General features: G+C 43.0%; 1 protein-coding gene, 1 non-coding gene and 1 pseudogene across 2 annotated transcripts; 2 read left to right on the forward strand and 1 right to left on the reverse strand.

Moving 5' to 3' along the window:
• Window positions 1-17,155: 17,155 nt before the first annotated feature.
• Window positions 17,156-73,799, forward strand: LOC124551140. Its single transcript, XM_047126102.1, has 5 exons — window positions 17,156-17,242; window positions 35,827-36,004; window positions 48,177-48,325; window positions 67,788-67,908; window positions 73,328-73,799. Exons 1-5 carry the CDS (start codon window positions 17,200-17,202, stop codon window positions 73,554-73,556), a joined length of 720 nt encoding a protein of 239 aa, XP_046982058.1. The 5' UTR covers window positions 17,156-17,199; the 3' UTR covers window positions 73,557-73,799.
• A 1,338-nt stretch (window positions 73,800-75,137) lies between these two features.
• On the forward strand, window positions 75,138-75,255 carry LOC124551575 (annotated as a pseudogene).
• A 67,406-nt stretch (window positions 75,256-142,661) lies between these two features.
• Window positions 142,662-142,732, reverse strand: Trnag-ccc. The gene has a single exon. It is a non-coding gene; the product is annotated as a tRNA-Gly (tRNA).
• Between the last annotated feature and the right edge of the window lie 1,447 nt (window positions 142,733-144,179).

Below are 144,179 nucleotides of genomic sequence, written 5' to 3' on the forward strand. Positions count from 1 at the left end.
TTTGGCTTCTGCCAACACAACAGATACTATCGCCGGCCGAAGTGGCCGTGCGGTTAAAGGCGCTGCAGTCTGGAACCGCAAGACCGCTACGGTCGCAGGTTCGAATCCTGCCTCGGGCATGGATGTTTGTGATGTCCTTAGGTTAGTTAGGTTTAACTATTTCTAAGTTCTAGGGGACTAATGACCTCAGCAGTTGAGTCCCATAGTGCTCAGAGCCATTTGAACCATAGCCAGATACTATCGAAGACAGTGCTGCCAAAGCAGAGTTACTAAACACAGCCTTCCGAATTCACAAAAGAAGACGAAGTAAATATTCCAGAATTCGAATCAAGAACAGCTGCCAACATGAGTAACGTAGAAGTAAGTATCCTCGGAGTAGTGAAGCAACTTAAATCACTTAATAAAAGCAAGTCTTCTGGTCCGATTGTATACCAATTAGGTTCCTTTCCGAGTATGCTGATGCATTAGCTCCATACTTAACAATCATATAAAACAGTTCGCTCGACGAAAGATCCGTACCCAAAGACTGGAAAGTTGCACAGGTCACACCAATATTGAAGAAAGGTAGTAGGAGTAATCCAATAAATTACAGGCCCATATCGTTAACGTCGATATGCAACACGATTTTAGAACATATATTGTGTTCGAATACAATGATTTTCCTCGAAGAAAACGGTCTGACACACAGACAACATGGGTTTAGAAAACATCGCTCTTGTGAAACACAACTAGCTCTTTATTCACATGAAGTGCTGAGTGCTATCGACAAGGGATTTCAGATCGATTCTGTATTTCCGGAAGGCTTTTGACACTGTACCACACAAGCGGCTCGTAGTGAACTTGCGTGCTTATGGATTATAGTCGCAGTTATGTGACTGGATTTGAGAGTTCCTGTCAGAGAGGTCACAGTTCGTGGTAATTGACGGAAAGTCGTCGAGTAAAACAGTAGTGATTTCTGGCGTTCCCCAAGGTAGTGTTATAGGCCCTTGGCTGTTCCTTATATATAAACGATTTGGGAGACAATCTGAGCAGCCGTCTTCGGTTGTTTGCAGATGACGCTGTCGTTTATCGACTAATAAGATCACGAGAAGATCAAAACAAATTGCAAGACGATTTAGGAAAGATATGTGAATGGTGCGAAAAGTGGCAGTTGACCCTAAATAACGAAAAGTATGGTGTCACGCACATGAGTACTAAAAGGAACTCGTTAAACTTCGTTCACACGATAAATCAGTCTAATTTACAAGCCGTAAATTCAACTAAATACCCAGGTATTACAATTCCGAACACCTTAAATTGGAAGGAACACATAGAAAATGTTGTGGGGAAGGCTAACCAAAGACTGTGTTTTATTGGGAGGACACCTGGAAAATGTAACAGACCTTCTAAGGAGACTGCCTACACTACGTTTGTCCGTCCTTTTTAGAATACTGCTGCGCGGTTTGGGATCCTTACCAGATAGGTCTGACGGAGTACATCGAAAAAGTTCAAAGAAAGGCAGCACGTTTTGTATTGTCGCGAAATATGGGAGAGAGTGTCACAGAAATGATACAGCATTTGGGCTGGACATCATTAAAAGAAAGGCGTTTTTCGTTGCGACTGAATCTTCTCACGAAATTCCAATCAGCTACTTTATCCTCCGAATGACACCGACCTACATAGGGAGTTACGGTCACTACGGGAAAATAAGGGACATCAGAGCTCGTACGGAAAGATATAGGTGTTCATTTTTTGCGCGCGCTATACGAAACTGGAATAATAGAGAATTGTGAAGGTGATTCGATGAACCCTCTGCCAGGCACTTAAATGTGATTTGCAGAGTATTCACGTAGATGTAGATGTAGACGTATAAAGGTGAAAGTTCTTTCACACTTTAAAGTCTAAGGTCACTTGGTGATGTAAAAAAATCGAAGCTTCCGAGTCGGTGTAGTCAAAAGATACGGTCATTTGTCGCGTATTTTGATACTCGGGAATTCATTCATCAAAACCTGCAGTGTACTTTCCGTTGACCTAGGAATTTGTCAGCGTTCCACAACAGGAAAAAACCGAGATTCGTTAATTTGCATTTACGCTCACGAAAGAAACATTTTTCATCAGAATTTCTGTCTGTGCGTCCATTTGTCAAGACCTCTTTTCTCAGCAACAGTTAGACGTATCATCTTATAATTCATATCACATACTAAGGTAGACCTTACCTTCTAATTCAACACAATCAAAAGATACAGCCATTTTGTCAGATGTTTTGATAGTCGCTAACTCACTCATCAGGAGCAAGATTTCACAGTACAAATAATGGGAAAATTCTGAAAATTGTTAATTTGTAATTATATGACACGAAAAAGAAGCTTCTGTTGATTGTTATCAGATTCTTTATTTGTCAGTCCGTCTCATAAGATCCCTTTTTCTCAGGAACATAGAGAAGTATCAAGTTTTAAATTTATGTCACGTACTAAAGTATATGGTTCCACGGTGGTACGTTAATTTCTAAGTCAATGAAATCAAAAGATACGGTCTTTTATGTCAAATATTTTGGCTCTTGCAAACTCTAACATTACAACCTATAGCGTACTTCTCCTTAAAGTGGAATCATGAAATTTGGCCAGAAGAAAGGTTTCACAGCACAAGTAACGGAGAAATTTAGGAGATCGTTAGTTTGTAACTATATCACACGAAGAAAACTATTTCTTTTGTCGTTTGTTATCCAACTTCAGACGCAAAATTAAGACATTCACGAAAGTCTTCGATTCCCTGGGATCGATATCTTGCGATCATCAGTGTCGGTAACAGGCAAAAATCTTCAAAATCCTCGATTCCTGGAATGGATCAACTGTCTACACACATAAATAAGTCTGTACGGAGCCCTCGTTCGCCACTACCTCTTCTATATGGAGATATATACACTACTGGCTATTAAAATTGCTACAGCAAGAAGAAATGTAGATGATAAACCGGTATTCATTGGACAAATATATTATACTAGAACTGACATGTGATTCCATTTTCACGCAATTTGGGTGCATAGACCCTGAGAAACCAGTACCCAGAACAACAGCCTCTGGTCGTAATAACGGCCTCGATACGCCTGGGCATTGAGTCAAACAGAGCTTGGATGGCGTGTACAGGTACAGCTGCCCATGCAGCTTCAACGCGATACTACAGTTCATCAAGTGTAGTGACTGGCGTATTGTGACGAGCCAGTTGCTCGGTCACCATTGACCAGACGTGTTCAATTGGTGAGAGATCTGGAGAATGTGCTGGCCAGGGGAACAGTCGAACATTTTCATTATCCAGAATGGCCCGTACAGGTTTTGCAACATGCGGTCGTGCATTATCCTGCTGTAATGTAGGGTTTCGCAGAGATCGAATGAAGGGTAGAGCCAGGGGCGTAACACATCTGAAATGTAACGTTCACTGTTCAAAGTGCCGTCAATGTGAACAAGAGGTTACCGAGACGTGTAACCAATGGCACCCCATACCATCACGCCGGGTGATACGCCAGTACGGCGATGACGAATACACGCTTCCAATGTGCATTCACCGCGATGTCGCCAAACACGGATGCGACCATCATGATGCTGTAAACAGAACCTGGACTCATCCGAAAAAATGACGTTTTGCCATTCGTGCACCCAGGTCCGTCGTCGAGTACACCATTGCAGGCGCTCCTGTCTGTGATGCAGCGTCATGGGTAACCGCAGCCATGGTATCCGAGCTGATAGTGTATGCTGCTACAAACGGCGTCGAACCGTTCGTGCAGACGGTTGTTGTCCTGCAAACGTCCCCATCTGTTGACTCAGGGATCGAGATTATCCGTTACAGCCATGTAGATAAGATGCCTGTCATCTCGACTGCTAGTGATACGAGGCCGTTAGGATCCAGCACGGCGTTCCGTATTACTGCCCTGAACGCACCGATACCATATTCTGCTAACAGTCATTGGCTCTCGACCAATGCGAGCACCAATGTCGCGATACGATAAACCGCAATCGCGATAGGCTACAATCCGACCTTTTATCAAATTCGGCAACGTGATGGTACGCATTTCTCCTCCTTACACGAGGCATCACAACAACGTTTCTCCAGGCAACGCCTGTCAACTGCTGTTTGTGTATGAGAAATCGGTTGGAAACTTCCCTCATATCAGCACGTTGTAGGTGTCTCCACCGGCGCCAACCTTGTGAGAATGCTCTGAAAAGCTAATCATTTGCATATCACAGCATCTTCTTCCCGTCGGTTAAATTTCACGTCTGTAGCACGTCATCTTCGTGGTGTAGCAATTTTAATGGCCAGTAGTGTAGTTCTTTGGATGCAAAACGAGTAATTTTGGAGCATTACGGGGTCCGTTTAAAAAATTCTGGAGTCTTGTCCACAAAAGTTTTCTACACTTACCTTGGTCTCCTTCTAAATCTCTCCACCACAAAACATACACCGCAACCAACGCCGTTTCCAGTTCCGGAAGAGGTCTTGGTACGCCTCTTGCTGGATCGTGCGGGGCGCTGTCTGCTAATATTCTTTTATCTCGTCTATCGTCGCAAATTTTCATTCTTTCGACGGAGTTTTCAGCTTTGGAAATAAAAAACGTCCGCAGTGGCCAGGTCTGGAGGGTACGGAGGATGAGGCTGCAGAGCGCTCAGCGCTTTTTTTTTTTTTTTTTTGAAACAGTTACACACCAACAGTGATGAATCAGTGGGTGCGGTATCGTGATGCAAGAGCCACGAATCGTCTCGCCATATTTCAGGCCGTTTTCGTCTCGCATTTCCTCGCAGGCGTCGCAAACCCTCGATAACAGCTTGTCCTTTTAGCACGAATTCCTTGTCAACTAATCCTTCAACGTCAAGGAGACTATCAGCATGGCTTTGAAATTTGACCTGCCGTACGAGCTTCTTTTAGTCTTGGATCCATTGTAAAGACTGATCTTTAGTCTCAACACCATGATCGCAGAGTCATGTCTCGTTACTAGTTATGATTCCCTAAAGGAACACCTCATTTCCGCGATCCTAAAGCTCTTCCCAGATTGCGAGGCGAAGGTTTTTCTGGTTTTGACTTATTAGACGAGGGACGAACTTGGCGGAAGCACGATGCCTTACAAGATGCCCTGCCAAGATTTCATGAAATGATCCAAACGAAATGTTACGTTCTTCTGCAATCTCTCGGCCAGTCAGTCTTCGATTGGCACGCACAATTTCGTTGATATTCTTGACATGAGCGTCGACGGACGTCGAAAACGAGGATCATCTTTATCTGGCCTCCGGCCATTTTTAAACTATGAATCGTTCGTAACAGCGAGTGCGGTTTAAGCACTCATCAGCGTAGGTTTGGTGTATCATTTGGTGTGTCTCTTTAGAGGTGGTGTTGAGTTTTATGCAAAACTTAATGCACACGCGCTGCTCGTCTATCTCTGCATTCTCGAAATTCACAAGCAGGCCGACACAACGTTCTACTCAATAGAACACTGAACAATAACTGAGAGACACACAAAAATGAAACTTTACATAGTAAACAGGCGTGTGCTGGGATGTCAGTTCCATTTCGCTCTAACACGCTATTGTCGCGGAACTACCAGTGTTCCGAACTTTTTTAGAACAGGCCTCGTACGCAGACGGGGGATTTACAGTGACCAGTAATTCATACTCAAATCTGCTGCGAAATCACCTTCACCCTGCAGTCTACATCTACATCTGCATACATACTCCGCAATCCACCATACGGTGCGTGGCGGAGGGTACCTCGTACCACAACTAGCATCTTCTCTCACTGTTCCACTCCCAAATAGAACGGAGGAAAAATGACTGCCAATATGCCTCTGTACGAGCCCTAATCTCTCTTATCTTTGTGGTCTTTCCGAGAAATGTAAGTTGGCGGCAGTAAAATTATACTGCAGTCAGCCTCAAATGCTGGTTCTCTAAATTTCCTCGGTACCGATTCACGAAAAGAACGCCTCGTTTCCTCTAGAGACTCCCACCCAAGTTCCTGATGCATTTCCGTAGCACTAGCGTGATGATCAAACCTACCAGTAACAAATCTAGCTGCCCGCCTCTGAATTGCTTCTATGTCCTCCCTCAATCCGACCTGATAGGGATTCCAAACGCTCGAACAGTACGCAAGAATAGGTCGTATTGGTGTTTTATAAGCGGTCTCCTTTATAGATGAACCACATCTTCCCAAAATTCTACCAATGAACCGAAGACGACTATCCGCCATCCCCACAACTGCCATTACATGCTTGTCCCACTTCATATCGCTCTGCAATGTTACGCCCAAATATTTAATCGACGTGACTGTGTCAAGCGCTACACTACTAAGGGAATATTCAGACGTTACGGGATTCTTTCTTTTGAGTCTCTAGCAAACAACGCGGACTTCTCACTCCAGTGTTTTCTTACAACACAAGGCTCGTTTCCGTACTTCTCGGCCGACAGTAGCCATACACAACATGAATGTCTCCAATACCCACCATGCTCACCAGAGTTCTCTTCGAGTGACTTTCAGGTGTTTGGACGCTCCAGAGGAACTCTTGGAGACATGTACTTCAGAGGTGCTGGTAAGCTGAAAGCCGGTATGCAGTGTGGCTACTTTTAACACGGGCAGAGTTCTGCTCATGAGGTACCGATTCCACCCCGAAGTGGCACAGTATGCCACGGGAACTGATTATAATATACGAGGGCTATTCGGGAAATAAGTTCCGATCGGTTGCAAAATGTAAACCACTCTGAAACTCGAAAATGTTTTATTTGCAAGAGTAAGCTGCACCTTACAGACACTTCTCTGCATAGTCGCCACTACAACTCAGACATCTGTCGTAGCGGCCGGCCGGTGTGGCTGTGCGGCCTAGGCACTTCAGTCTGGAACGACGTGACCGCTATGGTCGCAGGTTCGAATCCTGCCTCGGGCATGGGTGCGTGTGATGTCCTTAGGTTACTTAGGTTTAAGTAGTTCTAAGTTCTAGGGGACTGGTGACCACAGATATTATGTTCCACAGTGCTCAGAGCCATTTGAACAATTTTTGTCATAGCATAGTACCAACATCCCAATATCCTCTTTATAGAAGGCAACCGCCTGTGATTTCCACCAATTCTCTACGCTAGTCTACAGTGAAAATGTTGTCTTCATACTCAGCGGTTCATGTGAGCAGAGATGAAACTCGAGCCGATTATGGGCTACGTTGTGGATGACCGAACACTTCCCATTGTAAGATGGCAAGAACTATGCCCCTTACATGAAGTCATTAAAGATCACCTAACTCACTTTGAGCAAACAGTATGGCTGAACAAAAATGACTGACAAGGCGCAATGCATCTTGTAGAGGGTATAGTATGGACATATTGGAATAATTAATGTCGGGTGATGGTTTTAAAGTAATTCACACGACATGAAAATTTTGTGGAAACGCGTCGATTTACTGGAGCCTAGTTTGGCTCTGAGCGCTATGGGACTTAACTGCTGAGGTCATCAGTCCCCTAGAACTTAGAACTACTTAAACCTAACTAACCTAAGGACATTACACACATCCATGCCCGAGGCAGGATTCGAACCTGCGACCATAGCGGTCGCGCGGTTCCAGACTGTAGCGCCTAGAACCGCTCGGCCACCCCGTCCGGCCTGGAGGCTAGTTTATCCCAGGGAAGTATTCATAGTTGACCATGGCCGGCTGGGGAACGGCGAAGGGAAGCGACAATAGGCAGCTTAGGGCGGCTCTGAGAAAGCGGTAACGGTGCGTGGCCTCCAGCTGCCTTAAGCTGAGTGACAGTGAGTGGGTGGTTGACCCCATGCTGGTGTACCGGGAAGCAGACAGAGAACTTGTACACCTGTTGATAAATGTCCATTGTCCTGTTTTCAGTGAAACATGCGAGAAAGCCACGCAAAGCTACAGTGGAACAGTCAACAGAGGCCAAAATATGCGTGTTCGTGACTGAATTCATGGTCTGCAGAGTCTGAAGTAAATCAGGTGAGGAGCGACAGAATGAAATACGCCAGCCTCCGATGGGAATGTAAGACCAAGGAATTTGAAGTACTCTCCTGGGAGTCAGAATTCTAGAATAATTGGTGTTTTGTGCAGACGCTAACCTTGATGGGTGGCGTGGGAGGAGGTAAACAGCAGAAGTTGAGAGGAAAGGAAATTTTGTGGGAATTTGTTCACTTCCCAGAGCAGGCATTGGTCGGCGCTGGGAAGCGACGCATAATTAACGCGACTTGCACTGCAATTGGCGTAAGTGATTTTGCTGGAGGGGAAACTGAGGTGAAGAGCGGACTGGCAGAAGTCTCCGTAGTGGTCTTCCATTCCCAGCTTGCCTAGAGTGTGGGCGTGGCGTTCTTTACTTAGCTTTCCTGAGAAAGAGTGAGCATCTCTGCAGTTTAGGACTTAGCAAACGGAACGATTGAGCTTGGAGATAGAAAATTTTGGTTCAGCAATGTACTGAGCAAGATAGCTAGGAGTGAATAGACTAGCGCAGCCTTGCAGCCCCACGAGGCTGGCCGACGTCCGCACAACGACGAGGGTCGGCCTGGAATTCAAACACTAGCGCTCGCTTAGGTGAGACAGGCAGTCGGCCCAACCATTGTCGATCTTACGACAACCTAAGCGACCCACCGACAAGATAACCTCCACTTCACCCACCCAGCACACGACAGGGAGATCAATGGAACAATGTAGAAGCTATTGGCGCCCACAACCAATTATACCTTGAGCTGTCAAACTACACACCATGCTGGACTGTGACAACATGCTGAGGAAAATACACTGCCTGAATTGACGTCAACAGCCGGGAGAGGTAACCGGAACGTTAACGGCCACAGCACAGAAGATTCCGCTGGTGCACATCAATTCAAATAACCAAGTACAGTTAAACTCCACCGCAGGGTGGCTAAAATTTGCCAGCTTGAAAACACCTGTTGTTGCTCACGAGAATATCCCAATAGCCGACAACGAAGTCCAAACGACACAATGTGAACAGTCGTCACTTGCTGGTAGATTAAGTCAAAACTCAACTTTCATGTCCAGGATCGGTGAGCCACGAACCCCGTAACAATGGGAACAGCACCACACACCTCGACACTGCGTAGGGACCGCCAGCGGGCCCGACCAAACTAGGTGCCGCATAGATTTCCTCGCTGCTCCACGCCAACCGACCAACTGCCCGCACACAGCCCAGATGGAAACTATAAGCGCCAGGCCAAAGATAGTCCAAGGTGCAGGTATCGATACACACCGCTGCTGCCACCCGCGCAAAGAGAGGATAACAGCATAATCGTGATAACCGCGGGAGACTAAACACACAATAGCAACAAAGGTTTAATCCATGACATAGCATGAGCCATCCACGGCTCAAATACACTGCCTGACAAAAAAAGTGAAGTACGCAGAAACGAAATGAACCTTCGTGGTTTGAGACAGCATATGACAATATTTCAGTGATTGTAAAATGGTGACAAATTTAGAAAGAGCTTGATAGTATGAGCCGACTTGTCACTATGACTGTTCCGTCTCTGTTCTGGAAGCAAGCAGTGATTCGGTCAGGAAGGGTGTTATCAGTCCATTGTATTCTCTCCTGAGACAATCTAGCACACAGCTGTTGCAACAGGTTCTTGGTACCCTGGATTATGGCAATGGAATTAAGCTGACGTCCGAGCTGGTCCGAAAAGTGTTCTATCGGGAATAGATCTTGCTGGCCATTGGAATACCTCAGCATCACCCAGGCTGTGGCTAAGCCATGTCTCCGCAATATCCTTTCTTTCAGGTGTGCTAGTTCTGCAAGTTTCGCAGAAGAGCTTCTGGAAAGTTTGGAAGGTAGGAGAGGAGGTACTGGCAGAAGTAAAGCTGTGAGGACGGGGCGTGAGTCGTGCTTGGGTGGTTCAGTTGATAGAGTACTTGCCCATGAAAGGCAGTCCCGAGTTCGAGTCTCGATCCGGCACACAGTTTTAAACTGCCAGGAAGTTTCATATCAGCGCACACTCCGCTGCAGAGTGAAAATCTCGTTCTGGAAACATCCCCCAGGCTGTGGCTACGCCATGTCAACGCAATATCCTTTCTTTCAGGAGTGCTAGTCCTTCAAGTTTCGCAGAAGAGCTTCTGTAAAGTTTGGAAGGTAGGAGACGAGGTACTGGCAGAAGTAAAGCTGTGAGGACGGGGCGTGAGTTGTGCTTGGGTAGCTCAGTCGGTAGAGCAATTGCCCGCGAAAGGCAAAGGTCCCGAGTTCGAGTCTCGGTCCGGCACACAGTTTTAATCTGCCAGGAAGTTTCATATCAGCAGAGTGAAAATCTCATTTTGGATCACCCAGATTGTTCATAGAGATACATGTCGTGTGTGGACGAGCATTATCCTTTTGGAAAATGCCATTGTGATACTGACATATGAGAAATGGTTCAAATGGCTATGAGCACTATGGGACTTAACATCTGAGGTCATCAATCAGTAGAACTTAAAACTACTTAAATCTAACTAACTTAAGGACATCACACACATCCATGCCCGAGGCAGGATTTGAACCTATGACCGTAGCGGTAGCGCGGTTCCAGACTGAAGTCCCTAGAACCGCGCGGCCACAGCAGCCGGCTGTCACATGAGAGATTTTATATTTATCATATACCGTACATCGCTATCCTAATACACTTTGTAAATAATTTAGTTACAAATCGACATCTATACATTGAATGTAATCGACAGGCTCCTCTGTTACAGCTAGGGAGTCGATAAAGGTTCCTTTGAAAGATCGAACTGGGCACTATTTCACTATGTGCTGGATTGTTCGTTTCTCAGCACCGCAGTCAAAATTTGGAGTTGGTATCTTTCTCCATTTCCAGAGGGTGTTAGCACTTCTTCCGTGACCAGCGCGCATGTGGTTCAAAGTTGTCCACACTTTGCATGACTGGTTCAAACTTGGCGGTTTCTCATTTATCATCAAGCTTTGGCATTTTGGTGGGCAGTGTTCTTGACGTGTTTTTTTTCCAGACAGTGTGGATGTCAAAGTTGGAGGTCGTCATCTCTTTAGCAGTGAGCAATGGTGGTCTTTTGCACTCCAGGTCAGCTGTATCATTATGTGTGACAGATCAGTGTTATCAATTGTTCCATTCTCTGAGGAGAGCCTTTATCCGCCGTATCTCTGGTGGGGGTGTATGGCTCAGCATTGGCAGCCATACAGTAGGGTAGATTTATTGTACCGCTGATGATGCGCATGGTGTCGTTTAATACCACATCAGTCGTGTCTGTGTACGGGCTATTAATCCATACTGGAGCGTCCGTCCCCGGTAGCTGAGTGGTCAGCGCGACGGAATGTCAATCCTAAGGGACCGGGTTCGATTCCCGGCTGGGTCGGAGATTTTCTCCGCTCAGGGTTCGGGTGTTGTGTTGTCCTAATCATCATCATTTCATCCCCATCGACGCGCAAGTCGCCGAAGTGGCGTCAAATTGAAAGACTTGCACCAGGTGAACGGTCTACCTGACGGGAGGCCCTAGTCACACGACACTTCATTTCATTTCATACTGGAGCGCAGTATTCTGCCACTGAGTAGACAAGCCCAGTTGCTGAAGTGTGGAGTCCCAAGTAGTGTCGCACATCAGGGAACCTCCACCTTGGTGCAGTCGCTAAACAGCCTGACTGGGCTGCCTCCAAACACGTTTCCAACGATTGTCTGATTGAAGTCATATGCGACACTCATCGGTGAAGAGAAGGTGATGCCAAGCCTGAAGCGGTCCATTCCGCATGTTGTTGGGTCCACCTGTGCCGCGCTGCATGGTGTCGTGGTTGCAAAGATGGACCTCGCCATGGACGTCGGGAGTGAAGTTGCGCACCATGCATCCTATTACGCAGATTCGTAACACGACGTCCTGTGGCTGGACGAAAAGCGTTATTCAACACAGTGACGTTGCCGTGAGGGTTTCTCCGAGCCATAACCCGTAGGTAGCGGTCATTCACTGCAGTAGTAGCCCTCGATCGGCTTGATCGAGGCATGTCATCGACAGTTTCTGTCTCTCTGTATCTCCTCCACGTCCGAACAACATCGCTTTGGTTTACCCCGAGACGCCTGGACACTTTTCTTGTTGACTGGCCTTCCTGGTGCAAAGTAACAATGCGGACGCGATCGGATCGCGGTATTGATAGTCTAGCCATGGTTGAACTACAGATAATACGAGCCGTGTACCTTCTTCCCGGTGTAATGACTGGAAGAGATCGGCTGTCAGAACCCGTCCGTCTAATGGGAGCGGCTCATGCATGGTTGTTTACATCTTTGGGCAGATTTAGTGACATCTCCGGACAGTCAAAGAGACTGTGTCTGTGATACTATATCTACAGTCGAAGTCTATCTTCAGGAGTTCAAGGAACCGGGGAGACGGAAAACTTTTTTTTATGTGTGTAGATAGCGCTGTAAGCCTCTTAATGTAAACTGGTTCGGCAACAAATGACAGATGTATCACAACGCGACGGCTATGGTTTGAGCTGCACAATACCACCATCCGTATTGTCGAATTTGCATGACTGCCAGGCAGTCAACAGTTGTACCACTGTTAATGAGGTAATCCCATCCACCACGACAGGGTCGTACATCATCAGACGGGAAAAATCAGTGTGGAATTGTTATGAGGCCAAATCCTCTATAAAAAGTAGGATGACACGGGTTTTTATTGACATGGGCCAAACCCAGAACAGAAGCATTTGTCATGAGGCCTAAAACCGCACAAAAAGCAAAACGGCATCGAGTTTTACGTGTCGTGAGACTAGCGCAAGATATGTTCAACATGCTGGCCAGTGTTTTCTGTCACACTTTGAAATCGAGAAACTGCATGTTCCACAAAATATTGGGTTTCATTGTCCTTTTCCACGCGAGCAAGAAATTCCAGAGCGGACGTATGTGTGTTGCTGGCTGATCAGGAGAGAGGAACTCCTCGACGTGGGTCGTTTTGTATGGATGGCAATGAACGATGATGTGTAGGGCTTTATGCACTATGCACGAAGACTCGTCCAGCTTTCTGGCTATTCCCCACGCACACAACTGCTCGTCACCTTCTGCAATGCTGTGGTCACATTTTCGGCAGACGTAGGATGAACTGCTTTCCTCCCTCTGCCACATTGCTTCTCAAAGGAACTTGCCTTTTCGAACAAAGCTTTCATGGAACCAATGCGTTTTTTTTTTTTTTTTTTTTTTTTTTTTTTTTTTTTTTTTTTTTTTTTTTGCACTCTTGAGTGTCCGTAACTTGTGCAGGTCTATTGGGGTTCTTGTAAAAGAACTTTAACAGTAACACTCCATCCTTCAGGGTGCCAGTGACATTGAGGGTCTCGAACTGGGCAACACCCGTGTACGACGCATCTGTTGGTGTGCATATTCTGACGCTTGTACGCCCCCGATAGCTAAGTAGTCAGCGCAACAGGCTGTCAATCCTAAGGGCGCGGGTTCGATTCCCGGCTGGGTCGGAGATTTTCTCCGCTGAGGGTCTGGGTGTTGTGTTGTCCTATCATCATCATTTTCATGCCCATCGACGCGCAAGCCGCCGAAGTGGCGTCAAATCGAAGGACTTGCACCAGGCGAGCGGTCTACCCTACGGGAGGCCCTCGTCACACGACATTTTTTCTGACGCTTACAGTGCCACCTATTGATCCAATTTTCATTAGATTTGCCCATGACGTTTTACCTTGCGTCAATAATACGCTGCTCAAATTTGATATCACTCTGAGCAGAAATTTTCTTTCTACAGTGTTTCGAAACGGGAACTTTATTTACGGATACATTGCATGTAAAAAGTCTATTAGGGATAATAACAGCATTAATGCACTCTTGTACTCTTTCTACTTATCACAGATAATTGTAACCATAATCATTTACAAACGTGGCGACGATGTTACGTGTAGCCGGCCGGGGTGGCCAAGCGGTTCTAGGCGCTACAGTCTCGAACCGCGCGACCGTTACGGTCGCGGGTTCGAATCCTGCCTCGGGCATGGATGTGTGTGATGTCATTAGGTTAGTTAGGTTTAAGTAGTTCTAAGTTCTAGGGGACTGATGACCTCAGCAGTTAAGTCCCATGGTGCTCAGAGCCTAAGTCCTCTCCTGAAACGCAGGGTCATAGATTCATGAGGTTATCTCCATACCCGTATATGTCCATCCGCTCCATACAATTTGAAACGACACTCGTCGGACCATGCAGTACGTTTCCAGTCATCAACAGTCCGACGTCGGCGTTGACGGGCCTAGGCGAGGAGTTATGCTTTGTGCTGTGCAACCATCAAGGGTACACGAGTGGGTCTTCGGTTCCGAAAGCCCATATAAATGATGTATCGTTGAATGGTTTGCACGCTGGCACTTGTTGATGGTCCAGCATCGAAATCTGCAGCAATTTGCGGAAAGGTTGTACTTCTGCCACGTTGAACGATTTTCTATGTCGTCATTGGTCCCGTTCTCACAGGACCTTTTTCCTGCCGCAACGATGTCGGGGATTTGATATTTTACCGTAATCCTGATATTACGGCACACTCGTGAAAAAGTCGTAACGGAAAATCCCCACTTTATCGCTACCTCAGAGATGCTGTGTCCCATCGCTCGTGCGCCGACGATAACACCAAGTTGAAACACACTTAAATCTTGATAGCCTGCCATTGTAGCAGCAGCAACTGATCTAACAACTGCGCCAGACGTTGTCATATACAGGGTGTTACAAAAAGGAACGGCCAAACGTTCAGGAAACATTCAAAAAAATGGCTCTGAGCACTATGGGACTCAACTTCTGAGGTCATTAGTCCCCTAGAACTTAGAACTAGTTAAACCTAAAGACATCACAAACATCATTGCCCGAGGCAGGATTCGAACCTGCGACCGTAGCGGTCCTGCGGTTCCAGACTGCAGCGCCTTTAACCGCACGGCCACTTCGGCCGGCTCAGAAAACATCCCTCACACACAAATAAAGAAAAGATGTTATGTGGACATGTGTCCGGAAACGCTTAATTTCCATGTTAGAGCTCATTTTAGTTTCGTCACTATGTACTGTACTTCCTCGATTCACCGCCAGTTGGCCCAATTGAAGGAAGGTAATGTTGACTTCGGTGCTTGTGTTGACATGCGACTCATTGCTCTACAGTACTAGCATCAAGCACATCAGTACGTAGCATCAACAGGTTAGTGTTCATCACGAACGTGGTTTTGCAGTCAGTGCAATGTTTACAAATGCGGAGTTGGCAGATGCCCATTTGATGTATGGATTAGCACGGGCCAATAGCCGTGGCGCGGCACGTTTGTATCGGGACAGATTTCCAGAACGAAGGTGTCCCGACAGGAAGATATTCGAAGCAATTGATCGGCGTCTTAGGGAGCACGGAACATTCCAGCCTATGACTCACGACTGGGGAAGACCTAGAACGACGAGGACACCTGCAATGGATGAGGCAATTCTTCGTGCAGTTGGCGATAACCCTAATGTCAGCGTCAGAGAAGTTGCTGCTGTACAAGGTAACGTTGACCACGTCACTATATGGAGAGTGCTACGTGAGAACCAGTTGTTTCCGTACCGTGTACAGCGTGTGCAGGCACTATCAGCAGCTGATTGGCCTCCACGGGTACACTTCTGCGAATGATTCATCCAACAATGTGTCAATCCTCATTTCAGTGCAAATGTTCTCTTTACGGATGAGGCTTCATTCCAACGTGATCACATTGTAAATTTTCACAATCAACATGTGTGGGCTGACGAGAATCCGCACGCAATTGTGCAATCACGTCATCAACACAGATTTTCTGTGAACGTTTGGGCAGGCATTGTTGGTGATGTCTTGATTGGGCCCCATGTTATTCCACCTACGCTCAATGGAGCACGTTATCATGATTTCATACGGGATACTCTACCTGTGCTGCTAGAACATGTGCCTTTACGGGTACGACACAACATGTGGTTCATGCACAATGGAGCTCCTGCACATTTCAGTCGAAGTGTTCGTACGCTTCTCAACAACAGATTCGGTGACCGACGGATTGGTAGAGGCGGACCAATTCCATGGCCTCCACGCTCTCCTGACCTCAACCCTCTTGACTTTGATTTATGGGGGCATTTGAAAGCTCTTGTCTACGCAACCCCGGTACCAAATGTAGAGACTCTTCGTGCTCGTATTGTGGACGGCTGTGATACAATACGCCAATTTCCAGGGCTGCATCAGCGCATCAGGGATTCCATGCAACGGAGGGTGGACGCATGTATCCTCGCTAACGAAGGACATTTTGAACATTTCCTGTAACAAAGTGTTTGAAGTCACGCTGGTACGTTCTGTTGCTGTGTGTTTCCATTCGATGATTAATGTGATTTGAAGAGAAGTAATAAAATGAGCTCTAACATGGAAAGTAAGCGTTTCCGGACACATGTCCACATAACATATTTTCTTTCTTTGTGCGTGAGGAATGTTTCCTGAAAGTTTTGCCGTACCTTTTTGCAACATCTTGTATAGGCATTGACGACCGCAGCGTTGTGTTCTACCTGTTTACATATCTCTGTACTTGTATACCCATGGTCCTTCAGTTTATTTTTATTAGCTGCGTATGTTGTCTGTTGATCTTAGCAAAGATTTGGTACATAGGCCTCCACAAAAAAATGGTTCAAATGGCTCTGAGCACTATGGGACTCAACTGCTGTGGTCATAAGTCCCCTAGAACTTAGAACTACTTAAACCTAACTAACCTAAGGACAGCACACAACACCCAGCCATCACGAGGCAGAGAAAATCCCTGACCCCGCCGGGAATCGAACCCGGGAACCCGGGCGTGGGAAGCGAGAACGCTACCGCACGACCACGAGATGCGGGCTAGGCCTCCACAGATAGGGACCAACAGGGGGGCAGTTACATCGAATAGAACAAGGAGTTCAGTGTTTTTATTCATTACAGAATTCTCATACTCTTTTCGAAATGATTTCCCATGACTCTGGTAAACCTCTCGTTTAGCCAATTGGAGCGCGACGTGGGTGAACGCAGTGAAGCTTCCAAATATGGCAATTTTAGAGCCACGCCCCCCCCCCCCCCCCGCCGCAAACTACGGGATAAATTATTTCTGCGGAAGTCCCAGAGTATGCTCGTACGCGCGGGAAGCTCGTTTAGTCTATTCGGGGCGAGTGGCTGTGACGTCACGCTGAGCGAGTCGCAGCGGCAGGAAGGGGCGATATCGGGGCCGGAAGCGGCCGGGGTGATGTCGGGTATCTGGCAGTGCCAGACACGCGGGCGAGCCGTCCAGTCTGCAGACATGAGGCGCGGCCTGTTCGTCGCCACTCTGGCCCACGTCGCAGGTGAGTGCTGCGTTTCCAACTGCCGTGCTCATCTTCAGGAGTACCAATAACTAAACACTTTTGTAAGGTGATGCACAACTACAGCTTTCTTCGCGAAAGACACACACTTTCAGCTACTGTCATAAACGTTATTATATTGCTGCTGGTTCCGGGTTTGTTCTGACACTTGTCAAAAAATTCGTAATACCGTGTTGCATCCTTGTGCGTTACATGTAACTGCCTTAACATTACATTAAGTGGACAAGCGTTATTATTGGCTCAAATGGCTCCGAGCACTATGGGACTCAACATCTTAGGTCGTAAGTCCCCTAGAACTTAGAACTACTTAAACCTAACTAACCTAAGGACATCGCACACACCCATGCCCGAGGCAGGATTCGAACCTGCGACCGTAGCAGTCCCGCGGTTCCGGACTGCAGCGCCAGAACCGCACGGCCACCGCGGCCGGCCGTTATTATTGACATGTAATAACATACCCGATAGTACATTTATTTTATTAGCTAATGCAGCTATAAATGAAAATAAAAAAATGGCATTTTTTCACTCTGCCGTCCACCGAGCCATTTCTATACCACTTTCAACAGAAGAGTTTAATGAGGAGATTAATTTACTTAAAAACATAGCAGTCAATAGTGGACGATATCCTAAAAAAGAAAACTGCAAGAACTACCACGCTCAACACCTCATGCGCTGAAATTAACCGCAAAAAGAAAAAGTTTTTCTATTCCTTTCATAGGATCCATTTCCTATCAGATTCAGCGCATGCTTCGCAACAAATACAACTGCAATGTTGCCTTCTCTACTAATAATAATCTAAAGAGAAACTTCATTCATAATTTGAAATCCATTCGCTCCCCTACAGAAAGTTCTTGCGTTTATAAGATCATCTGCGATACCTGCTCCTCCTGTTATATAGGGCAAACCGGACGTGCTTTCACCATCAGATATAAAGAACATCTTTTGAGAAAGAACGGCACCAGTCCCCTAAATTTGTCCTTCGCCGATCATCTCTTAATTACTGGACACGTGCCTAAAGCCATAGACGATGACAATATTCTCCATACCGAAAAGAAGAGGCGTAGGTTAGATGTTTTAGAGGAATTGGAGATTTTCAAACATCTCTCTCGTCATGACGGCCTCATTCTCAACGAACAGCTGCAGCTGCGAAATAAAAACTTTTTCGACTGCATAAGGCTATTGCTTGATCTTTGATACAGATTTCCTCATGCAGTTTACCGAAATGTTGTTTTCCTCTTACATCTTTGATATTTTCTTGTATGTCATAACTATCGTTTTTTTTACATTACAAAATGTATCTCTGTTTAAAGCTGATAAATATGTAACTTCATCCTATTATTATTAGTGCTTACGTTATGCCTGAATCAGCTTCATCACAATTTCATGAGTCTAATTTTGAATGTACAGTAGCCTAGTTGTTTCTGCGGCTACTAGATGGCGCTCGTAGCAACACCATGTTTACTTGCCCACACTTTGTAACGTGAGCACCTCAGTCTTGTTGAAACCCTTGTTCACTCAAGTGCGAGCAGCCCTTAGCGGCTCGCCATCTTACTTACAACTATTCATGACGTCGCCTTTCCGGCTTAGATCTTTTTTTAATATGTGACTTGTAAGTACTGCATCTTTCTCCAGTCAGTACAAACTTTAATTTTATTAATGTATTATATACCTAATATGTTTTAGAACAGTTAGTCTAATTCTGAAGACGACGCTCATAGTAGCGTCGAAACCTGGTCAATTTTGACTTAATATTTGTGAGCGAGGGCTTATTTGTTCTAATATAAAATAAAGACTGCCTACTGATTTTCACTGTGTCCCTGAGACGAGAGAGAGAAGTAAATTATTTAACGTTATTACCTTTCTACAGATGTAATTTTGAGTGAGGTCAATTTTAAGGCGGCGCCTATGAAAATACAAGTGTTGGTTACTTGTGGATGCAGTTGGGGATAAAAATCGTGGGACAAAACATTCATCTACATCTGTATGGATACTCTGCAAACCATACTTAGGTGCCTGGCAGAGGGTTCATCCAACCATCTTCACAATAAATTTCTATTATTAAAGTCTCGAACAGCGCGCGGAAAAGGGGAACACGTGTATCTTTCCGTGCGAGCTCAGATTTATTATTTTATTATGATGTCCGTTTCTCCCTATGGAGGTCGGTGTCAATAAAATATTTTCTCATTCGGAGGAGAAAGTTGGTGATTTAAATTTCGTGAGAGGATCTCGTGGCAACGAGAAACGCCTTTGTTTTAATTATGTCCACCTCCCCAATCCTGTATCATGTCCGTGAAACTATCTGCCCTATTTCTCGATAATACAAAGCGCGCTGCTCTTCTTTGAACTTTCTCGATGCACTCCGTTAAACCTATCTGGTAAGCCTCGCACACCGTGCAGCGGTACTCCGAAAGAGGACGGACAAGCGTAGTCCTAGACATCTCTTTACTAGATCTGTTGCTCCTTCTAAGTGTTCTGCCAACAAATCGCAGTCCTTGCTTTGGCTTCCCCACAATATTTTCAAAGTGTTCTTTCCAAATCAGCCGGCCGGAGTGGCCGGGTGGTTCTAGGCGCTACACTCTCGAACCGCGCGACCGCTACGATCGCAGGTTCGAATTCTGCCTTGGGCATAGATGTGTGTGATGTCCTTAGGTTAGTTAGGTTTAAGTAGTCCTAAGTCTAGGGGAGCCATTTGAACCATTAATTACCTTGGTTCCTGAAGACGAGTGCGTGGTGCTGGAAAAACATCGGCAACAACTTAATGCTGATGTGTTGAGTATACCTAAACATAGCGACTGCTTGCGGTACATACTTTGTTGTTGTGGTCTTCAGTCCGTAGACAGGTTTGATGCAGATTCCGCGCTCGTCTATGCTGTGTGAGTCTCTTCATCTATTTGACTCTCCTTACCCTACTCAAGGCTTGGTATCCGTATACAGCTTTGAAGTCCCACACTTCATTACCAACCGACGATTTTTGGGTGCCTCAGAACGTGTTCTGTCACCCGATGAATTCTTTTGTAAAGTGTCCAATAAATTACATTATTCCCAATTCAATTAATACAGAAACGTTTATTACAGAACACTCGAGTGAAATTACAGTACTGGCCATTAAAATTGCTACACCACGAAGCTGACGTGCTACAGGCGCGAAATTTAACCGACAGGAAGAAGATGTGATATGCAAATGATTAGCTTTTCAGAGCATTCACACAAGGTTGGCGCCGGTGGCGACACCTACAACGTGCTGACATGAGTAAAGTTTCCAGCCGATTTCTCATACACGAACAGCAGTTGACCGGCGTTGCGTGGTGAAACGTTGTTGTGATGCCTCGTGTAAGGAGGAGAAATGCGTACCATCACGTTTCCGACTTTGATAAAGGTCGGATTGTAGCCTATCGCGATTGCGGTTTATCGTATCGCGACATTGCTGCTCGCGTTGGTCGAGATCCAATGACTGTTAGCAGAATATGGAATCGGTGGGTTCAGGAGGGTAATACGGAACGAGATGCTGGATCCCAAAGGCCCTTTATTACTAGCAGTCGAGATGACAGGCATCTTATCCGCATGGCTGTAACGGATCGTGCAGCCACGTCTCGATCCCTGAGTCAACAGATGGGGATGTTTGCATGACAACAACCATCTGCACGAACATTTCGACGACGTTTGCACCAGCATGGACTATCAGCTCGGAGACCATGGCTGCGGTTACCGTTGACGCTGCATCACAGACAGGAGCGCCTGCGATGGTGTACTCAACGACGAACCTGGATGTACGAATGGCAAAACGTCATTTTTTCGGATGAATCCAGGTTCGGCTTACAGTATCATGATGGTCGCATCCGTGTTTGGTGATATCGCGGTGAACGCACAATGGAAGCCTGTACTCGTCATCGCCATACTGGCGTATCACCCCGTGGGATGGTATGGGGTGTCACTGGTTAAACGTCTCAGTCATCTCTTGTTCACATTGACGGCACTTTGAACAGTGGATTTTACATTCCTAATGTGTTACGACCCGTGGCTCTATCCTTCATTCGATCCCTGCGAAGCCCTACATTTCAGCAGGATAATGCACGACGACATGTTGCAAGTCCTGTATGGGCCTGTCTGGATACAGATAATGTTCGACTGCTGCCCTGGCTAGCACATTCTCTACATCTCTCACCATTTGGAAACGTCTGGTCAATGGTGGCCGAGCAACTGGCTCGTCACAATACGCCAGTCACTACTCTTGATGAACTGTGGTATCGTCTTGAAGCTGCATGGGCAGCTTTACCTGTACACGCCATCCAAGCTCTGTTTGACTGATTGCCCAGGCGTATCAAGGCCGTTATTATGGCCAGAGGTGGCTGTTCTGGGTACTGATTTCTCAGGATCTATGCACTCAAATTTCGTGAAAATGTAGTCACATGTCAGTTCTAGTATAATATGTTTGTCCTATGAATTACCGTTTATCACCGTTTATCATATGCATTTCTTCTTGGTGTAGCAATTTTAATGGCCAGTAGTGTAAAAAAAAAAAAAAAAAAAAAAAAAAAAAAGAAAAAAACCGAATCTATACTCGGTAAGGCACCTTACTGTGTGCGTTGGAGGATACTTAAGATACTGCTGTCTGTCCACCATATTCTGTTGCACCCGTGAATGCGCACGTGTTGTATCATTGTCGGAAAAACACCGTTCTCCTTAATTTCTTTTTTTTTTTAGTCTGTCTTCAGAAATTCGTCTGTAGCATCATATCTCAAATTCTTCGTTTGTCTTCTACTCCGATTTCCCCACAGTACAGGTTTCACTACATTACAGTGCTCTGCTCCAAACGTATATTCTCAGAAATTTCAACCTAAAATTAAGGCTTATGTCTGACACTACCAGACTTCTCTCTGCCGTAAATGTTCTTTTCGCCAGTGCTACTCATTTTTTCATGACCTCCTTGTACCGACTGTCATGGATTATTTTGCTGCCTTTAAATTTTCTTCGTTCCTGCCACTTCTCGTTACTTTCGTCTTTCTTCGATTTACTCTCAGTCCATATTTTGCACTCATTGGACCTATCATTCAGCGTTCAGCAGGTCGTGCAGTTCTTCCTGTCTCTCACTGACGACAGCTATATCGTCAGCGAATCTTGTCAACGATATCCATTCATCCTGAATTTTGATTGCTTTCTTTAGTCTTTCTTTTTCTTTCCGCAATTGATTCTTCGATGTATAGATTGATTATTAGGGACGAAAGACTGCATCCATTTCTTAGACCAACTTTAATCCGAGCAACTCGTTCTTGGTCTCCCACTCTTATTGTTCCCTCTTGGTTCTTGTACATATCGTATATTACCCGTCTTTCCCTATAATATCGAACTTCTTGCAAAATATTACATTGTCGAACGTTTTTTTCCAAATCCACCACACGTATGATTTTTCTTCAGTATTACTTCCATTATCAACCGCAACATCGAAACTGCGTTTCCTAAAGTCAAACTGATTATCGCCTAACACATCCTCAGTTTTCTCTTCCATTCTTCTGTGCACCATTCTTGTCAGCAACTACGTAGGATGCATGAGCTGTTAAGCTGATTGTACAGTAATTCTCGCACTTGTCGGTTCTTGCCATCTACGGAATTGTGTTTTTTTTCTCCGAAAGTATGATGGTATATCGTCAGTCTCATACATACCAATGTTAGTAGTCGTTTTGTTGCCACCCAGTGATTTTAGAAATTTAAGAATCTTATCTATCACTTCTGTCTTATTTGATCTTAAGCCTTCCAAAGCTGTTTTAAATTCTGATTCTAATATTGGATCCCCTATCTCTTCTATATTGGCTACTGTTTTTTCTTCTATCACGTCATCAGACAATTTTCCACCTCGTGGTTGCCTTTAATGCGCTTATTCCACCTATGCACTCTCTTCACTGCACTTAACAGTGGAATTCCCAATGTAATCTTAATGTTACCATCTTTACTTTAATTTCATCGAAGGTTGTTTCGAGTTTTCTACATGATGGGCCTATCCTTTTTCAATTTCTTCACATTTTCAAGCAGTCATTTCACCTTGGCTTTCCTGCACTTCAAATTTATTTCATTCCTAAGTGACTTGTATTTCTTTGTTTCTGAATTTCCTTGAATATTTTTGTACTTCCTTCTTTCGTGGATTAACTGAAGAATTTCTTCTGGTAGCTCTTGTTTCCTAGCAGTTACCGTTATCGTACCTATAATTTTCTTGGCAACTTCTGTGTTTGCCCGTTTTAGATGTGTCCATTCTCTTCAACTGAACTGCCTACCGAGCTATTCATCTTCGTAGTTTCTATAGCCACAGAGAACGTCAAGCATATCTCGTCATTGTTTAGTATTTCCGTATCCCGCTTCTTTTTGCAATGATTCTCCCTGACTAGTCTTAGTCTACAACCTGCTCTTCAGCATTATTAAGTTGTGATCTCAGTCTATATCTGTTTCTGCATACGCCTTACGATCCAGTATCAGATTTCGCAATCTCTGCCTGACCATGATGTAATCTAAGTGGACTGTTCCCGTATTATTCTCATTTTCATAGAGGATAGGAATGTCATCCGCAGATCTTACCATTGATAACTTTTCACCCACAATATTATTCCAACTTCTGAAACTTCCTTTTATTTACTTTATTGCTTACTGAGCATACAACTTTTACAGTGGAACGGAAGCAATGCATCCTTCGCTTACATACTTTTGCAAACGACCGCTTCTCTCTTCATCTTCTGTTATTATTGATAAATATTGTTTCTTATAGTTCTTGTGTGTTATTAGTTTTCCCCTGTAGCGTGTAACTGTTATTCAAAAAATTCCAAATATCTAGCATAGCTTTATTTGGTTCGACAAACTTTATGAAATTGTGTTGATGTCTCTCAGATGTTGCTTCGATAATGAAACCTAACGTCAGAATTTTCTCTGTGCTCTCTTCAGATTTCCTATAGCCAAACTAATCGCTATCTACCAGATACACAGTTCTGTTTTCAATTCTTGAGTGTACTACTCCTGTCAGCAAATCGGGTGTGTGAGCTATGAAGCTGATTGTACGATAGGCCTCGCTTTTATCGGTCCTTGCTAACTTAGGGACTGTGTGGATGATACTTTCCCGAAAGTCTAGAGGTGTATCTAGAGACTAGCGCGAAGTGAATACAAGCGAATGAGAATTATCTCTGGTGTAAACGGTAGGCGTGCGCGAGAGAATTGCATTTGGTCGTGTTCGGTTCGCACTTGTGTTGGTTCGTGTTTCGCTGGTTGTCGGTCTTTTAACGATTACGCAAAGGAATATCCTGTCCTCTCCGCTTCAGCGCTAGCAGTACAGAAACGTCCGCTGTCTTGCCCGCTTCTGTTGTTGACATTATTGACGTGAGTGATAGTGTGTCGGTCAGAACTTGTAATGTTGCAGGTGGGGTGGAGTGGTCTGAAGAGAATGAAGAGAATGTAGATTAGATTTCTAAAACTACCGCAGGACGAAGTAGACTATCATAAGTAAGAATAGACTACGGTAGTTTTACTAGCAGCCCTGGTCACTTAACATCGTATATGCTTTAACTGTACGTTAGGAGTGTTGTACATCTGTCGCGCGTTACCTCATTTCGATCGCTTTGTATGCGTATTTACTAGATTCTCCGAGAAACAGACAGCCTTGAATTACTTAGGATATATAAAGGGCAGCGCAACCTACGGAATATTTTTCTTCTACATAATTATTCTCCTGTCTTTTACTTAAAAATAAACATTATTTATAGCAAAACTGAAACTGCCAATGTTTCATTCTAGTTTTATTGTTGGTTTGCAACGTGTAACTGTGGGATGCGTATAAAAACAAAAACGAATACGGACTTTTTTAAATTTATTTATTTAACCTGATCAGATTAGGGCCATCAGGCCGTCTCTTACATCGGACCAGTGTTCCACACATGCAGCATTTCACACATCAGAATTACAACATGACAATAGATTAAATAAGAAAATTAGATTACTCTAGTGACTATATTAATAAAGAGTAATGACTAAGACCTAATAAAGTAAATGCTGGCAGTATTTTTACAACAGGTGCTATACATACAAATTATGATAAAAGCAATAATAATAACAGTAAAAAAGAAAATCAAATAATAATGATAAACATGAGAAAAATTGGCAATAGTAATGAAGATTGGTGCAGATGTACATTAATATCTTGGTGTGTAAAAATAAATGTTTACTAGTATAGCGAGTTTTGGGGAAGGGAGATTTAAGGAGGGGGAAAGAGGGAAGTAATGAGGTGAAGTGCATTCATGTACAGAGGAAGGCATTACTGTTGCATAAGTAGATACATTAACTGTTTTTTGAAGCCGGACTTGTTTTTAAGTTCTCTAACATAACAAGGGAAGTTATTCCAGAGTCGGGTTCCCGCTACTGTAAAGGACTTGGAGAAGGTGACTGAGCGATGCAGTGGAACAGAGAGAATTTTATTATGATGGGAACGTGTGTTTCTGTCATGTTGTTCTGACATAAGCGTTAAGGACGAGGAGAGATATGAGGGACAGTGTACATTTTTAAGGCAGTAGATGAGACAGAGTGTATGGAAATCTCTGCGTTTGTCTGCATGCAGCCAGGACAATTTTGCATATGCTGGTGAAATGTGATCAAAACGTCGAACGTGGCAGATATATCGGACACCGGCATTCATGACCAGTTCCAGACGTCGCGAATTTTCCTGAGAGAGGCCTTGTACGATAATATCGCTGTAGTCATACGATGTGACAAAACGCATCCTCAAACAAAAACGTTAACTTAAAAAAAAAGACTGCAAACCGGAAACGTATCAGACATCGCTTGAATACTTCGTCACGTTTGTATAAAACATGTTTCTGTTATTCACAAACAATTTTTCACTTGCCAATAACAGGAAACCATTGCCTTTGACCTAGTTGAAGAACATTCAGTTTACAAAATAATGTAGGTACGAGGCGTATTAGGAAATTAAGGTCCGATAAGGCGTGACGTGGAAACCACTGTGAAAATCCGATGAAACTTTGCACAGATGTGTTGGGCAGTGTATTTAGTGTGCCTGTTTATCCCTTCATATCGCTCTTTTCAGTTCTGAGCACAAAGTGATCACGTAGAAAGGCCTAAAACAACAGTGTCTCCCGCCAAGTATGTGGATCTGGTGAGAGATTTCGCCTGAAGCTATGCAGCCCACATAACATAAATGTCATGCGTTTCTTTCTTCAAGACAATTTTAAGCCGCATTCTGCAGAGGCAATAAAGACGCTGCCGCAGGGTTTCCGATGGGAAGTGTTTGATCACCCACAATACAGCCTTAATGGGCTCCCTTCACTTCAAAATGTCTGATGTGATTCACCATGATGGTATTAGGCTTTCGACGAGGGCTTATCGCACGAGTCCAGTTGCTAGTCTATGTGTCGAGGCTGGAGAGCCTGCGCTGTCCATTCGGCGTCTTCTCCTTGTGGTACGGCAAGCATACACCTTTTCACAGCCGGCACTGGAACGTCTCTTTCGACACCGTCCGAAGGCAACAAAGCCGTCTGGCATCCGTGCAAAGGAGAGTCTCGAGTCAGTACACCTGGAGGGCATTAAGGTCCTCCACCAGGGATGGAGTAGGGGATCTCCCTGGCTACTACAACGGCCGAGATTACTTCTTGGTCTGGCTGCTTCCAAGAACTATTGTACCACGGACCACCTTTTCAAAATTAAATTTAATGAGATTTTAGACCGCCATTCAGATTTTATTACTGTTTACACGGATGGGTCTAAACAGGGGGATTTTATGGGCTGCTCTGCTGTGTTTCCCGATATTGTTCCGTACGATAGGGCTCCCAGAGCAGTACGCAGTTTACTATGCAGAACTGTTTGCCATTCTGAAAGCATTAGAGCATATGCGACGACATTGTGGCACGAAATTCATCATAGTGCTCTACACCCTCTTGAACAGACGTACTCAGCAGATCGGATGGTGCAAGAAGTGCAGGACGCACTCGTGCTCTTGCAAAAGCAGGGTAAAGATGTAATTTTCTTCCGGGTTCCACGGCACATAGGGATTCCTGGAAATGAACTTGCAGACGCGGAAGGTCATGCGTCGGTGGGAGGCTCAGTGGCTGGAAGTGAGGGATAATAAGTTGCGAGCGGTGAAGGATTCTATACGACCGTGGCTTACCTCCTTCCGACAACGACGAGCTGAGGAAGTAGCACTTACACGGCTTCGAATAGGTTTAGATTAGATTAGATTAGATTAATACTAGTTCCATGGATCATGAATACGATATTTCGTAATGATGTGGAACGAGTCAAATTTTCCAATACATGACATAATTAAGTTAATTTAACAACATACTTAAGTTAATATAGCAACTTTTTTATTTTTTGTGTTTGTTATTATTTTTATTTTTAATTTTTTAAAATATTTTTTTGTTTTTTTTTCTTAATTTATATCTAAAAATTCCTCTATGGAGTAGAAGGAGTTGTCATTCAGAAATTCTTTTAATTTCTTCTTAAATACTTGTTGGTTATCTGTCAGACTTTTGATACTATTTGGTAAGTGACCAAAGACTTTAGTGCCAGTATAATTCACCCCTTTCTGTGCCAAAGTTAGATTTAATCTTGAATAGTGAAGATCATCCTTTCTCCTAGTATTGTAGTTATGCACACTGCTATTACTTTTGAATTGGGTTTGGTTGTTAATAACAAATTTCGTAAGAGAGTATATATACTGAGAAGCTACTGTGAATATCCCTAGATCCTTAAATAAATGTCTGCAGGATGATCTTGGGTGGACTCCAGCTATTATTCTGATTACACGCTTTTGTGCAATAAATACTTTATTCCTCAGTGATGAATTACCCCAAAATATGATGCCATATGAAAGCAATGAGTAAAAATAGGCGTAGTAAGCTAATTTACTAAGATGTTTATCACCAAAATTTGCAATGACCCTTATTGCATAAGTAGCTGAACTCAAACGTTTCAGCAGATCATCAACGTGTTTCTTCCAATTTAATCTCTCATCAGTGGACACACCTAAAAATTTGGAATATTCTACCTTAGCTATATTCTTCTGATTAAGGTCTATATTTATTAATGGCGTCATACCATTCACTGTACAGAACTGTATGTACTGTGTCTTATCAAAATTCAGTGAGAGTCCGTTTACAAGGAACCACTTAGTAATTTTCTGAAAGACAGTATTGACAATTTCATCAGTTAATTCTTGTTAGTCAGGTGTGATTACTATACTTGTATCATCATCAAAGAGAACTAACTTTGCCTCTTCATGAAACTAACTTTGCCTCTAGGACATTGTCCGTTGACACATGGTTTTCTGTTACGTCGTGAGGAGCCACCAACGTGTCAGACACGTGGGACACAGCTGTCGATACGACATATTTTAACTGAGTGTGTTTTATATGCGTGTTTTAGGGAAGATTTAAGTTTCCCACCAGACCTGCCCTCTATTTTAACTAATAATGAGGCGAGTGTGGCTAGAGTTTTACGTTTTTGTGTGATGTCTGGACTTCTTCCCAAAATATTGGGATTGAGATCTTACTGTGCTGTAAAGTGGTTTGGTCACCCATTATTTGCAAGTGGTCACCCAGACACAGTCAATTATTTTTACCTGTTTTTTATTGGTATTTTAATTTTAGTTTTATCTACCTGTTTTGAAGTGCTGTGTCCAATATTGAAATTTTAGCATTTACAATTCTCGAAAAGATCAGCTCTCAATTGATCCTTATTCAACAGACCTTGACTGCACTCGTCAACATTTATTTTGGGAACGGGCGCTGATAACCTCGTTGTTGTGCGCCCTAAAACACTAATCATCATCATCAAATATCAAATGTAGTCATCAGCTGTTTAGGAAAGCTGATCCAGTTGCTGTAGAGACCTTTGTAAACCTTATCAAGGAACAAGAGTGGCAAGATGTTTATAGCGCTGATACAGTAGACGATAAACATAATGCCTTTCTCAAGACTTTTCTCGTGCTCTTTGAAAGTTGCTTTCCGTTAGAACGTTCAAAACAGGGTACTAGCACAAACAGGCAGCCTGGGTGGCTGACTAGAGGGATACGAATGTCTTGCAGAACAAAGTGGCAATTATATCAAAACGTTAGAAACAGTCAGAATCTAAATGCAGCAGCCCATTACAAACAGTATTGTAAGGTGCTTAAAAATGTTATTAGGAAGGCAAGAAGTATGTGGTATGCAGATAGAATAGCTAAGTCTCAGGATAAAATTAAAACCATATGGTCAGTCGTAAAGGAAGTGGCTGGTCTGCAGAGACAGGTCGAGGATATAGAATCAGTGCGTAGTGGGAATGTCCGTCTTACTGACAAGTCGCATTTATGTACAGTATTTAATAATCACTTTCTAAATATAGCAGGTGAACTAAATAGAAATCTAGTCCCAACAGGGAATCATATAGCGCTCTTAGAAAAAAGTATTCCGAGACTGTTACCTGAAATGCTCCTCCATGATACTGACAAGAGGGAGATAGTTAATAATTAAATCATTAAAGACCAAGAACTCTCATGGATATGACGGGGTATCTAGCAGAATACTGAAGTATTGTTCTATGTATGTTAGCCCAGTACTTAGCCATATCTGTAACTTTTCCTTTAGGAGTGGTCGGTTTCCTGACCGATTAAAGTACTCGGTAGTGAAGCCACTTTATAAAAAGGGAGACAAGGATAATATTGACAATTGTAGACCTATTTCTATGCCATCGTTGTTTGCTAAAGTTATCGAGAAGGTTGTATATACAAGGTTACTGGAGCATTTAAATTCACATAATTTGCTGTTAAATGTTCAGTTTGGTTTTAGAAATGGTTTAACAACTGAAAATGCTATATTCTCTTTTCTCTGTGAGGTTTTGGACGGATTATATAAAAGGTTGCGAACGCTAGGTGTTTTCTTTGATTTAACGAAGGCTTTTGACCACAAAATATTACTGCAGAAGTGGACCATTATGGAGTAAGGGGAGTAGCTTACAATTGGTTCGCCTCTTACTTTAAGAATAGAAAGCAGAAGGTAATTCTCCGCAATATTGAGAGTGGTAGTGATGTTCAGTCCCAATGGGGCACTGTTAAGTGGGGCATTGCCCAAGGGTCGGTGCTGGGGCCACTGCTGTTTCTTATTTATATAAATGATATGCCTTCTAGTATTATAGGTGATTGAAAAATATTTCTGTTTGCTGACACCAGCTTGGTAGTGAAGGATCTTGTGTGTAATATTGAAAGAGTAACAAATAATGTAGTTCATGAAATAAGTTCGTGGCTTGTGGAAAATAATTTGATGCTAAATCACAGTAAGACTCAATTTTTACAGTTTCTAACTCACAATTCAACAAGAACCGATATTTTGATCAGACAGAATGGGCATATTATAAGCGAGACGGAACAGCTCATGTTCCTAGGCGTTCGGACAGATAGTAAGCTGTTGTGGGAAGCCCATGTCCAGGATCTTGTTCAGAAACTAAATGCTACTTTATTTACCATTAGAACAGTATCTGAAATAAGTGACACTTCAACACGAAAAGTAGTCTACTTCGCATATTTTCATACGCTTATGTCGTATGGTATTATTTTTTGGGGTAATTCTTCCGATTCAAAAAGGGTATTTTTGGCTCAAAAACGGGCTGTTCGAGCTATATGTGGTGTAAGTTCGAGAACCTCTTGTCGACCCCTATTCAATAGTCTGGGAAATCTGACAGTGCCCTCACAGTATATTTTTCTTTAATGTCGTTTGTTGTTAGCAATATTAGCCTATTCCCAAGAGTTAGCAGCTTTCACTCAGTTAATACAAGGCAGAAATCCAATCAGCATGAGGAATGCTCTTCCTTGACCCTTGTTCAGAAAGGAGTGCAGTATTCTGCTGCATTCATTTTCAATAAGCTACCACAAGAACTCAAAAATCTTAGCAGTAGCCCAAACTCTTTTAAGTCTAAACTGAAGAGTTTCCTCATGACTCACTCCTTCTATTCTGTCGAGGAGCTGATGGAAGAGCTAAAAAATTAAGCAAATTCCAGTGTTACATTGTTGATTTTCTTGATTTAAACTTACTTGTCACCTGAATATGTTTTTTTATATTTCATTTTATCTGTTTCTAATATCGTGTTATAATTTCATGTATTGACTCGTTCCATGACCATGGAGACTTCTTAATTTGGTTCCACGGAATAATAAATAAATAAATAAATAAAATCATCATCCGTTGTTCATCTCTGCTCGTATGAACCGCTGGCTACGAAGTCAGCCGGCCGGTGTGGCCAAGCGGTTAAAGGCGCTACAGTCTGGAACCGCGTGGCCGCTACGGTCGCAGGTTGGAATCCTGCCTCGGGCATGGATGTGTGTGATGTCCTTAGGTTAGTTAGGTTTAAGTAGTTCTAAGTTCTAGGGGACTGATGACCTTAGAAGTCAAGTCCCATAGTGCTCAGAGCCATTTGAACCATTTGAACCTACGAAGTCAACATTTTGGCACAAACAACGGAAGGCAGACCAGCGCAGAGAACTGGCGAAAAGCACAGGCGGCTGCTTTCTGTGACGAGGGTGCTGGGACAAATGTCGATGTCGGAGCGGCTACTACTTAGAAAGGAAGTTGGAAAGTGTGGGTAACTGTTGCGAATAAAAAAGTTTAGATATTCACTGTGGTTTTCATATCGCGACCGAACGGACCTTACTTTCAGAGCAGCCCTTGTAAACTGCACTTGCATCAAAAGTAATTGCTTTGGATACGTGAGAGCGTAGAAGTTACGCCGACACCTAATTTTTGCTATTTATAAAATGTGTTTTTAAGGACATAAACAACACACTGCATTATCGCTGAATGACGTGCGGTTCTAAGGACAATGCAAGCAAACACGTAAACAAAAATCAAAGAGAGGTCGTCTGCTTCCATTTTCTCTCTCCCACATTCATTTACGTTTCTGTGCCTACCAATGCTACCGTTACTACCGGTAATGCTACCTCTCAGAACGTCTTTTATGTGTTGTACCAAAACCACCGAACCGTAGATTTAATAATATAGAAGCATGAAACAAATGCAGACAGAATATGTGATGAATCACTAAGGCTCATATTTTATTCAGGCAATATATATATATATATATATATATATATATATATATATATATATATATATATATACTTGATGTCCAAATATGAGCGTTAGTGAATCATCACATATTCTGTCAGTGTGTGCATATATATTGCTGAATAAAATGTTTTTATTGAAGAAAGGGGAAAGGATTCTTAATGTTAATATTTTTGAAATATATGATTTCCAATACAGACTGTTGTTATCGCTCTAAAACAATTTCATAAATGCAAGAAAATAAAAATCATACAATAATTTCTGATAAATGAGAATTTGCTACTGTCGTTAAATAAAAATTTGCGGTACGTTTTGTGATCAGTAATTGTTTCTCAGAATACATATATACATTCCACATTTGACATTTACGTTTCTTATCTAGGTATCGCAACCAGGTTTCCTGTATTTTGAGGCATTCCTTGTCTCAATAAAGTTTGGTAGATGGTCAACATTGTAAAATTAGACTTGTGAAACTAGTTGCAACATAGCTGTTCTTGAATTTTTATTCAAATTTTCTAATCATCTACATCTTCATTGTGAGAGGGATTCACTCTACAAGGGTGTCTTCTCCTACCTACTGTCTCGACATCTGAACGCTGTTATCGCTTTCCAGTTAGTTTCATCAAACTCATCAGGACACACGTCATTCAAAAACGAGAATCCGTCATTTTCCCTACCAGATAATTCCGCATTGCCATCACTAAGGAGAGTTTCCGATTACTCATCAGCTAATTTCAGGCATTGCTATGTAGAAATAACGTTTATTTCATAGTTCCATTGTTAGACACCAAATTTAAATTAGCAGATTGGCATTATGACCCGATGCTCACGTACGAGAACCTTAAAAAAATGGGTTATTTCCCTCTAACAAATAAAACTGATACAAATCGGAAATAATTCTCGACATCTAGAAGAGTAAAAAACACAGATTGTTAGCCAAATATCTAGGCATTATAATTATTTAAGCACCTATTGTAGGAGTAACCATTTTCTGAGTACGACTAGATGTAAAATAGCAGACAAATCGTTTCTTCCAAGTTGCTGCGTCCTGGTTTTTAAACTAACAACTAGAAGGTCCACACTCACAAATCATCGGTCTACGAGTTATGTTCGGGAAGTAAGACCAGATCGGCTGCGAAAAGGAAACTAATGTGAAAATCAAAACTGTTTCATTTGCAACGGTTAACTACACCCTCCATCCACTTCTCTACGTAGACGCCGATCCAAATGGTTCAAATGGCTCTGAGCACTATGGGACTTAACTACTGTGGTCATCAGTCCCCTAGGACTAAAAACTACTTAAACCTAACTAACCTAAGGACAGGACACACATCCATGCCCGAGGGAGGATTCGAACCTGTGACCGGAGCGGTCACGCGGCTCCAGACTGTAGCGCCTAGAACCGCTCGATCACTCTGGCCGGCGACGCCGATCCGACATAGTTACTTGTCGTAGCTTTGTATGCACTTCCCAATATCCTCGTCATAGAAACCAATGTCCTGTGCTTTCCTCCAATTCGCTACGCTGGTCTGCAACTCGTTGTCTGTGCCTAAATGTTGTCAAATTTTTGGACAACATAGTTGTGTTGGAGATAACAGCGACTGGTTTACTTATAATCAATTATTCAAAATGATAGTCACAATCGCATTATTTATTTTGCCGCCAATCGGTTTCAACCCGCGATGGGGTTTCTTCAGGGCAATTTACACCATTTGGTCGCTCGCTGGAGTCGTCACCCTGCCTGTGGACAGTTGGTAGCTATTACCCATCGACAACGCTACAGAGCATATTCGTCGCCCCTGCAGAGTGCGGCCGAGAACTGTCATGAAGAAGGAAATGTGTGACATTTATGTTATGTGGGCTGCGTGACATCAGGCGAAATCTCTCAACGGGCCGTCGTATTTAACGGGAGTCACTGTTTTCTAGGCATCTTTACGTGCCCACTGTGCGTTCAGAAATGAAAAGAGCGACGTGACACGACAGGCATACGAGAGACCCTGCCCAACACATCTGAGCAAATCAGATTTCCACTGTGGTTTTTTTTTAGTGACCGGTCAGAGTTGACTTTCCGATTAGCCCACGTATAATCGGAAAAATACACCATTTTATGACGAAAAAAAGGAATGAACGGAGGTACACATGGGTGGATCAAGGGAACGAAGAGGTTAACACAAGTCTCGTTCGCGTAGAATCATTTATAGAAGGAGATATCTGGATTAGCTTTGCTCTCCGATGCTACTAACAAGGGAACCTCCCCATCGCACCCACCTCAGATTAAGTTATAAGTGGATAGGCCTTGAAAAACTGAACACAGATCAATCGAGAAAACAGGAAGAAGTTGTGTGGAACTATGAAAAAAATAAGCAAAATATGCTAACTGAGTAGTCCATGCGCAAGATAGGTAACAACAAGGATAGTGTCAACTCAGGAGCGCCGTGGTCCCGTGGTTAGCGTGAGCATCTGCGAAACAAGGGGTCCTTGGTTCAAGTCTTCCCTCGAGTGAAATTTTTTTATTTTCAGACAATTATGAAAGTTTAGGCACTCACACATAATCAATTTCGCTCTCCAAAATTCCAGGACATATTCAGATTTGCTTGGACCTATGCAGGATTTGACGGTCTAAACACAGAAAAATTTGGAAACGTTAAAAACATATGTTTTGACAGAGCACAGGGAAAACTGTGCGACTGTGGAACTGTTGCATTCATTTGTTGCAGTTTATGTGACAAACTCTTATGTTTTCATCACTTTTTGGGAGTGATTATCACATCCACAAGAAAATCTAAATCGGGCAAGGTAGAAGAATCTTTTTACCCATTCGCCAAGTGTACAAGTTAGGTGGGTCGACTACATATTCCTGTGATGCGACGCACATGCCGTCACCAGTGTCGTATAGAACATATTAGACGTGTTTTCCTGTGGAGGAATCGGTTGACCTATGACCTTGCGATGTTTTCGGTTCCCATTGGAGGGGCACGTCCTTTCGTCTACTAATCGCACGGTTTTGCGGTGCGGTCGCAAAACACAGACACTAAACTTATTACAGTGAACAGAGACGTCAATGAACGAACGGACAGATCATAACTTTGCGAAAATAAAAAGAATAAACATTTCACTCGAGGGAAGACTTGAACCAAGGACCTCTCGCTCCGCAGCTACTCACGCTAACCACGCGACCATGGCGCTCCTGAGTTCACATTGTCCTTCGCATTGCAAGTCTTGCACATGGACTACCCAGTCTGCATATTTTGCTTATTTTTTCATAGTTCCACACAACTTCTTCCTGTTTTCACGATTGATCTGTGTTCAGTTTTTCAAGGCCTATCCACTGTGCCAACTTATGACTAAATCTGAGGGGGTTCGATGGGGAGGTTTCCTTGTCTTAGAGACGTCGTTAAGTTAATTGATTCATATCGCTCTTTGCAATAAACCACTTTGACGATGATTAACGACTGTGTTCTGATCTATCTTCTTTATTCTTCTTCACAACAGCAATACTTTCGTCTGCTTACGATTACGCTCAGAGCAGCGACGAGGAGTATGACGAAAACCCGTGCCTCCCGCAGATAGCAGACCGCTGCTTCAAAGACGTCTACGAGAACTTGCTGTGTCACGTCGACCCGAGCTCTTTGCCAGACTGCGTCAAGAAGAATGTGGACGACTTCTGCGAGTGAGTATTGTATCTATTACAATGAATTGAACACCCTTAGCTGCTTAAGGCGTTGACATACGTCAACGGGGAGACATGAAAATGTGTGCCCCTACTGGGACTCGAACCTGGGATCTCCTGCTTACATGGCCGACGCTCTATCCATCTGAGCCACCGAGGACACAGAGGATAGCGCGACTGCAGGGATTTATCTCTGCCACACCTCCCACGAAACCCACATTCTCAACCTATTGTCCCGCACTACATTCGTAGTGCCCCCGCCCATTATACTCATTACTCGCGGCGCGTTGCCGATTCCCGTAAGAGTTCGGGCACTGCTTGTGCATTCGCACAGAAGAAGAAGATGGTCAAGTGGCCGGTGAGCCTTAACTATATATATACTGAGATGGTATCTGTTCTTTCGGACATGTTCGAAAGGACGGAAACCATCTTAGTATACATATAGTATTGTAGCTCTTAGTGGCAGTGAAGGTTGACATTGCGAATCCGCTCCAGCGCGTATGCTGTTGTGTGCGTAAGAAGGCAGGTGGTGGGGCAATGTGTAATGGTAGAATTATCTGAATGGGACGGAAATCGGTAGATATGCTGTGCATGTACAGACAAACAAATTGTTACTAAAAAATTCAAATGGCTCTGAGCACTATGGGACTTAACTTCTGAGGTCATCAGTCCCCTAGAACTTAGAACTACTTAAACATAACGAACCTAAGGATATCACACACATCCATGCCCGACGCAGGATTCGAACCTTCGCCCGTAGCGGTCGCGAGGTTCCAGACTGTAGCGCCTAGAACCGCTCGGCCACTCCGGCCGGCCAAATTGTTACTATTTCAGAAGAATAGCATGATTTATTCGAGAGAACGAGCCTCACAAATAGAACAGGTCAATAACGCACTGGCCCGCCATTGGACCTTATACAAGTCGTTTTTTTGGCTTGGCATTATTGACAAAGTTGTTGGCTGTCCTCTCGAGGGATATCGTGCCAAACTCTGTGCTGCTGACGCGTTAGATCATTAAAATCTCCAGCTGTTTGGGGGGCCCTGCCCATAATGCTCCAAACATTCTCTATTGGAGAGAGGGTGACCTTGTTGGCCAAGGTAGGTGACACACACAGTGATTACGGTTACTACAAGCCGTACCGCAAGTTGGGAAACGGGGCCAAATTTCTAGTAGTTGACTGTCGAGTTGAGATTTTAACAAATGTTTTATTCGTATCTTACAGAAATTAGAAGTACGGTAATAAGCAGCCTTTTAAACACGCCGCTAACGGCAATCAAGTAATTTATAGCAATACAACAATTTAAAAAAAATTTTTTTTAATCACAGAAGCTAGCAGTACGGCAATACACCTTTGAAAACACGCCGCTAACGCCAATCAAAGTAGTTTATAGCAATACAACAATTAAAAAATTTAAAGAACATTAGTAAACAGGCTACTAAAGTAAATACAGAACTTTGTCAATAAGGTACGGTGAGGTAGTTCAAATGGTTCAAATGGCTCTGAGCACTATGAGACTTAACATCTATGGTCATCAGTCCCCTGTGGTCATCATGATTTAAAGAAGCTCGTTAACTTCCCACCGAGGTGAAAACTACTTAAACCGAACTAATCTAAGGACATCACACACATCCATGCCCGAGGCAGGATTCGAACCTGCGACCGTAGCAGTCGCGCAGTTCCAGACTGAGCGCCTAGAACCGCTCGGCCATCGCGGCCGGCGAAGCTACCAACAGCGCCATTAAAAAAAATTGAACTGGTCTCAGCAAACACACGATTAATGACAATAAAAGGAGCAATTAAAAAAAAAATTAACAAAAGTGTCCTGGAATATCATTAGAACATAAGATATGACGGACCTGTGTAAGGTGGCCACAAATCACCCACTCAGGGATGCTCAGGCTAGGCAGAATACTGACCAATTTAAATACGCCCGTAAACACAATTGCCACTCTCGGGCTGGTCACTGCACCGACGTTTAGCCAGCGAAAACTTGTTATAAGATGGGTTAACTTGCTGACAGAATTAGAGCTAACCTCGTGCAAGGAAACATTACACCACACAGTCCTGGATGAGCGACCACTTGATCAACCAACAAGAAGCATGAATTTACTCATAACACACGACAGAATAGCGAAACAACTAAACTGCCAAAACTACACCTCCCATCGGGCAGTAACGAGAGGAGGAGGAAAGATCACTGTCTTCAAACACACCGGTGCCGGGGACAGGAAACCCGGTCGCCGGAGGCCACAAGGCAGAAGAGACGCTGGTTACACAAAATTATTACGTAATGATTAAACCTTCCACTAACTTAACTTGCAGTTATTCTAGAACAGGCAGTACACGACCTCCGATGGCAAGGATCCACACATCCGACAGCGCACGCGTCTCCAGCGTACCCAACACGCCACGGTCACGCGACAACACGCTCTGTCACCGGAGTTCACGTCTTCTTTGCAACGTTGACGGGTAGTGACCGCTCCTTCATCTTAGATGTCTCCTTTTTACACTCAAGTGTCGAAACGGAGGATTTAAAGAAGCTTGTTAACGTCCCACCGAGGCGAAAAGAACAGCAACTACTCGTGGGGCGATTCTGTGTACAACCAACCCACGGGGAGCTCTTCCGTCAACTCGACCCGCTCGTTACACACACCCGACATACATCACGTGGCGACTCGGTACAACCGACCACGCCTGCTTCGCGCTGGAGAGCCACACTGCCCTCCCGTGTCCACCACACTCTGCGCGCAACGCCCCTACTTCCGTGCCACCACAAGAGGTTACAACCGGTCATAGATCTCACTTACTCCATAGCAGTTTCCCGGAATCAAACGCAGATATCGATAGCAGAGGGAAAAGACAACCAAGCAGCCACTTAATGACAGACAACATATGAAACAAACATGTCAGGGGAAGAAAAGGAAAACCAATGCAATCTAAACACAAGGTGTAACACGAGTCGATACACGGCTCAGTAGGGTATGGCAGAGGCGAAGATAAGCGGAAGAAACTTTCGCCATGTCTGGGCGGGAATTATCTTGATCAGAGGTAAGCTTGGCATAAAGGGCAACAAAATGTTGCGCAGAATACCGTCGACGTACCGCCGTACTGTGAGAGTGGCGCAGGTGACAACCAGAGGGGTAGTGCTAAGAAAAGGAATGGCACCCTAGACCATCACTCGTGCTTGTCGGGCCATATGGAGTGCGACAGTTAGCTTGGTATCCCACCGCTGTCTCTGGCATCTCCAACCACGCTTTCGCTGGTCCTCGAGGAACAGAAGTGGAATTCATCCCTGAAAACAGCTCTATTACAGTCAGTCAGATTCCAGGCGGGTGAAATGTCAGGAGAACCCAAACAGCGGTAAGATAACCAAGCTGATCGTCGTCCGCCACGACAGCCAGAAGTGGTGCTGTGGGGTGCCATTTGTTTTCATAGCAGGACCCCTTTGGATGTCGTCCGTAGCACCCTTACAGTACAGTGGTTGTTGTTGTTGTGGTCTTCAGTCCTGAGACTGGTTTGATGCAGCTCTCCATCCTACTCTATCCTGTGCATGCTTCTTCATCTTCCAGTACTTACTGCAACCTACATCCTTCTGTATCTGCTTAGTATATTCATCTCTTGGTCTCCCTCTATGGTTTGTACCCTCCACGCTGCCCTCCAGTGGTAAGTCGCTGATATTCTACGGCCTGTTTCGTTGCCCTTCATGGCAAGCCGTCCTAGGCTAACAGTTCAGCAATACAATGGCCGCCCGCTCACGATGATAGTTTCTACTGCTTGTCTTCGTGCTTCCTAAAATACACTACTGGCTATTAAAATTGCTACACCACGAAGATGACATGCTACAGGCGCGAAATTTACCCGACAGGAAGAAGATGCTGTGATATGCAAATGATTAGCTTTTGAGAGCATTCACACAAGGTTGGCGCCGGTGGCGACACCTACAACGTGCTGACATGAGGAAAGTTTCCAACCGATTTCTCGTACACAAACAGCGGTTGACCGGTGTTGCCTGGTGAAACGTTGTGATGCCTCGTGTAAGGAGGAGAAATGCGTATCATCACGTTTCCGGCTTTGATAAATGTCGGATTGTAGCGTAACGCGATTGCGGTTTATCGTATCGCGACATTTCCGCTCGTGTTGATCGAGATCCAATTACTGTTAGCTGAATATGGAATCGGTGGGTTCAGGAGGGTAATACGGAACGCCGTGCTGGATCAAAACTGCCTCTTATCACTAGCAGTCGAGATGACAGGCATGTTATGCGCATGGCCGTAACGGATCGTGCAGCCACGTGTCGATCCCTGAGTCAACAGATCGAGACGTTTGCAAGACAACAGCCATCAGCACGAACAGTTCGACGACGTTTGCAGCAGCATGGACTATCAGCTCCGAGACCGTGGCTGCGGTTACCCTTGACACTGCATCACAGACAGGAGCGCCTGCGATGGTGTACTCAACGACGAACCTGGGTGCGCGAATGGCAAAACGTCATTTTTTCGGATGAATCCAGGTTGTGTTTACAGCATCATGATGGTCGCATCCGTGTTTGGCGACATCGCGGTGAACGGACATTGGAAGCGTGTATTCGTCATCGCCATACTGGCGTATCACCCGGCGTGATGCTATGGGGTGCCATTGGTTACACGTCTCGGTCACCTCTTGTTCGCACTGACGGTACTTTGAACAATGGACGGTACAGTTCAGATGTGTTACGACCTGTAGCTCTACCCTTCATTCGATCCCTGCGAAACCCTACATTTCACCAGGATAATGAACGACCGTATGTTGCAGATCCTGTACGGGCCTTTCTGGATACAGAAAATGTTCGGCTGCTACCCTGGCCGCCACATTCTCCACATCTCTCACCAATTGAAAACGTCTGGTCAACGGTGGCCGAGAAACTGGCTCGTGACAATACGCCAGTCACTACTCTTGATGAACTGTGGTATCGTGTTGAAGCTGCATGGGCAGCTGTACCTGTACACGCCATCGAAGCTCTGTTTGACTCAATGCCCAGGCGTATCGAGACCGTTATTACGGCCAGAGGTGGTTGTTCTGGGTGCTGATTTCTCAGGATGTATGCACCCAAATTGCGCGAAAATGTAATCACATGTCAGTTCTAGTATAATATATTTGTCCAATGAATACCCGTTTAACATCTGCATTTCTTCTTGGTGTAGCAATTTTAATAGCCATTAGTGTAATTTAAAAGGGGAGGCTCTGCACTTCGGTGGCCCACTGCTTCCGATCTCTGAAACATAAATCAGAAGCGACAACAGGAACCTAAACAACCCTTCCTTCACCTTAATACTCGAACTTATACAGAAATCTGCTTCGATACAACTGACAATAATAAAACTGATTTCATTCCTTTAAGCAGTACCACGTACACGAGTGATGAAACTGGCTCATTAAAACCCAAGCATCTCATGCAAAACCTTATGTGGGTCTGTAAGGTACCGCATGGCAATCTTCGGTAAGGCTGCGCAGATGTATCAATGTTTTAGACACTTGCCAGCTCAAGTAAGAACAATACTACTAAGGAGCAAAGCACACACTTAATGAGAGGCGTGAAATATCACATCAGTCCTTGCAACGCTTTGCTGCCTCAACAGTAAAAAATGGCTCTGAGCACTATGGGACTTAACATCTTAGGTCATCAGTCCCCTAGAACTTAGAACTACTTAAACCTAACTAACCTAAGGACATCACACAACACCCAGCCATCACGAGGCAGAGAAAATCCCTGACCCCGCCGGGAATCGAACCCGGGAACCCGGGCGTGGGAAGCAAGAACGCTACCACACGACCACGAGATGCGGGCTCCTCAACAGTAATTATCATTATATTTCACTAATCGTTGGTAGGACTTTACTTGATGCCAGCTGCTGGATCGATGTGGCGAAGACACCAGACGTTGCTTAGTCCCATAGTAACAACATGTTCCTTCACGGAAGCGAGCACATGCACAGCTTCACGAGGTTGCCAAGAGGCCACAGCGCCGGCCCGCTGTTACTGACCCCAGTACGATCAGGCGCCAACTGCCGCCCGTATTCGGGCACACAGTGCTCTCTGCCGTCTCTCCAACGTCCCGCTAATACGCGCACTTCCTCGTGCCGTGCGCAACGTTGTTCCCCCTTTCCACTCTTCTGTTTTTTTTTTTTTTTTTTTTTTACTTTCTTGTTATTTTAAAACCCGTACAAATCAGGTAGGCTGGCTGCGGCACACTACGCCGCTCTTCAGCCACAGTGTTAACAATAGTATAAGGACGGAGAATGATAATGAACATAATGACGGGCAAAAGAGAGAGGTCACAGAGGCACAAAAAACACGGAGTCGTTGACATGTGACGATAACAACACTGAAAACATGTTGGCACGGCGCACAGAACTGATGAATCCGATGGCACAAGTGAACGTAGTAGTGGGACGGCGGACACCAAAAACACTAAACGACAGCACACACACGAGACACAGAAGGCGATGATCTCCGGCGCGCGAATGTTCACTATGCGTGTGCGAGTCCGGGGACCTGCCAAGAGAGGAGGAGGAGGAAGGGGAGTGGGAGAGCAAGAGGGGAGAGCAGAGATGCCACGGGCAGGGGAGATAGGGGGGAGGGAGGAAGGGGGAGAGGAAGCCCAGGTGGAAGAGGGGGGAGGGAGGGGACAGGGAAAAGGAAAAAGAAGGGAAGAGAAGGGAGGGAGGGTGCCGAAAGGAAAGGACACCGGAAGTGGGGGGCGGGGCAGGGTCAAAGTTGATAGGAGGGGTAGATGGAGGGGACGAGGACATCATCAGGGAGAGGGAGCTGGCGGAAGCCACCTTGGGAGAGGGTAAGGAGGGTGGAGAGATGGAGACCGGGCGGGACGTGGGAATACAGGTGCGGCAGCGGGTGGGGGTGGGAGAGGATCGGGGATACGAGCGGGTGAGGAGGATCAAGTTTACAGGAGGTGTACAGGATCCGTAGCCTTTCAAGGAAAAGGAGGAGGTGGGAGAAGGGGATGAGATCATACAGGATCCACGTGGGGGAGGGGAGACGGATGCGATAGGCGAGGCGGAGAGCATGACGTTCAAGGATTTGGAGGGATTTATAAAAGGTAGGGGGAGCGGAGATCCAAGCCGGATGAGCATAACAAAGGATAGGGCGCCCTTTCCACTCCGTACTGCCCACTATATCCTGAGCCGGCCCGGGCTCCAAAGACAAACATCGACCAGAGGGAGTCGATAGTGCCTAACCAAAGATAGCCCTGGTGCCATTCCCGCCACGGCTCACAACGTATCACACAGTTTTTATCCTGAAATGAGAAACAGTTAACCTTACAGTCTGCAAAAAGCCATACAGGCACTATAATACAGAGACAAATCTCAGTATAAGCTAGTGTAGATATTTATTGTATCTGTTTAGAATAAAAATTATGGCAATCTCTTTGTCCACGTTTACACACACATATAACTCCTACCATGAGCGGTACAAATTCTCAATATTATATTTATTCTTAAAAGGATCGGTAATAAACAAAATACTAGTGACGACGAGTGTACCATACGGACAATCGTAAGTCTGGGGAACAGAAAACTCGTATCTCGTGACACAACATCGTATGCTGTACCACGGTAGTGTGGTGCTGTTTTGTGACAACGCAGGTTGCAGAGAGGGCTTGTTTCGTAACAAAAGTAGCTAATAATTTAAAAAATGTCGCGACGAATTTTGGTACGGCATTCAGGAACCGATACTGCATCTGTAATTATAAATAATGCAACATCGAGACAACATACACTACCGGCCATTCAAATTGCTACACCGAGAAGAAATGCAGATGATAAACGGGTATTCATTGGACAAATATATTATACCAGAACTGACATGTAATTACATTTTCACGCAGTTTCGGTGCATAGATCCTGAGAAATGAGTACCCAGAACAACCACCTCTGGCCGTAATAACGGCCTTGATACGCCTTCGCATTGAGTCAAACATTGCTTGTATGGCGTGTATAGGCGCAGCTGCCCATGCAGCGTGAACACGATACCACAGTTCATCAAGAGTAGCGACTGGCGTATTGTGACGAGCCATTTGCTCGGCCACCATTGACCAGACGTTTTCAATTGGTGAGACATCTGGAGAATGTGCTGGCCAGGGCAGCAGTAGAACATTTTCTGTATCCAGAAGGGCCGGCACAGGACCCGCAACATGCGGTCGTGCATTATCCTGCTGAAATGTAGGGTTTCGCAGGGATCGAATGAAGGATAGAGCCACGGGTCGTAACACATCTGAAATGTAACGGCCACTGTTCAAAGTGCCGACAGTGCGAACAAGAGGTGACCGAGTCGTGCAACCAGTGGCACCCCATACCATCAGGCCGGGTGATACGCCAGTATGGCGATGACGAATACACGCTTCCAATGTGCGTTCACCGCGATGTCGCCAAACACGGATGCGACCATCATGATGCTGTAAACACAACCTGGATTCATGCGAAAAAATGACGTTTTGCCATTCGTGCACCCAGGTTCGTCGTTGAGTACACCATCACAGGCGCGTCATGGGTAACCGCAGCCATGGTCTCCGAGCTGATAGTCCATGCTGCTGCAAACGTCGTCGAACTGTTCGTGCAGATTCTTGTTGCTTGCAAACGTCCCCATCTGTTGACTCGGGGATCGAGACGTGGCTGACGACCCGATACAGCCAAGCTGATAAGATGCCTGTCATCTCGACTGCTAGTGATACGAGGCCGTTGGGATCCAGCATGGCGTTCCGTATTACCCTCCTGAACCCACTGATTCCATATTCTGCTAGCAGTCATTGTATCTGGACCAACGCGAGCAGCAATGTCGCAATACGGTAAACCGCAATCGCGATAGGCTACAATCCGACCTTTACGAATCAAAGTCGGAAACGTAATAGTACGCATTTCTCCTCCTTACACGAGGCATCACAACAACGTTTCACGAGACAACGCCGGTCAACTGCTGTTTGTGTATGAGAAATTGGTTGGAAACTTTCCTCATGTCAGCACATTGTAGGTGTCTCCACCGACGCCAACGTTGTGTGAATGCTCTGAAAAACTAATCATTTGCATATGTGGGCATCTTCTTCCTGGCGGTTAAATGCTCCAGTTGTTTCTGAAGCATGAATGTATCTCCTTGGAACTTGTTGAATATCTTTGCTAGTGTATGCAACAAAACTACTCGCACTGGGAAGAGATATATTATCTTTGCGAAACAATGGTTTCATTTTGCATGTTATTTCACTGCGCTATGTTTATAACATTTCATCTTGTAATGTTCCATCCTATGAATATTGTAAGTGCACTGTTAATGATAACGGTTTTAATGAATGATAAATTCAATATTTAACAAGGTTTCACCTTTTAATGGCATTTATTCAACAGTAAGCACACTGGTGAATGACTGTCTAATAGACTGACATATAGTCTACACAGAAACGTTAATTTCCAATCACGCAGTTTTTGTGTAGAATTGTGGACAGAAACATCACAAAGACTGTCACCAAACCCTGACAAATTCAGTCCACTAGATGTGAAATGATATTCGCAGTCCAAAATGGACATGCCAACCTTTAGTCACCACTATTAAGAATAGTATTAACAACTTTCTTCTACACCCTTCAGTAACAACAGTCCATCTCCATGAACTTGAATCATGGAAAATATTTATTTCACTGCTGCATGATTTCGCTCTCTTTGTTATTGCTCGTGTGACAACTAATATATTGATAAATGGATGAGGTAAAATATGCTGCTACGAAAAGAGCCCTGAAATACCTTTTAGGGATGGTGCGCTGTGACTTTCTTTGGATCATTAATTTTCAACAAAGCAAATCATATTATGTTATTAGTCTGGATCTCGCTTTCTATAAAAGGAACATTGTTTTGTTAATGTAACTCGCTATAAAGTTCAACATGTCTTTCTTACTTTACAGATATTGAAAAGTTTACTGAAAATTATTTCGTTGTCAATACTGATTTTACAGTATGCAATGTCTGTTCAACATCAAAATTTTGCGGTGGATTTTTGTTAACATTAAACTACCAATAAGTACCACGACTAACACGAGAACATGAGATTGTTATCAGAGAAAAAATGTTTTTACTGTAATGTTTGCCAGACCAGAACTATGCACAGAAAGATTTCTTTTATGTCATGAAGGTGAATTATATTTTTGCACTGTTAATATTATAACATCATCCGCAGCCCGCTTCCACCTGCAAAACACATCATAAAATCTGCTGCTCTGCCCTGCAATCCCGAAAGCTGAAAGAAATAATTTTAGTTCACTATTACCTGTCCGCTTCTTTGCGGTATGATTGGTTTCATTTAATGCAGTTTCAATGCGACGCGGCAGAGGCTCGTTCGTTCGTAGCGCAGCTCTGCACCACAAATAATATTTAACTAGCTGAAAATGTCTTAAACGGATGGGATAAAGTACCAGGCAAGCTTATTATAAATCATAATGCAAGTTTTCATTAAGTAACCCTATTCAAAACATTTAGACAGATTAAGTTCTTACACACCTTTACAAATCAACCAATGCCTAACGGCGTCCTTCTCTCGATCTTGACAAAAGAATGCTACAGAAGCATACAATATAGCGTCACATCCTCTTCCTAGTCACGTAACTCCAAAAAGACGACAGAGAAATAAATGCTCGGTCACTACTATTTATACTCGGTCTAATACATTTACATCTTTGTTTGATATTTAAGCAGTATCGTCTGTGGCGGTTCCAGTACTCGCCGACACATTATCTTTAAAAAATCGCTACATAATTCTATACAAGTATAAAACATGACACTTACTGGTTTCTATTTATTACATAACATTCACACAGTAATTGTCCATGCAGAAATAAAATTATAATCATTCAGTTCAATTATTTTTTCTTTTTTTTTACCACATATAATACGTGTTTTGCCAGGAGTCGTTACAACGAATTGTTTCAGAGGGTTTCCTTCACACAGTTTGTGCTATTGTAAGTTTAGTTACGAACATAATATAGTTACCATCCATTTATTTGTATCCCTTCGTCATTCTTATGCCTTCATAAATATTAACCATTTCTTCTCTTTTTGATGTGAAATTTAAGTAGTATTCATTACCAAACTTAAATTCAAGCAGTATTCATTATTAAACATGTATATGAGCAATGAAAATTTTAATTTTAAATTACTACTACATTAACTAATGTATACATGGTAAACTCAGAGACATTGCAACAATTAGTAAGTTAAATGTTTATGGTCAGTTTACCAGCAGAGAGTCAAAATTTTTGGAGTAAATGCAATTTTAAATCAAAAGTTTTCGGCAAAACTATACCATTGTAATGAACGAAACTGCTTCAATAATTAGAATTTGTAAAAACTACTCCGTGAAGTATTGTAATTTTAGCATCTACTAGATGTTGTGGTCTGAAAGGAAGAAAAGAAAGGCATTTGTTTACGTTCGTTTACGCTAGGAGTAGCTTTAGAGGTAGTGCTGCCGCTCCACTTTATTACACGTCAAAGTGGCATGGCCCTTTGCTGCTAGCTGCAATCATTGTTTACGTAAGAACTGGAAGACTGGTTGATGTGTTCCTAGAATGAAATTTTCACTCTACAGCAGAGTGTGTGCTGATATGAAACTTCCTGGCAGATTAAAACTGTGTGCAGGACCGAGACTCGAATTGGGGATCTTTGCCTTTCGCGGGCAAGTGCTCTACCAACTGAGCTACCCAAGCACGACTCACGCCCCGTCCTCAGAGATTTACTTCTGCCAGTACCTCGTCTCCTACCTTCCAAACTTTAGAGAAGCTCTCCTGCGAACCTTGCAGAACTAGCACTCCTGAAAGAAACATCCCGGAGGCTGTGGCTAAGCCATGTCTCCGCAATATCCCTTGTTTCAGGAGTGCTAGTTCTGCAAGGTTCACAGGAGAGCTTCTGCAAAGTTTGGAAGGTAGGAGACGAGGTACTGGCAGAAGTAAATCTCTGAGGACGGGGCGTGAGTCGTGCTTGCGTAGCTCATTTGGTAGAGCACTTGCCCGCGAAAGGCAAAGGTCCCCAGTTCGAGTCTCGGTCTGGTTGATGTGTTATTTGTAGATAACGTTTTTGTACTGACTAAAATCACGAATGTAAAAAGTAAATGAGGATTTAACAGTTATGAATCATTAATTTTCAGTGCTGCTTCAGATGCGTTGGACTGTGCAGTAGCTATTGTCGATGGTGACTGCACAATTGCGGAAGGGTCTGATGTCTTCGACGCCTGGATCAGTGGCCTTCGCAATGTATACAAGACCTTCTGCACTGCTGAGAAACAACTGCTAAGTGGTTAGTAAGCAACTAGAAGAGGTACAGTTATGCTTGACACCACAAGATGCGATCATGTGAACGCAAATGTGTTGCTGAGAAAATCTAAATGAGTAACTTTTCACTGAAGTGCGCTTCATTTCATAAGGAAGCGCAGGTAAGTTCAGTAAATTTCAAAAGGAACTGTAAGCCACCATTGATTCTACACAGTTCTTTTGATCACAAATTTAATGTCAGTACAAAGCTTCAGTCTCTAATCAGAGACAAGGAAAAGATATCTTGCCTTTTATGCAGGATGCATAGTTTATAAAACAGCTTGAAGTTGATGTTAATAGGGATAACACATATACTGATAGCCTCGCACAGAAGGTAACGTGTAAAAGACTTCCAAAAACTGTATTTGAGGAATAAGGTGACAAATGAATGGCGTGTTGATGTAAGTCAATTACAGCACATAATAAGACGTTCAATTTATCCTTCTGCACTTTCTTTTTGAGGTAAATTTTCAGCATTACCTAGTTCCTTATTACATTTGTTTTTATGAAAGACTATTCTTTTGTTCGTATAGAAGAATATAAATCTGAACAAAATGACCCACAGTGTAAATACGATTTTTATGATGTTATTGTATCTTTTCTCCAAAGGTGTAATGTTTTTATGTACTTGAATCATTATTTCGAGTATAGTACAATTAATTTTCTCTGCAACATATGATGATGCAAGCTAATATTATAAATAAAAATGAAGTACAATCTCCGTGAGAAATGGTCGTCTATATACAGAAACCAGTAACCATTCCCACCCTAACTACTCTGGCACTAGCTCGCTAGCGCTTACCATCAGGTGCTAATAAGAAAGTACTGTGGCTGCAGTGTATACCTACTAGCAACGAACCTACCAGCTATGCTCTTTCATACTCATTGGTTTAATTTCAAAATTGTCTGGGATGTCGTAAGGAACAAAACCAAGCTAATTCCATGGTTGCAGGGTGGATTGTCATGAACCTTAAAGAACTATGTTGATACACGTTTGAAATTACATCTGTTTCACAGTCATGTATTATCATAACAAACGTCAATATGTAAAGTAACATAGTTAATTCATTTATCCACCATGTCACCAAGATGGAACCTTCAAAAATATAAGTCAAGGTTACATGAAATTTGGATGTTATGGGACACCAGTAAACGCGAAAAATAACGCAAAAAAGCTAGCAAAACACTGCATTCAAATTTCTATTATTTTACTTTGAAAACTTTTTCGTCACACAAGGGACACTCAGCAGGTCTTCCGGCACAAGATAGTGCGAAGTCCATTTCAGATGATACATTAGAAAGGAAGGATTAATCATCGCCACTTAAGTCACCCTTTGAAGTAAACAGTAATTTTTGGAAGAGATCCTGTTTCTTCTTTTGATGTGAGGAGTCTGGTTTTTTGCGTTTTGTTTTCAGCATTAGAGGTTTGTTGGTTCTGGGGTGGGCTTAGCTCTATTTGACCCGTGATTGGCGTTAGTATGGAGAATAGGTTGAAATATAGCTGATGTTTCAATTTTTCTACCGTTTTTCGATACCTTGTTCTTCGGTGGCAGTGTCGATGTCTCCAGGGGAAGATCCAAAGTTTTCAGTGAAGAATGTGTTGGTGTGCAATAATACTTACCTGAAGATGAACAAGAAACAATTACATCAGAACACTTAGATGTTCCATATATCACGACATGGTAGCTTGTAAAAGCGTCTTTTCTGTCGCTAAAGAAAAAGTTAATAATTAGAAACCGGCCCATGCACAATAACTAGTATTCCTTGAATATGCATCACACTTAATCACAATGTCTAAAACAAACGTATATTAGTTGACAAAATTTTTTTGAAAACTTAGCTGCGGAAGTTTTACGAAACTGAAATACAAACCTTTTAACAGGGAACAACACAGTGGTGGCCGGAGATAGTTACTGCGGAACAAGGGATCCTTCAAAAGTAGTGAAAGAGTCTTCGGTACCTAACAGTGCAGAAATAGTGATGTTCCATATCGCCAGACTATTCCGTGATAGTCACATCTCCTCTACACTGAAATACTCAGTGGAGTACACTGCATTTACAATAATCGCTTAACAGTATTTGTACTTAGGCCAGCTAAATGTAATGAAGTAGATTAATGTCAAAGGCATTATTAAGAAATAAAGATGCTGTTTCCTCAGTTACACTATATAACTACTGTTCATCTTCTATTTTTAGCTTAATATTTATGTGAGTACACCAGTATTTTTCAAAGAAAATGTTAACACACATCTGCAAATACACTGTCTAATTTACAGTGTGCTACCGATCATCACACTAAGATAAAGTGAAGACTTACACTTGCCATGTGGTTAAAAGAAGATTTCAATACTTGACTCTCGATAATTAGACACTTTGTTGAATTAATTTTCTCTGAGACATGGACTGAATTTAATTTTGAATTGGTAGTGATTATCAACTTCTTGGATATGCTTGTTAGGTGTTCATTTAATATCCTTGCACCAGAGCATATTATTTCTTTCTGGACCCAAGACAAAGAGGCAAAGTTTCTACTAAAATCTGTGTCTCGTATTGTTGTTGAATAAACCACAGTTCAGCTGAATCTGAAAAAAAGAAAAAAAACACACATTAAGGAGTAAAGATACTGGGAAATGAATTTCAGAATTGCATGATCCTTGAATAGGTACATCTCAAGATGTGCAGTTATCTACTTTAAAAATGTTCTTTCAGAATAAAAACTTTGTTTACTTTAAGTGTATTGCCTCATAAGGTTATTCCATATGACAACAAGAATTTTAATTATGCAGAGGAAACCGGCACATGATCTCTGCACCAACAGGAAAAGAAAGAAACTTCGCTAAAATACTCCCAAAACGACTTCAAAATTAGTTTATCTGTGTGTTAACTTAATTAAACTTGATACGATTGTAACTAAGTTTTTATTGGTCCTGTAACTTACCATTTGTACAACTATGTACTTCCATTTATTTATTTACTTTAAATAAAACTCTTTTTCAGTACATACATCGTGCACGAGATCTTGAATGGAAAATCTTTTCACATGTTAGTTTAACAAGTTTTTTATAACAATTTTGAAACCATATAATGAATAGGCTAGTTAAAAATTTGAATAATAGTTTGGTTTACGTACACTGTACACTTACAACTTATTTGTGCAATTAATACATTGGATTACATTTTTTATGCACAAGCTACAGTCAGACTGTGTAAAAGCAGTTTTACAGCAGATAGGACGTCACAGATTTTTAAAAGTATGTTTTTTTATGAAGATATTTTATATTTCTGGGTAATATACAGTTTCGCTCCTGCGTGATGTATAGATTTCTGACACCATGTGGTGATGCCATAAATAACATGTATGTCGTTATTGCCTGGTATCATGAACTTTTCGTTTTCAGTAAAAACGTTTTCCTTCTTTGGTCTGCTTCTTTGACATTCGGTGGTCAAAGTAGATGTCACATATTTTCGAAACTTTTTAACTGAACTTTGTCATCCAGAAACACGTTATGATATCAATACATTGGCTTGTTTGAAACATAACTCTAGCGAGACTAGTCCACGTTGCTGCAGTGAGGGAGGAGTGTGTGCAGTCTGTGGCAAATGTGTCACTCGTAAACATCGCAATATTTGTGCTGTGTATCTTCATGAGAGTTGTGTTGCTTCAGCATGGTTCGGACAACAATAACTTACATACAGAGGCTTCATATAGTCTCTGTAATGGAGCACGTAATGACACATATGGACATCACAGCGAATGTCGTTGTGAATGAACGTAATATCTCTAGAATCTGGAACAAGTGTCTAACAACAGAATCAGCACAGTAATGGGGGCAGAAGAATAAAGGACAGGTGTGCATGGCCGATTTCTGCACATAACCGCAAGCAGACACTCCAGTACACACCTTGTTCCAGAACATGGGAGAATGACCATTATGAAGTATTGGAACGACACCTTTGCATGCGCTGTGGCTCTATTTGGTGAACGTATTGCAGCGGGATTCACACTGATGGACGGCAGTGTACGGTCCTATCATCACAATCTGGTGATTACATTCCTAGAGGAGCATAAAAATAGTCGTATGAAATGGCATCCGTATTCTCCAGATCTGAACTGCATTGTAAATGCAAGTGCCATGTAAAACAGGCCAAACGTCCTGTCCATAGAGGCCACTATGGAGAAACGAAGCAATACCTGCAGGTCTATCTAGACAATTTGGTAACAAGAATGCCCAACTGCATTAAAAATTGTCTTCAGTTAAGAGTGTGGCTAACAAGTTCATAAGAAATGTGTTATGCAAGATGACCGGTTGAAGAAATTGTAGTGCGTGCAGGGGAATCTTTTGTAAGATTTTTTCTTTTTATGTGTTTATCGAGTGGAAATGTGTTCAATAAATGCTTCCAGTATATATGTATACATATATATATATATATATATATATATATATATATATATATATATATATATATAATTTTTTTTTCAATATGTGGTATCATAAATCATTGTTTTTTGTGGCATTATGTATCTTAAAATATTATTTATTGTGAATCATTGGGTGTTTCGTACTATTAAGTATAATTTATACCATTATATATATATATATATATATATATATATATATATATATATATATATATATACTCCTGGAAATTGAAGTAAGAACACCGTGAATTCATTGTCCCAGGAAGGGGAAACTTTATTGACACATTCCTGGGGTCAGATACATCACATGATCACACTGACAGAACCACAGGCACATAGACACAGGCAACAGAGCATGCACAATGTCGGCACTAGTACAGTGTATATCCACCTTTCGCAGCAATGCAGGCTGCTATTCTCCCATGGAGACGATCGTAGAGATGCTGGATGTAGTCCTGTGGAACGGCTTGCCATGCCATTTCCACCTGGCGCCTCAGTTGGACCAGCGTTCGTGCTGGACGTGCAGACCGCGTGAGACGACGCTTCATCCAGTCCCAAACATGCTCAATGGGGGACAGATCCGGAGATCTTGCTGGCCAGGGTAGTTGACGTACACCTTCTAGAGCACGTTGGGTGGCACGGGATACATGCGGACGTGCATTGTCCTGTTGGAACAGCAAGTTCCCTTGCCGGTCTAGGAATGGTAGAACGATGGGTTCGATGACGGTTTGGATGTACCGTGCACTATTCAGTGTCCCCTCGACGATCACCAGTGGTGTACGGCCAGTGTAGGAGATCGCTCCCCACACCATGATGCCGGGTGTTGGCCCTGTGTGCCTCGGTCGTATGCAGTCCTGATTGTGGCGCTGACCTGCACGGCGCCAAACACGCATACGACCATCATTGGCACCAAGGCAAAAGCGACTCTCATCGCTGAAGACGACACGTCTCCATTCGTCCCTCCATTCACGCCTGTCGCGACACCACTGGAGGCGGGGTGCACGATGTTGGTGCGTGAGCGGAAGACGGCCTAACGGTGTGCGGGACCGTAGCCCAGCTTCATCGAGACGGTTGCGAATGGTCCTCGCCGATACCCCAGGAGCAACAGTGTCCCTAATTTGCTGGAAAGTGGCGGTGCGGTCCCCTACGGCACTGCGTAGGATCCTACGGTCTTGGCGTGCATCCGTGCGTCGCTGCGGTCCGGTCCCAGGTCGACGGGCACGTGCACCTTCCGCCGACCACTGGCGACAACATCGATGTACTGTGGAGACCTCACGCCCCACGTGTTGAGCAATTCGGCGGTACGTCCACCCGGCCTCCCGCATGCCCACTATACGCCCTCGCTCAATGTCCGTCAACTGCACATACGGTTCACGTCCACGCTGTCGCGGCATGCTACCAGTGTTAAAGACTGCGATGGAGCTCCGTATGCCACGGCAAACTGGCTGACACTGACGGCGGCGGTGCACAAATGCTGCGCAGCTAGCGCCATTCGACGGCCAACACCGCGGTTCCTGGTGTGTCCGCTGTGCCGTGCGTGTGATTATTGCTTGTACAGCCCTCTCGCAGTGTCCGGAGCAAGTATGGTGGGTCTGACACACCGGTGTCAATGTGTTCTTTTTTCCATTTCCAGGAGTGTGTATATATATATATATAAACACCCGATGATTCACAATAAATAATATTTTAAGGTACATAATGTCACAAAAAACATAACGATTTATGATACCACATATTGAAAAAATACAATTTTGTGGGACATTATAATTTTTACTGTACATGATTGGCACACTATAACTGTTGTGGCTAGTGCTAGTTCGCCTCCCCTTAATATGAATTATAAAATTAATCATTCACAGGGTGAACAACAGATGGTAGCTCACTGTCCACTAACATACTTTGCTGCACCACGGATTTCTTCTTCCGTCAGAAATTGTTTTAGAGTTGCAACGGAAGTCTTCTCAGTTTTGACGCTTTGTAATTCTCTTGGTTCTGTTTGTATTAATTTGATACTCACATATTAAGACCCTCTTTGAAAAATTTGAAACCTTTGTAAAAGGCACCGCAACTATCTTCTGTTCCTTGTCTTTTATGACCAGTGTATCCCGCTCTTTAGTAATCGGATGTGTCATGTGGTAAAATAAATGAATCTTAGTCTGTTGTTGCATTACAAAAGAGAAGTGAAACAGGGCTGTGACCTTAGATAAGACATAGTTCCTTTCCACTTGTCCAAGAGAGTTGCCCTTACTGACATCGTGACTGCATGACTGCCTGTTTCGGACACAGAAAGAAAACTTCGACATTAATTGCTACTGATAAAATTTTTGACCAAATTAAAAAAAAAAAAGACGGGAGAGCTATTTTTCTCTGCAGATTATTACCAGTTCTTTCTATATGCAACATTTCCGTGTGCACTGAAAAGTCACTTTCATAAGGATGAAAGCAACTGCCATCAGAAAACTCACGGCTCCTTCAGTTACCACAGTTACCATATCACACCTACTGTTTTGTGTGTGTGTGTGTGTGTGTGTGTGACAGAGAGAGAGAGAGAGAGAGAGAGAGAGAGAGAGAGAGAGAGAGAGATGGTGAGAAATATGGGCTGTAATGTTGGTACAGAAGGAAAATGGAGCAGAAGATGGCAGAAAAGGTATTTGTGAGGAAACATTAGTGTGAAGCGGACACCTAGAATGCTGCCTAATGGAAACTGATTCCAGAGGCTTTTGATGTCGGAGCATATGAGGCAGGCGCATTTTCCTCGTGTGTAGATCGGGAGGGGGGAGGATAGTTGCTAAGAAACATTCACAATGCAGCAGGTACTGCAACAACTGATTTAGTCATTTGTGTTATTGTGTGTACCATGTTCAGCATTCAGTTGCTGGTTAGTGCTCGCTGTTCATGTGAGTTCACAGCTGATTAGTTGCCATACCCCTACAAAAAAGCCACTAATATTAATGTACAGAGAATGCTATGTGCTGTTTCTATAATTTGCTGGCCATTAAAGTTACAATACCATGGCAGTGGCATGCAGTATCTTTCAAATTGATTTGTGCTGTACTATATACTTGTCCATCAAGTGGTAAGGATTCGAGCACAACCACACTATGTAAATAAAAGTAGATAAGGCAATGTCCTGACTCAAAGACTCGCCATCCTCTAGCCTAAACCGCTAAGATAGGAACTTGTGATTTGGAGAGGGTGTTGAGCATATAATGTATGCATCTTTGAGAAATGATTTTTTGAAATTCAACCACTAAGGCTATAAGGTAGGAGATGGTTTTCGAAAAATGTTGCTGTTAAGACAGTTTTGAAGCTAGATTTACGAAAATTGGTGTTTGGTTTCTCAGATCTAAAGAAATATTTATTTAAGCACTTTTGCAAATTTAGTTCCAATTGGGGTGAAATAGAGGGTGACATATTTTAAAAATAGATCATTATTAAAGAACTGCTGCAGTACTTTCAATGCTTCGTCTACGATCATTGTTACTTGATTTATTGGTTACAAATAAAAATGTATTTCAATATTTTCGGAAAATCAGCATATAAGGGTGTGAAATAGGGAATTAAATGCTTTATGAACAAATTTCATTATGAAAGGATTTTTTAAAGCTAAATCTATTAAAATTTAAATTTGGATTTTCAGTTTGAAATAAAAAAATTCAAGTTCCTCTGTTTTTGGATGTAGGGGATGAAAGGTTTAGTATAATTACGTCATTATAAAAGCATTTTTAAAGTTAAATCTATGAAAATTTTTGTGCGGCTTCCCAATCAGAAATAAAAAAGATATGTATTCCCCATTTTTAGAAACAAAACCCTTAAAGGGGTGAGACAGGGACGAAAATGTTTAAGAAAATATTCTGTAAATTGTAAAACTAAATTTATGTAAATGGGTATTTCACTTGCCAGTTAGATATAAAGAAACATGTGTTAGGGTATGAAAGTTTCTATGGAAATATCACCACAAGAATGCAAAAGGTGTCATTAACAAAAAAACTTGAACTCCAGCTACCAGAATCACTTTATAGTCAGAAATACACTCGTAAAAGGCAATGCTTCTATGGCCTTAATTAGCATGAAAAATTTATAAGGTGATTCAATAACGTGAAAAATCGATTAAAGAAAAAAGAAAAGAATCTGTGCAGACTTTACAGTCTACACGAGTCAAGTAATGAGCGCTAAGCTGCTTCTATGTATAAGCAAAGAGTATACACTTAGTTTCATTCATAAACCACTTTTCAATGTTGATTATTTGTGAGAAGTTCGTTTTATGCCTTGTGCAAGAAAAAGAAATGCCTACCAGTATTTGTCAGAATTCAGCAGTGACGGGACTGTGGCATACCAAGACCGCCGTTTATCTTTCAGCGATACTGCTGTTTGCACCGGTTGGAATCTGACGTTTGCCGCCACAGTTGATGTACTGTAGCATAAAGCTGAAACAGCATGTAATGATGTACCCATATCTGTCACCCAAGCCCAGTTGCTTGCTGGAGGTGGAACCTAAGTGTACTAAATTTCTTACCCTGTACACCCGCAAATCACTTAAAATATAACCCTGCATATTTCCTACTACTGTGTATACACACAGTAAGGTATTTTTTTAGTTTTCTATTCTTCCCAGTGTTGCAGTGTAAAAGACCAGTAGGGAAGTTAAAAACCTGTTTCACATGAACAGTAGCATTAACAGCAGTGTTAACAGTGTGTACAGCATGCAGCTGAGCTAAAACGTATTCTGATAAATTTCTGAAGCAGTGGATAATACGCTATTCAGGATGGGCAGTACTTACATTGCAGGAAAAAAAAATTCCAAGTACTGCAGATAAATATTACTTAAAATGGTTTTTCTGCTTTCAAAACTTTGTCAGCTGTGGACTGCTAGAAACTGCTTTTCCTGCAAGTAAGTACTGGCTCACTATTTTATATCCTTGTTATGTTACAGTTCTCTCAATTGCATTTTCGTTCCGATATAATAAGTTAATTTTTGTTTCGTTTTTGAATATCTGAGGATTTTCAGTTACCTACTGGTGTATATTGGCAAAATGTTGAATACTTTTGTACCAATACATAAAATTCACAATGAAATGTAGAGAAGGATACGTAGCCTAATGAGGATTATGTTTGCTTGTAGCACTAGGATACTGATTAAACAGTTCATCATGAATTCACTCTTACTGATGACCAGAATCACTATTACAGATGGAATGTGGTAGTTTGCATGGTCAGGAATTCCTAAGACCCACTCTTCTTTAGGATGTTTACTTGTTAACTTTGCACATCATTATTTTTGCGTACTTCTGTAGCATATATGTCGTTTTTATCGTAGCTATATCGCTCCTGAAGATTACTTGCTATTGAAGATTGCCCCATAGAATGTGTGTGAAGTGTGCTAGCAGTCTGCCATGTAGACCAACACAGTATGCGACATTTATGAGTACAAGGTGTTACAGGATATTTTTTAGACAACTGCTGCATAACCTAATGAGTTCAAATTACTAGCGATGAACGAAAGTAAGGATGTAACTGAAACAATCATTTCAACATGGTGAAGGATATGTGTAATCAGAATAAAATCACTCTGCAAACATCCCCCAGGCTATGGCTAAGCCATGTCTCTGCAATATCATTTCTTCCAGGAGTGCTAGTTCTGGAAGGTTCACAGAAGAGCTTCTGTGAAGTTTGGAAGGTGGGAGATGGGGTACTGGTGGAAGTGAAGCTTTGAAGAGGAGCCTTGCTTCGATAACTCAGTCTGTAGAGCTGTTGCCTGCAAAAGGCGAAGGTTCTGAGTTTGAGTCTTGGTCCGGTGCACAGGTTTAATCTGCCAGGAAGTCTTACATGTGTAACTGTTTTCTGTAATCTGGGTCTACTAGCTGATTGTGAAGGATCGTTGGGGTACAACTACAAGTAAATCGTAAAAATGTGTCTCGCTGAAAGCCAGAGTCCCGGCCAGGTACACGCTGGATGGAAGAGCACTGCAAGGGCTGGTGCCACACGGTCTGATAAGAGTTTCACAGGGGGCTGGAAGCGACATTTGGCAAGCTGTAAACTTCCATTGTGAGAAGTATGGAAAATAATGTTTTCTGAAAAGAAAGAGATATGCAAGGGGATGTGGAAACACAAGGCAGTCTGAGCGAGGAGAAGCTGTTAGATCAAAAGGAGCCCAGCAGTAACTGATGTTTAAATTTTGTTGGGGAGTCCAAGATTGGTTCACGATAATTATTTTTTGTAGCGAGGATGAAGACACGCAAGTAGGTACATGCAGCTGCTGTCATTTGCTGAAACATCGAACAAACCTCATTGTAGAGGAGAGTTTCTGCTTTCTGCCTCATTCTTAGAGAGAAATGTATATCACCGGTTAGTCACAGCAGATTTTTTAGGAGAATGGAGACTGTTTCTATCTTGATAAGTTTTTCGTTGATCACAACCCAAAAGGTCTAGTTGATTGGTTAAAGAGAATTCGGTGCCGGCAAAACCAGTAAGATTTTGGGAATGAGAGCAGATATACACTTCTTCTTAAATATTCAAGGCGAGAGACACCTTTGTCCTAGAAATGCAGTGAGAACTTCTGCATCTGAATTTTAGAACGATGGTAATCATGAGACGCACTTGTGTACATCATGAAGAGGACACCAAGTCATTCATTTCGAGTTAGTTTTGCTTCTCTCAATTAATTCACATAATCAGCTAGCTGAAGTGAGCATGTGATTAGGCTAAGTAACTAGTGGTTACATGGACTTTTCAGGATCTTTTCTCTTTACTCTCTTAACTAATTCAGGAGTTAGTGACAGTTTATAGGGACATAAGTAATTGTCCTCTCCCCCATGAACCATGGACCTTGCCATTGGTGGAGAGGCTTGCGTGCCTCAGCGATACAGATGGCCGTACCGTAGGTGCAACCACAACGGAGGGGTATCTGTTGAGAGGCCAGACAAACATGTGGTTCCTGAAGAGGGGCAGCAGTCTTTTCAGTAGTTGCAGGGGCAACAGTCTGGATGATTGACTGATCTGGCCTTGTAACATTAACCAAAACGACCTTGCTGTGCTGGTACTGCGAACGGCTGAAAGCAAGGGGAAACTACAGCCGTAATTTTTCCCAAGGAGATGCAGCTTTACTGTATGATTAAATGATGATGACGTCCTCTTGGGTAAAATATTCCGGAGGTAAAATAGTCCCCCATTCGGATCTCCGGGCAGGGACTACTCAAGAGGACGTCGTTATCAGGAGAAAGAAAACTGGCGTTCTACGGATCGGAGCGTGGAATGTCAGGTCCCTTAATCGGGCAGGTAGGTTAGAAAATTTAAAAAGGGAAATGGATAGGTTAAGGTTAGATATAGTGGGAATTAGTGAAGTTCGGTGGCAGGAGGAACAAGACTTTTGGTCAGGTGATTACAGGGTTATAAATACAAAATCAAATAGAGGTAATGCAGGAGTAGGTTTAATAATGAATAAAAAAATAGGAGTGCGGGTTAGCTACTACAAACAGCATAGTGAACGCATTATTGTGGCCAAGATAGACACAAAGCCCATGCCTACTACAGTAGTACAAGTTTATATGCCAACTAGCTTTGCAGATGAAGAAAATGAAATGTATGATGAGATAAAAGAAATTATTCAGATAGTGAAGAGAGACGAAAATTTAATAGTCATGGGTGACTGGAATTCGTCAGTAGGAAAAGGGAGAGAAGGAAACATAGTAGGTGAATATGGATTGGGGGGAAGGAATGAAAGAGGAAGCCGCCTTGTAGAATTTTGCCCAGAGCATAACTTAATCATAGCTAACACTTGGGTCAAGAATCATAAAAGAAGGTTGGATACCTGGAAGAATCCTGGAGATACTAAAAGGTATCAGATAGATTATATAATGGTAAGACAGAGATTTAGGAACCAGGTTTTAAATTGTAAGACATTTCCAGGGGCATATATGGATTCTGACCACAATCTCTTGGTTATGAACTGCAGATTGAAACTGAAGAAACTGCAAAAAGGTGGGAATTTAAGGAGATGGGACCTGGATAAACTGAAAGAACGAGAGATTGTACAGAGTTTCAGGGAGAGCATAAGGGAACAATTGACAGGAATGGGGGAAAGAAATACAGTAGAAGAAGAATGGGTAGCTCTGAGGGATGAAGTAGTGAAAGCAGCAGACGATCAAGTAGGTAAAAAGACGAGGGCTAATAGAAATCCTTGCGTAACAGAAGAAATATTGAATTTAATTGATGAAAGGAGAAAATATAAAAATGCAGTAAATGAAGCAGGCAAAAAGGAATACAAACGTCTCAAAAATGATATCGACAGGAAGTGCAAAATGGCTAAGCAGGGATGGCTAGAGGATAAATGTAAGGATGTAGAGGCTTGTCTCACTAGGGGTAAGATAGATACTGCCTACAGGAAAATTAAAGAGACCTTTGGAGAGAAGAGAACGACTTGTATGAATATCAAGAGCTCAGATGGCAACCCAGCTCTAAGCAAAGAAGGGAAGGCAGAAAGGTGGATGGAGTATATAGAGGGTTAATACAAGGGCGATGCACTTGAGGACAATATTATGGAAATGGAAGAGGATGTAGATGAAGATGAAATGGGAGATACGATACTGCGTGAAGAGTTTGACAGAGCACTGAAAGACCTGAGTCGAAACAAGGCCCCGGGAGTAGACAACATTCCATTAGAACTACTGACGGCCTTGGGAGAGCCAGTCCTGACAAAACTCTACCATCTGGTGAGCAAGATGTATGAGACAGGTGAAATACCCTCGGACGTCAAGAAGAATATAATAATTCCAATCCCAAAGAAAGCAGATGTTGACAGATGGGAAAATTACCGAACTATCAGTTTAATAAGTCACAGCTGCAAAATACTAACGCGAATTCTTTACAGACGAATGGAAAAACTGGTAGAAGCGGACCTCGGGGAAGATCAGTTTGGATTTAGTAGAAATGTTGGAACACGTGAGGCAATACTAACCTTACGACTTATCTTAGAAGAAAGATTAAGAAAAGGCAAACCTACGTTTCTAGCATTTGTAGACTTAGAGAAAGCTTTTGACAATGTTGACTGGAATACTCTCTTTCACATTATAAAGGTGGCAGGGGTAAAATGCAGGGAGCGAAAGGCTATTTGCAATTTGTACAGAAACCAGATGGCAGTTATAAGAGTCGAGAGGCATGAAAGGGAAGCAGTGGTAGGGAAAGGAGTGAGACAGGGTTGTAGCCTCTCCCCGATGTTATTCAATCTGTATATTGAGCAAGCAGTAAAGGAAACAAAAGAAAAATTCGGAGTAGGTATTAAAATTCATGGAGAAGAAGTAAAAACTTTGAGGTTCGCCGATGACATTGTAATTCTGTCAGAGACAGCAAAGGACTTGGAAGAACAGTTGAACGGAATGGACAGTGTCTTAAAATGAGGGTATAAGATGAACATCAACAAAAGCAAAACGAGGATAATGGAATGTAGTCAAATTAAATCAGGTGATGCTGAGGGAATTAGATTAGGAAATGAGACACTTAAAGTAGTAAAGGAGTTTTGCTATTTAGGGAGTAAAATAACTGATGATGGTTGAAGTAGAGAGGATATAAAATGTAGACTGGCAATGGCAAGGAAATCGTTTCTGAAGAAGAGAAATTTGTTAACATAGAGTATAGATTTAAGTGTCAGCAAGTCGTTTCTGAAAGTATTTGTATGGAGTGTAGCCATGTTTGGAAGTGAAACATGGACGATAACTAGTATGGACAAGAAGAGAATAGAAGCTGTTGAAATGTGGTGCTACAGAAGAATGCTGAAGATAAGGTGGGTAGATCACATAACTATTGAGGAGGTATTGGATTGGGGAGAAGAGAAGTTTGTGGCACAACTTGACTAGAAGAAGGGATCAGTTGGTAGGACATGTTTTGAGGCATAAAGGGATCACAAATTTAGCATTGGAGGGCAGCGTGGAGGGTAAAAATCGTAGAGGGAGACCAAGAGATGAATACACTAAGCAGATTCAGAAGGATGTAGGTTGCGGTAAGTACTGGGAGATGAAGAAGCTTGCGCAGGATAGAGTAGCATGGAGAGCTGCATCAAACCACAACAACAACAACTAATTGTATTATTTCTTCTCCAATACCATCCGCCCATGGCAAGGTAGTAGGGTGTATCTTTTATAACTTATTTGAACCATTGTGCACGAAAGTATTAGAGCCAAGTCCAGGAAACTTACTAATAAACAGGATTTTATTATGATCTTTAGTTTTATTTCATACTTCGATGAGACTCTTTCTCATTGTATCTATGTAAGCTATCGTATCCATATGTCATGTTTAATTGGGACAAACCTGTTTAAATGTTCAAAGTTTGCGCTGTGACCTTGTCTTAACGGCTCCCACGAGCATACGGAGAGCGATCTGATTGCTGTATAGGTCACTGGGTTCACATTTTGTCAGTATCACAGGTGTAAATTAAATGGTCAAACGGAGTCTCGCCGAAGCAGGCACATTAGATTTTGGATAATGTATCCACATGATGCTTATGTTGCTGCCACCTCAGTTTGTTATCCATGATAACATGGCTTCTCTTGCTTATTGTCATGTAGAAAAAGCTTTTCACACATTAATCTTCCTATTTTATAGCTGAAACATAAAATTTCTCTGTTAGATGATATGACACTGATAAGAAAACTATAGTTCGGATTCGAATACATTTCTTACATTGAGATGAGAAATACTTCTTATGCCGTTAGAAACAGAATGTATTACAACTGTCAAACGTTCATCATATTTTGTGGAGATGTTTATTACATAATGTGTATCAATTGATTTGTTATGATCAGACGAAATTACAATTGTCTGGCTGCAACTGTGGGTCATTTTGTTGCTCTGGGAGATAGCTCATCGAAACTACAACACATGAAATATTATTGTTTCTGATAATTGTAAAAGGAAAGTTTTTTAAGATAGGCTGAAGATGCCAAATGAAGCAGAAACAGGTTGTTACTGAAAGGAAAAGTGCAACCAAGACTCTTTTTTTAAAATATTAAATATTAGTACACTTTATTACATAAGCGATAAAAAGATTTACTTAACTTGATACAATTCTTTTCCACAGGACCGCTCGAATATTTTCACAAACTCTTCTCTTGAAGTGAAATGTTAAACTTTTACAAGAAATGAATGTCCATCTGAGATTTGAATAATTCTTTAATCCTGTTTGATGATGCTGGCTACTTTGGCCGAAGTTACGAACTCGGGCAGAGCGTTTTCCTGGTCGGCTCTGTATTGACCACTGTGGCCGGCCGCGGTGGTCTCGCGGTTCTAGGCGCGCAGTCCGGAACCGTGCGACCGCTACGGTCGCAGGTTCGAATCCTGCCTCGGGCATGGATGTGTGTGATGTCCTTAGGTTAGTTAGGTTTAAGTAGTTCTAAGTTCTAGGGGACTGATGACCACAGCAGTTGAGACCCGTAGTGCTCAGAGCCATTTGAACCATTTTTTTTACCACTGTGTGAGGGTGGTGGTGTGCTGAGAGAGAGGTGTGGCTTCAGGGTCGCCTTCCATTTGCAGTTGTGTACTGCAGCGAGACCTGGCCAACGTCTGTGGGATTGGTGTGCGTTGACGACTTTGGTGTGGCACTGTGGTCTCTGGACACTACCACATGATTAAACTTTGATGTCATTCAGAACTGAAGGCCATCTTCAGCATCAGTACATATGTGGCTTCCACATGCGCAAATATACTCTTTTACTCACTCTGACATCCGAATAAATAGCCCCTGAATCTCATTTTGAACGTTTTCGCGCACACAGTATCAGTTCAGGAATACAGTATTGTTGGCTGGAGGCTGGTACGAAAGATGATGCATCTCACCACGTCCCGAGGATGTCGTTTGGATGACAACTCAGGGGACCAGACAGGCGAGTCAAGAATCCATACATTTCTCGAGGCATCGGTGTGGGATACTGCATTGATGGATCTTGCATTATCCTGTTGTAAAATACCATTTGGAACTGTCTTCATGAAAGGATATGACAACAGGTTCCACCATTCTTGTCAAAGCTGTAGGCATTCAGCCTCCTTGCAGCAGGTACCAAAAACCAGTCCTGTTCTGATATACAATAGCTCCATATAGAGAATTGCTGTGATAGTTGACATAGTCTTCTGTAGACGCCTTTACATTGATCTTACTTTAAATTTTTTGTTTTATTATCGCTGTTGTTTGTTTCTTGTGTATGGAAACAGATTCTGCTAGTAATTTTCGTGCGTGTCTGTATTGAATGTGATCTTCTATACTAAGAACATCATGCTTTACTTCGAATGATTGTATTCCATTACGTGCAATGTGGCAATACACGTCTACAAAACATACTTTCGTGAAACGACGGTGTTAGTAACTGAACTTTCTGAAGTATGTAAAGGAGACTTGGATTCGAATGCCACATTGTGAAACTTTGATTTATTAATCATTACAACAATCTTCACAAAATCTATTTCTTATAAAAAATTATAATTCTGCCGTTTCATTAGTTACCGAAATTGTAAAGAAGTAATGACTCTATAACTCTGAGTGAAAATCATGTGAGAAGATAATTTGCTCAATCTCGTCTCGACGGTCAAACTGACTCGAACCAACAAAGAACCATCACACATGAAAATTTGTCTCTTTCAAAGTCATCACAAATTTCGAGCGAGACTGCAACGACAAAATTACCTGAATATCTTCACACTTTTCAAATCAATCTTAACAAAATGATATTTCCAAAAAGCAACATCCCCTGTGTTTTATTAGTTACTTCCAGACTGCTCTGCAGTGTGATCAACAGCTGACTCTGCCACTCGCTTCTCACTGAATGCTGTGCTGGCAACGACGGTGATATAGACAACCAAAGATCACACTGGAACCCCTGTGGCGTAACATATCGACTGCTACTTCTGTTTGAAAAATGTACAGTGCACACACATCGAATAAAAAGAGAGCTCTCATCACTTTCATCGAATACCAAAAAGCTTAGTTCTTCGATTTTATCACCAAAAACATAAACATTTCAGAATGCCACCCAGCCTCCCGGCTCACTCTTACTGCACCATGCAAATTCTCCATTGTCTGTGGAAGGCATTAGCTTCAAATGACTGCATGTAATCTCGAGATCTCAACCCAGCGTCCAACAACCTGTTCCCAACGGCTTCTTGGTGACGCTGCGCCTGTAAACTCTGCCCGAATTTCAGGGGTTGTCGTCCATCTGTTCACAAGAGCCAGCTGAACAATGCTAGGATCTTCTTATGGTGTAGACCTTCTGGAAGGATCCGTGCCTGTTCTTCTAGAGACACAGTTGTCCTGAGTCTATCTCGTCACCGATCGTTCTGCAGTCACGCCACAGTAGCCAGCATTCGGTGCAGTAGGTTGGTGTGATGCTCCCATCTCCCTCATGCCGTTGATTCGAGCTTGCTCAAAGTCTAAAAGATGGCGATAAGATGCACGTGCTTGTCCTCTTTCTCCGTTGCGTTGCGATCTCCATCTAAGAAGTTCCAGCAACGTTAGACACACACACTAAGTGTCAGGTACTCACATCAATCTTCATTTTCAGGAACGGCTTTTTTCTGCACTACAAATAAGCTCTCATTAGGACGAAATTTTATCAACATGTCTCCCAAGCATGGAAATACTGGAGTATCCATCCGTAATCATGCACAAAAGACATTATTGCTATAACGCTATCCATCTGAGTCAATGCATTACATTACCGTCAGCTGGAGTAACATTGGACAACTTTTCCATCTTCTTTGACATGTTAAGCACTGGTTAGTTGACAGGGTACTGGTAAATCGTAGTATAATATATTTTTTTAATATCTGCCCCTCATGTGCGACTAAATCAACGGGATGTTATCATATTTTGCAAACTGTTTATGCGCAAAATAAATTTTCAAAAAACTGAGATGACTTTGTCCCACATATCCTAATCTGTTCACACTAAACTAACAAATTCACCAGTCCCATGTTAAACCCACCAAAAATGATCGTACATTTGAGTGTCACACCAAAGTTCATTGAATTATCTCTTTCCTAAAGCTGAGGTAAGCAACTAAAATTTAGAGAGGTAAAATGAACTAGGAAATACATAATTAGTTTACTTTTAGTAAGTCAGTCATTTGAAATAATGACGCAGTTTAAATGTCAGCAAACCTGATTAGAAATAGCTATCCAGGATAGGAACAGTAAATGCGTATGTTATAGAAATTTTTTGGGTTGGTTCATTCTGCACAACATTCTCCAATAACACATCTTTTATAGCTATTCTAAGACTTCCACTCGTATCATCTCAGCTTCATGTTTGCTCATTGGCAAGCGTTCAAGAGTCTTTTGGCTCTAGTAATACAATTCCAGACTCTAAAACTCGGAGACAAAGTTTTGGACAATGCTCCGTTTTAGGCCCTGCATCAATTCATTTAGTAGCACAGGAAAAACATGTCAGCATGATGGGAAAGATTTTTGTTTTAATGGGTATAACGTTTTTAAAATAAATCCTGGTAAGTAACAAAATAGACAAAACCTTAGCCTAAAATTATCTGAGCTAAAGTTAACATCAGAACACAGCACCACGTTATCCAATTGCGAAATGTAGTTTGTATATCGAACCACACTGAAGATTAAGAAATTTATTGTTTTATACTTCAATCTAAACAAATGAAGGACTAACAAACACACCTTAGGAACATTAAATACTGTTTTCTATCAAATGAACAAATGAATGTTGGAACACCACTGTTCTACCTTCACTAACAGACCTGTCACATAACAGGTACGGCAGCAGTGGCAAATCCGTGATCTACAGAAATAGTGCAAATGCGACGTAGCTGTTACCTGTCTTTTAAGGCAAGGAACATCCATTTTTGTTGAGTTTCTTGGCATGGAAACTTTTTTTTCCACCTCTGGGCCAATGTTATCTGCAAAGGTCCAGTGCCACAGTAGCCGACTACACTTGTTTAAATGTGATATTGTAGTAATAAGGAACAATGAGTAAATTTACCAAACATAATTTGAAACTGTGTCTAACTTAGAATTTCTTTTCCAGTTCTGGTTGCAGCTCCTAACTGTTGGAACAGCATCTTTTTCTTAAAATGTGTTGAGAGGACAATAAGGGTGAACAGTACCGTGGACTTGATGAGAGTGCCCCTGGATCTGGCTATGTGCAAGTAAGTGGACTACTTCTTGTGTGACACTGAGTGGGTTTCTCTTGTAAAACACATACTGTCTGTCTAACAGAGCTCGAATGCCTATGTACAGGACAAATTGCTCCCTGTTTAATATGATCATTAGCGCTGATTGTAAATTACATAACTGGTTTCAAAAATTCAGGTTAATTATTAAAGCTGTGACTTATGTGGCACTCCTTTACTTAATTTTTAACGCCCAGGGTTTCCCAATTTGCGCCATGATGTTGTCTGGCATAATGCTAAATATTCTGCACGAGTATGTAAAATTCTCTAGACAGGGATACATCTTTATTTACAGTTTTTCCTAAATTGACTGTTGTTAATGTGTACAAATACTATTTTCGAGAAAACGTATTGGCACATAAGTGCAAGAATTCCAGGGTCTATAAAGAATCATATGCAAAATTTTCGATTAACAACTTTACACAATATTGATACAACGCAGTTTTACAGAGTACTAGTTTTTTGACATAAGTAGCTTTTGCCAAGAAAATAATACTACAAGACAATATTGAGTAAAAGTAAGTAAAACGCATGAGAAATGCCATTTGCAGGACAACAGGGCGAGAATATTTCGAAGTGAAAAGCAGCAGATTTAAGATTTTTGGTTGACTTATGCATATTGCTGGCGCTAACTCTGTTTAATATCTGGATGGCCGGAAATTTCGCTCGTGGAGTTTCATTTAATATGTGCCCTATGACCTGAATTGCTGCTCCTTGCAAATAGTTTTTATTTGTCTAGTATTGCAAAGTTTTTCTAAGACTGTAAGACTGAGAATTAAGCTGTTTGCTGTGAATTAGTTGCAAGCATATTCCATTACGCTCCTGGTTGTGTAAGTTATGAATGAGTTTCAGCTCTTTATGTAAAATGTGCAGTAACATAAACTGTAGTGTGATGGTTTACTTCACAGCTACATAACAGAAGAAAAAGGATAATTGTCTCCTCAGATACAATAAGTTATGCTTTAAAATAGATAACAGTAGTTGCCATAAGATGTCCCCAACGGCTCTATTCTTGCTTCTCTTCTCTTTCTGTTTTATGTCAATAATTTGAACATTAACATCAGTTCTGTTTGTACATAGTCCCTCTTTATTAACTGAAAATTGCCAGGCAGAAAAACAACCCTGCTTGCCTCTTTAATAAACTTGGTTGTCTAGAAATGTGGTTACAATTTTGCTCGTTAAGCGCTGTGGTTCTCTTATGTTCTGAACGAAGACTTCAATTTCCTCTAATACTTGTAGGATGTATCCTCTAGGAGCTTTCGTAAAATTTCAAAATTATCGTGTATATGATCTATTTTTACGTATATCGGTTTTCACATGATTACCGATAGCACTCTCCTACATACAACATGAGTGCTCCCTAAATCTAATAGTGAAGTGTATTCCCGTTTGGACAACACAATTTATTATCCTCCTGGCAGTCTATTTTATAAACACCAGAATCCACGAATTTATTACGTTTCTCGCCGATTCTGTGCCGTAGTCTTACTACAAAGGTTCTTTTGATGTTAAAGCCCATGTTCACTTTAGCTTTTTTAAACCTATGCGGGATTCGTTCGTAGTGTTCTCCACTGAAGTACGCCACTGCTACGTATTTATTACCGCGACCACCCTTTTTACAGTAATTAGTTCCCTTTTGTTCTTTCAGCTTGTAGAATATTTTTTTCACATCATTCACATTTTGTCCGTTGGCCCACATGACCACCCTCATTATACTTAGCTGTTTCTCAATGTCGTCATTTTCATGTGGAAGCTTAAGAAACGTGTGGCTCGCTGATCCATGATAGGCCCATTTGTACTATTTGGGTGGCTCGAGTTAATGTTTGTAATTATATCAGTGTTCGTTGGTTTCCTGAACACCCTAAGCAAAGATCTACCACATTTTTTTTGTCACAGAGACATTTAATGAATCATGCTATTCTCTTTCTCGAACTCCACTATATACTCAATTTTGTATGCATTGCACTCATTTTATTCGGCTATAATGCAGACGTTACCCCGATGACTCCTGTAGACCAGTATGACGTCGTCAACATATGTTGTATAACAGATAATTTAGTCAAATATGTGCGGATCTGAATAAAAAAAGCCGTTCTCTACTTCATTAATAAAAAATATCAGTCAGAGTTCCTGCTAAACTATTTCCTATGGCTAACCGTTTTTTCTGATAAAACATTTTGTCATTAAATGTGAAATAGTTAAAAGACAGACACAATTTTAAAGTTCCATAAGCTCAAGGCACTCACTGCAACTAACCTTTCTCTTTACACGTTCAAGATATCACTGATTGGTATGTTTATATATAAGTTTTCTGTATCAAAGGAATCAAGAGTTGCACCTTCTGGAATCTCAGTATCTTTTACCAAGTAGGCGAATTCGTAATTACTTTTCATATTAAATGGTCTTCCAAAAGTGTGAAACGAATTCTCTTATTACATCTCCCATGAATTTTATAATTAAGACATGACATATTGTTACTTATTGGCTGAATAAGAATATAATTTATATGTAGTTTATCTTGTGCTCTTAGTTCTGGAATAACTGTGTTAATTTTGATAAATATCTTTTTATATCTATAGCCATAGAACAAGAAACTACTCCTGGAAACTTTGATTACATTTTCTTAAACCTCTATGACATTATCATTGAAAAATTTCGTTGGTTTTTTGTACATAGTCATCATCGTACATGAGTATGATGAAATTGCTCTTATCTGCCTGTTTTATTGAACATCTGTGTTGTTACAGATTAATGTTTGATTTTTTTTTTACTGAATCTGACCCTTTTATGTCTTCTTGTTGACACCTATAAAGCTTAGTCACATTACATGCGTTTTTGACTTCTGTGATAGTAGTCTTCATTAGTTTTAAATCTATTTGAGCATTTATTTTAACCTGAAACCCTTTGTTTTTCAATCAATTTTCTGCTTTTGTCGTGTCAATGTCGGTATGGTTTACTACCCTTCAACAAACTGATATGAAACACTTTGTCTAGCTTCGTTAGTATTTCCAAAACGCGTCCACAATCTGTTTTTTGTTGCTACGTGCTTATTTTGTAGACGTTAACTTGAATTTTAGTTGAGAAGTATAATTGCTCTTAACGCCGTCCAAAGACAGCAGATTATTATACAAGGTAGGGGGCCTCACTAAGCTGCTCTATTCATGGTAAAAGTGTACAGATGAATTGACGAGGTACAGGGTCTTGAGGTCCTACATGTGCTATGTCTTCGTTTTGTTCTATGCTAATTGTAGCGATCAAGACGGATAATTATTTGACCGATTTAAACTGCAAACTGTGTTGTGAATCCTATCAACAAAATTAGGTAACTTTGCATTTGATGTGCAAATATTATCCAGTACCACAAATATGGTTCAAATGGCTCCAAGCACTATGGGGCTCAACTTCTGAGGTCATCAGTCCCTTAGAACTTAGAACTACTTAAACCTAACTAACCTAAGGACATCACACACATCCATGCCCGAGGCAGGATTCGAACCTGCGACCGTAGCGGTCGCGCGGTTCCAGACTGTACGCTTAGAGCCGCTCGGCCACTCCGGCCGGCCCACAAATATGAACACAGATAAAATTCTACATCACTGTAATTTCAGACCAGTCATAAGGTATGGCACTGCCTTTAGGAGAAAGCTAGTAATTTCTTTCTTTCTTTCTTTCCTTCCTTCGCTGACGCCATAGTCCCGCAGCAATCGCAGGGTCGGTGTGGTTACAACGGATTTGGCAGTGTTAGCGCTAGAGATGGCCGCCACCCCGTGCCCCCCAGGACGGAATCAGTGTACCCCAACTGTCTGCTACTAGTGTAATCCATGGAATAGTGTCAAAGTGTTTCAAATGTCTGCGACGCGTGTAACTGAGGCGGAACGTGAGGACCACCGCGGTATTCACCTAGCAGGATGTGGAAAACCGCCTAAAAACCACATCCAGGCTGGCCGGCACAACGGCCCTCGTCGTTAATCCGCCGGGCGGATTCGATCCGTGTCCGGCGCGCCTACCCGAGTCCAGGAAGCAGCGCGTTAGCGCTGTCGGCTACCCTGGCGGGGTAGGAGAAAGCTAGTAATATATCGGGTTATTCGAGGTCCAGAAAAGCAAGAGACGTCAGTGATCATTATGCAGGGTGAAAACTATTTAAACCGACAAACTCTGGGAGGTTGTAGGGGACATAAAAACAAATATTTTCCCCTAATGTCATTTTTTCCTATGAGGATTATTTAAACCGGTGGAGGCCGTATTACGATCTTCAGTTGTAGGCAACTGCTGTCCACCAGTATTTAAACCGGTAGAGGAAGATTTCTCTGGCGACAAATTAATTAAACCAACAAGAAAGTCCAGAGGGGCATATCTGGGGATCGAGCATGCCATGGTACAGGTCCACCTGTGCCAATCAACGTTTCTGGGAACCTTTTGTCCAGGAATCGACGCACACGACGACTGAAATGTGACGGCGCCCTGTCATGTTGGACTCGATGAGCGCTAGTAACTGTGGCATGTGGGTTGTCCTCATTCCAAACATGCGGATTGTGCATGATGAAGACTCCATCACTCCCGAACGTTGCTTCATCGGTAAACAACACAGAGGATGGAAATGTAGGATGCATTTCACAGTGTCGCAGGTACTACTGCGAAAACTGTGCTCTGGGTGGATAATCAACTGGTTCCAGGTTGTGGACACGCTGTAAGTGAAATGGACGTAACAATTGCTCTCGCAGGATTGTTCTTACATTCGTCTGATTCGTCCCCATGTTACGTGCAATTGCACGAGTGCTCATTGAAGGAGCCCGCTCCACATGCTGCAAGACAGCTTCCTCAAATTGCAGCGTTCTTACCGTGCGACGGCGTCCCTGTCCAGGTAATCTGCTAAATGACCCGGTCTCACGCAGACGTTGGTACACAGCTGCAAAGGTCGTATGATGCGGGATACGGCGATTAGGATATTGTTGTTGATAAACCCACTGTGCAGCTCGTCCGTTGTGGTGCGCTACGTAGTACGCACCAACCATATCAGTGTACTCGCTCCAGGTTTATCGCTCAATTGGTAAACAGAGACAATGCACTACTACACTGGTGGACAGCAGTTGCCTACAACTGAAGAGCGTAATACGGCCTCTAACAACTGAAGACCGTAATACGGCCTCTAACAACTGAAGAGCGTAATACGGCCTCCACCGGTTTAAATAATCCTCACAGGAAAAAATGACATTAAGGAAATATATTTGCTTTGATGTCCCCTACAACCTCCCAGAGTTTGTCGGTTTAAATACTTTTCACCCTGCAGTGCTTTCAATTTGAAAGTGCTTTCCATAAAGTAAATGAATGTAGTCATTTGCAACGATACGTTGCTTGGTATTTGAAACTGGGTTAATGTTTTTGTCCTGTTTTACAGCCAGATAGCGGTTGCAGCTTCTGCCTGCAACGTGAAGGCGACTCGGCCGTCAGAACTGTGCGAAGCGCCGCAGGGAGCCATAAGCGAGGCCATCCACTCGTTCTTCACGGGAACCAAGTGCGGCGTCCCGTGCGTCTCTTCAGCGACGATGGTTCTGCCGCACGCACTTTCTGTGGCTTGTTTGACCTGCTACCTGTGTGGGATCTCAGCAATGCTGTTTCACCTGTAGCTCAGATGAGCAACGCATTTACTTGAACTCTGCTGCAGGTAACCGCAGGCTTACAGGGAGCAGAGGCGAGGATGGAAAGCTACCGCTCTCACACTTGTATATTCCTGCTGGAATATTCTACCTATCTATATCCGAATCCCGCTCCAGCTACTGCCGGATCTGGGTGCTGATGAGTCCTCTCCATTTGGCTCGGTCCTCCCACCACTTTTCTTCCTCTACTTGCTGCCAGGTCACACCTCTCCTTCTACACATATTCTCACTCCCACTTTCCACCGTGTTCTTGGCCGCCCTATAGGCCTTTTCCCATCCATCTTTAATTCTTCCATAATTTTGGGGAGTCTCTGCCCATGCATCCTCTTAACATGCCCATACCATCTTAATCTCTTTCTTTCAATTTCTTCTCTCATACTTTCTTGTTTAAGGTCCTTTCTAATCTCTACATTCCTTACTCTGTACATCCTTGTTTTTCCCTTAACCGCTCTCAGAAATTTCATTTCCCCTGCTTGCAGTCTGCTCGAGTCCCTTTCTGTCATTGTCCATGTTTCTCCACCATATGTGACAATAGGGATGTAATAATTCTTATACATAAGGAGTTTTGCTCTTTCTGAAACTTCATTATTCCAAATCAGGTGTTTTATTGTTTGGTAGTAATTGCCTCCCTTCTGTAACCTCCTATTAATTTCGTTAGTTATTCTTCCATCCCTAGATATTTCACTCCCTAAATAAGTCAAACTTTCTACCACCTTGAGGGGTTCTCCATTCAAGGTAATATTTCCGTTGATCCCTTTCTCTCTTCCAAATACCATTACTTCACTCTTATCTTTATTTATTTTTAATCCATACTTTTTCATTACATCCTTCCACGCATCAAGCTGTAACTGTAAATCTACCTCTTTATCACCCCATATTACCATATCAACTGGAAAAATCATATTTTTGTCTTTTTCTTTTACTATATCTTTAACTGTCCTATTCATTCCCTCCATCACAACATTAAAAAGTGCGGGACATAGAATACTTCCTTGCTTAAGTCCTTGTCTTATTTCGAAGTATTCAGAGTTCCTCAATGGTGTTCTAATTCTACAGTTGTGTCCTCTGTACATTGTCTTTATAACATTAATGTATCCATCTTCTATATCTATCTGGAATATTATGTAAAAAAAAGACGTTATGTAAAAAACAAGTCTTCTCTGGTAGGCATAAGTTACCACTGGACCTGTGTTAAATATTCTGCTCATCTGAAAAGTGTTAATTGTGTTAGTGTAACATTTTCAGTGAGTAAATGTTGCAATGCCTTTGGCAGATAACATAATTTTACGTCATTCACAACTCAGCTGTATTTACACAAACAGCTACTACAAAATATTTTAGTTCTGTTAATTAATGTGTGTGTAAAAGAAATGTAATGACTTTCGTAATATTTTATACAGTAAATAAACTTACTTATCACTATAAATTGCGGTCAGAACCTTCAGACGTATTTTATTTACTGCTGTATATAATCCTGTCCGATACTGCCTCCGTATCATGCACATCTGAACATTGACCAAAACATTTATTTCTCTATTAATTATCTATCTGCGAAACGGCCTTGCCGCAGTGGATGCACCGGTTCCCGTCAGATCACTGAAGTTAAGCGCTGTCGGGCGTGACCGGCATTTGGATGGGTGACCATCCGGGCCGCCATGTGCTGTTACCTTTTTCGGGGTGCACTCAACCTCGTGATGCCAATTGAGGAGCTACTCGACCGAATAGTAGCGGCTCTGGTCAAGGAGAACCATCATAGCGACCGGAAGAGACGTGTGCTGACCACACGCCCCTCCTATCTGCATCCTCAGCAGAGGATGACACGGCGGTCGGATGGTCCCCATGGTCCACTTGTGGCCTGAAGACGGAGTTATATATATATATATATATATATATATATATATGTAATATATATTTGCCGGCCGGAGTAGTCGAGCGGTTCTAGGCGCTTCAGTCTGGAACCGCGCTACCGCCACGGTCGCAGGTTCGAATACTGCCTAGGGCATGGATGTGTGTGATGTCCTTAGGTTAGTTAGGTTTAACTAGTTCTAAGTTCTAGGGCACTGATGACCTGAGAAGTTAAGTCCCAGAGTGCTCAAAGCGATTCGAGCCATTTCTCTATTTCTCTATTAATCTCACTATTAACTTCAGAATTTTACATCGAAAAAACTAGGTCCACAGTTTAAGCATCCTGGAGGAGATCGAAATTATGACACCGAGTAGTCGTTTTACACACCAAACCCCGAGTACACAAACGGAGATGAAACACCGTAGCCGGCCTAGGTGGTCTAACGGTTCTAGGCGCTCAGTCCGGAGCCGCACGACTGATACGGTCGCAGGTTCGAATCCTGCCTCGGGCATGGGTGTGTGTGTGATGTCCTTAGGTTAGTTAGGTTTAAGTAGTTCTAAGTTCTAGGGGACTGATGACCGTAGATGTTAAGTCCCATAGTGCTCAGAGCCATTTGAACCATTTTGAAACACCGTAGCACTTTGGCATACTTCGACTGCCTAAGTAAGCTGAGTAATGCTCTGTTTTTTCTTTACCTAGTCCCCCTTTGTTCCTCCTCGGTCTGTCTATTTCGCCCCCCTCCCCCCCTCTCTCTCCTCACATCACGTGGTTACCTCCTATGTATCCGACAATTATCTTAGGTTTCCCACGTCGTCCTTCCAAGTATGTTTTAAAATTATTAACATTTTCTTAAGTTTTATCTACTCTTAATATGTGTCAAAATTCACTACAGTCTTGGATCCTTTTAACTGTGAAAGTGAAGAACTTTTTGAAACATTTGTGCGAAACAATAATTTTTAGAATTTTAATGTTCTTAAATTTTTAAAGTTTTGAGGATTATTCAGTTTAGTTTCCCTCTTATGTGCATATGATGTTAATCTTGTACGCTCTAGCTTTAGCGTAACGTATGGGCTATATTAACGCAAAATATGTGAACTGTCACTATCATATTGTCATTCTGAACATCTTTATTTCTTTTTTCAAAAAAAAGCTTTTGTACTTTTTATCCCAATATTCCTTGTTGTCATTCACCATTCGTGTATCGCCGAAAAGGCCACTAATCATTCGCTCGAGTCATTCGCCGAGGCATTAGCGCATGCGCGAGGCGTCCGTAGGCGAGCTGTTTACTTTCTTGCCGTCAGTATGACGGGGCAAGCGGCTGCATCCCCTTGTAGGCGGCTCCATATAGATCGGAAAAGTGGTAAGTGCGCTTTTCAAGTTCTACTTTTCCGCCAGTAGGTATTTATTTGACGATTTTGTCCAGGTAGAACATCCCTACATTTTGTGCCAACCACTTCTTGATTTTTCAATCTGGCCCAAAATTAGATCTTAATACTATTGATTCCCTTTCTCCTTACCAGTGGATCACAATGATACGATCTGTGTAGGACTCATCCACTCTTTGGAATACGGCTGTTTTCTTCTATGACACGCCGTCTTTTAGCTGTGTTTTGTTCTGACGAACAACGAATGTTGCGTAAAAAATTTTTTCGCTCTAATGTTTTAGTCAAGTAAGTACCAACATTTTGATAGCCTCATGTAAGAGTTTTTACTACTTAAAAAGAAATTTGATATCTTAAAATAATGTAATAAAATAATTTAGAGTATTTCTCAGGGTTGTTATTCCTTCTCGATTTGTTCTTATACAGAAGTTCGCCTGAAGATGTGGCTTTTAGTGCCGTGAAATCAGTAATGTTTCAATAATAAAGGACCAAATATAGCTGAAGCGATTATTAATATCCAATATGGCTTTATTCATTTATGAATAGTTTGTGCTCTAATAACCCTACCACAACAAAGGTCAAAAATTAATTATGATTGTAGTGTCGCTCACGCTGCTAAATATTGCATTTTCGGGCAACAACAAAGTTATATTATGTGGCAGGTGTCATTAGAGCACAGTTAATAAAGTCATTTCTTGACATAATGGATAAACTAGGCACTCATCTTTTCGTGTTTCCCACGCTGGTCTCGTTGTGAACTCATGGCTCAATCGTCGAAAATCTAGGTAGTGATGATTCCAAGTTCGGATGCAAAGAGGCCTAGGTGTTATTCTGCGATATTCAAAAGTTTTATAGATGTGTTTCATAAACCATTCTTGAACATTAAGCTTTTGCAAGTTAGGACAATGGTGATGTAAAAAAGTAAAAAAGTAATCAGCACACCGAATTTAAGTTACACTTCTTTTTTATTACTTTCGTTGCAATATCACGTAACTCGTTCCAAAACATCACAATATAAAACGTACTTGAAAATATCTTCCTCACTGTTAAAGTTCACATTTCATAAACTGACTACAATTTGTGTCTTTTGTGTTCAAAAGTCATTTTATAAAATGACTTTTCAACACTATTAAGGTAAATACATTGTTTGTTCTCTATCAAAATCTCTTATTTGCTAACTATGCCTATCAGTAGTTAGTGCCTTCAGTAGTTAGAATCTTTTATGTAGCTGGCAGTATTGGCGCTCGCTGTATTGCAGTAGTTTGAGTAACGAAGATTTTTGTGAGGTAAGTGATTCATGAAAGGTATAGTTGTTAGTCAGGGACAATCTTTTGTAGGGATTATTGAAAGTCAGATTGCGTTGCGCTAAATATATTGTGTGTCAGTTTAGTGTTGATTAGAATAAGTAAAGAGAGAAATGTCTGAGTATGTTCAGTTCTGCTCAGCTGTTTAAAAATCAAATAACGTAAGGGGTTTACCAGCACAGTCATTCATAAATTTTTCAAAGGGGACGTTTCAATAGTGCTTTCAGTGCTTTACAGTTTACCAAATGAGCATAAAACACAGACACAGCAAATAATGTTTTAAAAACAAGCCAATGTGGTCCCAAATTAGAATTTCAAGGGAAGTAACCAGGGTTACGGCTGAAGCCCTTTAACGCCAATAACGGCAATTATAAAAAAAACTTAACAAAAATGGTTCAAATGGCTCTGAGCACTATGGGACTTAACATTTGTGCTCATCAGTCCCATAGAACTTAGAACTACTTAAACCTAACTAACCTAAGGACATCACACACATCCATGCCCGAGGCAGGATTCGAACCTGCGACCGTAGCGGACTCGCGGTTACAGACTGAAGGGCCTAGAACCACACGGCCACACCGGCCGGCAAAACTTAACAAACATACTGTAAAACAGAAATGCAACAGCAATGGTTAATTTAAAAAGACAGGCAACTGATCACCAAACGGGTGAGACAAAATGATGGTAAACTTGGTAGCACAATCAAACATGCTGTAACGCCAAGAATGGCAATTATATAAAAAAATTTACTAACATAGAATAAAACAGCTAATACAATGATAAAACACAAGGGCCAGTCACAGACAGTGCACCAGGAATCGACCTCTGAGAAGGTCTGGCAAAAAAATACTTTCGCGAGTGATGAGATAGGCAGCCAAGAGTTGCATTCACTTCACAAGATGGTAACTCAGACTAGTGGCAGTCTAACGAATGACTAATGATTATCTTGCTGAGGCTTCCTGACGTCCAATAAACCAAATGCAACGATGTAAAAAAAAAAAAAAGGCAAAGCCGGAACCGACGGTCTGGACCGCCCAGATCGAGAAAGGAATCACTACCACCACATTAGAAGAATCACCAACCGGCCTACAATCAAGGAGGCTGTCGAACTACATCCCTCACAGGACAGCGGCGGCAAGGTGAGGAAACGTACACTGCCGTTACATACACTAACCCCCAGGGCAGGTAACAGGGGCGTTAGCGGCCACGAGGCAGGAAAAAATACCGCTGGTTGAACTTAATGAATAGTAACAAACTGAATGCAAGAAACAGAAATTAGAAGTCGAGGAAAGCTAATCAGATCCGCCTTCCCCAAGGACTCCACTCGCTGCTCTTCGCGTCGGCAGCACTACGAGCAGCAACACGAACCCAAGTCACTGGAGAATCGCGAGATCTCACAATGGTGCAGGTTTCTCTACTTGGACTGAAATGCACTCAACTTAAAGCTTGAAGGATCCTTACGACGAGGTCATGCGTCCTCGTGACCACAGGCCTTCGATCCGGCAGTCCATGTGCGCCGCCAGCGGTCCCTGTGTGTTCTCGCACTGCGTGGACCTGGCTTCTCCTGAGTCCCCAACCGAACTTCCACCCACTCAGATGTTTAGGACGGGTAGTAGGGACTTTATACTGAGTGCACTATCCGAGAATTACTTCGAGCAATTAAGCAGAGAACCGACTCGTGGAGATAACATCTTGGACCTACTGATAACAAACAGACCCGAACTTTTCGACTCTGTAAGCACAGTACAGGGAATCGGTGATCATAAGGCCGTTGCAGCATCCCTGAATATGGAAGTAAATAGGAATATAAAAAAATGGAGGAAGGTTTATCTGTCTAGCAAGAGTAATAGATGGCTGGCTGGTTCAAATGGCTCTGAGCACAACATCTTAGGTCATAAGTCCCCTAGAACTTAGAACGACTTAAACCTAACTAACCTAAGGACATCACACACCCATGCCCGAGGCAGGATTCGAACCTGCGACCGTAGCAGTCCCACGGTTCCGGACTGCAGCGCCAGAACCGCTAGACCACCGCGGCCGGCAAGAGTAATAGAAGGCAGATTTCAGACTACCTAACAGATCAAAACGAAAATTTCTGTTCCGACACCGACAATGTTAAGTGTTTATGGAAAAAGTTCAAGGCAATCGTAAAATGTGTTTTAGACAGGTACGTGCCGAGTAAAACTGTGAGGGACGGGAAAAACCCACCGTGGTTCAAAAACAAAGTTAGGAAACTACTGCGAAAGCAAAGAGAGCTTCACTGCAAGTTTAAATGCAGCCAAAACCTCTCAGACAAACAGAAGCTAAACGATGTCAAAGTTAGCGTAGTAAAATTTTATGTACCGACTTCACAGAAAATCCTAGGAAGTTCTGGTCTTACGTTAAATCAGTAAGTGGCTCGAAACAGCATATCCAGACACTCTGGGATGATGATGACATTGAAACAGAGGATGACACACGTAAAGCTGAAATACTAAACACCTTTCTCCGAAGCTGTTTCACAGAGGAAGTCTGCACTGCAGTTCCTTCTCTAAGTCCTCGCACAAACTAAAATATAACTGACATCGAAATAAGTGTCCAAGAAATAGAAAAGCAACTGAAATCACTCAACAGAGGAAAATCCACTGGACCTGACGGGATACCAATTAGATTCTACACAGAGTACGCGAAAGAACTTGCCCCCCTTCTACCAGCCGTTTACCACAAGTCTCTAGAGGAACGGAAGGTTCCAAATGATTGGAAAAGAGCACAGGTAGTCCCGGTCTTCAAGAAGCATCGTCAAGCAGATTCGCAAAACTATAGACCTATATCTCTGACATCGATCTGTTGTAGAATTTTAGAACATGTTTTTTGCTCGCGTATCATGTCATTTCTCGAAACCCAGAATCTACTCTGTAGGAATCAACATGGATTCCGGAAACAGCGATCGCGTGAGACCCCACTCGCTTTATTTGTTCATGAGACCCAGAAAATATTAGATACAGGCTCCCAGGTAGATGCCATTTTCCTTGACTTCCGGAAGGCATTAGATACAGTTCCGCACTGTCACCTGTTAAACAAAGTAAGAGCCTACGGAATATCAGACCAGCTGTGTGGCTGGATTGAAGAGTTTTTAGCAAACAGAACACAGCATATTGTTCTCAGTGGAGAGACGTCTACAGACGTTAAAGTAACCTCTGGCGTGCCACAGGGGAGTGTTATGGGACCATTGCTTTCTACAATGTATAGAAATGACCTAGTAGATAGTGTCGGAAGTAGCATGCGGCTTTTCGCGGATGATACTGTAGTATACAGAGAAGTTGCAGCATTAGAAAATTGTAGCGAAATGCAGGAAGATCTGCAGCGGACAGGCACTTGGTGCAGGGAGTGGCAACTGACCCTTAACATAGACAAATGTAATGTATTGCGAATACATAGAAAGAAGGATCTTTTATTGTATGATTATATGATAGCGGAACAAACACTGGTAGCAGTTACTTCTTTAAAATATCTGTGAGTATGCGTACGGAACGATTTGAAGTGGAATGATCATATAAAATTAATTGTTGGTAAGGCGGGTGCCAGGTTGAGATTCATTGGGAGAGTTCTTAGAAAATGTAGTCCATCAAGAAAGGAGGTGGCTTACAAAACACTCGTTCGGCCTATACTTGAGTATTGCTCATCATTGTGGGCTCCGTGCCAGGTCGGGTTGACAGAGAGAAGATCCAAAGAAGAGCGGCGCGTTTCGTCACAGGGTTATTTGGTAAGCGTGATAGTGTTACGAAGATGTTCAGGAAACTCAAGTGGCAGACTCTGCAAGAGAGGCGTTTTGCATCGCGGTGTAGCTTACTGTCCAAGTTTCGAGAGGGTGCGTTTCTAGATGAGGTATCGAATATATTGCTTCCGCCTACTTATACCTCCCGAGGAGATCACGAATGTAAAATTAGAGAGATTCGAGCGCGCACGGAGGCTTTCCGGCAGTCGTTTTTCCCGCGAAGCATATGCAACTGGAACAGGAAAAGGAGGTAATGACAGTGGCACGTAAAGTGCCCTCCGCCACACACCATTGGGTGGCTTGCGGAGTATAAATGTAGATGTAGATGTAGAAGAACAACGACGTCACTCCAAAGATAGGCTACAGTTATTACATATCGATAACCGCCGCTAGTGCCACTAGTGAACAGGCAACGCTTGAAAAACCAAGTGGCGCTAGTCGAAACGAAGGGAAACAACCGCAACCGTGTCAACTAAACGGTAGGGTCTGGCCTCCAACAGAGGACGGAAACCTACATACAGGCCACGCGAGCCGCAGTACGGCTCAATCACGGGTTGAGAGGCTAAATTTTGCAAACAACTTGACAGCATGAGTCCACATAACAGTGCAACATTACGCACCCACTCTTCTATATGCATGCATTGATTCGGGTGGGAATCGTGTCATGATATTGTATGGTCTCCTCAGGCAATCTGGCCCACCGCTGTTGCGACTGATTCTTGACTTGTCACTGAGATGACATCCGAGATCCTCCCACACCTTGTTTGTAAAACCCAGATCAGGCGATCACACTCTCTACGGGAGTACCTGAAGCAGACTGTTCTTAGAGGCTTGTGTCATGTTTGGACAATCATTATGCTGGCGGAAAATGGGGCTAAGTTTCTGTAATATGAGATGTAGCATACGAGGACGGAGCGTGCGCGTGGCGTGCCATTGTGCTGTCAGATTGCCCGCAGTCGGCACCACCTACTGTCATGCCTGACAGCTTCACACCATGACATCATGGATAACACCTTTGCGTCTGCCGAAAAAACTGAAAGAATGTGACCTCTGACCAAGGCGCCTCGGGGATAGTCGTCTGGAGTAGAGCAGGACTGGGATTCATTGTTGAACACAAAGCCACGCTGTTCACCAACGGTCAACGCTTCCCTGTGTGTGGTGTTAATGACAGCCTGCGCAAGGGATAGTGATTCCCCAGTCTGGCTGCGATAGTCCCTGAACAATGTAGCAGGGAGGTCATTGCTTCATTTCAAATGGCAAGTGCAAATGTGGTCAGATCTGCTCAGTGCACATACGGCGATCCTTCATTGTGTGGTCAGACGTGGATCAGTACAAAGAAAAACCAGTCAAAAGTTGCAAATTTTACTTTTTTTATTCACTCGTGGATGACTGGAAACTTGAAGGTATGCCGGCCCTCGCGTTGCCACACAGTCCAACATCAGGTCACTGTCACATCCGAACGCCCCACAAATCTGGATAACGCACGATTTGACCAGCCGGCAACTTAGATCCACAATGATGTCCCTTTCAAACTCACCTCACATACCGCATCAAACATCTAGTAACAACACAGCCGGCCAAATGAATTGGATTGGAGCATAACCATACAGCGTTTTTCAGCAAGGTTAATAAACCAACAGATACACATAACAGAGATTTTAGTCATCAATAATATATTCTGCTTAACTATTTATTACTGTCCGCCAACTCTGGGGTAACATTACGATTCCGTGATTCAAGAAACCATGTTGTTTTGAGGCGAAAAACTGGAATGTGGAAGGGCGTTATCGTGAAGAAGCATCGCTTCAAGCAGACTTCCTGGTCGTTGTTCTTAGACTGCGTTGAAAGACGTCTCAGTTGTTGACAATAAACGTGTTGAGCGATGGCTACACCTGGTGGAAGCGATTCGTAGTACATCACACCGTCACTGTTCCACTAGATGCATGACATTATCTTTTCTGGATGCGCACAGGTCTTTGTACGAGTAGTTGCTGCTTTGTTTTTATTCAGCCTTCTTTTCTTTATTTTAGCATACAGTCACCTTTTCTCGTCACCAGTAACGATAGTGTATAGGAATGATCTGTGTTGTTCACGAGCCAATTGATAACGAGCAAGCAAAGATGTACATACAGCCACCTGCTGATGTTTGTGACTTTGGCGTAAAGCATGCGGCAACCTTACACCCCATTGCATGTAGATTTTGCACGATGGTGGAATGATGAGAGTTCATCACGTTTGCCAGTTTTCGAGTACAGTGACGTGGGTTCATCAAAACCCGAAGGTCTTCCTGAATGTGGAGGGCCACTGATGTCAAAACGATCTTCCTTAAAACGAGAAAACCATTTTATGCCGCGCTCTGTCCAGTACCACTGTCCCCATACACGTCACAATTGTTTCTGGCTGTATCCATTAGTTTCACCCCTCTATTGAACTCAAATGGAAGAATATGTCGGAAATTTTCCAATTTCTGAACTTTGCACTCCATTTTCTAGTGTCCATAATTCCACTCAGTAGCTCTAAATAACAAAATGACAAAATTGCAGTATGTAGACTCATACAGCGTCAGAGAACTACAAACAAATAAATGACAATAGGTAAATAAAGCCAAAGCAGCCGGAATAAAAACATGCAAAACAAAAACGCTATGAATTTATTCGCCAACCTAGTAGATTCTCAAGTTGTCCCCTTTCGAAAAATGTCAAGTGCTGATAATACTCTCCCACTATTGTATTTGGCATCTCTGTATACATCACAGCGACATCTTAAAATCTGCCGCTGTTCACTCCCCCTTACATACACTCCTAGCCGTGATAACAGGGCTAAATATGAACAACTCCAATGCACTCTGTTGACTATTCTACCTATCAGGAAGAATTGCATCTCTAATCATTTACGTATCATCTAAAAATGTATGTGTCTGCTAAGTAACGTTGACATCTGACTACGTCTTATGGTTGCTTTACTGGCACTGAAGTTTAGAATTCCTTCGGTTTATTTACTAGAAAAATATTTTAAAAGCGTTTTAGATTCATCCCTTGTAACTGCTCTTATGGATTCTGGCAATTTGATGTACTATACTGAGCCACTAAAATAACGTTTAAGGTCTTCTACTTTTAATTTTGTTCTTTACTTATTAGAATTGTGCTTGTTTCTTGTGTTGTGGTTACGTGCACCATACTACGAGGGTTGTCCAGAAAGTAAGTTCCGGTCGGTCGTAAATGGAAACCACAGCGAAAGCCAGAAACGTTTTATTTGCAACAGTTAGGTGCACCTTCCACCTACTTCTCTACATAGTCGCCGCTCCAACTTCGAGTGTTGTCGTAGTGCTGTATCCACTCTCCAATATCCTCGTCATAGAAAGCACTGGTCTGCAGCTCGTTCTCTGTGGAAAAATTTTGACTTCATAGCCAGCAGTTCTTGTGAGCACAGATGAGACTCAGGGGGATCCAGTTACGGACTGTATTGTGGGTGATCAAACACTTCTCATCGGAAACGCTGCAGGAGCGTCTTTATTGCCCCTGCAGTGTGCGGCCGAGGATTGGCATGAAGAAGGAACTGCTCGACAGTTGTGTTATGTGGGCTGCATGAAACAGGCGAAATCTCTAACCAGGCCCTCATACTTGGCGGAAGACGCTATTCCCTACGCATCTTTACGTGCTCACTGTTCACTCAAAACTGAAAAGAGCGACGCGACACGATCGACGGGCATACTAGAGACACTGCCCAAAACACCTGAGCAAAGCTGTACCGGATTTTCGCGACCGATCGGAACTTACTTTCCGGACAGCCCTCGTATTTGGTTGTGACGCTCCGACGGCTTATACTGAAAGTGATATACGCTCGAGGAGTCACATTACTGTGATCACTGCCTATGTTCAGCGTCAACGGGAAATACTCACATTCGGATGGAAAGTGACAGCAGTACCAGTGAAGGGTATGTGTAACGTGCTTCCACCATAGGTTCGAAAGCCAATGATCATGCACTTTTCGACATCAGGTGAATCGATCCGTTCCAGCATTACGACAACGACTGCATACTTCATCAGGTACACAATGATGTCAAAATCACACCATGGAAGATCCTGGCTGTAGCGTAGCCTTCGTCCATTTGGCAGTGTGGGGTCGCCGTTGTCGTGTAGCAGCCCGACGCCCAGCGGCAAAGCCAACAGTCGAAACGTTCCACATAAACCCCCACAAAAGAATCTGGCCACACACGTGCTGCTGATATCATGATGGCTTTGTTCGACTGCAGGGTTCTCTGATCGTCGAGTTCATCGGGCTTGGAATCACAATGAATGCACAGCACTATGAAGACACTTTGCAAACACTGTGATGTGCTATAAAGCTGTCGGACAGCATCATCCTGTTGCACTGTAGTACCCCCCCCCCCCCCCCCACACACACACACACTCACACACAGCCAATCAGACGAAGGCTGCGATTCAACAATTTGGTTAGAAAACACTGCAGCTTCCTCTATACAGGCGCGATCTTTCACCGTGTTGTTCCTACATTTTTGGTAACCTGAAGGAAGATATGCGTGGATGTCGGTTTCAGTCGAACAAGGAAGTACATGACTGGGTGCAATTGTGGATCAGTTAGCGGCCCAACGCGTTCTGCGAAACAGGACGTGATCGTTACGTATCACAGTGAGATAAATGTCTTAACGCGTGTGGTGATTAAATTTGAATGCAACCATCCCATGGTCCCGTTGTGCCACTGTTCGATTTTCATTCGTCTGCCCCTTATATGCACGCTCCTGTGACGTGTGCATATTGTCAGTGGGTGTAGAGAACACCGACGCCTGTAAATTTTCCCATAGCCATAAATTTGAGGGATTAACGTGAGATGAATAGGGGGATGATGCTACTGGATCTTGGCCAATCCATAGCTTATTACACTTTGGTTTGAGGCGTAGAAAGAGTGATGGTGACCATTGCGTGTAAGCCACATTCGTTGTCTTTTAGCGAGAGCAAAATTCTGCACTAGCACTGGTAATTTGTGGATCGCAATTATCCGATGAACAGCACCTGTTAATTTATCCAGTAAAGTGTATGGCGCTACGAGTCTTTCACTGAAAATTCAGTTCCTCACTTTTTCTACCCATACTCATATAATAATCGGGAAAATGTTATGGGCATTAATCATCCACCCAGATGTCATACACCCTAAAATCTGGAATGAGATTTTCACTCTGCAGCGTAGTCTGCGCTGATATGAAACTTCCTGGCACATTAAAACTGTGTGCCGGACCGAGACTCGAACTCGGGACCTGCCTTTCGCGGGCAAGTGCTCTGCCAACTGAGCTACCCAAACATGACTCACGACCCGTCCTCACAGCTTTACTTCTACCAGTACCTCGTCTCCTATCTTCCAAACTTTACAGAAGCTCTCCTGCGAACCTGCAGAACCAGCGCCCCTGAAAGAAAGGATACTGCGGAGACATGACTTAGCCACAGCCTAGGGGGATGTTTCCAGAATGAGATTTTCACTCTGCAGCGGAGTGTGCGCTGATATGAAACTTCCTGGCAGATTAAAACTGTGTGCCGGACCGAGACTCGAACTCCCGATTTCGAGTCTCGGTTCGGCACACAGTTTTAATCTGCCAGGAAGTTTCAGCCTAAACTCTGTTCCATCTTCTACACCAGAAACATCTGCAGAAGGCAGCTCAGAGAAATGGCTGTGATGGATGAAAGGGGGGGGGGGGGGCAGATGTAGTCCTTTACCTCTTTCTCCTCCTCACAGCGACTGCCCACAGTGTGTGCTGTTGGCCGTCTTGGCCGAGTTTGGTCCCAAAGTTTCTTTCATTTTCATTTACAGCTCCAGTGTCGAAGAGGAAAATTGCAACGAAAAGTGGATATAGACAGTATAACCACATTAAAAGCAACAAACCGACAAGCAAATGCTTTCACTTGCTGAATTTTAAATTTAATAAAACGCATCATGGTTTTTTTACTTGCGTATCCGTACCACTGTAAATAACTATTGATACAGTAGTTACCGATACCGTCCACGCAATCTGAAAATTTCACCGACATTATTACGGAAGTGTCAGTACACTTAGAGCGCGAGACACTTTATTACATTTAAATCCGTCTGACGTCTTGTCAGTCACAGTACAATTTCCATGTAGCTGCATTCATGAAAGTGTTTTGAGGACGGCACCTACTACAGTGTCTAGACCACGTTCCTCTCGTGACCGTTCGTCTCTGTCACGGACGGTACTGATCTGAACCCCTGTGGGGCTGGCAACCTGATGTACGTCGTTGTATCGCTGGTTGCCTTTTCGATGTTACAGCAGGCCTTGGGCCGCCAACGTGGTTGCCTGCTTATGTAAGCGATTATGAATCAGTCAGTTAATTGTCCTAGTCGGTTATTTAAACGAATCGATTAGTTTTATCCTAATAATGGATTCTTCGATTAATTGCTGTGTTAGTTCCATATTTTAGGCTTCTAAACCATTCTCTGAACCTACTTTATTACTGACAAAAAGGTTAGTTCTGCATCTACATCTACATGGATACTCTGCAGATTACACTTACGTACCTGGCAGAGGGTTCATCAAGCCACCCTCACAATAATTCCCGATTATTCCAATCTCGAACAGCTAGCGGAGAAAACAAACACCTATGTCTTTCCGTGCGAGCTCTGGTTTCCATTATTTTATTTTGATGATCGTTTCTCGCTATGTAGGTGGCTGTCAACAAAATATTTTCGGATTCCGAAAAATGAAGCTATTTTATCCCACTTCTGTTTCTCATTTTATAGCCAACCGACATTAGTTGCTCCATTTTATGAAATACCTGATTAGCTACCAATTTTATATTTTTAGGACAAATATGAGTTGATTATTTAACATTCATTAACAAAGATAATTAATGTCGTCGTTTTTTACACTGATACTGTACTTAATATTTTTGTAAGCACCAAAATATCTCAGAAAGTCAACCGAGGAACTCTAATTAACGTAATCTTTTTTCCATCGAATCTCGAACTGAAAGCTGTTTCTTTGAGGCCGGGATTAGAAAACAGTGTTGAAGGAACAGAGGAGCCACTATTCCCAAATATTTGCGAGTCACACTAAGCAGGACAGGATACACTGCTTCACTGTCTTTCCCGAATTGCAGAGGAGATGATTTTCTGTTGGTTACAGGTTAATTTATATATAATCGAAATTGAGACACTAAGCCCTGGCTATTCGCTGTCACTGTGGTACAGATCAGCTCCTGCTGTATTGAAACTAACGTCTCATGAATGTTCCACAAATCATTTTCTGTGGTTGCTCGTTATTGTATTTGTGATCCTTCGACTTTGACTGCTTCATGTGTCTGCTTCTTCTGAACAATAGCGTTTGACGTGCTGACGCGAGAAGCTGCGGCTTGGGATTTTGGAACTCGAATGGCTTGCCAGTAGTTCCTTCTTCTCAGTATTACACGATGAGTACTAGCGGACAGTCGTAATCTAGCTACAGAGAGAAAGCGAAGAATAAGAGACAAAAAAATTGGTTATTCGTAGTGATAATTTATTATGTAAAAATTAATTGACGTAAAAGGAATATTGGTATATCCGTAGTCGATTGCCAGAATATGAATTAATTGCAATTAATGGTCTACATCTTGTAAGTACACTGTGCAAAAGAGTTAAAAGATCACTTTCCCCAAATATCATCGTTTTCTCCAGTTGCGCCGTGGAAGTTTGAAATTTAGCTCAAAAGTGCCTACAAGGTTCCTCTGAAGTGTTCAAAAGCATATCGTCCTGTGACATCACCTTATGACGCTGTGACACTTCAAAATCATGCAAAAAAAAGAAAGAAACAAAACAAACATGAAAAAAAAATAAGAAAAAGAAAACAGTGCTCAGAAGTTCACGTGAAGTGTAAGGTGGGTTAATGATGTTGCACAGACACCTACTTTCACCAAAATTCTGCCCAACGCCACCGTATAATGGTGTGCAGGTAATTACCTTGGTTTTCTAAATATACCTGCGAAATTTCTATCCGTTTTCACAACATAAAATTTATTACAGTTCTGGCAATTTATTTTATAAGAAAAAAAGAAATCGGTCACGGTCTTAGCCTACCAAACCGCTGGTCCTTGATCGTGGTTGTTTTATTTTCATTTGATGTTTTTTTTTCGTTGTATCTTAAAGTATTCTAATGGGAATCCTTTCCTTTTTTGACGTAAGACATTGAGAGGTGTGATTAACAATCAAATAATGTATGCAATGTATTGATAGTTATTTTCTCTGTGACGCGCTAGACAGGAGTTTAACAGATGAAGATGCTCAACCAACCTGCAATGTGGCAGCAATAGCACCTGAATGTAGCCTACCTCTCTTTGCCCACAGGGTGTCTACTTTCTCCGACAGGATAAGAACTTCATAGGACGTCTTCAAAATCATGCGACATTACAGCTGATCAGTGAATTCGCAGATAGGACAGATGCTATCAAAATTTATGAGTTGATCAGTAGCAGGTGTCCACATCTGTCTTTTCAAGTTTGTAAACTGTTCACGCGAGACCGTAGTTATAGTGCACCATGCGCTATCCTAAGCAGACGACGAGGCAACTATGCTGCGCCATGGACCGTAGACGACAGTGGTGAACGACAGCTGTGGAGATGTGAACGAGTGAACAACTGACAGCCCAGATGAACCACTGAGCTCCCAACAGTGTTTTCTCAAAGACCGTTCAGCAAACTTTGCTGCTTCTGGACATCCACAGCCTGCGCCTGATTCGGGCACCCAATGCCGACTGCTGTTGTTCAGTTACGAAGGCTGGAATTGGCGCACCAGTTTCTTAATTGCACGTCCACTGTGTGGCGACAGGTGGCCTTTTCAGACAACAGTTGGCCGTTGGCACGTAAGGCGTGAAATGTCTGAAAGCAAACACCGCACAACAACCATCGGAAGGGTCGAAGCCGGATGAGGGTGTTATAGTTGGAAGAATGTGACATTCTGTGGGTGATATTGTCATTCTGGAATGCACAATGGATCAACACAATTACGCATCTACCCTTGGGGACCGTGTACTCCCCTGCATCTAGTTTGTTTCTTCTCTGCACGATGACATCCACCAGTAGCCCAATACACCGTGCCACGTAGCACGCAATATTAACTCCTATAGCCATTAAGTCAGGACTGTGGAATAATGGAAGAAACACATTTGCTCCGATAAATATTGTTGCACACTTTTTGAAACTTCCGGCCCAGTTTATGTCGCAAGACTGAAATACGGCGGATTTCGTTGATGCTTTGGGCACCCATATCTTCAAGGTTACATAAGTGTCGAGGATGATGTTACCATTTCAGGTAAGGAAGTTTGTTCCGTAATGGTGATACTGTGTTCCGAGACGACAGGTCCTCTCTCTCTTGTTTATTTTAGAGAGAAAGGTGCCTGATTGCTGTCTAATTCCGTCATCGTTACCTGAACTTGAGATTATTTTGCCAGAAGTGTGGTGTAAGATTCTCTTGAACACCATACAAAACAGTATTGATTCGAAGACTAGTGCAAGCTGCTTTAGATAAAAACGGGTTGCTTACACCGCTGTAGGCATGGTAATGTATTGTTTTTAGTGTTCCCATATTTTTCTCTACTCCATGTCTCGCTGTGTAATTTTTGTCCATATATTTTATCATCTAGTTCTTTTTCCTGGTCTATTTACGAAAGAACTGTATGTGTGGTAATGACCAGGATTTCCTGTAGCCTACATTCTATCTGTTCGTCCTCTGCACCAGAAGAATCTGTAGGAGGCTGGTCAGAAAAAAATAGAAATGAGCGTATGGCATCGTTGGCCGGAGGCCCCATTTGGAGACGTTCGGCCGCCAAGTGCAAGTCTTATTTCAGTTGACGACACATTGGGCGACTTGCGCGCCGGTAAGGAGGATGAGATGATGATAAGGACAACACAACACCAAGTCCCGGAGAAAATCTCTAACCCTGCCGGTAATCGAACCCCGGCCGGCTAGCATGGGACGCGTCACGTTACCACGCAGCTAAGCAGACGGATGGCTGATCAGAAAATTACCTGCGTTGGGTGAGACGGCGAGAAGACCGTCCCTTCTCTCTCTTCCGCCCTGCAGCTGCTGATGCTCTGTGTTACTGGCCCTCCGGAAAACGTGCCTTCCAGTACATTTGATGGTGAGCCTTATTGTGTGTCATTATTCACCGATTATGGGTACACAGTTTCTTTCGCTTTTTATTTACAGATCGTATGCAAAGTGGAAATTTCCAACGAAACGTCAATACAGACATCAAATCCACATTAAAAGCAAGAAACAGAGGAGAGAATTCCACAGTTTTCTATTGTTTAGTTGAATAAAACGAAACATGTATCATATAGAAAAAAAAACAATGTCAGTGATTGCATTTACAGCACCAGTATTAATTATTTATATAGCAGTTACCGACAACTTGCACACATATAGAGAGCTTGTCTGACATTATTTCGGAAGTAACAGTGCACTGAGGACGTGAGACGATTTAATAAATTTACGTGAGTCTAACCTCTTGAAGGTAGTCATAGAACTGACACATAGTTTCTTCATGAAAATGTTTTTGGTGCAGCACGTACTAGTCTCTCTGGACCACGTCACCCGACTCGCGGCCATATTTCTACAGCGTGCGTTCTTCCCAGCTGTGGACCCTGCTGATCTGAATCTCTATCGTTTAGGCAACCCAAATAACGCTGCCGTATGGGTGGTTCCCTGTCCAGTGTGACAGCAGCTGCTGGGCAGCCAACGTGGCCGCCTGCCCTTAGGGAGGCGAGTTAAGGAGCTGGCGGATAAATAGGTAGGTACGTATTAGAGATTGTCGATTATGGGTTAGTCAGTTGATTGTCCTTTTCGAATATTTAAATGAACTTATTATTCATATCGACTCGAGGACGAGATATTCACTCTGCAGCAGAGTGTCCGCTGCACATATTAAAAAAAAAAAAAAAAAAATGGTTCAAATGGCTCTGATCACTATGGGACTTAACTTCTGAGGTCATCAGTCCCCTAGAACTTAGAACTACTTAAACCTAACCAACCTAAGGACATCACACACATCCATGCCCGAGGCAGGATTCGAACCTGCAACCGTAGCTGTCGCGCGATTCCAGACTGTAGTGCCTAGAACCGCTCGGCCACCCAGGCCGGCTGCACATATCGATCTCATATTGATTCGCTTTATATTAATAATCGATTATTCGATTAAGAGTTACGTTAAGTCTTTATTTCTAGTTCTATACAACATTAACCCTGAATTTAGAGATTAAAAGGTTTCTTCTACAAAAAATGTACCTATGCTGTTATTCTTATATTTCTATTTTTGTTAATAACGAGATTTGTTCCGTTTTATCAATACATAAGTAGATAACTTTTTTTAAATCCCTTAAATAAGCAGTTATTCGGTTTGGTATTTTTTAATATAATCGCTGCAGGTATATGGTGCCAAATTCTAACTGGCGTGTTAGGTTGTCAAAACTCCGAGGTAACCACAATGCTACAAATTTTCTCAATTGGGAAGAGATCCGGTGACATTGCTGGGTAACAATACACAAAGGGAGCGGCTGCTCAGGTTGCGAGTACTTGTGGCGTGCACATAGGGGCGTTTTAGGCTAGGCAGTCGTGCGAGGTGTCCTGATGAACACTCACCAGTCGACGTGCAGGCAGGGAAATCAGGACGCGGTCAGTGTAAAGACACCTCAGCTATCAAGATATTAGCAGTAAATTTTCAGAGTGTACGGAATAAAGTTCCTGAATTTACTGCCCTCCAGGAGGCGTGTGGCGCACAAATTATTCTCGGGACTGAGACCTGGCTGAACCCTGAGATAGGGAGTTCTGGAATATTTAGTGAATGTTGGAACGTGTATCGGAAAGATAGATTAGACACCGTAGGACTGGTGTCTTCATTGCAGTTGACACGTTTAACAGGGCTAGGAGAAATAAAATTAATTGTTGGTTGTTATTACCGGCCACCAGGTTCCACCATGACAGTTCTAGAATCATTCAAAGGGAGTATCGCAGAAGTACCTGCATCATGCTATATTAGTCGGAGGCGACTTCAACCTACCTAGTACAGACTGGGATGTCTATGGATTCATTACAGGTGGTACAGACAAGCCGTCGTGTGAATTACTTTTGAACACATTATCCGAAAACTGTCTTGAGCAGCTAAAACGACAGCCAACACGTAATGGAAATATTTTAGATCTGGTAGCCACGAACAGACCAGACATCATCGACGGTGTCAGTGTTGAGACAGGGATTAGTGATCATGATTTTGTCATTACGACTATGGTTACGAAAGTTAAAAAGTGGGTCAAAAAGGCTAGGAGAGTATTCTTACTAGAAAGAGCAGATAAGCAGTTGTTAGCATCCCACTTAGTAATAGACTTCATTTACTTCAGATACGATGGACGTGGAAGAAATATGGGCAAATTTTAAACGCATTGTAAATCACACATTGGAGAAGTATGTGCCGAAAAAGTGGGTTACGGACGGTAAAGACCCACCGTGGTTCAACAGCGAAATTCGGAGAATGTTCAGGAAGCAAAGACAGTTGCATTCGCGGTACAAGAAAGACCGGGAGAATGAGGACAGGCAGGAGTTAGTAGAGATTCGTGCTGCTGTAAGAAGAGCGATCCGCTAAGCATACAACCACTACCACTGTCATACCTTAGCAAAAGATTTTGCTGAAAACCCAAGGAAATTCTAGTCTTACGTAAAATAGGTAAGCGGGTCACTCAATGATCTGTCTGGCCTGGCAACGGAGGACAGCAAAACGAAAGCTCAAATTTTGAATTTAGCATTTGAGAAATCTTTCACGCAGAAGGATCGTACAAACGTACCTCCGTTCGAGTAGCGTACAGATTCCCGTACGGAGGACATAGTGATAGACATCCCTGGGGATGTGAAGTAGCTGAATGGGTTGAAAATAAATAAATCGCCAGGTCCTGATGGGATTCCAATTCGGTTTTACAGAGAGTACTCTACTGCGTTGGCTCCCTACTTGCATTTATCGCGAATCTCTTGCCCAACGTAAAGTCCCTAGCGACTGAAAAAAAGCGCAGGTGACGCCTGTATATAAGAAGGGTAGAAGGACGGATCTACAAAATTACAGACCAATATCCTTAACATCGGTTTGTTGCAGGATTCTCGAACATATTCTCATTTCAAATATAATGAATTTCCTTGAGACAGAGAAGTTTCTGCCCATGCATCAGCACGGCTTTAGAAAGCATCGCTCCTGCGAAACGCAACTCGCCCTTTTGTCACATTATATCTTGCGATCCATGGATGAAAGGCATCAGACGGATGCCATATTCCTTGACTTCCGGAAAGCGTATGACTCGGTGCCCCACTACAGACTCCTAAGGTACGAGCATATGGGATTGGTTCCCAAATATGTGAGTGGCTCGAAGACTTCTTAAGTAATAGAACCCAGTACGTTGTCCACGTTGGTGAGTGTTCATCGGAGGTGAGGGTATCATCTGGAGTGCCCCAGGGAAGTGTGGTAGGTCCGCTGTTGTTTTCTATCTACATAAATGATCTTTTTGATAGGGTGGATAGCAATGTGCGGCTGTTTGCTGATGATGCTGTGGTGTACGGGAAGGTGTCGTCGTTGAGTGACTGTAGGAGGATACAAGATGACTTGGACAGGATTTGTGATTGGTTTAAAGAATGGCAGCTAACTCTAAATATAGATAAATATAAATTAATGCAGATGAATAGGAAAAAGAATCCCGTAATGTTTGAATACTCTGTTAGTAGTGTAGCGCTTGACACAGTCACGTCGATTAAGTATTTGGGCGTAACATTGCAGAGCGATATGCAGTGGGACAAGCATGTAATGGCAGTTGTGGGGAAGATGTGGGAAGATGTGGTTCATCTGTAAAGGAGACCGCTTATAAAACACTAACACGACCTATTCTTGAGTACTGCTCGAGCGTTTGGGATCCCTATCACGTCGGGTTGAGGGAGGACATAGAAGCAATTCAGAGGCGGGCTGATAGATTTGTTACTGGTAGGTTTGATCATCACGCGAGTGTTACGGAAATGCTTCAGGAACTCGAGTGGGTGTCCCTGGAGGAAAGGAGGCGTTCATTTCGTGAATCGCTACTGAGAAAATTTAGAGAACCAGCATTTGAGGCTGACTGCAGTACAGTTTTACTGCCGCCAACTTATATTTCGAGGAAAGACCACAAAGATAAGATCAGAGAGATTAGGGCTCGTACAGAGGCATATAGGCAGTCATTTTCCTCTCGTTCTGTTTGGGAGTGGGACAGGGAGAGAAGACGCTAGTCGTGGTACGAGGTACCCTGTGCCACGCACCGTATAGTGGATTGCGGAGTATGTATGTAGCTGTAGATGAAGGTAGGGTTTGGTAAGCACGAAGACAACCAGTACCAACTCTCACCTTGTGCGGGCGGGCATTATTTGCTAAAATATATAAGCCTAGAATGGCTTGCCATGAACAGCAACGAAACGGGGCGTAGAATATCGTCAACGTACTGTTGTGCTGTAAGGATGCACCATATGACAACAACAGGTGTCCTACTGTGATTTAAAAAGGCGCTCCTGGTTGTCGGCCCGTATAGTGGTCGATATCCCACCGCTTTTGGGGTAGAGGGAGAGGCTACAGACATGTTTTCGGTGGTGATTGGGTCCCATTTCGAACTGGGACGGAGCACCGAAGACCATTCTACTCCAGTCAATGAGATTGCAAAGGGGCTTGTTGGCGGGCAGACGTGAACGATAGTCGGCACAAGCTACGCTGCGATCTCAGCTCCCTTTCTATGAGCCGCCTATTGATGGTCCTTGTGGTCATTGAAGCATCATTGCACATCGGATCTATGATAATGATGAATCCGGCGCTCCATGTGCCTCTCTGACGATTACTCGGTCTTCACGTTCTGTCTAGGTCGACCACTTTCTTATTGGTTCTATTATCGGACGTGGTTCAGCAGTTCCTGCCAACATTATCGAATAGTGGTTTCGCTCCTATTCAGATATCAAGCGATTTGCCAATTACACCTACTGGTTCCTTTGAGCACAACTACACGACCTGTCTCTTATGCTGACAACTGCGTATATTGCTTACGCACCGGTCTACGAGGCATAGTTGCTGTCCAACTGAGTACACGGAGTGAAATTTACGAATACCTTGAGTCTGGTATGGACATGTCCCCTATTCTTGCTAACTGCGCGGTGAAATTACACTGCAGCCTCACTCGGCAGCCAAAGTTTGCAGTTTTGCATTTCCTGTCGATACCTGTATGAATATAAACTCGTGACCAATTTTCATAGCTCATTCGTGGTGCGGCGGTTTTCTTTCTACCCTTCTTTTTTTCTCAGAGTATATTGAGAGGCACCCACATGCCTTGCTCATACTGTGGCATCAAGCAGTCAGGCCTGCAAGATGAGTGGTCTGCCAAGCGATTGGAATTTTTTTTATTAATTCTCGAGTAACAACAATGACTGATTATGAGCTCTAGTACCCACAATTAAGCTACAAATTATTCTCCTGTTTGAATATTACGTAACGGAAATGGATAACGAACATCTGACTGTTAGGGATTTACACAACTCTGATTGTTCACTGCGCTCTGTCATTACCAAATTTTCTTTCTTACCCAACGGCTGTGACCAACACGTGGCCATCGCACTGAATATGAATGGCGCACACATTATAAATTCTGGTTCAAAAATGGCTCTGAGCACTATGGGACTCAACTGCTGAGGTCATTAGTCCCCTAGAACTTAGAACTAGTTAAACCTAACTAACCTAAGGACATCACAAACATCCATGCCCGAGGCAGGATTCGAACCTGCGACCGTAGCGGTCTTGCGGTTCCAGACTGCAGCGCCTTTAACCGCACGGCCACTTCGGCCGGCTTATAAATTCTGGATATCATGACTAACACTATTCGAAGAACAAGGCCACCAATCTTCTTCTTTTCACTATCTTTTTTATTCCGATAAATTCTATTATGATTCAAAGAAAACCTAAACACACTATTACATTTTATACAAAAATTACACATGAGAAACTCCGCCCAGTGGGCATCGCTCTACATTAGCGATTCTCTATCTTATGGTCTCGTAATTATCTAACGCTACAGTGCACTTTCTGTATAGGATGGTGGATCTTTTGCTATATCTCACACTTCGACTCTCACACCCATCATCACGAAAATTTACTCCAGAGCGAGCGGTACAAAATGGAACATGCATAACCCACTGCCTCTGAACCTATCTTGCTACTCTCCCATGCAGACCACATATACTTCAATTACGTGAAATACATCACACTGGCAACATAGAATACAACACAAAGAATAGTCACAACGTTAGAATCGCATAACTTTCAGCTTTCCCACTTCCATTAGTATTCATCCCAGTTTCACACGACATTGCCCCATTTCGTAACTTTTCTTTCCTACTAAGAACTCTGGAGGCTATATGCACGTCTTCCTGTGCAATGCAAGCCAAGTGGCGTTGCTGGATAGACGGCTGACCCACCTTGCTTCTCTCTCAGAGTATTAGAGTTTGAATCTAGCGTCACACGGAAACATAACACGCAAAGTAATATTAAGATCATATTTGTCACACACGCGAGTCCTCAACTGATACCTTGGACGAGTACTTCTCTTTATCCTTTGTTTCATACAGAGATTGAGACTCACACAGTACTCACCACGTGGAAGTACTCGTCTCTAATTTCAAGTTCTGCACACGCCATTTCTTAAATGTTTCCAACTTATAGTACACACGCTAGTAATTCAGCTTAACTTTAGCACTTGGAAGTATTTCAACTTAGTACTAGCACTCGCAAGTGTTTCAACTTATTGCTACACGTGGTTTCATTGTGATCGTTGGTCACTTCCGAAGATTACTACGATCCCCTTAATATTTCCTGCCTGACATTTAATTCTCCCCCCAAAAGTTCCTGAAATAGAGAAATAATTATTCCAAACTACTCTTAAGTATTTCACATGCATACCATTTTCTCAATCCTTTAGTCTTTACGGAGCACGCCTAAGACAGGTCTTACCAACACAAGATCCAGCGCCAGAGTGCTGAAACATGGCCGTTCTTCAGGTCATCTCGCACCTCCGCCGAGGTGAGGGAGCACCATGCTACTGTATTGCTCAGCCACATTTCAGGCACTCAAAGCTCAGTTAAATTTCATCTCTTTGGTTCCACCAAATGTGAGCAAAGGACTGTCTCAAAGATGATCATATATTCCACACTCACTATCTGCAATTAGCAGACGACCATACATTCATTCATTTCACAGACCTCACCAAATTGGATGTAGGGATTTATTTTGTGGGAGTGCACATGTGATCAATTAAATAAGTAAATTGTCATTCTTTCCTACACTGGTATCCAGCTTCGGTGTATTAAGTGAAATTGAGTTATTATTACAAAAAGTATGTTGTTCTGACCCTTTCAATATGTATGTAGCATTTAGGGAAGACGTGCATACAACAGTGCACTGAGGACATGATACAACTTTCCTTCGTCATTGAGACCATGGAGGGGATAATAAAGTAGGTAGCAGGGAAGACTGGAGAACACAAGGTAAAGCAATGGTTTTCGTGGATGGTCTACTGATCAGGGGAAACAGGAGGAGATTCAGGAACAGCTTCATGCTTGGGAAGAAACTATGAAACAGTGTGGAATCAAATGAAATGAAAACAAATGCGGGATCCCTGTCATAGCTAGGAAGTAAGGTAGACCATCTAGCGGAATGAGGAAGGGAGGTGCAAAGGTAGAGAATGTCAGGTACTTGCGAAGTGTGATAGAGGAAAATGCAAGAAATGAGAAAGAGATATGAGAACTTGGCAGACAGGCAGGATCAATCCTGCGAAGTGTTAGGAGCATGGCTGGGAACAAAGACGTCCTACAAAAAAAAAGCAAGGAGAAAATATATAGACTATACGCCACTGCTGATCCACGCATCGAAACATGGAAAGTGAGGAAAAGAGGTGTAAGCCGATTAGAGGTTCCGCAGAAGTAGGATAAGAGTAACAAGGAGAGATACGACGAGGAATAAAAGGGTAAGCGGAACGGTGACGGATAAATCCTTGGGGAGCAGGATCGAAACATGAAGGCTAAGATGGCACGGGCAGTTGTAGAGAATGGAAAACGAGCGGATTCACGAGAATATACGCCAAAAGGAGAAAGACCAAGAGGAGGACCAAAGGATACATGGCTGAAAGGTATGGACGAATATGTTGAAATAAGGGGCCGGCCAGAGTGAACACAAAAAGATAAGAAAACAGGACTGGATGACGAGTTTATGTTACAAACAGACCAAGCCAGGGGCTGGGTAGTGCTCAAGATGATATCGTGAATCTAATATTTTGGAGGTGGTCGCATTTCCGATATTCACGTAACTTCATTCATGAAAATGTTTTTAGGACAGAGCGTACTATGCTGTCTAGAGCACATCACTTGATTTGCAAGCACATACCTACCACACGCCTTCTTTTTCAGTCCCTGTCGCTTAGGCAACCCAAACTACGATGTCGTATCGCTGGTTGCCTGCACCTTGTGACAGCAGGGGCTGGGTATCTACGCTGTCGGCTGCCGGCACAGAGGCGAGCTAATGAACTGACGGGTAGGCAAGTAGTGAGATAGTTAGCTAAGTATATATCAAGTTAACATCTATTCACTAATTAGTCTCACTGTTTTTAACACAGAAAAGGCGGTGCATATGCTTATAATCACCAAAATTTTTCTGGGAATGAACTGAAGTACTATAATGTGCGTAATTTTTTCCTGTCAAATAATAAGTTGTTTCTGTCACTCGGCTTCAGAAAACAGTCCTTTAGAAGGAACCGAGTAAGGAATTATTCGCAGATATTTACGAGCCACGCTATGCGGAACAGGATACAATCATTCATTGTCTCTCCAGGTTTACAGAGATGATTTTCGGTTGATTACATCTACATCTACGTGATTACTCTGCTATTCACAATAAAGTGCCTGGAAGAGGGTTTCATGGGCCACCTTCAAGCTGTCTCTCTACCGTGTATCTGTCACACAGGATCATTTTTGTTGCTTTAGCAACCCATCTTTTCTACTCAGAACTGTTCTGATTTGCGGTTCTGTGTGACAAATGTGTAATGTAATAAAAAATGTGTAACTGAGACTGCACAATAAATGAGAATTACCTTCACGGCAATAAAGTGAAATAAATGGAATCATCAGGATATAGTCCATATCTATTTACAGATGAAGGGGATGCGCCTCATTCAAAAAGTTTTAGTAGAAGATGTATATTCTAACATATATCACTTTCCAAACTCTTCAGCTAACTTTCGGAGAATAAAGTTGCATGAAAATTAAGTCTCGAAAACGGTGTTAAATTCTAAAACTCACGAGCCACCTCCAACATAGAACAGTTTTTAGTTCCGTCGGCGGGCGCCTGCATGGTTTCACGACCTTATCGGCAGCACTGCAGCTAGTAAAAGCGATGCCGTTTATCCACAGGCTGCCATACAGGCTGTCAACACCACGTATGACACATTTGTCAATCCGCAGGCAGAACTGACGAACCACAGGTGAGAGGAGGCAGACGGGGAAACTCTCTTCACTAAAAAATCCATGTTACTAACCGATTACCCCAAAACCCTGTAGCAGATACAAGTTGCCTGTCTTAGATTTTCCAGAGGAAGGAAAAATTAAATTTTCAATATTTCGCTCAAATATTGACTGAAGTGAAAAATTTTAAAAGCTGTCATAATCTACTTATTTTTTTGTCATCAGTCTTCTGACTCGTTTGATTTGGCCCGCCACGAATTCCTCTCCTGTGCCAATCTCTTTTTCTCAGGATAGCACTTGTAATACCTGTGCCATTTCTCTGGCGCGTTGCGTATCCGGCACTATCGACAGCGACTTGTATTTCTGTTTCCGTCTGGTTCGGCCTGCGCAGGCGCTGAGGCGGCTGCTGCCCACTGGAGCGTTTTTCGCGGGGAGCCACGCGCGCTCGGCTCGGCAGTTGGACTCGCACCGAGCTGGTGGTATTTTGCCTTCCGCCCCGGCACGGAGGTGTGGTCTCGTAGTTGGCGGGTCTCGTTGATTTGGCCGTTGGGCGGTGTGGCGTGTTGGTGACGTGCTGCAGTGGACAACTGATGGATCCCCGCACGCGATCGCTCGAGGTTCTCCGCCTCTGAATAGGGTGCCACGATATCGCTTGGGTTTCCGCACCCGGGAGTTGTAAGGACTGCAGGGCAGGCTTTCTGTGTGTTTGCTCTGTCCGGTCTGCGTGCGGGGTTCGTTTCACCTTACTTCAGCTGTTGTTTATATTTTCTGCGTGATTCCGTTTTGGCCGGAGTCTAGGCGTCGAGTTTTCTGCTGGTGTGTACCCGGTCGTCGCCCCCGTTTTCCCGCCCGGGGGGCAGCCGTATCTGTTGGTGGGAATTATTTGGCAGTGTGTGTTTTGCGTGGACCCGGTGTGCTCACGTGCCCTGATTCTGAGTTGAAATTACTGCGGTCAGGCTGAATCGGTTGCTGGAGTGTGTGTTATTGGTTTTATGGCTTCCTGGGCACTGCGTGCGCGCCTGTTCCGTTTGTGATGTGGCAGCAGTCTGATATTTTTATGTGTGCTTGTTAAGTTGCTGGCAATTGCTTTTAGCCTTGTGCTTATTTATTTTTATTTAAATTGCTGGGCATTGTCATTTGCCTGTTCTTTTACCTTTATTTATTTGTACTGACAATTAAGCCTAAGACGATGTCCAAGGTGCTAGTAATTGATTTTAGCCTCGTGTGTTCTTAATCCTATTTAAATTCTTGGGCATTGCCATTTGCTTGTTCTTTTACTCTTATTTATTTGTTGTGCCAGTTAGCCCTAAGATGAAGTCAGACCTTGGTATCTGTCAACCTTATTTTGGCTACTAGCGCTTAGGTGCAATATTGCCGGGCCTATCCCGGTTTTTGTCATTAATTGAGATCCTTTTAAACTGTATTTTTAGTAGTAGGTTTGGCAAGTGCACTTGCGTATGGTATTTATTATGTCCCCCCCCCCTCTTCCTCCTGTGTGTAAACTGATTTTGGTAAGATTGCTAGGTGGCCTGTGTTCTTTTAATACCTATGTAAGTTTTCCCGCTGCCGCAGTCGTAACATGTTTTGACCGGCAAGCGGCCCATGTTGGCTAGAGTTTGAATGTGATCTGCGCTGTTGAAATCAGCAAACTTTCTGTAAGGAAGCAAATGTTGGGCTTTGCCATACATATATTTATTATTTGAGATAGTCATGTATGTGTAGTTGTGTTAAGGGTTTTAGGGCATTTTTTATTGAGATACCTTTTGGAAATTTTATCACTCTTTTAAAGAAGGTATAGGAAGGACTAACTTCGATTGAAAATTTAATTATAAATTATACATTTGTGCTTCGCATTATAAAATTTAACTGTATTAGGTGAAAGTATGTAGTTTAATGCACAATGATTATTTGTTAATGAATCAAGTTGTAAACTGTTTGGTTTGGCAATGATTCAAACGACACAAATAAGTTTCTCTGTTCACCTGTACGATATAACATTTTTATTACCTCATATTGTAAGCAGCTTGATTTGTTTCTGTCACTGTAATTTGTAAGCCATAGTGTAATTTATTACAATTAATTAATTGTTTTGTGGAAATAAACCTTGAATTGTATGTCCCCTTTTCATTAACGGAATCGTCCGCTCAATATCCATTCTCAGTTATTTGCCAGATGTATTCCAATCTCTGTCTCCCTCAAGAGTTTTTGCCCTCTACACCTCGTCTAGTACCATGAAACTCATTCCCTGATGTTTTAACATATGTTCTATCATCCTCTCCCTTCTCCTTATCAGTGTTTTCCACATATTCCTTTCCTCTCCAATTCTGCGCAGACCCTCCTCATTCCTTACCTTATCACTCCACCTAAATTTCAACACTCGCCTGTAGCACCACATCTCAATTGCTTCGATTCTCTTCTGTTCCGGTTTTTTCACTCTTCCATGTTTCACTACCATACAATGCTATACTCCAGATGTACATTCTCAGAAATTTCTTCCTCAAATTAAGACCTATGTTTGCTATTAGTAGATTCCTCTTGTCATTTTTACCATTGCTAGTTTGCATTTGATATCCTCCTTGCTTCGTCCATCATTGGCTATTTTACTGCGTAGGTAGCAGAATTCTTTAACTTCATCTACCTCGTGAGCATCATTCCTGATATTAAGTTTCTAGCTGTTCTCATTTGTGCTACTCATTAGATTGTTCATTCCATTCAGCAGACCACGCAGTGCTCCTTCACGATAGCAATGTCATCAGCGAATCCTATCGCTGATATCCTTTCACCTTCAATTTTAATCCCACTCATGAACCTTTCTTTTATTTCCATCATTCTTCGATGTACATATTGAACATTAGGGGTGAAAGACAACATCCCTATCTTACACCCTTTTTAATTCGAGCACTTGGTACTTGGTCGTCCACTCTTATTGTTCCCTCTTGGCTCTTGTACATAATCTTCTCATTAAGATGAATGTAAGATTTATGTTAAAAGTTTAACCCTGTGTGTACTGAGGCAGCGGAACTGACGGCGCCCAAATAAAAGGATTTTATCCATCAACTATTTGATGATGACCCAACATCAGGAGCATGCTTAATATCATTAATTTTGTGGAAATCTACCGGTAGATTTTAAGTAAATGAATGTTTCCTCTTGGAACCCATGTCCAATTATGGGTGCTTCACTGCCTACCAGTACCGTGGTAGGTGAAATGAACGAAAGTCTGTTTCCATTCATTTTAAGGGATCATTTTCATCATAAATATTTTTTGTGCATTGAAAACTGAGAGAACATCAAGTTTAATTTTTGTTTCAAATAATAAAACAGTTAAAATTAAATGAAGTCTATTTAGATGCTAATTAACAAAAATCACTTCTTTGCTCACCATGTCCTCCATATAAGCAACTTAAAAGAACTGCTTATTACGATATGATGTGTAGTACAAACGATAGTAGGAGCTGATACCTATATTAAGGAGGCATTAGAAAATCTCCCTCGTTTTGAAACCACCTTCACCGATCTTTGCACGCCAGTAATTATTGATGCAGATCAACATTCGCCTATCCATTGCGTGCTTAAATAATTTATTATTGGTCATTTGATACTTGTTATCGGGGCAAACCTTTGGATTCTCGGCTAAAATTTGGGCAGAGTATGCTTGGAAAAGTGAACTTGAAGTACGTAGATCCAAAGTGAGCAACATCACTCGCTTCTGGCAACAGATATAGTATATCACAGATATAGGCATGCAGTTCAATCGCAAGCAATCTTTCACCCTCCTTCTCTTCTGCTCTGCGACTGCTGTTGGTCTGTGTTGTTGGCCGTCAAAAAAATGTTGCCTAACCAGTGCATTGGGCTGTGAGCCTTGCTGTGTGTCATCGTTCGTCGATTATGATCTCATAGTGTCTTTCATTTTTTTTACAGCTCCAGAGTAAAAGGGGGAAAATCTAACGAAACATGAATACAGGCGTCACAGTCACATTAAAAGCAACAAACTGAGAAAGAAATTCCATCATTTTCTATCGTTTAACTGATTATAACGGAACATGTGTCGTAACAAAGAAAAACTATTTCACTAGTTGCATACGCAGTATCAGTGTAATGAACTATTTATATAGCATTAACTGAAGTCAGAGGCAGCAAAGGGCTTGGAAGAGCAGTTGAACGGAATGGACAGTGTCTTGAAATGAGGGTATAAGATGCACACCAACAAAAGCAAAACGAGGATAATGGAATGTAGTCGAATTTAGTCAGGTGATGCTGAGGGAATTAGATTAGGAAATGAGACACTTAAAGTAGTAAAGGAGTTTTGCTATTTGGGGGGCAAAATAACTGATGATGGTCGAAGTAGAGAGGATATAAAATGTAGACTGCCAATGGCAAGGAAAGCGTTTCTGAAGAAGAGAAATTTGTTAACATCGAGTATTGATTTAAGTGTCAGGAAGTTGTTTCTGAAAGTATTTGTATGGAGTGTAGCCATATATGGAAGTGAAACATGGACAATAAATAGTTTGGACAAGAAGAGAATAAAAGCTTTCGAAATCTGGTGCTAAGAAGAATGTTGAAGATTAGGTGGGTAGATCACGTAACTAATGAGGAGGTATTGAATAGAATTGGGGAGAAGAGGAGTTTGTGACACAACTTGATTAGAACAAGGGATCGGTTGGTAGGACATGTTCTGAGGCATCAAGAGATCACCAATTTAGTATTGGAGGGCAGCGTGGAGGGTAAAAATCGTAGAGGGAGACCAAGAGATGAATACACTAAGCAGATTCAGAAGGATGTAGGTTGCAGTAGGTACTGGGAGATGAAGAAGCTTGAACAGGATAGAGTAGCATGGAGAGCTGCATCAAACCAGTCTCTGGACTGAAGACCACAACAAGAACAACTGAAGTACCAGTGCATCGAAGATGTGAGACAATTTAACATATTTACGTTGAACTAACCTCTTCTGGTCTGTCGCAGATACAGTTTTGACGTAGTTGCTTTCATGAAAAAGTGTTTAGAAGTGCGCGTATTATCCTGTCTGTACCAAGATACTCGCCTTGCAGGAACGTTCCTGCCGCGAGCATTCTTCCCAAGCAAGGACGCAACTGCTCTGAATCCCTGTCGCTTAGCCAACCCAAACTACGTTCTTGCATCGCTGGATGCCTTTACTGTGCAACAACAGGGGCTGGACGGCCAAAGCAGTCGCCTGTCGAGAGAGGCGAGCTAATAAATTGGTGGGTAGGGTTCGACGGTTATGAGGAATGTTCAGTTATTTCTCCTATTCGATTATTTGACAGAACCGATTAATCATCTCGATTAATTGCATCGCAATAATCGATTATTCAATCAAGTGTTTTGTGCGCCTTATTTTAAGTTCAGTAAAGCATTAGCCGGCCGGAGTGGACGAGCGGTTCTAGGCGCTACAGTGTGGAACCACGCGACTGCAGGTTCGAATCCTGCATCGGGCATCGATGTGTGTGATGTCCTTAGGTTAGTTAGGTTTAAGTAGTTCTAAGTTCTAGGGGACTGATGACCACAGCTGTTCTAGCCATAGTGCTCAGAGCCATTTGAACCATTTGAATCAGTAAAACATTCCGCAAAAATAGTTTTTTAAATGATGGAAAAGATCTGTTCTATAAAAAATAAAGCTATCCTATGACACATATTTATCGTTTTAAAACAACAACGGTTGCTGTTTTTTATGAAATTCGTAATTAGCTACCACATTTATTATTTTTAGCAGAAATGTATACCTTTTTAATATTTGTTAGTACAGGTAATTAATATAGTTGTATTTAACGCAGATACTATAAACATCTAAATTTTCCGAGAAGTTAACTGAGGAAATGAAGAGCATTAAACCACCGGGCAGTGTTTTAAATTATTCTGTTTGAACAACCAGTTATGGGAGGGTCCGCAAGTTCGTCTATAGTAAAAGGTGTGGATCAATCGGTCTCACTATAATTGATTGAGGCTGTTTGGCACATTCCAGAAAATTTAAGGAAATGTAATGTGTGTAATATCTTTCCACTCGAACGGCAAACTGTTGCTCTATCCCGTGTTGTAGAAAACATTCTTTTAGAAAGAACAGAGGAAGCCACTCTTCACAGATATTTACGAGCCACACTTTGCAGAACAGGATGTGCTGCCTCTTTGTCTTTCGAGACTTACAAACGTGATTCTTTTGTAGATTACAGGTTGATGTAAATATAATCGAACTTCGGAGACAAAGCCGTGGCTCTTTGCGGTTACTGTGGTCAATATCTGCTGCTACCGTATTGAAACTGATGTCTCAGGACAGCTCCACAATCCGTCTTCTGCTGTAGCCGGCAACCGTACTCGCGGTTCCTTGTGTCTGCTCCTTCTGGACAATGACATTTAACGGGCGGACAGCTGCAATTAGTGCCAACGGGTAAATGGAGACTCCTGAGACGACCATGTAAGAACCATGGAGAATGCCAACAGTTTGGTCCTCTCGGCACTACACGATGAGTGTGCGGGCTTTCAAATACGAAAATAAGGTGTGATATGGTGTGGACCTCAACTGCGTACCCTCTGACTCAGAATGGAAATATTAATGATTTTGGCTGGTTTCGTTGTCTAGGGGCTGGTATACGTAGTTGCCGTGTTACAAGACAAATACTACTGAGTCTACAGAATACAATATGTATACAGGCTGAAAAATATTTAAACCGCAAACTCTGGGAGGTTGTAGGGGACATCAAAACAAATATTTCTCCCTAATGTCATTTTTTCCTATGAGGAGTATTTAAACCGGTAGAGGAAGAGTTATGACCAAGAGACAACACATTAACACAGCCCAATTTCAATTACAGTAGATTTTCAAAAATTCCTCCGTTGACACGTAAACAAAGGTTACACCGTCGGATCATGTTCTGTCTGATACGGGCAAAAACCCCAGGAGTATCCCGAGTTGTTCCTGCTGCTGCTACTATCCGGGCAATCAGATACTCTTCTGATGCTACAGGAGTTGCGTAAACAAGGTTCCGTATCTCTCCCCACACAAAAAACTCCAGAGGGGACATATCTGTGGATCGAGCAGGCCATGGTACAGGACCACCTCTGCAAATCCACGTTTCTGGGAACCGTCGGTCCAGGAATCGACGCAGACGACGACTGAAATGTGCCGGCGCCCCGTCATGTTGGAACCACATGCGTTGTCTTGTAGGGAGCGGGACGTCTTCCAGCAATTCTGGCAATGCTCTGGCGAGAAAATTGTAATAGTGCCTGCCATTTAATGGCCTAGGTAGCAGATACGGCCCAATTAAACAGTCCCAACAAAACCGTCCCACACACGAAGAACCGCACTTGATGAGCGCTAGTAACTGTGGCATGTGGGTTATTCTCACTCCAAACATGCGAATTGTGCATGTTGAAGACTCCCTCACGCCCGAACGTTGCGTCATCGGTAAACAACACAGGGGATGGAAATGTAGGATTCATTTCACACTCTTCCAGGTAACACTGCGAAAACTGTGCTCTGGGTGGATAATCAACTGGTTCCAGGTTGTGAACACGCTGTAAGTGAAATGGACGTAACAACTGCTCTCGAAGGACTGTTCTTACATTCGTCTGATTCGTCCCCATGTTACGTGCAATTGCACGAGTGCTGATTGAAGGATCCCGCTCCACATGCTGCAAGACAGCTTCCTCAAATTGCAGCGTTCTTACCGTGCGACGGCGTCCCTGTCCAGGTAATCTGCTAAATGACCCGGGCTCACGCAGACGTTGGTACACAGCAGCAAACGTCGTATGATGCGGGATACGGCGATTAGGATATTGTTGTTGATAAACCCGTTGTGCAGCTCGTCCGTTGTGGTGCGCTACGTAGTACGCACCAACCATATCAGTGTACTCACTCCAGGTGTATCGCTCCATTAGTAAACAGAGACAGTGCACTACTACACTGGTGGACAGCAGTTGCCTACAACTGAAGAGCGTAATACGCCCTCTAACAACTGAAGAGCGTAATACGGCCTCTAACAACTGAAGAGCGTAATACGGCTTCCACCGGTTTAAATAATCCTCATAGGAAAAAATGACATTAGGGAAAAATATTTGTTTTGATGTCCTCTACAACCTCCCCAAGTTTGTCGGTTTAAATACTTTTCACCCTGTATGCACATGAATCGAATGGTCGAAGGTGACATACACATTTGTAAATGAAAGACTAGTATTAAATAAAATCTGCATGTACTGTTTTAACGACTTTTAATTATGAGCACGATAGCAGAAGTACTTTTGAGAACACCGCATATTTCTGTAAAACGCTTATTGGTGTTGATGGTCTAACAATTAAATAAAATATAAGTTGAATAACAGGGAAACAATAGATTCCTATTACACGTAATTAGTTATGAACGACAACATGGCTCGCGAGATATTCACTTCTAAACGCATACGACGTCTTCACTGTAGCAAGCACGGAAATCTCACAATTCGGCACTTCGAAGTATTTCTATTTCTTGCGACCACGCGCAAACAGCTCCACTCTCCAAGTCTTTCCCGCAACCGTGCGTCCGCCGCGATTTCGCGTCCAGCCTCCCTCAGTAACGAGCACTGTGACGATAGGCCAAAGTGGCCATGCGGTTCTAGGCGCTACAGTCTGGAGCCGCGTGATCGCTACGGTCGCAGGTTCGAATCCTGCTTCGGGCATGGATGTGTGTGATGTCTTTAGGTTAGTTAGGATTAAGTAGTTCTAAGTTCTAGGGGACTGATGACCTCAACAGTTAAGTCGCATAGTGCTCAGAGCCATTTGAACCATTTTTTTGAACAGTTCAGTGATAAGTTTGTTCTTATCAGAATCGACAGCAGACCGACACCAACAACAATATCTCAGATATACTAGTACATGCCAATGTCGTGAGCTGAAGTTTTATTTTATTTAACTGAATCCTCCAGTATCTCCCGGCCTTTTCTTGAACACAGTAGGGAAAGATTAATTTAGTTCTGTAATAAATTTCATCTCGTAACAGCGAATACTCTGTTCAAGAATCACAAGAGGAGCTATACTTGCAAAAGCCAGGACGATACAGGAGGATTTCAGTTAGATTACATCATGGTGAGGCAAAGATGATAAAATGAGATACTTTATTCTAAGGACACAGGAGCAGATATGCACTCAGATCGAAATGTAGTAGTGATGAAGAATAGGCTGAAGCTTAAGAGCTTAGTTAGCTAGAATCAATATGCAAAGATGTGGGATATGGAAATGCTATGGAATGACAAGCTTGAAGTTCTCTAAGGCTGTAGATACAGCAATGAGGAATAGCTCAGTAGGCAGTTGAATAGGACTGGAAATCTCTAAAATGGGCAATCACAGAAGCAGGGAAGAAAAACATAGGTACAAAGCATGTAACTGCGAAGAAACTATGGGTAACAGAAGAAATACTTCAGTTGATCGACGAAAGAAGTTCAAAAATGTTCAGGGAAATTCAGGTATATAGAAATACAAGTCGCTGAGGGATGAAATAAATGGGAAGTGCAGGGAAAGTAAGACGAAACGGCTGCATTAAAAACGTAAAGAAATCGAAAAAGAAATGGTTATCGGAAGGACTGACTCAGCATATAGGAAAGTCAAAACAAACTTCTGTGAAATTAAAAGCAGGGGTGGTAAGATTAAAAATGTAACGGGAACTCCACTGTTAAATGCAGAGGAGAGAGCGGATAGGTGGAAAGAGTACATTGAAGGCCTCTATGTGGGGTAAGATTTGTCTGATGTGATAGAATAAGAAACAGGAGTCGATTTGAAAGACATAAGGGATCCAGTATAAGAGTCAGAATTTAAGAGAGCTTTGGAGTGCTTCAGATCACATAAGGTAGAAAGGATACATAACATTCCATCAGAATTTCTAAAATCATTAGGGAAAGTGCCAACGAAACGTCTGTTCACGTTGGTGTGTAGAATATATGGGTCGGACGACATACCATCTGACTTTCGGAAAAATATCATCCACATCATTCTGAGGACTGCAAGAGCTGACACGTGTGAGAATTATCGCACAATCAGACTAACAGTTCATGAATTGAAGTTTCTGACAAGAATAATATACAGAAGAATGGAAAAGAAAATTGAGGATTTGTTAGACGACGATCAGTTTGGGTTTACGAAAGGTAAAGGCACCAGAGACGCAATTGTGATGTTGCAGGTGATAATGAAGACAAGACAGAGGAAAAACAAGACACCTGGAAAAAGCTTTCGACAGTGTAAAATGGTGCAAGATGGGGGTAAGCTACAGGGAGAGGCGGGTAATACACAATATGTACAAGACCAGGAGGGAAGAATAAGAGTGGACGACCAAGAACGAAGTGCTAGGATAACGAAGGGTGTAAGACGGGGATGTAGTCTTTCACCCCTACTGTTCAATCTGTTCATCGAAGAAGCAATGATGGAAATAAAAGAATGGTTCAGGAGGGGAATTAAAATTCAAGGTGAAAGGATATCAATTATAAGATTTGGTGAAGAGATTGCTATTCTGGGTGAAAGTGAAGTATTGCATGATCTGCTGAATGGAATGAACAGTTTAATTAGTATGGAATGTGGACTGCCAATAAAGCGAAGGAAGCGAAAGTAATGAGAAGTAGCAGATATGAGAACAGCGAGCAACTAAACATCAGGATTGATGGTCACTAAGTATATGAAGTTAAGGAATTCTGCTATCTAACCAGTGACGAACAGGACAAGGAGGACATAAAAAGCGGACTAGTACTGGCAAGAAGGGCATTCATTTCAGGAAGAAATTCCTGAGAATATAAGTTTGGAGCACAGCATTGTACAGTAGTGAAACATGGACTGAGGGAAAACTGGAACATCATTTGAGATGTGGTGCTACAGACGAATGTTGAAAATTATATGGACTGATGATGTAACGAATATATTGGGAGAGTAAGTTCCGATAGTTGGCTTAATACGAGCGATATTCGGAGAGTAAGTTCCGATCGGTCAAGAAATGGAAACCACTGTGAAAATCAAATAAAGCTTTGCACATATGTGTTCGACAGTGTCTCTAACATCGCAGTCGGTTGCATCACTTCGCTCTTTTCAGTTCTGAGCGCATGGCGAGCGCATAAAGATGCGTAGAAAATAGCGACTCCCGCCAAGTATGAGGTCCTGGTGAAAGATTTCGCCTGATGTTATGCATCCCACGTTACAGAACTGTCATACGGTTCCTAATTTGTGACAATTCTTGGTCTTAATCTCCACGGGCAATGAAAATACTCCCGCAGCGTTTTCGATGGGAAGTTTTTGATCACCCTCACAACAACCCGTAATTTTCTCCCTCTGTGTTTCATCTCTGCTCACATAAGCTACTGCCTATGAAGACAATATTTTCACACAGACAAAGAGCTATAGATGAGCGTAGAGAATTGGCGAAAAGCACAGGCTGCTGCCATCTATGTCAAAGGTATTGGAAAGCTGGTACAAAGGTGCGATAGATGTCCTAGCTGGAGAGACGACTATGTATAGAAGTCACTGGAAGATGGAGCCAACTGTTGCAAATAAAACATTTCTGATTTTCCATCTAGTTTTCATTTCGCAACTGATCGAAACTTACTTTCTGGACAAGCCATGTACCTTGTAGAAAATGGTTCCAAGTCAGTGGTCAAAAACCAGTAAGCAATTTGGATATAGTAAGCTTTGAGAAGGTAGTCAGATATTTTCCTTTTCAGATCACCTACCATACGACAAATACTACAGTAAGTGTAAAATCTGTAAAAATATACTGACATTCTGCGTACGCTTTGCAATACTTCACAGTTGTCCGGATTGTGCACGAGATAAAACACAACGATTGTTTTTCCTCATACTAATGCCACAAATTATTAAGCGCATTTTTTAGCAGGCTGGAGATGTGCTAGATCTTGTTTTACTGCCGACCTGGCTCGTGTACTCCCCAAAATTAACACAATATATTCTTACAAAATTGCGCCACTGCTGTGTGATTTCAGGTCAGCGGTTATTTCCTTCACAGTACAATGATAACTACCCTGTCTGGAAGTATCAATGTCTTCTGCGACTTTTGAGTTCTGAACGCTGTTACGAACTTGTAGGCTCCAGCATAGGATCAAACAGCCAACCGGTTGCACATAACTGGTTGGTAAGTTGAACTAGGTTTCGACACCTACTAGGGGTGCCTTCATCAGAATAAATGTTGCTAAATCTCAAAATTACATTGGTACAAAGCAGTAGTCATAATTTGGAGTGTTACTTTTTAACAATGTTTAGTAATATTTATTCTGGTGAAGACGCCCCTAGTAGGTGTCGAAACCTAGGTCAATGTACCTACAGTTGCAACTGGTTGATTGTTTGATCGTATGTTGAAACCAGTATACAGTAGCTGAACAACAGCCATTTTCAATACTGTAAGAACTTCTAGGCTATCTGTGGTGCTAACCCGTCAGCTACCAAGAGAATACAAACTGTTAGCGAATGCGAATATGATAACTGCCGCGGTAAAATACCGGTGTCTGACAGTATCTCGAATTCCTTGTGCTTACTATTTGTCCTACCCGCCGAAACTAAGTTGGAAAACAGCTCGGTGGCTCAAGGCAACGACCGTGCATGCGAAATGCCTTTATGTTTGCTCCCATCAGCCACCGCTCTGACATCAACTAGTTTGTGCTGAAAGTAGTGACTAGTGAGACAGCGTGAAGGAGTAATACGCAGTTCTATGAACAGATGGTGTGTAGTCTCACAGTTATTTCCACGACCTATAGACCAACTTCCAATCCCTCTCCTTTACGGCCAGATCCCAGATGACGCGAAAACGTAGTACAAGCTTCGGTAAAGAGATGGCACTAGGCACTGCTGGCAGCTACTGCTGGTATTAGAAGAGCGGTTATTCCAATAACTGCTACTTCTCAGTAACCGGCTACTTCTATCAATTACATTACTTTTTGCAACCTCTGATGCGTTTGCTTGAATCTTTGGAGAAACAACTGGAAGGCTCTGGCAGAGCTGTGTTGGGCTGGAGAGCGATTTTACATCCTACGAGTGTGGGAGAAAGTTGTGTTGAATGGAGAGCCGTGACTGACTGTATCCAAAACGGGCACTGAAGCGACGGAGGCTTGGTAGCGGGGGTGCAGTCCGGTCTAGTCTAGTGAGATGAAGCGAGCAGGACAGTCGCAGAGAGAGGCTGCTCTGAGACGGTGCTGGCAACGTGTGCAGTTATAACACTACCGTCTGCTACTGCTATACCATAACCTTAAAGTTGGAGGCTGGTCGTGAAATAAAACTACCTTATTAAAGCAATTATGGTACAACGCAACAGAGCAGTGTTACCCTCTGGGAGGAATTTTGTTATGTTGATCGTGTTGTGGCTTATCAGAAATGAAAGTCAGAATTACGTAAATATTCGAACAGTAACAAATAATATTTTGCCTAGCTACACTGTTTAAGGAATAAAGAAAACGGTCGCCAGCCTAATTAGGCAAGAGGATGATTGACATTCATGTTCAAGAAAATAAATATGAGTAACTTTAACAGATAAACACAACCTATACTTTACCACACGCGAGTGCAATGAACTCTGACACCTGCATATGTCGACGTTAAGGTTAGACCTAACAGCTACAGCAGAACAAACTATTTACATAAATATAACAGATAACAATAAACACTATTAGCCGGCCGCGGTGGTCTCGCGGTTTTAGGCCCGCAGTCCGGAACCGTGTGACTGCTACGGTCGCAGGTTCGAATCCTGCCTCGGGCATGGATGTGTGTGATGTCCTTAGGTTAGTTAGGTTTAAGTAGTTCTAAGTTCTAGGGGACTGATGACCACAGCTGTTAAGTCCCATAGTGCTCAGAGCCATTTGAACCATTTTTTGAAACACTATTACTTTCATGGCTTATTCAAACAGAATGGTCTTTATAACATTACTATTAATATTCACTGTGGAATCATAAATTGGACAAAGGTTCAGTATTACTTTTCAAACATTTTCCTACCTGACAAAAAATTGTAAATGCAGTTTACTGCAGGATTATGAACTGGTCATAGGTTAAGTTTCCCTCAGCTAATTACTTTTCTATTTAGAATGAAAGTTAAATGTATTTCACTAACAAATTACTTCTCACTGTCGTTTGAATAAAGAAGTTATTTTTTTCATAAATAGTGGTCTTTCTATTAGTTGTTACTTATCGTGAGCATAAAGGATAACCTGTTGGTGCTATTACACTATTAATATGCACTTTCAATACCCAAAAGAAACAAGTGCTTAGCAAGCCTCAGTATATAACTTTCCACTATTGCATTTTTCCACTTTTACTACAGTGAGACACAAAATTAACATATTTGTAAGATACTGACTCACCTTTTGCGATTTACAACAAGCAGCAATGTGATCATTTACTAAGCAAAACTTTATAAGCCTCTGTCTTAAGAACTTTTTTTATTTTGAAGTTGGCAACAACATATTAGTAAGCAGTTTTAATAGAAAAAATTATTTTCTGCAAGCATCAATTACTTTATAATGTTCTTCTCGGGTATGCAGCCGGATCATAACGTCTTCATGACACAATATTTCCGAGGTCCAAGTGGCCGCCATCTTCAGGTGAGAGTGCTGGTGCACGAACTCGCCGGAACTGACTTCCCAGCGCCCCCCCTCTTTATTGTATTTCAATTCCCCTATCGGGGCGGGCTGGCAGCAGCATATGCGCTGCTCTTCAGCCGAAAGACATAGAACAAAACAATAGAAGACATTTAAAAACAGCAAAGGAGAGAAGAAGGCGAACATAGATATAAAAAGGGAGAACATCATGGAAGGCAATATACAAAAAACGGGGTGACTGTAAAATGGAGATAAAAAACTGTTTAAAAGTAGCACACACAAAAAGCCACACACTGCGACGATTAAAAGAAACACAAGGCACAGTATGACTGGAGCATAAAGGTGTTGACGGCTGGCATAGCACACAGCGTAGCACTGACGGCGAACCTCAAGGCAGCACACAATTAAAATCACACCTCTTGACGCACACGAGAAAAGCACGAAACACAACACTGACGTGGCACACTGATGTTGATCAATACAGAGGATCTGCCAGGTTCAAGGAGATGAGGGAGACCTGAAGAAGGGAGGGAGGGGAAGAGATGGGGGAGGGGAAATGGGGGGCGCTCGGAAGAGGGCCAGGTAGGGAGGGATGTGGGAAGGAGAGAGGCAAGTATGGGGTGCAGGGTCTCAGGGGAGGGGGGGATGGAGGAAAATCCGCTCTGGGAGAAGGAGGAAAGAGGAGAAGGGGGCCCTGGGGAGGGGGGGGGGGAACAAGGCCGGGTTATAGTTGGAAGGAAGGGTATATGTCACGGCGAAGTTCGTCATCCGGGAGGGGGAGGCGTTGGAAATTGCCCTGATGAAGGAGATGGAGGGTGTGGAGGTGGAGAGAGGGAGGGATACAGCGATAGAGGCGCGGCAACGGGCGGGGGGTGGAGAGGAAGGAGGAAACCAGAGGCTGGGGGGGATCAACCCTGCGAACAATGTAAAGGATGCGGAGATGTTGGAGGAACAAGAGGAGGTGGGGGAAGGGGATCAGTTCATACAGGAGCCGTGTGGGGGAAGGAAGGCGGATACGGAAGGCAAGGCGGAGCGCATGGCGTTCAAGGATTTGGAGAGCCTTGTAAAAGCGGGTGGGGGCGGAGATCCAGGCGACGCTGGCATAACAGAGGATAGGACGGATGAGGGATTTGTAGGTGTGGAGGATGGTAGAAGGATGCAATCCCCATGTCCGGCCGGACAGGAGTTTCAGCAGGCGGAGGCGGGAATGGGCTTTCTGCTGGATGGTCAGGAGATGAGGGGTCCAGGTGAGGTGTCGGTCAAGGGTGAGGCCAAGGTATTTCAGGGTGGGGGTGAGTTGGATAGGACGACCATAAAGGGTGAGGTAGAAATCTTGGAGGCGAAAGGAGCGAGTGGTACGGCCTATGATGATTGCCTGGGTTTTGGAGGGGTTGAGACGGAGGAGCCACTGGTTACACCAAGTGGTGAACTGGTTAAGGTGGGTTTGGAGGGTACGTTGAGACCTTTGAAGGGTAGGATAGAGAGCCAGGAAGGCGGTGTCATCAGCATATTGGAGAAGGTGAACTGGTGGGGGTGGCTTGGGCATATCAGCTGTATACAAGAGATAAAGGAGAGGGGAGAGGACAGAACCCTGGGGGACGCCAGCCGTGGGATAAAAGATACGGGAGTTGGTGTTGTGGAGGGCGACATAGGAAGGACGGTGCGAGAGGAAGGAAGCGACCAGACGGACAAAATTGATAGGCAGGGCGTAGGTTTGGAGTTTAAAGAGGAGACCGGGATGCCATACACGGTCATAGGCATTTTGGAGGTCAAGGGAAACAAAAATGGCGGAGCGACGGGAGTTGAGCTGGAGGGACAGAAGGTGAACAAGGTTGAGGAGTTGGTCATCAGCAGAGAAGGAGGGTCGGAAGCCACACTGGGTAAGGGGGAGGAGGTGGTGTTGAGCAAGGTGCCGATGGATACGGTGGGAGAGGATGGATTCAAGGACCTTACTGAAGACGGAGGTGAGGCAGATGGGACGATAGGAAGAGGCGGCAGAAGGGGGTTTGTTGGGTTTGAGGAAGAGGAGGACGCGGGAGGTCTTCCACAGGTCAGGGTAGAAGCCAGTAGAGAGGATGACATTATAGAGATGGGCGAGGACAGTTAGGAAGGAATAGGGGCTTTCTCGAAGGTGACGGTAGGTGACACAGTCGTGACCAGGGGCCGTGTTGCGTTTGGACTGGAGGAGAAGTTTAATGTCTTGTGCTGTGATGGGAGTGTTGACGTCCGAGGGGGGCAACTGCCCCAAGTACTGGAGACTAGGAGCAAGTGGAGCGACTGAGGTATCAGCACGTTCCATGACGGTGGGGAAAAGAGAATAATCAAAGTGGGGATCATCGGGGATGGAGAAGACCTCGGAAAGGTGGGAAGCGAAGTGGTTGGCCTTACTGAGGTTGTCTGGAAGGGGGCGATCGTTATGGAGAAGGGGGTAGTGGGGAGCGGAAAGGGAACCAGTAAGACGATGGAAGGCAGACCAGTACTTGGAGGAGTTGATAGGGAGGGTGGCATTGAGTCGTGTGCAGGTCTGGCGCCAGTCCCGGCGTTTCGTTGCTGTAATAAGGTTCCGTACGTGTCGCTGTATTTGCCGGTGGCGTTGGAGTGTATCCCTGTCACGAGTGCGGAGGAAGGAGCGATAGAGGCGGCGGGATTCACGGAGGAGGAGGACAGCCCGCGGAGGGAGAGTGGGACGGTGTGGGTGGATGGTTTTAGTAGGAACATGGGCCTCCACGGCGGCAGTAATTACCGTCTGAAGGAAGGACGAGGCGCGGATGATGTCATCAGGATGGCGATAGGTAAGAGGGTGGCTTTCGACCTGGGTGGAGATGGAGTCCCGGTAGGCAGCCCAGTTGGCATGGCGATAGTCATGGACGACCTTGGGAGGGGGTGCAGGTTGCGGAGCTGGAGGGGGGCGGTTTGCAGACGTTATGGTGAGAAGGACAGGGAGGTGATCGCTACCTGTGGGGTCAAGGACGGCGACAGTGATACGCCCAAGGAGGTTGGCGGAGGCAATGACAACATCGGGGGTGGTGTTACTTTCGGGTCGGGTGTGCTGGGGAATGGGAACAAGGTCACCCTGGATTGTGGAGAGGAACTGATGCCACCGCCGAAGGGCAGCAGGAGTGCGGCTATGGACGTTGAGGTCGGCGGCAGTCACATAGGTGGAGAAGGTGTGATCAATGTGTGAGATGAAGTCATAAGGAAGAGGAGCAGTGGAGCGGACATAGATGGTGGCACAGGTAATGGTGAGGGAGGGGAAGAAGACGCTAAGGATAAGGTGTTCAGTGGGGTCATTGAGGAGAGGTTGTGGCCGGACGGGGATATGCTTAAGGTGGCCAATCGTGACTCCACCCTGCGCACGAGGACCAGGAGCATCAGTGCGGTGGAGGATATAGGGGGAGGAGCGGACAGAATGGTGGGGCTGGAGAAAGGTTTCATTCAGGAGGAAGGCGTCGACCTGGTGGTGGGAGAGGGTGTGCATGAGGAGGTATTTGTTGGAGCGGAAGGAGCGAATGTTCTGGAAGAGGATGCGAGACTCGTGCCGCGCCATGACGGGAAGGAGGGGGGGAAGAGAGGGAAGGGAAGAGACTTAAACTAGGGTGTTGAGGCGGGTGAAGGTGAAGTGGGCTTGGTTGTGGGAGTAAGTGGCGAAGGTGTTCAGGTGGAACACAGAGCGAGCAGCAAGGGATATTTGTTGGAAGGTGTGCGGGCGCTGAAAAGGGTGAATGTTTTGGAGTACAACGGTAATGAACCGGATGATGTCCTCGGCCGTGGGGGGTGGACGGAGGGAATTGTTAGGATGGACAGGAGGATCGACGGGACGAACTGGGACTGTAAGTTCAGGGGTGGCTGGAGGGGGTTTAGCTTTACACTTGTAGGAGTATGTGGGATGGGGGCCATTGCAGGTATTACAGGAAGGAGGAGCAGCGAGGTTGGGGCAGTTCTTGAGAAAGTGGGAGGCCTTGCAATGGGGACAGGTGGGGGGGTTTTTGCAGTTGGGAGTCAGGTGGTCATTGTACATCAGGCACCGTTGGCAACGGTAGGATTGGGGAGGGGATTTGGAGGATTCAACAGGGTGGCGACGGTGGTATATCAGGGCACCCTGGGTGAGGAGATGGTCTATGGATGGGGCGGACTCTGAGAATACCCGCATGAGGTAGGTGGGACCAGAGGCATTGTGGATACGGCGAGCAGAGCGGATGTCCAAGTCCGGGTGGGAGTTCAATTCTACCAACACTTCATCCTCTGTGATCACCGGGCTGAGCTTGGTGATCACAGCGGTGTAGGTGGGGGGGCGACGGGGAGGCTGGGGCTGACGAGGAGTGGAAGCGGAAAGGAAGGGTGTCAGAGAGGCGTGGGGGCCAAACATAACTCGTGGGAGTTTTCGCAGGAGGTCTGTGTGAAATGATGGGGATGGGGACTTGATAAGGACTGAGTCCCTGCGGGGAATGAGTTGGGAGATGGGAGCACCAGGTAAGTACTTTCGTATTTCCTTGGTGAGGGTACGAGCGTCGAGGAACTTAGGATCGGGAGTGGACAGGACAAAGGTGTGGAGGGTGGGGGCCAAGGTAGGGGTGGCAGGAGGAGGGGTGGTGTCCATGGTGACGGCAGGGGGAGGGGGAGGGGGAGGTGGCGTTGATTTTTTGTGGGAAGTGGCGGGAGCAGAGTCGGTAAGGACGCGCTTTTGGGGTTTTTTGGAGACTGGAGGCTGGGGGGAGGGGAGAGGGACGGGGAGGAGAGGGAGGTGGCGGGTGGCAGATCCCTGTGGCGTAGTGGAGGCACCGGGAGAAGCAGCTGGTTCAGTGGTGGCGATGGTGGCTCGGCGCAACGTGATGCGTGCGGGAGATGCAGAAGACGAAGCGACGGGGTCGGTGAGAGAGGGGAAGCCAACCACCTGAGGGGCGGCAGCAGAGGCGGCAACAGAGGCGTACGTGAGGGCGGGGGTAGTAGTGGGAGCTGTTGAGGGTGTGGAGGCTGGAGGAAGGGTGTAGAGGTGTGGGTATACAGCAGGGGAGGAGATAGGGGGGTGGGTAAGTGGAGGAAGGGAAGGGGAGGTGGAAGGAGGGAGGCCAGAGGCGGCACTCCAGGAAGTGACTGTGGGAGAGGGGGAGGGGGAGGTGTAGATGACGGTGGAGGTGGGAGTACTCATTGCAGACGAACGGCGACGGACAGACGGACGTGCAGCAGGCGGCGTCGGCGTCGGCGTCGGCGATGGGCAGCGGCGAACAGCAGGCGGCGTCGGCGTCGGCGTCGGCGTCGGCGGCGAACAGGCGGACGAACAGCAGGCGGCGGCGGCGGCGGCAGCGGCAGCGGTTACGACGACGGCGATGGACAGCCAGCAGGCGGACGGCCGGACGAACGAACGAACAGCGACAGCAGCGGGCAGACAGACAGACACACACAATCTTCGAAGACGGAGATTCCACCCTGAGAGTAGCCCAGGCTTTGCAATCTGACGCTTTCGAAGGAGGGGATCCAACCCTCTAGATGACTTCCCAGCGCAAGTGACGGCCCCTATATAGGCCGCAGAAGACCCACAACGCGTGCGCGAGAAGGTGCCGTAACTGCCCTCTAGCGCAGTAAACATACCGCGCCGCCAGTGGTGGAAACAGGCGAAATCGAGATATCGCTGTCAAAAATTAAAAGATTTTTAGAAATTTTTATTTCTCAGGTCAACCAGATACATCCGCAGTGGCGGAGCACTATCTCACCGAGAGACACAGAATGCTATATGACGCGACAAAAATGGTTGCCCCTGCATCTCGCTATTGGGACTGTGTTTTAAAAGAATCCATAGAGATTCGTTTATCTGACAATCTTATTAATAGAGACAAGGGTTATCTTTTAAGTAAGACATGGGACCCAGTGTTATCTGACATTAAAAAAACAATGGTCTGTGTTTCGCACGTCGGAATAAAAATTTCTAAAAATCTTTTAATTTTTGACAGCGATATCTCGATTTCGCCTGTTTCCACCACTGGCGGCGCGGTATGTCTACTGCGCTAGAGGGCAGTTACGGCACCGTCTCGCGCACGCGTTGTGGGTCTTCTGCGGCCTATATAGGGGCCGCAGCTTCCGCTAGGAAGTCAGTTCCGGCGAGATCGTGTACCAGCACTCTCACCTGAAGATGGCGGCCAGTTGGACCGCGGAAATATTGTGTCATGACGACGTTATGATCCGGCTGCATACCCGAGAGGAATATTATCAATTATTACGCCGGGAAAACCTTCGTAGTCATATCAATTACTTTAGTTTACTTTCTTGCCACATTTACTTTAACTTTCATTTTACTCTGTTCAAGGGACATTAATTAGTAAAACACTGGGCTTTAATGTTCTCTCATTAAGGACACTCACTTTGGTTCAAACGGAGAGGAACCTGAGAGGTGTTATGATAAGGGAAAAAAATGAGGGTATGTACATAAATTCAGTCATAAATTACCTTATATTTGAGCACACTAACACATCCAATAAGCCAATCCTTCACTGTACATTACTATAGTGTTTCGTTACAGTGATTGCGCAATGTGGTGGCAACTGCATGTTGGTAGGTACATTTGCAGGTAGAATTGCTGGACTCTGCCATTTCTTGGTGGCGATGATAGATACCAATTTAAGAATAGTTCCAGCTCTTTATCCATCCATCCGGGACATTGAAAAGCGGCACGTAAAGCCTCTCTCGGCACCAGCACAATATACAACTTTTACATGAGCAGTTGACAGTTTGGTAGCTCGTCCCCGACTGACTCTTTGTTCCACCTTTCTATCCGTGCCAACCACAATTTGCGCGCGCTGCATGCTTCCATTCCCAAGGGGCACCACAACATTTTTTACATACAAACTAACTAAGAACCCTAAGTGAAGGTCAGCAGATTACATAACAGCAAACAAGCATTTTAAATAAAACAGAACATGTGCGCATATTGACATTTCTAAAAAAAATTATTTAAACAATTTCCAAATATATACAGTAAGTTTTTGTCTCCCTCCAATTGGGACAAAGAATTTAAATGACAGATACACTACATTGCATAGAATCAAATCATAACATCAAAGTTCTTACAAAGAAAGGAGTATACAATGTTGTGCTATCTATTCAATATAACACATTTACAGAAGCTCAACGATGTAACATTAAATAAAACAAAAGGCAAAATAAATCAGTAGAGTATTAGAGCTACGGTGTTACACAGTGACTGGTCTCTGCCTTACTTAGTACAGTGCTGATTCCACTACTTGATGTACGAGCAACCAGTTTCTCTCTGGTACTTCACTGTGGTGCTGTTGCTATTGAGAAGTGCTCAATTACGGTTGTGCACTGGACACACTTCTGCTCCTGGTGAATGTAGGCGAGCAGACTGCAGGGTCTCGTAAGCTATTGCGATAACTCAGTATCTTCAACCACAGGAGCTTTCGAACGCAATTATACGTCCTTTCTTTAACTGTACTGATTTTCCGGGTGCCACGCTGCATCTCCACGGCGCAGCCAGCCTTCTACGACATGGAAGATCCACACTTTTTTGATCACTTGGGTTATATTTGTACATCGAGTTAATATGGGGAAATGTAAAGTTCAATACGTACAGTTCCACTAGTTCGTCTCTCCGAGCTATTCGTTGTCTACGCCAGCTTAGGTGCAGGAACTCAGTACGTTGTCCTCGATGGTGAGTGTTCATCGAAGGTGAGGGTAACATATGGAGTGCCCCAGGAAGTGTGGTAGGTCCGCTATTGTTTTCTATCTACATAACTGATCTTTTGCATAGGGTGGATAGCAATGTGCGGCTGTTTGCCGATGACGCTGTTTGCCGATGACGCTATAGTGTACAGGAAGGTGTCGTCGTTGAGTGACTGTAGGAGCATACAAGATGACTTGGACAGGATTTGTGATTGGTGTAAAGAATGGCAGCTAGCTCTAAATATAGATAAATGTAAATTAATGCAGATGAATAGGAAAAAGAATCCCGTAATGTTAGAATACTCCATTAGTAGTGTAGCGCTTGGGACAGTCACGTCGATTAAATATTTGGGCGTAACATTGCAGAGCGATATGAAGTGGGACAAGCATGTAATGGCAGTTGTGGGGAAGGCGGATAGTCGTCTTCGGTTCGTTGGTAGAATTTTGGGAAGATGTGGTTCATCCTTGAAGGAGACTGCTTATAAAACACTAATACGACCTATTCTTGAGTACTGCTCGAGCGTTTGGGATCCCTATCAGGTCGGATTGAGGAAGGACATAGAAGCAATTCACAGGTGGGCTGCTAGATCTGTTACTGGTAGGTTTGATCATCACGCGAGTGTTACGGAAATGCTTCAGGAACTCGGGTGGGAGTCTCTGGAGGAAAGGAGGCGTTCTTTTCGTGAATCGCTACTGAGGAAATTTAGAGAACCAGCATTTGAGGCTGACTGCAGTACAATTTTACTGCCGCCAACTTACATTTCGCGGAAAAACTACGAAGATAAGATAAGAGAGATTAGGGCTCGTACAGAGGCATATAGGCAGTCATTTTTCCCTCGTTCTGTTTGGGAGTGGAACAGGGAGAGAAGATGCTAGTTTTGGTACGAGGTACCCTCGGCCACGCACCGTATGGTGGATTGTGGAGTATGTACGTGGATGTAGATGTAGAAGTTAGAACTAACAAAAAGGATAACGGTACCAACCTTGGCAGTGTTCTTGACGGACATAACAGGGTATGCTTTTAAAGCGCTAGGTGTCGTGCAAGCCTTGGCTAGGGTAAATAGTACTCCATGTTACGGTATTTGCACTTTCCCGTTTATTTTATGATTGAACCTTTATCCACTGAATCCCCCTTTTTTTCACTATAACTAGTCCCTACACTCATCCTGAATACATTAGTTAATGAATAGGTATACAGGAAAGTATCAATTAAATTAATTTTTCATGCAACAATATCTGTGTTGTCGCGAAAAACAGAGCCATAGTCAGATAGCTATAAACCCACTAATAATGCCATTTCCCGTTGTAATGGTTCTTGAATTACGTAACCATTACGGCACCTAACCTCAACCTCTCGATACCAGCAATATTCTACTGTGTTTCTGTAAAATAGTCAACGTATTTCTGTGACAATATTCAGACATGATTTCATTAATGTAGAGGTACATTGATACATCGATATGTTTATATTGCAGTGATATTATTCTTATGTGTATTCTTTCTTTTGACACTATGATCTTTGACGTACTTGTGACTCTGATTTTTGGGCGCGTAAGCGGTTATCAGAGAGTCAAGTCTTGGTCGCCATCTTGAAAAGACGCAAATTGCAGGGAGTTTATGAAATGTAACTTTAACAGTGAGGAAGATATTTTCAAGTATGTTTTATATTGTGAAGTGATGTTGCAACAAAAGTAATAAAAAAGAAGTGTAACTTAAATTCGGAGTGCTGATTACTTTTTTACATCACCTTTGTCCTAACTTGCAAAAGTTTAATCTTCAAGAATGGTTTATGAACACATGCATAAAACTTTTGAATATCGCAGAATAACACCTAGGCCTCTTTGCATCCGAGCTTGCAATCATCACTACCTAGATTTTCGACGATTGAGCCATGAGTTCACAACGAGACCAGCGTGGGAAACACGAAAAGATGCCTAGATTATCCATTATTTCAAGAAATGACTTTATTAACTGTGCTCTAATGACACCTGCCACATAATATAACTTTGTTGTTGCCCGAAAATGCAATCACAATTAATTTTTGACCTTTGTTGTGGTAGGGTTGTTAGACCGTCTAGAGCTAGCGTCTTTGACTACTAATCATAACGTCATCAGTTCGGGGTTCGAAACTCAACACCGCCTAAATTTCGATTAATATTCAGCATTGGCTGGTGAAGACTTCCGGTATAAGAAGTCAGTCTCATTCTGTGAACGGCCTCGTCGAAGATGACGGAGGATCGGACAGAGGTTCAGGGCACTGTCGTATCCTAGGGGTGGTAAACTGCCCCTAAAGGTGGAAGAGTAAGGGATGGCGTGAGGATGCAGAAGACAATGAAAACCACTGCATTAAAGACACATAACGTGTATCCACAGGACATGTAATTGAAAGTGTCATGATGAGCTCTCCATCGGCAAAAGATTCTGGAATAGTGCCCCATTCGGATTTCCAGGAAGGAACTGCCAAGCCGGAGATGCCCACGAGAAAAAGATTGAATAACGAACGGAAGGATAACGTTCTACGAGACGGGGCGTGGGATGTCAGAAGCTTGAATCGGGTAGGGAAGATAGAAAATCTGAAATCGGAAATGCAAAGGCTCAATCTAGATATAGAAGAGATCAGTGAAGTACAATGGGAAGCAGACTACGATTTCTGGTCAGATTAATATACAGTAATAACATCAGTAGCAGAAGATGGTATAACAGAAGAAGGATTCGCTATGAATAGGAAGGTAGCGCAGAGAGTGTGTTACTATGACCAATTCAGTGATAGGGTGTTCTATCAGAATCGGCAGTAAAACAACACAAACAACCATAGTTCAGACATACATGCCGTTGTCGCGAGCTGAAGATTAATGAAATTTAACTCAAATCTTACAGTATCTCCTGGATATTTCGTAAACGGAGTATATGCTTTCGGTAGATGAAATTTACTGCAGAACTCAATTAGTCTTTCTCCTCTCTCAATCGTACCAGAAAACCCTTTCTAATACTCCTTCTCATACAACTACATTTCAGTTCCTTATGGTGAACTGAATTACCCGTTCAATATCCTCATAAGCTTTCTCCATCCCTTCATCTTCGGCTTGCGACGTCGATACATATACCCGAACTATTGATGTCGGTTTGCTGTTGGTTCAGATGATAACAACCCTATCATTGAACCTACCTGCCTATTCGTAACGAATCCTACTCCCGTTACACCATTTTCTGCTGCTGCTGATATTATCCTATACTTATCTGACCAGATATCCTTGTCCTCTTTCCAATGCACTTCACTGATCCGCACTATACCTACACTGAGTGTTAGTATTTCCCTTCTCTGATTTTCTAGCTTCCCTACGACGTTCAAACTACTGACATTCCACTGTCCGACTCGTAGAACGTAATCCTTTTGTTGGTTATTCAATTTTTTTCTCATGGTCACCATATCTTTTGCAGTCCCCTCTCAGGGATATGAATGGGGATAGTCTGGAATCTTTTGCCAATGGAGAGATCATCATGACACATTTTCAGATACAAGCTACATTTTCTGTGGATACACATTATAAGGCTTAAATAGACTGGACACTGCATTATATACCATTCTGCATCCTTATGCCGTTGATCATTGCTGATTCTTCTGCCTTTTATGACTGGTTCCCACTCAAAGGGCAAGACAGTGCCCTGAACCTCTGTCCGCTCCTCCGCTCTCTTAATCGAAGCCGTTGGCAGACCGAGTATGACTTCTTATGCCGGAAAATTTCGCCCTTCAATTATATTGATTTTTATTCAATGTTTAAACAGTGTCGGCGTTCGAACCTGTGACCGATGTCGTTTTGATTAGTAATCAAAGACGCTACCCCTAGACCGGAGACATGGTCACTCAACGTAAACGGAAAACAAGGGGATTCCCATGAACATACATAAAATGGAAGTGCGAAGCAAATGACGAAGAGAAAGACCAAGGGATACATGGGTGAAAGGTGCGGATGAGTACTGAAAAAAGAGGTCGGGTCTGGAGTGAACACAGAAAGATGGTGGAAAAACAGGACTAGATGGTGACGCTTGTGTTCCATCAAATCAAGCCTGGGGATGGAAACTTGGCAGTATGATGATAATGATGATGACGTGAGTCTAACTTCGTGTACCGCCCTGATTAGATCACGTCACTCGACTAGCGGCTACGTACCTACGTGCGTGCTCTTCTCAGCCGAGGACACAAATGATCTGAATCCCTGTAGGTTAGGCAACCCGAACTACGACTTCGGATCGCTGGTTGCCGCACCGCTTGACAGAAGGGGCTGTACAGATAAAGCAGTCTCGTGCCAGTAGAGGGGTGACGTAATGAATTGACGGGTAGGTAGGTACGGATGGGCGATTTTGAGTAAGTGTCAGTTGATTGTTCTTTTCGATTATTAGATGGATGTGATTAATCTATCGTTTAGTTGTGTCCTAATAATCGACTATTACTTTAATTGTTACGTTGTTTATTGTTTTTTAGTTTCATAAGGCCCATAAAGCTACATTTTTATAAGTAAAAAAAATGTTCTCCATAAAATAAACCCTGCTATCGTACTTTTTTTCCTTGATTTGTAAGAAACAATAGTTGCTCTGTATAGTAAAATACAAAGTAGTCAGCCTTTTTTCTAGTTTTAGCAGAAATATGTGCCGTGTTTTACGGACTATACGTCGTACCTCAACTTTTAAGCATTTAAAAAAAAAATAACATTTTACCATTTTCATTGTAATAGTGCAAAGTTTTAGCAGAAATATGTGCCGTGTTTTACGGACTATAAGTCGTACCTCAACTTTTAAGCATTTTAAAAAAAAATAACATTTTTACCATTTTCATTGTAATAGTGCAAAGGCGCACTGAAAAAGTTCTTAGTTAATAATACCGAACTGACCTTTAACATCCCTGAAAATCGTCATCTGAATTTTCTTCTTCTTCTCCTTCTTTTTGTTCTTCCTTCTCTTCGTCGGCTGTTGTCCTCCTCATACAGTAGACGGTCTTGCTTATATTAAAAAACTAGAAACCCGCTACGGATGCGAAAAAAACACCTAGTTTTAACCTAGGTTTCGGCGTAGATAACTGCACCTTCTTCAGAACAATAAAATCCACAAGTGTTCTTTTAATCATTGACAAAGGTCTTCTTAGGCACTTGTGGGTTTCATTGTTCTGAAGAAGGTATAGTTATCTACGCCGAAACCTAAGTTAACACTAGGTGTTTTTTTCGCAGTCGAGGCGGGTTTCTAGTTTTTTAATATATTAACGAACGATTGCTGACGCGCTGCAATCTTGAAGGTTCTTAAGTTCTTGCTTATGCCGCACTTCTTGAAATATTTTAGACCACGACTCTTTTATCCACTGACGCGATTGTTTAATTGTAGATTTACCGCGGCATCAAATGTATTACCATTTTTAAGACGGGCGGGAATTTTAAATCAAACACTGGGCATTTTATATTAATTTCGAATATAGGACGCACGTGAATTTTGAGGCAATTTTTCGAAGAAAAACATATGTTTTATAATCCTTAAAATACTGTACCTATGAGGGGCAGTCGAATGAAAAGCGAACACCCGCCACAACGTCGGCCACTGGGAGAGGAGACGATCAATTCCTGCTTTGCAGAACGCGATTGGTCGCTGACGGATCCACAACCGCACCCAGTCTTGTACTTCGTCGTCAGACTAAAACCAACGTCCGCCCATGTCGCTAGAGACGCGAAAAACACACGGTGAAAGAGACGGGCTTACGGAAGATGTTGTACTGTTCCCAACCAAACCGTTTAAGCGTAGCCTTCGTCCGATTGTAGTTTCACGGCCGAGAAACTTGGTCCCATGTGATCGCCGGAATCCGTGTAGCGAGCGGACGAGGAATGCAGGCGACGTTCAGTACACAGCTGTCTGAAGGGTAGCGGAGACGTAGGGGCTAGTGCACGGCACGATGGCAGCTGGACGAACACGCTAGTCCGCCCCGTCAACATCCAAGGTCACAACACAGCAGCTGGATGCACTATGCCGTTTCCCACCACAGACGTAAAAGTATTGCAACGTAACGACACTGGGACCATCCGTCACGCGGACATTGTGTTACGGCGGGTGTACAATTTTCATTTTACTGTACTCATAGGTATGTACACATCATTAGGTATCAATGTATATTTGTTTCTAGGAATAATATATACAAATGAATTATACGTACAAGTGTAAGGATGTAGAGGCTTATCTCATTAGGGGTAAGATAGATACTGCCTACAGGAAAATTAAAGAGACGTTTGGAGAAAAGAGAACCACTTGTCTGAATATCAAGAGCTCAGATGGAGACCCAGTTCTAAGCAAAGAAGGGAAAGCAGAAAGGTCTGTAGAAAGGCGATGTACTTAAGGACAATATTATGGAAATGGAAGAGGATGTAGATGAAGACGAAATGGGAGATGCGTGAAGAGTTTGACATAGCACTCAAAGACCTGAGTCGAAACTAGGTCCCGGGAGTAGACAACATTCCATTAGAACTACTGATGGCCTTGGGAGAGCCAGTCCTGACAAAACTCTACCATCTGGTGAGCAAGATATATGAGACAGGCGAAATACCCTCACACTTCAAGAAGAATATAATAATTCCAATCCCAAAGAAAGCAGGTGTTGGCAGATGTGAAAATTACCGAACTATCAGTTTAATAAGTCACGGCTGCAAAATACTAACGCGAATTCTTTACAGACGAATTGAAAAACTGATAGAAGCCGACCTCGGGGAAGAACAGTTTGGATTCGGTAGAAATGTTGGAACACGTGAGGCAATACTAACCTTACGACTTATCTTAGAAGCTAGATTAAGGAAAGACAAACCTACGTTCCCTGCACTTGTAGACTTAGAGAAAGCTTTTGACAATGTTGACTGGAATACTGTCTTTCAAATTCTGAAGGTTGCAGGGGTAAAATACAGGGAACGAAAGGCTATTTACAATTTGTATAGAAACCAAATGGCAATTATAAGAGATCAGGGGCATGAAAGGGAAGCAGTGGTTGGGAATGGAGTGAGACAGGGTTGTAGCCTCTCCCCGATGCTATTCAATCTATATATTGAGCCAGCAGTAAAGGAAAGAAGCGAAAAATTCGGAATAGGTATTGAAATCCATGGAGAAGAAATAAAAACTTTGAGGTTCGCCGATGACATTGTAATTCTGTCAGAGACAGCAAAGGACTTGGAAGAGCAGTTGAACGGAATGGATGGTGTCTTGAGGGAAGGATAGAAGATGAACATCAACAAAAGCAAAACGAGGTTCATGGAATGTAGTCGAATTAAGTCGGGTGATGCTGAGGGTATTAGATTAGGAAATGAGACACTTAAAGTAATAAAGGAGTTTTGCTATTTGGGGAGCAAAATAACTGATGATGGTCAAAGTAGAGAGGATATAAAATGTAGACTGGCAATGGCAAGGAAAGCGTTTCTGAAGAAGAGAAATTTGTTAACATTGAGTACAGATGTGTCAGGAAGTCGTTTCTGAAAGTATTTGTGTGGTGTGTAGCCATGTATGGAAGTGAAACATGGACGATAAATAGTTTAGACAAGCTTTCGAAATGTGGTGCTACAGAAGAATGGTGAAGATTAGATGGGTTGATCACATAACTAATGAGGTTGTATTGAATAGGATTGGGGAGAAGGAAAGTTTGTGGCACAACTTGACTAGAAGAAGGGATCGGTTGGTAGGACATGTTCTGAGTCATCAAGGGATCACCAATTTAGTACTCGAGGGCAGCGTGGGGGGTAAAAATCGTAGAGGGATACCAAGAGATGAATACACCAAGCAGATTCAGAAGGATGTAGGTTGCAGTAGGTACTGGGAGATGAAGAAGCTTGCACAGAATAGAGTAGGATGGAGAGCTGCATGAAACCAGTCTCAGTGCTGAAGACCACAACAAAAGCAACAAGATGCATTTCTCTGTTATCATTAAAGTCGATTAAAGCTGTTTTTAACACAGATATTGTAGTAGATAGGCTTATAAGTACCGACGTTTTCAAGAAAGTGATTGAAGAACTCAAATTTCCAAAAACTCCTCTCGAACGGCGCATTGTTTCTGTTTCCCCTGCTGCAGAAATCAGTCGTTTAGAAGGTACAGAAGCAGGCGCAATTCCCAAATACTTACGAGCACACCATGCAGAATAGGATAGATTCACTCATATTCTATCCAGAATTACACAGATTATTTTCGGTTGATTAGAGGTTGGTGTAAATAGAATCGAATTTTAGGGACTAAAAAGGGACTGTTTAGTGTATATCTGGCAGAACTCTGCACCTGCTGTATTGAAACTGATATCTCGCGAGTGCTCGATCATGTTATCGGGTGCCGGTAACTGTACTCGTGATTTTCCGACTGCGGCTGCTTTCTGCGCCTGCTTCTCCTGAACAACGGCGTTTCATGTGTCAGTGACTGAAGTTACTGGCAAGAGTTCTTGAAAATGGAGCTACTTGAAGCGACAATCTAGAATGTTGCATAATCCAAACAGTTTCCATCTTTTCAATGTTACACGATGAGTACTAGGAGCCAATCGGACTTCTTACCGTAATCATGATGTAGATGGTAAGTCAACAGCCTTCAAACCAAAGTAGAAAACATCGAATTAATTAGATGTAAGGATAATCGTCTGTCAAAAATTAACTAATCTGAGAGAAATATCGGTATATCCGTAAGCAGTCGCCAGAATAATTAGATTAATCGATTAATTGCGGTTAATCACCCGTTCCTCTCGAGTAAGGTCCTGGCGCTTATTGCCAGTGAGGAGAGGCCTGCTCGAGCTCCTGGCTGCTCCAGATGCGCCACCACGTGGAGTGGGTCGTCTCGGAGAAAGAGGAGTTGCAGGAATGAGATCGTGCCTGGGCTACCCTGGTGTGTAGGGGGTGGATCTAGTAGATCACTGAGGCTACGGGGGCGGTGGGGGCCGTTGTTGAAATGTGCATCATGGTGACTCCAGCTGCACAAAAAAAGTGTCGGATTGTCTGGTGTCACCGCCAGACACCACACTTGCTAGGTGGTAGAGTTTAAATCGGCCGTGGTCCGTTAGTGTACGTCGGACCCGCGTGTCGCCACTATCAGTGATTGCAGACCGAGCGCCGCCACACGGCAGGTCTAGTCTAGAGAGACTCCCTAGCACTCGCCCCAGTTGGACAGCCGACTTTGCTAGCGATGGTTCACTGTCTACATACGCTCTCGTTTGCAGAGACGACAGTTTAGCATAGCCTTCAGCTACGTAATTTGTTACGACCTAGCAAGGTGCCATATTCAGTTACTAAGAGATAATATTGTGAATCATGTACTGTCAACAGCGACGTTCATCATTAATGGATTAAAGTTAAGTATCAAACTAATTATGTCATTCCTTGTGTAAGGGGTCCGTAGGCCCTTACTATAAGTTTTGCGACAGCACAGGTCGACAGGACAAACAATTGATAGTGTGTGTCGGGTTGCGAGAGCGAGAGCGAGTGTTGAGATAGTAGTGTGGTACGCGCTGCGGGCCGAGCCGGGTGGAGGTCTGTTGCTGGAATGCAAGACCGTACCGACAAAGGGAGTGGCCATCGCCGTGGTTTAACCCCTTTGTGTTAGAAATATTCGGGAAAGTGAAAAAGTATAATTACTAGTGTGATTCAGTGATATTTTTGTGCCGATATTTGTAATTACGCGTCTACCGTGCCGGCGTCATTTGGAGTACAGTGTTGGATTGCAGTGTTGGATTATAGTGTTGGATTACTATGATTGAAATTGCGTGTGATGATAATGAATAACGAAAGGGCCTGTGCTGAGATTAGCCGTTATTAACACTGTACGACGAAGGCAGTGGCTGTCTCCTTACTTTGGTGTTTTGTGATTAATATAGGTCGTTGATTAATGAAGCTATGTTGTTGTTCTTCTTGCCACCAGACATTTTATTATTACAGCATTCGAGAAGGACAAAATGGAATGTAACAACTCCGTAGCAGTCCAATCCGATTGCCAGCCCCATTAGGTACACGGTCACATTAGTTATTATCTATTTGGGCAGCTATCAGATCCCGATCGAGGGGGATAAGTCAGTAGATTAAACCGGAGTGTTACACTTGTCACGTTCCAGACCTCACGTCAGTATAGTTCCTCCCTCCTCACGCCAGCCTGCGTGAGCTAAACCGCGTGCATTTCGGCCTCCATTCGTAACACGGTGTTGGCTCTTCTGCCAACACAACAGATTGTACAAACAGGTTTCGACAATACTGTGGCACCATCAGGATGCAACACTGTTCCCAGGTACCTAGGCATTCTTCTAGACGAGAAAAGGAACTTTCTGGAACACAAAAAGTATGTTACTCAGAGAGTGGCCAAAATTATGTACAAGAGTGTCCATGCTTGCACTGCCTACTATGAATTACTGTTTCATGCGGTGCAGTGATATCGGGGAATCATCCGCAACTCCACTGTGGCCTTCACTGCCAGAGACTTTGGCACAATAAGACTGGATAGCTTGTAAGGCGTCCGGATTTTACGGACCTTACATGAGCTTGATCCATAATGACAGGACGATAGAGTATAACATCCTCAGAAAATAGTAATTATATTATATCAACAAAAGGCAATTGCAGTTAATCTCCTGTACTCAATACTAACAAAACAATGTCTAGCAATATATGAACTGGCAAGAACAAACAATCGAAAGTGAAACGCATTTTGGAGATAAACAGAGCAGGTGGTTAATGATATCGTAAAAAACCCATTTAGCAAGAGAACGGTGAGCTTCAGCACAGAAAAGGATAACGCGAGAACAATACGTTACTCCTTTTAACGTAAATAAGGCACGGACCGAGGGTAAGTGGCTGCATGTCATTAACAGGGCTAGGCTGCGACCCAGCAAGAAAAATAAAAACGTTTATTCACCTCTAGCAAGACGGTGATTGGTTCAAGCCATACTTGGCGACGCAGTTGCGACGCGTTGGGGAGAGCTCCATCTTATAAAAGCATTAGTGCTAAAAGTTCTCTCTCTCTCACATCTCACGTCGGACCGCAAGAGTGTGTGGAAACAAGCGAGGTCATTGAGAACTTCGCTTTCTGCAAAGTGAGGATGATACACTTCACGTATCATGGCGACAGATAGCAAAGTGGTAGTTAATTATTCCTTTGGAAATTTTTGTGGGCAAAGAAATTGTGCACGTCGCGAGTGTTGGTTGGTTGGTTGGTTTGGGGAAGGAGACCAGACAGCGTGGTCATCGGTCTCATCGGAATAGGGAAGGATGGGGAAGGAAGTCGGCCGTGCCCTTTCAGAGGAACCATCCCGGCATTTGCCTGGAGTGATTTAGGGAAATCACGGAAAACCTAAATCAGGATGGCTGGACGCAGGATTGAACCGTCGTCCTTCCGAATGCGAGTCCAGTGTCTAAGTCGCGAGTGTGCAACAGCCATTATTTCGACTAGGGAAAGATTGATGTTCTATTGAACGCAGGAAAGTTGCGACTGAGTTAAATCAGTCAAAGCCGGAGTAGGGAATTAGCGTTTCAGATCCAGCATGGAGACAACGGCATTGCACATGCCACTTGGTAAAGTACCATCATGAATTAGGCCACAGTAAATGTTGAGTCTAGATTTTGCTCACTCCAATTTGCCTACGCTTTGACCACTGAATATCAAAAGCTAGGATACTACCCTACCCTCTCATTGAGTACATGAGTTTTTTTTTTATTGGTTCTAAAAGTAAATATATTCTCAAAAAACTCAGTGCATTGACCATCTATGACAACATAGATTTAAATGAGCTGATGAGGATTTTAATAATCATTCTTTCCTGTGATAAATAAATTTTCATGCTTAGAGATAACGATTTTAATAGTCGTCATTTCAACATCTCGAAGCATTAAATATTTTGTTATTGAGTGTCAAAAGTAATTGAACATGATTGTTGTTTATCACTTGACCCTTGAAAGCAACAGTTTATAAATTATGTGTAGAAAAAAAGGGAACAGCTGTGTTATCTTTCTAGAGTAGATCCCAAACTTTCACTTTTATTAGTTCATGCATTCTAGGTACGTGACAGCTGCGTTTCTAATGATTCTTGTTACGATCTGCACCTGATATTAGCTGCCTTACAGGGCCACGGTCATATTTATTTTGAATGTCTGTTTCACTCCCTGGGCTTGAGAAGACAGTTCAGATGTTTCGACCATTTGCACGCTAAGTGGTAAGCTAAGTTTGCACACATTAGTACACTCACTGTGCAGATACAAAGGTCGGACGTACGACAAGCTACTGAAGAATACTACAGCGAACTCAGCGAATTCTGCTTCTGAGGCCCAAAGGTGCCTTTCACACTAGACCTATAGAAGGTTTGCTGGCCATTCTCGGTATATGACCATAAGAAATTGTAGTTGGTTGCAGGGCAGCGTTGTATTGGTTGGGGCGTGAACTATGTAATCGTGAGTACAAGATTACAGAAGCCCACGTCACTGTTGAAGGACATAAGCCTGAAAGTTAGATTAATGCCAGTCAGTAGGACTCATTCAGCATATTGGAAAGTCAAAACAGTCTTAGGTGAAATTAAAAGCAAGGGCGCTAAAATTAAGAGAGCAACGTCATTTCCTTTGTTAAATGGAGGAGAAAGAGATCAGACAGGTGGAAAGAGTACTGAAGGACTATACGAGGGAAGACTTCTTCGATGACATGATAGAAAAAGAAACAGGAGTTGACGAGGAAAAGACAGGGGATCCAGTCTTAGAATCAGAATTCAAAACAGCTTTGGAAGACGAAGAATCAAATAAGAGTAAAGGGATAGACAACATTCCATCGGAATTTCTAAAATCATTGGTCAAAGTGGCAACAAAACGACTATTCACGTTGGTGTGTAGAATGTACGAGACTGGCGGTATACAGTCAAACGTTCGGAGAAACATCATTCACACAATTCCGAAGACAACAAGAGCGATAACTGAAGCTGCTGACAAGAATAATACACAGAAGAATGGAAAAGAAAACTTGAGGATGTGGTAGGTGACGATCAGCCTTCGTTTAGGAAAGTTGAAGCCACCAGAGACGCAGTTCAGACGCCGAGGTAGATAATGGAAGCGAGAGCAAAGAAAAATCACAATACTTTCATAGGATTTGTCAACGTGGAAGAAGCGTTCTACAACGTAAAATTGGCCAGATGATACTGGTAAGCTATAGGGAAAGACGTGTAATATATACGATATGTACACGAGTGAAGAGGGAACAGGATGACCAAGAACAAAGGAGTCGTATTAAAATGGTGTACGACAGGGATGTATCCTTTCGCCGCCAATGTTCAATCCACACATCGAAGAAACAATGAAGGAAATGAAGGACAGGTTCAAGAGTGCGATTAAAAGTCAACGTGTAAGTATATCAGTGATGACATTCGCTGATGAAATTGCTATCCACAGTGGAAATGAGGAAGAATTCCTGGTTGTGTTGAACAGAATGAACAGTCTAATGAGTAAGTCTACTGGTATCAAAACGTAAACCTAATTTTGAAGAAGAAATTTCTGAGAATGTACTCTTGGCGCACAGAATTGTATGGTAGTGAATCATTGATTGTCGGAAAACTGGCCGGCCAGTGTGACCGAGCAGTTCTAGGCGCTTCAGTCTGGAACCACGCGGCCGCTACGGTAGCAGGTTCGAATCCTGCCCCGGGCATGGATGTGCGTGATGTCCTTAGGTTAGTTAGGTTTAAGTAGTTCAATGTTCTAGGGGACTGATGACCTCAGATGTTAAGTTCCATAGTGCTCAGAGGAAAAAGAATGTCTCCGACGTGATAAGAGAGTTGGAATGTCAGTCATTAAAACTAAAGGCGTTTTTTGTTGTTGGGAGATCTTTTCAGTAGGCGTCAGTCTTCAACTTTCAAACCCGAATACGAAAAAAAATTTGATTTAAGTGTTCACTTTTTCCTGCTCGTTGTTCTAGAATGGAACAGTAAAGAAATACAGTGAAAGTGGTTCGAGGAACTCTCTACCAGTCACTTAACTGTGAATTGCAGAGTAGTCAAGTAGATGATATAGGTGTAGACGGAATAAAACTGTCACATCTGTTCGTCTCACCGTGTATTTCTTTCATTTGCCTTCTGTACTATACTTCGCGTCCGGTTTCTATGTACGGCACAAAATTCTTTGAGTTACTTTACTTTTACGTAAGACGTCATGTGAAAGTTTTACACACCAATGTATGTAGTGCTGTATCCTGTGTACCGATTATTAACGCCAAAAACAATTGGCAGCGACCATAATTTGGATTCGTTTCTCTTCCGCTCCTTCTACTTGTTCATAGATACAAGTGAACAATGACGAATGCTTTACGAGTGCTCGATCGCTCGTGTTCGTTATGATTTCCTCTGGTGAAGAGGGCGCTTAAAAAGAAAGTGAGCAAGCACTTCTTGCGTTTCACAGACGCTGGTAATAAATGAGTAACCCATACTGATTGTTACAACTGCCGAGTGTTGCAGAAGCAGGAGAAATACGAGTGCCGTGGCTCTAGAGTTCTCAGTGACGGGAAAATAACAAAGGAAAGTGATAAGGAAGGTAGTTAGTTGCGTTGGCAGGCGACGTGACTAGCTCGTCGCTTTCGCCCACAGCCGTGAATGGTCCCCGTGTTGCCACACGCAGTTGATAGGCTCATTGGAAACGTCGTTTGGCGTCCCTTCGGAGTCGGCGTGTTTTCTTCTCCACTTATCTGAAACGAGCGTGCGCTCTCGGCGGTAATTTATCGGACCATTTCGTTAACGTGCGAGGCGCCAGCGATTAACGACACACTATCCTTGTTTTCATCCACTGCCAAGGTCATGTAGCGGCTTGCGGCTGTCAGCAAAACACGCGCGCTTCGCGGGTTGCCGCTCTACTGCTCTGCAGGCGCTGCCCGTCAATTTAACCACTCGTGTAGTGTTATTACAGTACGTACGGCGAGAGTTTAAAGAAAGCGAGGGGTATCCATTGTTTTAGCGGAAGAAGACGAGTATATTTTGGCCGCAAATAATGTTCTTAAAACCAACAATAGCTGCTGAGAAAAGAAAAGGTAGAAACGATCAGAGCTATGTAGTTAACACATTAAAGTAACCTAATATTTTTGACTCTTTGAACATAATGGACTTAATTTAACATTTATATATGAGAGTCCATTAGTAATTTTGTGCATATCTAATTACAAATCATAGAATTAATGTGGCATTTGACTTCTAGGAAACTAATGTATCGTATCAGGTTCGATCGAAGTAGTTGCGATGCGGAATGAAAAAATTGGAATCAATTGGAACTCTTCTCTCCTTATCTGGCGTGCTTAGTGACATGCGTGGTTTATTTCGGCCAAACTGTAGAATACTTTTCATCGCTCTGCTGTCACGTTCTTATATGCTACCGAATGCTGTACCAACGATTGCAATTCCTACCTAATTTCTTGAAGCAGCATTTGGCCGCTTTCTGTATTATTTAATGGGTCTTGCTGTGAATAACAAGCCTATGCGGCATCATTGAAATTACGGATAGCGACTGACCTTCACAAGTGGTGTCTCATCTTCAGTCACAATTCAATCAAACACGCCGGCAATAATGCAGATCTACGCACTGCTCGTTCACATCGATTGACAGTAGTTCGAAGACGATGGCTTCCGACATATACCGACCAGAGACGGGCCAAGTTGTTGCTGCCAGACAGTATAGTAAACCACGTTGTGAAGAACTTCTATTGTGCGTGGGATGAGAGGCGAACGAGCATAATGTCTTCCCCAATCACGTGCAGTACCAGCACATTTTGATTTATACCGATCATCTGCCGCGGTAGAACTTACATACTAACGTAAAAAGATGTTGTGATAGCCCATTATAGAGACGTTCATGTTCAAATGTTGTTCTTATTTGTAGTGATGCATGTTACATCAAATTAAACCTGTTATAACAGAAAGACGGTACTGTTAGATAGCAAATACTGGCAATAATTGCAATCCACATGATTTTTTGTAATTTATAGCGACTTACAGAGATCAGAACTATGGTGAAAAAGGTTATTTATCACAATTTTACTGTAGTAATACGGAATTTCCTTGAATATTCGTAAATTAATTTCATTATATGTCTATAACTCTCTAATTTCACAGCAACTGAAGCAGCCAGGAGATAAAAGACCAGCGCGTCTGAGGGATTGACCGGTTACAAGAAGGGGTTCAGGTACAGCATGGATGGCAATGTTAAAAACGAGATGGACTCTTGGGAGAACAGCATTGTATGGCGCGAGTTTCAAATTGAAAATATTCAATTTCTCATAACTTCACATAAAAGGGATCTTATGATCTTTTTCTTCTGGTCGTGTAGTAGATGCCCACTTCCTGGGCCACATTGATAGTTGCTTTGGGCGGCAGGTTGGACACCCCTGTTCTAGATTAACCGTACAGAGCAGGGTCTCATTTACTCTCAAGATAGTTAGTCTGACCCCCCCCCCCCCCCCCCCCTCGGAAGGGCACACGCCACAAAAATTTAAACAAAAATATGTCTTTGTTTGAATACTGATGTGTTTTCCCTCTCGCCGTCCTCAGAACAACTAAGGTTTTATGCATGAGTTCATATTTTTACTAAATACGTTGTTCTGGGGCAACATGAGACTGAAAAACTAAATTAAAACAAAACGTACCTGAATCAGCAAAACTGTGAAGAACGTTCAAGGTGAATACTACTGCGTATGCCCGGATTTCCAGAGGACGTTTGAAACAGTGCGTCACAGGCGGGACCTAATCAAATTGCATTATTATGGGGTATGGTCTCAGTTATGCGACTAGATGAGTGATTTCCTTTCAGAAAGGTCACAGATGATTGTAACTGCCGGAAAGTCATCGAGTGAAACGGAAGCCTGTTTGTTATTTCTTACCCGTGTAAAAGATTTCGGACAAAATGTGATCAGATTGTTTGTAGATTATGCTGCCGTTTACGGTCTAGTTAAGGCATCGGTGCATGAATACGAATTACAAAATGATTTACGAAAGATATTTGTATGGTACTTGCGTATCAGTGGCACAATACGAGCGACCTCATCGGCGACCTGACTAACCTATGGATCCTGAAGATATAAGGGCTTTGAAACATCAGCCACCATAGGCTCGCTTCTTCAGAAGTTTTGTTAAACTTAATCATCACGGATACTACTTTCTGTTCTCATACTCTGTATACACTAACAGGAAGGCCTGATACGGATTCCACATGCTGTTCCAACATACGCCGTGTGGACATTCTGTTGCTGTTGTTGTTGTCTTCAGTCCTGAGACTGGTTTGATGCAGGTCTCCATGCTACTCTATCCTGTGCAAGCTTCTTCATCTCCCGGTACCTTCTGCAACATACATCCTTCTGAATATGCTTAGTGTATTCATCTCTTGGTCTCCCTCTACGATTTTTACCCTCCACGCTGCCCTCCAATGCTAAATTTGTGATCCCTTGATGCCTCAGAACATGTCCTACCAACCGGTCCCTTCTTCTGGTCAAGTTGTGCCACAAACTCCTATTCTCCCCAATTCTATTCAATACTTCCTCATTAGTTATGTGATCTACCCATCTAATCTTCAGCATTCTTCTGTAGCACCAGATTTCGAAAGCTTCTATTCTTTTCTTGTCCAAACTGTTTATCGTCCATGTTTCACTTCCATACATGGCTACACTCCATACAAATACTTTCAGAAACGACTTCCTGACAATTAAATCTATACTCGATGTTAACAAATTTCTCTTGTTCAGAAACGCTTTCCTTGCCATTGCCAGTCTACATTTTATATCTCTCTACTTCGACCATCATCAGTTATTTTGCTCCCCAAATAGCAAAACTCCTTGACTACTTTAAGTGTCTCATCTCCTAATCTAATTCCCTCAGCATCACCCGACTTAATTAGACTACATTCCATTATCCTCTTTTTGCTTTTGTTGATGTTCATCTTATGTCCTCCTTTCAAGACACTGGTGTACGTGAAATACTTGCCATGAGCAGCTGTTCCCTATATATTAGCAACGAGCAGCGTCTTATAAAGTTACAGCTGAATCCATGTCATCGTTCCGTTTCATATCTCTGTGCTACATGCCTTGGGTCAGCCCTTAATGTAGGCCTACAACTCGTGTAAACCAACAGTGGTTGACTGTCTTCAGCTCCATAGAGCTGAAAGCGAGCTCTTGCTAAATCTCTTCCAGAGATCCAGAAAGTGCCTAAGTACTTAAGTCCGCTTCCGCATCTACACTAGAAGGTAGAAATATGTCTACTGACCGAATTTTAACAGGTAAAATACACTGTGTTCAGCTACACCTTTCTCGTAGCTAGGAGTATTCGGTTTAGGACTTACACTGCATCAAAGAAATGTGAAATAAATACATCTCTACAAAGGAAAGACTGGTACATCCTGGACGCAGATTGTTTTCTCCTTATTAACAGTACATGAAGCCATACGATCTTGTTCTTGAGGGTAATGAAGATATGAATGCTTTATCATGAAGCGAATATTCACTGCAGATAATTCATCTTTCTACAGTTACTCATGTACGTTCTTACATAAATTTTTCTGCTGTGCTGAGACTGATGGAAGAATTTTCTGTGTTGCTTAGTTGGATGTGGTCTGCTTCTTTGTTCTTCTTGAACATAAATGTGGTGTACTTCAATAGGTCAAAGAATAATACAGTCGATCGCCAAACGTATTTTGAGGCTCACCGTTTGTTATAGCAAAACGTGAGGCGGTTTCTCCAAGTGTTCGCACAGATGCACGAAAGAAGAAGACCATTTAGGTCTGCCTTCCTTCATATGTTTTAAAACACCCGAAAATGAAACGGCGAAAGAGACAGAACTGTTCAAGTGAGCTCATAAGAGACGGTAAAGAATGCCTGACGAGAAAAATAAAACAAAAACGTTACCGAAAACCAAAAAACAAATTGAAACATTTACGTCACAGCTAGGGATGGTGGGCTGTATTACGATATATATATTTTTCGTGGTACTAAAATCTGTTTAAAACCAAAATAAATGAATCATTCGCAACAAAATGTCGTAATGAATTACGAATAAAAATTCTTGCACTGCCCGGGAATCGAACCCGGGTCGCAAGAATGGGAATCTTGCATGATACCACTACACCAGCAGTGCCACGGGAACCAGAAGTTTAACACAAAATATTTGAACTACGTATTTACCTAATTTTCTTTTTAAAAATGCGGTTTTCTAGTGTAGTACCGACCGTATGTATATCTCGTACAACCGTCTGCACTGAATTAGCCAAGAAAGACCAGCGGAAAATAATATTATGAGCAATTAGAAAGCTGGAAGGCTGCTCTTAGATGCACTTTATGTGATCAGATATATATGTGTCTATACTTGTAACTGTTTTATAATTCGTAGAAAACACGAATTTCAGTTTCATACAGGGAATATGAAAAGTAATATTGACAAATGAAAAGGTGAAACCGAATATGAACGGCAAGAAATATCACAACAATTACAATATAGTTATTCATCTTAAGCTCTTGTGTTCGCGTTAACTTACAAATAAATTTGTTTTTAGGTGGGATTCGTCTTGAGGAAACACTTTTTTCTTTTTTTACCTAGATACAATTTACTGAAGTTACAGCATAAACAAAGCTCCTTCTTAATTTCTTTTTATTAACTAACAGGAAAATTTCTCTAACTTATCTCTACATAGGTACTGGGTACAAACATTTGAGTTTTTAAGAAATTATTCACAAATTTGAAACAGACAAGATTTTTTATTTATACCTTTTTACCATGTGCTGTGGCTTTTGCGTTATAGTTTTGTTTTCTTTCACGGTTTCTCTTCTACAACCATACTCAACTGAGCACAGAAAGTTATTTACACAGAAAATTTCCATCTGGATATACTATTTTTAACATTATTTTATTGTATGTGGAAGACAGTGTATGAGCAGAGGGGGTGTTTGTGCATGCAATATGTTTCACTTTTTCTGGTTTCCCCACTGTCTTCAATGGGGAAAGCTATGTACGTTCATTGACACTGTTTACAAGCTATGAAAACAAGGCAGAACCACAGAAAGACGTTTTCAAACCCTACATAAATGAAATAACAAACGTTCTATAACAACTCACACAGAGTAAAACTACTTCTCATTTGGCAACGTGGGCTTCCCATGGGGTGATCAGTCAGTGACTCTTTGCGACCATCTTTCTTAATCTCAGTGACAAATAATATTTGAAACCATTGTAAGGCGCAAATAATATAGGATAGTCAAGAGCGCTCATACAATGGTTTGTATGGGGTGGGCGGATCTAGATTTTGGCTTATGGAATATTTCTAATATTTTGGAGGATAAAAGGCGACTTTTAAATAGCCGTCAAAAATTTACAGTTCCTACCTTGTTAAAAATCTGTGTAATATTGACTCTTAAATAATTATCTTGAAAGGAAAACCACCTCACTACACTATTATTTTCCTTTACTTGCGAAGTAGGGGTGGGGGGGGGGGGAGTGGGGTGCGCTCCCCTTGACCCCGCCTATGGAGGTCCTTATGGGTGGTATGTTGTCATCGTGTGTAGATGAAACGGTATACCTTCTACATGTC

Source organism: Schistocerca americana, chromosome 9 (assembly GCF_021461395.2).
Source record: "Schistocerca americana isolate TAMUIC-IGC-003095 chromosome 9, iqSchAmer2.1, whole genome shotgun sequence".
Taxonomy (NCBI): domain Eukaryota; kingdom Metazoa; phylum Arthropoda; class Insecta; order Orthoptera; family Acrididae; genus Schistocerca; species Schistocerca americana.

Excerpts from the sequence above, each read along its gene's own strand:
- LOC124551140 (XM_047126102.1), top strand. The coding sequence starts at position 17,200 with ATGAGGCGCGGCCTGTTCGTCGCCACTCTGGCCCACGTCGCAG. Across the intron at positions 36,005-48,176 it reads AATGTGGACGACTTCTGCGA|TGCTGCTTCAGATGCGTTGG; the intron begins GTGAGTATTGTA and ends ATTAATTTTCAG. Across the intron at positions 48,326-67,787 it reads TGAGAAACAACTGCTAAGTG|TTCTGGTTGCAGCTCCTAAC; the intron begins GTTAGTAAGCAA and ends TTTCTTTTCCAG.